The 144179-nt window shown below is 35.8% G+C and overlaps 1 pseudogene; it reads left to right on the forward strand.

Annotated features, from left to right (window-relative positions):
* Window positions 1-13933: 13933 nt before the first annotated feature.
* Window positions 13934-93841, forward strand: LOC149552225 (BAG family molecular chaperone regulator 1-like; annotated as a pseudogene).
* Window positions 93842-144179: the final 50338 nt, after the last annotated feature.

A 144179-nucleotide genomic window follows, 5' to 3' on the forward strand; every position in this document is an offset into this window, starting at 1 on the left:
AATCCTCATATCTAATTAAGAAGCCTTCTCAAGGAAGGATAACCAAAAAAGTGGATATGACTCAAGGATACATGAAAGAAGACATTGGATACTCCATTATTCTCCTAAGTAGAGTCATGGACTTACTTGCAATGAGTCATCTCACTAAATTCATGGTCAACTTCATTGAGACCATTAGACATGCAAGGATACCACTGGATTGGGCCACCACACTAAGTGAAAAATTTTGTGAGCACCTGAGGATGGTAAAGGAAAAGAAGAAGTTTTATATGACTTCTTATATGGTGTACCTATTTGCAGTGAAGGCAACAAACTATCTTGGTTTCTACAAGAAAGGTAGTATGTAGGACCCCAATGCCTAGCCATACATAGTCTACCCTCAGTTGGTGAAGAAGAAGCTCTGAATGCAAAGCAAGGAGTATAGAATCATGAATGATGCATTTATCTTTGTGATCATTCAATTCATTGAGGGAGACTATGGGAAGAGGTTATCTGATGAAGCCAAAGCATAGATCATGGCTTTTGGAGCCTACTTCATTAAGTTCAAAACATTCACATATCTTCAAGTAGGTGGTACATCCATCAATCCTAAGAAGCTTCTGAGATACCCAAGTGACAAGTTGGTACTGTTGGAGATCTCTAGGAAAATTGAGTTGGCCTATGAGAAGATAAAGAGGCAATGGAGACCCTATCAGGAATGGTCGTTGGTCATTGGGCCATATCAGGTGAAGTGGAAAGAAGATATTTTGACCTTTGAGTGGGAATGGGAGAACTATCCTCTTGAAGGATACAACTCTCCTTAGCCATACTTTGACAATGTTGGTAAAGTGGAAAGCCTAGAAAGAAAGGACTTCCATCATGAGGATGCCATTGAAGATCATTGGATGAATGCAACAAATGACTATGATGTTCGCATGAGGGACTATTGTAGGATGACTTTGTATCTAGTAGAAAAGGCTCTCAATTTGAATATCCCTAATGAGATAAGGCTACAAGACTCTAAAGAATTATTGGATCGCCTGTTCAATGCAAAAAAAGTTGGTGACAAACCCATTCTGAATGCAGAGGTTGATGGAGAGGAAGGAGATGACATCAATCATTGAGTGAGACATGTCATTATAATGACAAAGGATTGGATCAAGAAACCTTTTCCACTTGATCCAATTCTTGATACTGTAATCTTCCATGCACATGCTTGTCCAAAAAGGGGTAAAAGAAGGAAATTCACAGTTCCTATCTTTACACTCTAGTCTCCTGTTAGGCCAGAGATAGTCTACCAGCTTGATTGCCTAGTTGGATATTATCAGCCTCCAAAAAGGAAGGGAAAGAGGAAGAGAACCTCTCCTTAGAGGATTCAAATAAAATAAGTTGCAAAACATGCGTCTCCTTAGCAGCAAGAATAGAGCTCACAAAAGTCCCAAGGTATTGGAGCTACTCAAATCTAGGATGAACCTCAGTTGCCTCCTATTGTGCTAAGCCAACATAAAGAGGGAGAGATTCCAGAAGCCTCCATTCCTCCTATAGAACCTTAGTTATCTCTTGTTGTGCCAAGCCAACTAGAAGAGGGAGAGATTCCAAAAGCCTCCATTCCTCCTGTACAGCCCCCTTCTTCTATCTCCAAGAAACATAAGAGGGTCAAGATTAAGATGAAGAAAAGGAAAAGGATCAGCAGAAGATTAGTACCTAATGCATCTATTCCTGAAACTATTCTAGAGGAAGAATAAGATGAGGAAGAAATAGAATTATAATAGGAGGAGGAATAGGTACTCCTACCAAGAAGAACTCGATTAGAAAAAGCTGTAGAGTTGGAAAGAAGAAAGAGGGCCATAGGTACCCCACCATCCACCCAAGCAAAACCATTATAACTCTCTTCTTTAGAAGATGAGTGTAGCACTAGGTGAATGAGTAAAGGGAAGGAGATGAGGATTTTTTCTCCATGAAAAATTTTTATTTCATGCCTGTAAGTACAAAGTTGGTTGGAGATAAGATTAGAGACACCCCTATTGGTGAACTCCAATAGAAAGACTAGATGCAGATGTCACTAGATACATAGGGTCCTGATCTTACTCCTCCATCCCCACCATAGATTATGGTGGTAGATAAGGGTTTAGTAACTCCCCCACCTTTTTGTTTAGTAGAGGAACAAGTTCAAGAGGAACCATCACCACAAGAGCAACCAGAGCTGAGAGCTACTGATGAAGCATTAAAGGAGGGACAAATGGTAGAATATGCACAACAACCTTCCCAAGATGCTAAGGAGCAAGCTATAGGATCTATAGAGATTGAAGTTACAAAAGGAGAGTCCTCACAATAAGAGATGACTCAAAGAAAGAGTGATAAAGGAATTAATTGAACACACCCCTTCATCATCAAGAGCCAGATATATAGGAAAACATATCCTGAGGTAGTTCTGAAAGAAGATAATGAGAAGTGCTAAGCCTTAGTTCCATGCTTTAGAGGATGATATTTGTGATACTGTAGAGATCTTGAACAAACCCAAGTCTCCATTACATGATGCAATGCCATTTTTTTTTGTCACTACCATACAGAACCAAGATTTATTTGCAAAAGTGGCTCTCCCTCATTAAGGTACAGATGTAGAAACTATTAGTCTAGAGGATTATGAAGTGAAGGATGTTATGTTAGGAAAGCCTACATGGGATTCAGCTTGATAGATGATGACTACGGGAGTCAAAGAGGTTCTTAAGTATATGGAACAAGATGAGATTGAACTCCAAACATTTTGAAGGAAAGTTGAGATCCTAAAGGGATATCTAGCCAAAGTTGTTGATTCTCTTGATCTTGAGCACCCCGAGCAGACTCTACATACCATTCTTAGAGAAGGGGAAGGTGTATGGCTCAATCCATTTTTGAGAGCTTGTAAGGAATGGTGAGAAAGCCTTGAGGATAGAGGTGTTACCACAATCATAGGGAATTTGAAGTTAGTGCATGTTGTCACATAGGTTTGCACCCTTGTCCAAGGCCCATGCGCGAGGACAACCTAGTGAAACATGGAAACAACCTCCAAGCTATGGGACTTGAACTACGAGGTTGAGTCTCCAGAGAAGGCTGGCTTCCTCTTACTGTCAGGGCGCACCTAACTATTCTCAAAAGAAAAAGGGAGAAAGAGAGCATGAAAGCAAATCTACCTAGTCTAATCTAAGGCGGTGATGCACCAAAATAGAGTGTTCAGACTCATTTCTATCCATATATGCACTACAAAACTAGGGTAAGATTCAAGGTCATACATCCATTCAGACTTATATCGACCAACAACCACATACAGATCAAGAGACCAATTGAATAACACCAGGAATAGAAGATTTCACTTGTATATTATTCCATAGGCCAAAGATAGATATAGTATGCAGACCACTGATCTCAACAATACATCAATGAGAGGCAAAATGCTACACATACACGTTGATGGCTAAAAGAGATGATACATGATTTTTTATCTAGCTCAGAGACAAAGGGATTTTACACTGCAAGTCTGTAAGCAGCAGCAGAGAAAATTAGGAAGAGTCGACCCTAAGAACAGATCACCAAATTGCCTTTATAGATTAGGCATAACTGAAGATTTTTGCATTACATTCACTTCTCACCTACTGGCATTAACTTTCCATCCCGAGAATCCAATCAAAGATCTGATTGAACATGGCCTGCATACCAAGAAATTTGATATCCCTCAGAGAAAGAGCCTGGAGAAGATAGGAACAACACCACAACATTCTCTAACATGGTAGATGGATCGACCGAATGGATGGAGTGCCTTTCTGCGCTTGGCATTCATTCCGAGTTGGTAGCAATTAATCCCACTATTAGATTGCGGCAAAACCTAGATTTCTCATCATTCGTGATTTGTGCACCCATCAGGATCGATCAGTCACACAGGCTCGATGAGCCAACTAGGCCATGCAAGACAATCACACCTTTGATCTCACCACCCTGGCAGTCTCTTACGTTTGACTGGGCGCTTACCACCCTTTTCGTGTGACTGGGTGCTATGTCGCTATCGAAAAAGTCTTCAAAGATCTCGATAGCGCCATAGCGCCTAAGGGTTTCAACCTGACTAAGCCACCTTTCATTATCTTGTCGTAACCTTATGTTAACCACCACGTTGACTGTGACGATTGCAATGATCACCAACCGCCAACATTTTACTTACTGTGCTTCCAAATCTGGGCCCATGAGGACACGCGGGGCACGGGCACTAACTCGCTATCATAAAACTCGCGCGACTTCTCCATGGCGAGATAGTGCTCGCCGCTGATCTCTGTGGATCTAACAGTCACAAAACTTGACCTCTCGCGACCCTCCTTCTCTATTGATTCACCGGGCCCGCTGATACGTGGCGTCTCCTTGTTGGTCTATTGGTTACTTAAATCTGATTGCACCGATGGCATAAAATGTGGCCCTGCCAGGACATGTGGTACACAGGCGCTATGTCGTCGACGTTAACTCCCAGGAAGTTCTCGATAGTGAGACAGTGCCAGTCATAGATCCCTAAGGATCTAATGATTGTGAAGACTTGCCATTCATTCTGAGACTACTGGGCCTGCTGGTATACTGTGCACTGACTCATACACATGGCACCTCCCTATTTGGTTCGACGAAACACTAGCTAGCAACCCAAGACCTGATCCACATAGCGACCACATGTCAGCTAGGTGCCATGTCACTATAAAAATATCGAGACCAAATTCCCATAGCGCCATAGCGCCCACTGATAGCATGCCCTAAGATTTACATGTGTCCCCATCTGATTCACCACATCGACTACGCTTGCACGACACCCACTGGGACCTATCCATCTGATCATTCCTTGCCACGGTGATCTTTCTGTTTGGGCGCTATGTCGCCATCAAAAAATGCATGGGTTTTTCGTTCACGCCATGGTGCCTCACCATTTTTTGAAACCTCCAGGCCGTGAAACTTGTTTTCCCGCTGCCATGAAACTTCTAACCTGCCATACTCTACGATCTGCAACCGAACCCATCCCCCTCGGTGCCATGTCTGCAACTGTACCGCACTCTGGATGACACCTGGCAATCCTTGGTGAGACTTGGTCCTGTCAATCCATGTGGTGGATGGTCGCTATGTCACCATGATAAAATCTGCGCATCTCCGCCATAGCGAGATGGCACCATCCATTGATGTGACCCAATTTGACAATCGTGAGGACTCATCGTACCTCATGCTTCCGCCCTCCATGTCGATACACCTGGCATCGCCTTGAGACATGGCCCCACCTGACATGCATCACTAGGGCATGATGTCACTATCATAACCCTCACGCAACTCCTCCATAGCGTGATGGCGCTTACTGTTGATCCAAGCTGATCTGACGGTGGTGATCATAAACCCCGACTGTGTTAGTCGTGCTGACAGGAACTCTGACCTGGCACATGTGGTTCTTTCTGATTTGTTGCCACAACACCTAATTCTGTCGGTCATTGAAATCCCCATCCGATTCACCACATCGACTATTTTCGTCGGGCGCTATGTCGCTATGGAGATTTTTTGGCCGATATGTGATAGCAACATAGTGCCAAGGACGTCAAGAACCTTTTTCGACCCACGGAATGCCAGACCCACCCCTACAATTGGTCGTCAGGGCGTCATCACGCTATAATAAATATCGTGCATTTCCATTATAGCATGATGGCACCAACCGTCGGTACCGCTTAGATCTGACGGCCAGAAACTTGCAGGTCATAACATTTAAATACTAATTCAAGACTAACCATTGCACAAGCCACGCTTTCAAATTTAAATTCTTGGCGGTAAAACCAGAGGTAACACTTCTGGCGACTCGCAGGGGGCATGAGCCTACTCAATGCATGACCAGTGCCTGAGAATGATCCATTGGGCCATGGAGTTGGAAAAGAGGGCCTGGAAGGTACGAAACCAAGAGCTACAAGAAACCCTAACCCTTAATGAGGAAATCAAAACATTAAAAACCCTTGAACTTTGGCTCTGTCTCTACAACTTGGAAACAAAAATAGAACCTCCTCAGCAACCTGAGACTTGTCAAAACTTTGGGAATTGGTGACTCAAGAAGTGAGCCATATGCACACGCACTTATTGCAAAACAGGAACAAACAGGAAGCAACTAAACTAACTATGTACATGGATTCACAACTTTTTCAAAAGCAGGGTTTCAGATGGATCCCATTGACTGGAATGGGCAGAATTTCACCATTTGGCTTGCTTAGCTAGAACGCATTGGTTTGTTTGCAACTAGAGATCAGATAAGGGCCACTCCATAGTGGATCAAATTTGGAGTGCCTTCCTAGTTTTTCTCTTTCTGAGTCCCACTTGAGAACTAAATCTCCCTCTCTGAAGATTTTGGCCCTTGCCTTTCTATCAAAACTCTTCTTCATCTGCTGTTGGTGTATCTCTAGGGTTTGCATAGCTTTGTTTCTCTTTTCTTCCAATTCAATCAACTCTGCCATTCTTACTGACATGGAACTATTTTCAACCAATTCCAATTGATGAGCCAACTCCAAGGATGGGAATTCCAACGAGATTGGAAGTCTAGCCTCCCTACCATATACCAGCACAGAAGGTGAATTCCCAATATATCTCTTGGGTGTTATCTTATCAGCCCACAGAGTAGTCCTTAATTTTTTATGCCAGACCCTCTGATTGTCTTCTATCATTCTCCTTATGATTCTGATCAGATTTTTGTTGGAAGATTCAGCTAAACCATTACCCTGGGGGTAGTAATTTGATGATGTGCTCAGATAGATATTGTGACTCATTGCCCATGCACAAATCTGGGTTCCAACAAAAGATTTGGCATTATCTGAGATGATAGTAGAAGGAGCTCCAAACCTAGATACAATTCCATCAAGGAATTCAACAACTGATGGCTCTGTAGCATCCTTCAAGGCAACTGCCTCTGTCCACCTAGTGAAATAATTAGTAGCAGCCAAGATCCATTTATGACCTACACTAGATGGAGGATTAATGGGGCCTATAAAATCCAACCTCCACTGAGTGAAGGGCTGATCCACCTGAATAGGATGAAGAGGAAGAGCTGCAAGTCTCTGTTTGCCTGAGAAAAAAGCACATTTCTCACATTTTCTCACATACCTATAAAAATCATGGAACAGAGATGGCCAATAATATCCAGCCCTCATGGTCTTCATGGCAGTTGTTCTTGCAAAGAAGTGGCCACCATCAGGGCCATCATGAAGTTCTTTAATCATCCTATCAACCAGATCCTCTTCAATACATCTCAACAGGGTCCCATTAAAATCCCTCCTGAATAGGATATCATCAATCACAACATAGGGAATGGACTACAGTCTATATTGTCTTCTTTTAGCTCTATCCAATCCTTGAGGGTATCCATTCCCTGATAAAAAGTTCCTTATGTCATCCATCCAACTCCTTGGGGCATTAACATTTCTTTCCTCCTGCTGCTCTGCAATTACCATAGCAGTCCCTTCATCTGAATCCTGGCCTGATAACATTTCTTTGCATAATCCTCTCCTTCTTACCAATTTGGTAATCTAAATATCAACATCATATTCCATTACCCTGGTGATCCATCTAGCTCTCTTTTCACTGATGTCCTTGCTTAACAGGAAGTCTTTTACACTCGCATGCGGCACCAACAAATGGATCCTATTGTGGGATAAGAGGTGTCTAAATTTCTTCAAGGCTCTAATGACTACAAGGGCTTGCTTCTCAATAAAGCTATACTTATCTTCATATTCCTTTAGTCCTTCACTAAAGAAGGCTATGGGCTGCTCCTCATTCTTGTCATTTTTTTGAGTCAAGATAGCAGAAACACTTGACTCACCACCTAAAGTGTAGAGGATGAAATCTTTCTCAAAATTTGGGTTCATGAGAGTGGGGGCTGAGGCTATGGCTACCTTGATTTCTTCAAAACTCTCCTTCCCCTCCTTGGTCCATGAGAAGACCATATCTTTCCTAAGCATGGCTATAACGAGTTTCACCATGATGGAAAGATTAGGAATAAACCTTCTTACAAAATTTATCCTACCAAGGAAACTTTGCAGCCCCTTCTTGTGTTTAGGGAGAGGAAGGGCAAGTATCACTTTTGTTCTTTTTGGATCAATGGTCAATCCAACCTTAAATAGAATGTGTCCCAATAATTTTCCTTGGCTTGTAGCAAAGACACACTTGGCTGGGTTGAGGGAAACCCCAAACTCTTTACATCTTAGAAATACGTGTCTCAAATGAACAAGATGATCTTCTACATTCTTGGAATATATAGTTATATCATCCAGGTATACTAAGACAAACTTGTCAATTAATCTTTTGAAAGGCACCTCCATTGCCTTTTGGAATGTGGCACCTGCATTTGTTAGTCCAAATGGCATCTTGAAATAAGCATAGGTGCCCCATTTAGTAGTAAATGTTGTCTTATATCTGTCAGATTCTTTAACCAACACTTGGTTATAACCGGAAAATCCATCAAGAAAAGAGAACCTCCTTGACCCACTGACCTTGGACAGAATTTGCTCCATAGAAGGGAGAGGATGGTGATCCTTAAGGGAATCTTGATTAAGATCCCTAAAGTCCACACACAATCTGATTTCTCCATTCTTCTTCCTTACAGGGACAAGGTTAGCCACCCATGATGAGTGTTTGATAGGAAAAATTATGTTAGCTTCAATCAACTTTGATAGTTCCTTCCTCATTAAGGGTTCAATCTTGGGATTCATTGGCCTCTGTTTTTGCCTTACTGGTTTGACCCCATCGACTAAATCTATGGTATGCTGAAACAAACTGGGGTCAAACCCCCTTAAGTCATCATATTTCCAAGATAACACATCATTAAATTCTTGACATAGATGAATGAAATTTTCTTGCTCCACTTTAGAACATACCTTCCCCATGTTAAGAGATTTTCCATCTGCAATAGTAACTAGGGCATGATCATCATTTTTTGCAGCTAGATTTATTCATTTGCCTCTTGACTGATCATCAGGATTAAAGACACTCTCCAAGGTAATGAGACCCTTGGGCAACTTGTTGGAACTAAGGTGAATGATCTGATCACAATACTGATCTTGTAGTCTTGACTAATTTAATTCTAAAAATTCTGCTTCATTCTGCAAGAAACTCACAATCTGCTCATCAGACTCAAACACCTACCAATGAGTATTATTATCAGGAACAGCAGGCCTTACTACCACCCTTATTTGTTGCTTCTTCTCTTCCTCAAGATTCCCTAGCACATCATAAGATGCACCCACTGCTGGAAGTCTATCAGCATATTTGTTTTCTTTCCTAGGAATGCTCTGGATATTAAATGCTTGGAAACCCTCAAGCAAATCCTAGACTCTGTGTTTGTAAGACTTGAGCAGGCCATTTTTTGTGATATTCTGATTTCTCACTTGGTTCACTACCAACTCACTATCTCCATATACTTTCAAGGCTTGAATTCCCCTCTTTTGGGCAAGTAGGAGACCTTGGATCAAAGATTCATACTCGGCCACATTATTAGTACAACTAAATTGGAGCCTAAAAGAGAAGTAGTATCTTATTTGTGCAGGAGAGATCAACATAACACCAGCCCCTGATCCATTTCTATTGCTTGAGCCATCAAAGTACATAATCCATATTCCACTTATGTCATCATTAGCTCCAACAAGATCAAGAACTTGAGCCTCCTTCTCTATTATGCAATATGTACTAAGGCCTTTCTCAAGAGTCTCCGATATAGGTTCAAACTGACATGTATTTGCCCACTCATCTAAGAAGAAATCAAGAATCTCTACTATGGAGGTGGCAGGCTCATTTACTATGTCATTTTTATCCATCTCCAAAATAGGGCAATTCATATTAATGAAGTTGGGGGTGTAGGGTTCAGTGTGGTGAAGGGCTTGAGGTTCTGCTCTAATTGAAGCATTGGCCCCATATCTGGTCTTAAATGACATATAAGACCAATCAACAGATATGAACCCACCTATTTGGGCAATGAAGTCTCTTGAAAGATAGATGGCAAAATAGGGCTTGACTTCAGCAACAGATATGTCTTGAATCATAGTACAACCAGGGCATGCATGTAGGGCCATTTCCACATTCCTAAGGATGCCTACAGTTTTGACAGTACTCCCATCTAGTTGTAACACATCCCTAATAATGGGCTCATATTTCATTCCTAAATCATCAGCAACACGCCTAGGCATTACTGAGCTACTAGCCCCCGAATCTATCATGCAATTATGGACTAACTTGCCCCCTATAATCAGAGAAACATAGAATGGAGGAGGTCTAACCTTTTTATTTGTCTCCACATCACCTGATGGTTGTACTAAACTAGTGTCACTCTCCATGGTGGGTGATTGATCTTTGGGTTCGATCTTTTCCAATTCTTGCTGCAGCATCCTTTTCTGCATTGGTATGGTGGCAACTGCATCCCACATGGAGATGCTTACATTGATTTTCTTCATTTTCTCTACCACACTCAAGGGGGCATTAGGAATTTTGGCGGAAAATTTGGGAGCTGTACCCATGAGAGGCTGAGATGGAGCAACATAGGGATCACTTGCATCCTCCTTTCTTGGACCTTTCCTTTGGTGTTGTGAAGTGTTTGTCTGCTCATTTTCTTTTTGTCTATGAGGTATAACACTCGAAGTTGAGGCCTGCTCAGGAGAAAGGGGGGCAGTATGTTCCATAGCTCTCTTCTTGCTTCTTGTGTTATGAGCAACGAAATCCTGGTTTACATTACAATGCTCCTCCATCTAGTGATTCATAAAAGAGCAATCACCCTGCCTCTGAACATATGAGGCCTCCTTGGGATGATCTTCCTTGTATGATTGCTTTACTGCGGACTCCTGGATAGTTAGGGCCAAATAAGATTCTACCTTCTGACATAGGGAGTAGGCATAAGAATAGTTACATGAAGGACAAAAGTCTTTATCTTGGGCTAAGTTATTTTGAGAAACTAAAGCTCTATTCTGATTTGACCTTGAAGCAGCAACATGACTATTTTGCCTATTCTAATCAAAAGAGCTATTCCAATGATTAGGAGGCCTACCACCACTTGGGGCCTGATGTTGTAATTGGGGGGGCTTGCCACTTTGGGCTTGCTACCTTTCTAAGGCCACCACCTTGTTACTCATTTTTTGTATTAGAGAAAAACTATCCTCTAACCTCTTCCCTTGGTCCTTCAACTCCTTCCCCTACTCTTGCAATTTTTTATCCAGAGTCCTCTCTCTTTTATCTGTATTCAACACTAGACCTTGGAGCATTTCCTTGAGTTCATCTATTCTGTTTGAGGATGTGGAAGCTTGGGGAACTGGAGTAAGGGCTTGTGACATAGAAATCATAGGAAGGGGGGCTATTGCTGGTTGGTGGTTGGGAACATCAGGAAAGAAAGGCATAGGAGGCCTTGGAGCCAACTTTCCTCTTTGTATTAGGATGTTCTCAACTTTTATAGCTGTCTCATAAGCATTCGGTAATGTATCCCCTCCCATAGTTTGGATTGTAGTGGCAATGTCACTGTTGAAAGCTCTAAGGTAATGCAAGAAGGCATTACCAGGGGTAGGTTTCACTATAGTAGGTATTCTATCCCATGTCTTTTGGAATCTGTAATTAAAATCAGTCATACATTCATTGGGGGCTCTTTTTATTGTAGTCAGCTGCTCTAGTAGTGACAAATGGTCACTCTTATCCTCAAAATGTTTGCATAATCCTGCTTCTAGTCCATCCCAATCAGTTATGGAACCATGAGCTAAGCCTCTATACCACTGCAATGCTTTTCCTTTTAAGGATGAGGCTAGAAGTCTGACAGCAACATCATCTTCTGTAATACCATGAATATTGCAGACATTCGCTATCTCTTGGATATGCTCTAAAGGGGAAATAGAAGTTTCACCAGTAAAATCAGGTATACTTTTTAGTGCAGATACTGGTATATCATGTCTTTAGGCTAACAACAGAGGACTTCCACCATTAAAGGTGGCAAAAGCATGAACTCTTGGTTGTGCCATATAAACAAGTGTTCTATTGATGAGTTTTGATGGCAATCTAGGCTGAGTTCGAATAGTAGGGGGAGTAGAGACAGATCTTACAGGTATATCAACTGTTATTCTACCCCTAACTGGTGATAATGAAGTTCTAGTCCTTCTTCTCCTAGGATTTGAAAGAGAAAGCTCTTGATATTGAAATTTACCTCTAGAAGATGCCCTTTTTTCAATCCTGGGCATGAATCACTGCAAACTTGGTCTGGAACCAGACTTTTTTGATGTTCAGAGTCACCAAGTACTTGAAGAATCAGCCTCTTGAAGGCTTGAAAACTGAAGCCAACACTACTTCTTCAGCATTTATCTCTAGAATTCTTTCTTCTTGACACTAGTAGAGCTGAAATCTTCTGATATGAGTCCCACCAGGCATGCCAAAAACTGTTGTCACATAGGTTTGCACCCTTGTCCAAGGCCCATGTGCGAGGAAAACCTAGTGAAACATGGAAACAACCTCCAAGCTGTGGGACTTGAACTATGAGGTTGAGTCTCCAGAGAAGGATGGCTTCCTCTTACTGTCAGGGCGCACCTAACTATTCTCAGAAGAAAAAGGGAGAAAGAGAGCACGAAAGAAAATCTACCTAGTCTAATCTAAGGTGGTGATGCACCAAAATAGAGTGTTCAGACTCATTTTTGTCCATATATGCACTACAGAACTAGGGTAACATTCAAGGTTATACATCCATTCAGACTTATATTGACCAAAAGCCACATACAGATCAGGAGACCAATTGAATAACACCAGGAACAGAAGATTTCACTTGTATATTATTCCATAGGCCAAAGATAGATATTGTATGCAGACCACTGATCTCAACAATACATCAATGAGAGGCAAAATGCTACACATACACGTTGATGGCTGAAAGAGATGATACATGATTTTTTATCTAGCTTAGAGACAAAGGGATTTTACACTGCAAGTCTGTAAGCAGTAGCAGAGAAAATTAGGAAGAGTCAACCCTAAGAATAGATCACCAAATTGCCTTTATAGATTAGGCATAACTGAAGATTTCTGCATTATATTCACTTCTCACCTACTGGCATTAACTTTCCATCCCAAGAATCCAATCAAAGATCTGATTAAACATGGCCTGCATACCAAGAAATTTGATATCCCTCTGAGAAAGAGCCTGGAGAAGACAGGAACGACACCACAACATTCCTTGACATGGTAGATGGATCGACCAAATGGATGGAGTGTCTTTCTGCGCTTGGCATTCATTTCGAGTTGGTAGCAATTAATCCCACTATCAAATTGTGGAAAAACCCAAATTTCTCATCATTCATGATTTGTGCACCCATCAAGATCGATTAGTCAAACAGGCTCGACGAGCCAACTGGGCCATGCAGGCCAATCACACCTTCGATCTCGCCACCCTGGCAGTCTCTTACATTTGACTGGGTGCTTACCACCCTTTTCGTGTGACTAGGCGCTATGTCGCTATCGAAAAAGTCTTCGAAGATCTTGATAGCACCATAGCACCTAAGGGTTTCAACCTGGCTACGCCACCTTTCATTATCTTGTTGTAACCTTACGTTAACTGCCATGTTGAATGTGACGATTGCAATGACTACCAACTGCCAACCATTTTACTTACTGCGCTTCCAAATTTGGGCCCACAAGGACACATGATGCATGGGCGCTAACTCGCTATCATAAAACTCGTGCGGCTTCTCCATGGCAAGATAGCGCTCGCTGTTGATCTTCGTGGATCTGACGGTCACAAAACTTGACCTCCCACGACCCTCCTTTTCTATTGATTCATCGAGCCTGCTGATACGTGGCATCTCCTTGTTGGTCTGTTGGTTACTTAAATCTGACTACATCGATGGCATGAAATGTGGGCCCACCAGGACATGTGGCACACGGGCACTATGTCGCCAATGTTAACTCCTGAGCAGTTCTCAATAGCGAGACAATGCCAGTTGTAGATCCCTACGGATCCAATGATCGTGAAGACTCGCCATTTGTTCTGAGACTACTGGGCCTGCTGGTACACTGTACACTGACTCATACACATGGCACCTTCCTATTTGGTTTGACGAAACACTAGTTGGCAACCCAAGACCTGATCTATAGAGTGACTATGTGTCAGCTAGGCGCTATGTCGCTATGTGAAAATTGAGACCAAATTCCCATAGCACCATAGTGCCCACTGACAGCATACCCTGAGATTTACATGTGTCCCCATCCAATTTTCCACGTCGACTGCACTTGCATGGCACCTGCTAGGACCTATCTGTCTAATCATTCCTTGCCACGGTGATCTTTCTATTTGGGCGCTATGTCGCCATCAAAAAATGCATTGGTTTTCCATTGGTGCAATGGTGCCTCACCATTTTTTGAAACCTCCAGGCCATGAAACTTTTGACCTACCGCACTCTGCGATCTGCAACTGTACCACACTCTGGATGACACCTGGCAATCCTTGGTGAGACTTGGTCCTGTCAATCCACATGGCGGATGGTTGCTAAGTCACCATGATAAAATTTGTGCATCTTCGCCATAGAGAGATGGCGCCATCCATTGATGCGACCCAATTTGATGATCATGAGGACTTGTCGTACCTCGTGCTTCCACCCTCCATGTCGATACACCTGGCATCGCCTTGAGACACGGCCCCACTGACACGCATCACCAGGGTGCGATGTCGCTATCATAACCCTCACACAACTCCTCCATAACATGATGGCGCTTACCATTGATCCGAGCTGATCTGACGGTGGTGATCATAAGCCCCGACTATGTTAGCCATGTCGACAGGAACTTTGACCTAGCACACGTGGTTCCTTTTGATTTGTCGCTGCAACACTTGATTCTGCCAGTCGTTGAAATCCCCATCCGATTTGCCACGTTGACTATTTTTGCCAGGCGCTATGTCGCTATGGAGATTTTTCGGCCGATATGCAATAGTGACATAGCGCCAAGGATGTCAAGAACCTTTTTTGACCCTCGAAATGCTGGACCCACCCCTGTAACGTTTCGTCAGGGCGTCATCATGCTATAATAAATATTGTGCATTTCTCTTATAGCGTGATGGTGCCAATCGTCAGTACCGCTTAGATCTGACGGCCAGAAACTTGTAGGTCGTAACATTAAAATACTAATTCGAGACTAACTGTTGCATGAGCCATGCTTTCAAATTTAAATTCTTGGTGGTAAAACCAGAGGTAACAGTGCATACTACATAGGAGAACATCAATAAGATCATAGCAATTTTGAGGCAAGACTTCTATATCATGGATGAGGTACAAGCATGGAGCAAGGATTTGCAAACTTTAAAAATCATAAAAGGTCAAAGCTACCACACTTTGATCGATGTATATACTGGAGAAGAGCTAAACATGATTGATGATTTGATAGAGAAGATAGTGGATGGCAATAAAGTCATGAAAACATTACATGAGGAGATCCATCAGCTCAAGGATCAAGCCCAAGAGAGAATTTTAGAAGCAAAAAAGTTGTACAGTGATGTATGCTTGGACATTTTTAAAGATGAAGAATGAGAGAAGCTATTACCAGTTGAGGTAGTAGTAGAGAATTTCAAGAAGACATTAGAGGATGCATCTAGTGATGAAGATATCAGGCAATCTTTTAGGACCAAAGAAGCATTGTTAGAGTTGGACACCAAACTCAAAGATTTTGTAGAAACTCAAATTGAGGTGGACAACTATAGATAGAAGGTAAAGGATAAATATGAGCCTTTAGATCTTCTAGATGTGGCCAAAATTACTAAGATCATAGAGAAATTCAAGGGTAAACATCCTAATATAGTTTTGGAATGAAGGAGAACAAAAGCTAGATGCCAGAATTTCAATTTTGACACTCAGTAAAATTTTGATTTTTTCACATACTCGAGGTCAGCAACTCTGTAGGTCCATAGCTCCATATTTTCATATAGGTCTGTAGGTGTGTAGGTACACAAGTCTGTAGCTCCACAATTTAGAGGTGCACTAACAGTTAACTACCAGTTTCAAAAATAGTGCCTTCCATGCATTAGAAATGCATTCTGATGGCAATTTAACTTTGACACACGCCTAGTGAAGGACCAGCTTCTATTTTTGGCACCTCCATGCACTTCCACTTTGATTGATGGCTTGCTCCTACTTTCTCTCTCATGCTTTCTCTATTTTTGACATATAAAGGGCTCATGCATCCAGTTAATGAATAAAATATGGATGGAGTCCCTCTAAGCACCAGATTAATTGTTAGTCTATATATATTTCATTTGTTTTAATGTTTTAAAATCATTTTATTGCATGAAGATATCTCTCACTCTCAACACAAATTGAGGAGACAATTTCTTATAAATACTCCATTGTAAAATGTAACAAGGGCTTCCATTATTATGCAATAAAATTATGCTTTTGGTCCTCACATTTGGAGTGTAGTGATTCTTGCCTGAATGTGTCATATTTTTGTGGATTTTATTCATGAGATTGTGATTGAGCCAAAGGTTTATTGTGTTATTTTTGGTTGTGCGGTCTTTTAGTTCTGGTGTTTGCTATAGATTTACAAATTTTTTTGACATAATGAGCTTGAGAAGAGATTACCTAATTGTGTTACCATAGATTTTTGTCTCACATGAGTGCACTTTCTATGGTCTTTTGATTTGATGAAAGGTGAAACATCATACAATTATTGATGTTTCTCACCAATGATTGCATCAGTGGATTCTAGGAAGTGCTGCTCCTATTTTCATTGGTTTTCTACCAATTTCTTCGAAAGTTTAACTCACAACATGTTGTTTTCTATAGCTTATGTCCATTTAGGATTTCAATTTCATGTTATTTGCTTTCAGTTTCATTATTTTCTTTGCTAACCCCTTGTTAGAATAGGAACTCGTTTTAATTGCACTGTTAGATTGTATTCATTAAAAAACCTAGAAAATACAAAAATATTGTTCTTTTGTGTGTTATTTTGAGATAGAAAATAGATTTACTTCATTCCAAGATAATAATAGAACCAGCAAAGGCCTCCTCATGAACAATCACATTTATCTTCAACTGAGTAGATTTTGGCATGTCGCAAGACAAATACTAAACCTTGGAGTTGATCCCAAAAGGATTAGCTTTTCAAGAGTGATATTGTGCAATGGATTCTTGTTGTTGAACTCGTGTAAAATGACTGCCTTACAAAAGTGGTTCTAGAAGGAGGGCCCCTTTTGACTCCTAGAAGGGAAGATAATTTATTAAAGTTTCAAAATTTTGCACTTTTATAATAATCTGCACTTCACAAATTTAGGTCTGCAACTCCACAACTTCATAGGTACATAGGTTGGTAGGTCCATAGTTATGCAAGTTCAAAATTTTGTGGCTTCATAGGTGCATAGGTGTGCAAAACTTCATGGTGTGCAAAATTTAGAATAGTGAGAAAGTGTACTTCTAGAGAGGTGTGCTTTTTCCAAAATTGATGCAAGTTTGGGGATATTGATCCAGAATCCCCACTTCAGCAAGCATTAAGATCAACACCAAATGCCCTAGAATTTCTAGAGCTTGCTCACTTTTGTAAGCCACATAGTGACAGAGGAATACCTTGAATCCAACCACTACCATTCAATATTTCATCATCTTCTTCTACTCCACCACCCATTCAACCACCAATTGACCTCCACATACTCCAATAGTCCCACCACCATCCCAACCACCTTTAGGTCCACAAAATCCTCCAATGGCCTTTTTTGCAAACATTGTAGACTCACCAATAAACTTGAGAGGTACACTCCATGACCTCCCAAAGAATTCTAAGAACTTTTTCCCAAGATTCATCTATGGTGAAACACAAACTGCTAAAGATCATGTCAAAGTTTTCAAAGAAATGTGCAATCACAAACAAGTTGATAATAAGGACATGGTTCTTTTTTTATTTCACTACTCTTTGGAAGAAATTTCTTTCAATTGGTACATCAATTTTCCACCTAGACGCATTCAAAAGATTATTTTTGGAACAATTCAAAACATTCATCAATCTAGCTATGATACATCAACAATTCATATCAATCAAAAGGGACATAGCTGAGATAGTTTCATGCTTCAACCATCACTTTCATATGGACTACCAAAATTTGGAAATGCCATACACCATACTGATTAAAGCCGCTATTTAGATTTATTTGAATGCTATGGACCCTCTTATCGTGATCTTTCTAAGAAAACTTCTTGCAATGAATATTGACACATTGGATAAAGTCTTTGTAGAAGTGATCATGTTCATTAAGCAATCCAATCCTAATGGAGGAGGAATGATGCTTCTAGCACAAGTCATCCCTACAATACCAACATACCTCATGGGATCACCCACCATGCCTTGCAAATTCATACCTATGAATCCAATTCTATTAGAATAGGCACCAACTCCACAAGCTCAAGTGATAACATATCTAGGGTATGAGCCTCCAAAAAAAAATTTCTTTGAATAGAAAGCAACAATTCCTATGGAAATGGATAACAATCTTATTTTAGAAGTTGGTCAAATGAAGAAGACTATGTCACAAATGAACAATGAGTTGACACATCTTAGGTTGTCACAAGGACAAAATAACAACTTCCAAAGAAATAATGTTGGCCCCTATAACAAAAATTTTGGTTAGAATTACAATAGGAACTTCAATGGGAATAACAACAACAATGCAGGACATAATGGTGGAGAAAACAACTTCAATCCTCCTAATCACAATAATGGCTTCCAAAGGAGAAACTAAAAATGGAACACTCAATTGAATAATGGAAGCATTCCTGCTAACAACAACAACAATGTACAATATGCTGATATCAATCAGTATGATGATAGCCAAAATATGCCTAACAACAATGGTTCATACTGCAATGGTAATTAGGAGGTGAATCAAAACTCATAAGTAAATTACAATCCTCCTCATGTTTAATTCAATGCTATGCTATTGGAATCCTATGATTTTGCATAGAATGCACAAGTGGAACAACTATTAGGCAAGGAATTCTCATTCTTGTTTAGCTAGGAACCTGACCTTCAACATGATGAGACATTTGCCTTTTGAAATCATAATTGGAATACATAAAATTTTAGAAATAGAAAGGATCCATTGACAGATGGGATTCCTCTAGGTTTTCAACCAACTCCACCTGATCCAAGAGCAAGTAACAATTTGCCACTGGTAAGACTAGTGTAGGGAGGACAACAATATTAGAATCAAGTTAATGTACCAAAAATATTGGAGAACCTCACTTGGTCCACTGAAAAGTACAATGTAGTAGAAGATTTGAAGAAAACTAAAACCAATATGTCCATGTTTGACATGTTACAGAATTGTCCACAACAAAGAGAAGCACACATAAAGACATTGGATAATACAAAGGTTTCCCACAATACAAATGATGTCGCTCAAAAGATAGTGCCGCAACAAGTAAATGCTATAGAAGGGATGCCCACTATGTTCAAAGACAAAGTTGAGGTACCCCCATTTTTGCTTAGCATCAAGATATATGGGAAGAACCTTTATAATTGCCTCATTGATTCAAGAGCTTCATGTAATGTGATGCCATTATCAATAGCTCAAAGGCTAGGAGTTAGTCCTCAACCCTCTAATCGAGTGGTGATACAATTGGATAAAACAAAGGTAAAAGTCATTGGTATATTGAAAGATGTGTAGATAGAGTTAACAATTGACCCACAGATCTAGAATTTTATTGACATACATGTGGTAGATATCCCAAAAATTTGTGGATTTATTCTAAGTAGAGAATGGATGAAATTTTTGAGAGGATGATTTTCTACAGACTTCACTCAATTATGGTTGCCATGGAAAGGATTGAGCAATCAAATCAAGATAGATATTGAGCCCAAATTGAAAATAATGATCATAGATTACAATGCCTTGAATAAGATAGCATTCTTACAATTAGATTTGGCTTCATACAAAGTGATGGTATTGGATATGGTTCCAAACAATACACTTCAAGATCAAAAAGAAGAATCTAAGGTACCAATACCCAAAAGTGAAACCATGACATAGTTCATAGAAAATATGGTGACTAATTTACAATGTTTAGGAGAGGAAGTTGATCCTAGCATCCTCCTCCTTCTAAGATTTTGTCAATTACACAAAGTTAGTCACTTTGAATTTGAATGTTCATCATGTCAAGAAGCAATTGCTAAGGTATTGACCCACATGATGGAAAACAAGGATACAAAAACATCAACAGATGAGCTCACAGAAAGTCAAAATTCTATGAACTCATCCCACCTTGTTGAAAAGACTAAAGAAAAAAGTGAAGACCTAAATGTGTCATACAGTGATACCTCTTTAGATGGTGGAGGTTTTTCTTCTCCTCATCCAAGGATGATCAAAGTCCAAAGAAGAAGATGATATGTGAAAGGTAAAGGATGGACTTCAGTAGTCATTCATTTTTAAACCTAAAGTTGAGGAAATCAAAGATCTGATAGGGTAAATTCAAGAAAAACACACAATTCCTCTATCTATAGATTATGAAGGGGACTCATCAAGTCCTGCAAAAGGAAAGTTACAATGGGTCCCTAAGGAAAAATCATTCAAGGCTCAAGTGAAAGAGAAGTTAAGGATGAATAAGCATAATGTTAGAAAACCCAAGGAAAATGCAATTTGGACACTTCGCTTCAATAGTTCTAGGTGGAAGATGGGAGCCAGTGCAGGTATCAAATTGGTCAACCCAAAAAGTAGGTCTTTCTATGTCACGTATCAATTAAAATTTATATGCATTAACAATGCTATAGAATATGAGTCATTAATATGAGGACTCCTCTTTGCACTGGAGAAAGGAGTCACAGCTCTTAAAATTGAAGGGCATTCCCAATTGGTCATACGACAAGTAAAATCCATATACTCTTGCAATGACAAAATATTACTTGCTTACAAGAAAAGGGTATGGGATATATTGGATGACTTTGAAGCCTTAAACATCAAGTCCATTCCAAGAAGAAAGAACATGGTAGTGAATTCTCTCACCATCTCAGCTAGTGCATTGCAACCAGTTGAAAGAACCAAGTTGAAAAGACTTTCAGTAGAATTGTTGCTATTCCATCCATCCTTGATAATATCACAAACTTTCAAGTCTTTCAAGATGATCAACATATACTTGAGTTTATCATGTGTAGTTGATATTTTGAGGGACAAGAAATTGATGATACACCAAATGACAGACCTGAAGATAATGGACTTGAAGATGAAGATGGGATTTTGTATTTAAAAACTAACACTATTCCAAAGGGAATGGTTGAACTTGAAGGTATCTTTGACTGTGATGAATCAACACTCAATAAAAGGGAAACCTATAGGACTAGAAAATGGGCTAATGCATAACATACTATGAGAAAATCACAAACTCAATCAATATACATTAATACCCACTAGTCTACCATGAAAGCCAAGTTAATCAAAAGAAGAAAACAATGTTAAAACTCCCTCTTTTCATTTGTAGCTCTCATGTCCTTCTTTCTTCTCCAAATTATTGTAGCTCCAAATTTCCTATAATGCACACAATTATGAAGCAAAAGCCTATAGTGATAATAATGCTATGAGAATACTTGAAGTTGTGATTTTAGCTTGAGAGAAATGGTATGAAAATGCAAAGAAACTAGGGATGAGAAATGAGAGGAAGAATACTCATTTTATAATCAACATGGAGGATGAGAGCATTGGATTTGTCACCCTTAGATATGCGATGTGGCAAGAGATTCCTTTGAGAATCCATGACACATATGACAAAAGATGCCAAATGTAGGATTCTATGATGCATGGAAGTCAAACTTGGCTAAATGTGGAAGAGAATCTATGATGCATCATAAGACACCTCAACCCACTTAAAGCCAAGAATCTATGAAAAAGAAGCCAAATATGGACATGTGTAAGAGAATAAGAATATTGGATTATGACATATCTTAGCCAAGTGGCAAAGAAGAATCTACGAGGTGTCATACCAAAGTATCATGATGATGTCAATATTTTGTAGAATATTTGAATTAAAAATCCTTTATTCCACAAAATAGGAATTACTAAAAAATGGAATTAATGGATGAAAATGTGACTTAGGAAATTAAGAATTTCCATGGTTTGCAAATGATGAACCAATTAATTAATAAAATTAATTCATTGAGGATGATAATTAGGAAGAATAATTAGTAAGAAAGATAGGGTTAAATTATGGATTATTTAAACCTATAGAGAAAATTAGTAAATAATTGGCCAAAATTGATTAAATAAGTGTGACAGTATCCTTTGATAAAAAATGAGATGATGGTACAGATTGAATAGGATGATGATAGGTAGACCAAAGCCATGGTCAAATTGATTGATTGATTGAAATTGATAACATGCCAAGGACACATGACATGAACTAAAGATACATAACATTTAACAGATATTATAAATGCTACAAGATTGAGATTGATTGATAAGGTTGATTATAATTGTTGGAATAATGATACATTTGTCATTAGTTACAACACTTTTTTGATTATGAATGCTTACCGAGTTCATCACTCAGTTTACAGTTCATACCGAGCATTCGTTGGTTACCAAGTATGTTCAGCAGTATTTATCGAGTCAGGAAGGTAAACAAAGGTTTTAGTGTTTACCGAGTCAAAAAGGTAAACAAAGGTTTTAGAGTTTACCGAGTTAGAAAGGTAAACAAAGGTTTTAGTGTTTACCAAGTCAGGAAGGTAAACGAAGGTTTTAATGTTTACCGAGTTAGAAAGGTAAACGAAGGATTTAGTGTTTACCGAGTCAGGAAGGTAAACAAAGGATTTAGTATTTACCGAGTCAAGAAGGTAAATGAAGGTTTCAATGATTACCAAGACAGAAAGGTAAAAGAAGTATTCAGTGCTTACCAAGTGAATCGAAGGAGTTAGTTTCTATCGAGTGACACAATGTTTACCGAGTCACCAGTGGTTACCAAGTTCCAAGCTACTCAGAGTGATTAGTATGGACCGAGCCCCTACCTCTACCGAGTGCATGAAGATGCCGTGTAATGTAGTGGATGCCGAGTGTCAGAAGGTCACCGAGTGAGTTTGAGGAACCTGAGTTTTCCACTATCTGGCCGACTCAGTAATGTTTTATCCACTTGTGTTTGGCCGACCTTGTTGCTGTAAATATTGGAATGGTATATATGTAATGTATTGTGCCATTTGCAATATAGAAGAAAATGATGAAGATAAGTAACAATGAAGTAAGAGTGAATTGAAAGAGAATCAACAACGGAGTATTCAACAAGGTTATCAAGGAGCAGCAAAGATATATCCATAACATCAAGTGATCAGTACATAAGATCTAATCAGCAAACCAGTTGCAAGCAGATCCACTGCTTCATCCTAACAGGTGAATCAATTTTGTAAATCCTTTAACAGGGTAGACTTAACAGTCTTTTGTAAATCTCCTAATAGAGTGCATACTTCATTGTATGTTTGTAAATCCTCTAACAAGGTGGATCTAGCAGTCCTACTTGCTCCTAACAGGGAAGATCACTAGAAGTGATCATTGTAAGCCTTAACCGGCCAACTTTATACTGCAGTATTGAAGTTTCATGGGCATCATCCCCACCCCAATTTTACTTTCAATTTGAAAGGTTTATGGGTCACCAAATCAGTGTGTTAATCTTTTCATGCATTCAGTAAAGTAGATGAATGAATGGTGAATTTGTTATTATGCTAAATTGGTTTAAATTTTAAAGCTTACTGATTCACCCCTCCCCTCTCAGTAACTTTGTTAGTCCTGAATATTTCCAACAATTGGTATCAGAGCTTTGTGGTTCTCAAGACAGAGCTTGACAGCTTGAGAAAAGATCAAAGACAATGGAGATATTCAGACTTGACAAAACTATTGAGAATGAGAAGCTAGATTTGGAGATGGCCATGGTTCAACTCAAAGAAGCAAAGGAACATCTTTCTCAATCCCTAAAAAGAAGAAAGGAACTTGCAAGACAAATAAATGACCATTTTTATGTTGAAGAAAGGATTGAAGATTTGTTCACATCAAGTAATTCAGAAGAAGCTGACAAAGCAATCAAAGAACTTTTAGAAAAGAATGGATCTCTGCAAGAAGAGGTAAGAAAGCTTAAAAGAGAGCAAGAAATACAGTCAATTAGGCTATGTGAAGTTTTGGAACAAAGAAACAAAGCACGAGAAGAATTGGAAGATAGAAGTCATGAAACTCAAAATCGATCCCTTGAACATGAAGATCTAGCAGATCAACTATCCAATGCAAATGAAGAAATCAGGATTCTCAGAGCACAAAATGAAAGTCTACAGAATGACTTAAGAACTGAGAGACAAACCAATGAAAGCTTGGAAAATGATCTAAAAATTGAAAAACAAGTCAATGAAAGGATGATGAAATCTCAAGCAGACATGAATCAATTGAATCAACAAAATGAGCATAATTTCTATAAGCAAAAAGGTAAAACTGGTCTTGGATACAAGGAAGAAGGTGAATCTTCTAAACAAGGTACTCAAAGGAATCAAAGACCCACTTGTAATCATTGTGGCAAGATAGGTCATACATCTAACAAATGTTGGAGTAATGGTAAAGGTAAATTCAATGGCAAATGTTTCAATTGCAATCAGCATGGTCACAAAGCCAATGAATGCAAGGAGAAACTAAAGTTTGAAGGCAAGTGTCACAAATGCAATAAACAAGGACATAAGGCATCTGAATGTAGATCAAAATCACTCAATTCAGCAGAACAAATTGTCAAAGAAATATTCGGTTGGGATTACAATACTTGGTGTAGATGTCACTATTGTGGAGAATATGGACACATAGGAACAAACTGTAGAAGGCATCACCTAAGGAAGAAAGATACAACCATAAGATGCTATACTTGTACTGAACTTGGTCATATAGCCAAGAATTGCATGAATATAGGAAAGGTTGAAGATGAAAAGAAAACTAGAGCTGATAATATTCGAAAGAAAATGAAACAACAGTGGATTCTTAAGTCTACCGAGCAAGAAAATTCAAATGATGGAAATGTCACTCTAGAAATGGGTGACTCCACCATATCTAATTAAGACTTATCAAGAAGGATAAGGGACTACATCTTCAAGCCATATCCTAGGCAATTCTAGAAAAAAGGAGTGGAAATGATAAATTAGTATTGCAGATACAAGTCATAATTCACAGTGTCGCATCTACCAAGTAAGGTTGATTTTCAGACTTTACCAAGCTTGGTCGGGAAGATAAGAAAGGTTTTGTGTGTTCACCGAGCTACAAGGTTTACCGAGTAAGTTGGTGACTATTTATAAAACCCTAATTCTCAGCTACCTACATACTCGAGCATTAATGACAGGATTTCGATCAAAAAGGCAAAATTTGATCTCATTTTTTATCGCGAATTCAGAGTTCACAGAGCAAATATATTTTCAAGTGCATCCAAGTGAGTTCAAGTGATTTGAAGTGATTTTCTAGCAAAGAAATTGTGTTACAAAATTGTTCTCTTACCGAGTAGCAATGGCATCCACAAGCACCAGTGGCAGCAAGGCAAAGAGAGGTTCTGAAATTCTTGTGAAGGGAGTCGAATGGAAGGCGCCCAATTTCAAAATTGTTCCTACCATCGCTGAAACACTCAACCCGCATGGAGCTCAATCACAGATCCCTCCAAAGGTACTTCTAATCAATGATATTCATACTCATTTCAAGTGTACTGTGCAAGAAATAGGGACACTAGATATGGATAGTACCCTAGCCAAGTTATGTGTGGATGGAACCCTAAAACCTGAGTTCAAACATTTGGAAACCAAAGGCTTAACCCATATCCCGCATCTGCCAAGGAGTTTCCAAGTGAAATGGGTGAGGTATATCTTAAGCCATGTGCATAATGGACAATTTTGGTTAGAACAACCCATCCTCATAACAAAGAAGATGATCCACAAGATCATAGGCTTACCAATGTTGACCAAAGCCAAAACCACCAAAAACCCTAGGTCGAGATGAACTTCAGAAATTAACCCAAGCCGAATGGGATGGCAGAGGTTTAAAGCTCAACAATGTTTCAGATATAGAACTGAAATTTGGTATTTGTGTTATTGGATACAAACTGTATAGTTCTAGCAAGCTGAATAGTGTACCTTGTGAGGCTATAGATTTGGCATATAAAATTGTAAAGAAAAATATGGAGTTTGACCTAGCTGATGTGCTATTAAAACAATTCAATAAAAACATGGATAACATAAGGACTGCAAAGACAAACCCTTGTAAATTTGGTTCTTTGCTAGTTTGTTTATTTTTCTATGTATAGAAATTCTTTCCATCTAAGGGTGCAGTTGTATGGAGGAAAGATACTCCAATTTTGTATCAAATAAACGAATTCATAGCAGAAATGGGTATGAATTTTGACAAAGTAATGGATAATTATTTTGAAGATTTCAAGGAAAGGATGAACAACAGATTCAGAATACCTCCAAAACTTGTTGAAGAGTATAAGGATGATGTCTATTTCATGGTTGACTGTGACAAAGTTTACATCCAGGTAGTCAAACCCAAAGTGGCATGGGTAAAACCATTGCCCTATGAGCTAAATATTGACGATGCTAGAGATATCATTGAGGCACTGGTAAATGAACCAGTGGATCCCAAGTTGCCTACATTTGGAATGTATGAAGAGGAAAAGGTTAGAATAGAGCTTGAAATCAAGCTTCCTCAAGCAATCTCTAAAGGCGGGAGAAAGATAGAAAAGCTAAAAGCTGATACTGGACCTCTCATGATAACAGAAGGGAGAGGAGAAGATGAAGAAAAGGAAGAAGAAGAAGAGCCTCAACGAAAGAAAGTTAAGGTGATAATAACCAAACCTACAAAGCAAACCACTGCAGTATTCTCCAGGAGAACAAGACAGGGAAAGAAGGAACCTGTATTTGTTAAGCCTCCACTCACCTTTGAAGCAAGACTAAAGCAATTAGATGAAGGAGGTAGCTTCACAAACTTCAAAGCATTAAAGTTTGAAACCAGAACAGAATAGGAGAAAATGTAGATTGAGGATCTGGTACTGAAAAAAATGGGTAAATGGAAATACTCCCCAGACCAGATAGCCTCTCAGATCTCCAAAGAGCTATTGGAAAGATTGCAACCAAGATGGGAAGCTACAACCAAGACTGTCAAAGACATTTATGAGCAGACCTTGAGGAATCTCCTGCCAAGTCTCTCTAATGCTGAAGTGAAGAAATCACTGAAAGATCACGAAGGTAACATGATGATTAGATTCCACACCTATTTGATACTTGTCAATGATATTGAGCATGTGGTAAATGATGCAACAAACATGTGGAAAAATATCTATCATCTACACAAACCCAGTGAAGATACTGTTGAAATCATGGACAATGACAACAGTGATGATAATGATGATGATGATGAGGGTGATGATATTGAAGATATTCTAGGGGATCTCCATTCAATAATGTTAGAAGTTGAAGAAGAAGCTAGAAAAGAAATTGAGGAAGAAGTAGCCGAAAAAGAAATGGAGGAAGAAGAAGAAGATGAACAAGACAAAGAGGAAGAAGATCCAATAAAAATTGCAGCTGATGTCATTGCCTCCCTTCCTCACTCTCCACCAAAGACTGTAAAATCTACTATGGAGATAGGATCTTCAAGCAAGATTGTGAGCACAACAGAGACATCCATTGCTCAATTTTCAGCTGTCTCCTCTCAGCTCCAGGTTTCTGCAATGCAAGTGCCAAGCACTTCATCTATCGAGCTAGTAGTCACTTCTTCAGTTATCGAGCTTCCAAGCACATCATCAACCATCGAGTCATCCATTACAACAGCCACTTCACCGAGTGTATCTCTTCCACCTGTAGCTTGTACAGTGAGTCTTCCAAGTTTCATATCAATTTTGTCTTCCTCAGCCACATTGGCCCCAATTTTTGCTCCAATCAATTCTCCAACTGTAAATATACCAATATGTACATCATTTTTGGGAAGTATATCAAGTTTTGATATAGCCAAAACTTTTCTTAGTTTACCTTTAGTTGGTCCCATTCTAGTTTTGACAGCCAGTCCAGCATCATCAACTATTGTTTCAATTTCAAAAGGAAAAGGTGCAGTCACTGCAGAAAAACCGAAGAGATACATGTTTTCCAGTAAGGCAGTAGATGAAGAAATAGATCTGGATAAGGAAATTGACATTCCTAAGATAGATCTAGATACTGCATCAATTGATGAAATGAGAATGATCAGTTAGCTATTAGAGCAGAAGGCTAAGCAAAAATAGCTCAGGCATGAAAGAGACTAGGAATATAGCATTATTGAAAGTGCTAAAAACATAATAACTGAGGCTATAGGTGTTGATGTGGATTCATCTCAACACATTTTGTTACAACTAGAAGAAGCAGTGAATAAATTCAATGAGGATATCTCAGGACAAGAAAAATTAATAGAGAAAGCAGAAAAGAAATTTGAATATAAAGTGCTTGAGCACATTGCTCAGCACTTAGCAATAAAACAGGTTGAATTAACCTCAATTTTGTCTGACATTGAAAATTCTTTTAATAATGTAACCTTACTTTTTGCAAAACTTTGTGATGTTACTGAGTATACAAAGGAATTAAAAGAAAAGTTGAATAAAATTGATGCGGATATGAAGGTCAGTGCCCAAATGCTGCAATTTGACCACAGTGCAAGTTCATCCCATCATCTGAGAATCAAATTTTTGTCAGAGAAATAGGCAAAATTGCTGAGAGAGGAAGCAAGGATCAGGTCTACTCTGATTGACATCCAGAATATGATCCTTCCTATCATGAACACAATGCAGAAGCACATTGCATATTCAAAAACATTGATCCATGAAAATAATTTCTCTGTTGCAGACCATGTGATTGAACTTTCTATAGAAGTTCAAGTAGCTCTCTCCACATGTAAATTCCTGCAAGACAATTGGGATAAAACTCTGCAACTAATTCTTCAGGTCCATTCTGAGTTTATCACACATTTTGGTGCCTCCATGTAAATACATTCTTTATTCTTTGGCATTATTGTCAAAAAGGGGGAGAAAGAAATATATAGAGGAAAATTAGAAAATCAGACACAAAAGGGGAGAAGGTAATAGAGGAAAATCAGAAAATCAGACACAAAAGGGGAGAAGGTAATAAAGTAATAAAGAATAAAGTCATAAAACTCATGTAAAAACCTTGTGTATATTGTATGGGGGAGTTATATGTAAGGTAGCCCATGTATATTCAGCACACAGCATAGCAAAATCAAATCAGTTTTGTCAGATCTTGTATATAAATTTTGGCTCATAAGTGTTTTTGTCACTAATACCAAAGGGGAAGATTGTTGGAATAATGATACATTTGTCATTAGTTACAACACTTATTTGATTCTGAATGCTTACTGAGTTCATCACTTAGTTTATAGTTCATACCGAGCATTCGTTGGTTACTAAGTATGTTTAGCAGTGTTTACCGAGTCAGGAAGGTAAACAAAGGTTTTAGTGTTTACCGAGTCAGAAAGGTAAACAAAGGTTTTAGTTTTTACCGAGTCAGAAAGGTAAACAAAGGTTTTAGTGTTTATCGAGTCAGGAAGGTAAACAAAGGTTTTAATGTTTACCGAGTCAGAAAGGTAAACGAAGGATTTAGTGTTTCCCGAGTCAGGAAGGTAAATGAAGGATTTAGTATTTACCGAGTCAGGAAGGTAAATAAAGGTTTCAGTGATTACCAAGATAGAAAGGTAAAAGAAGTATTCAGTGCTTACCAAGTGAACCAAAGGAGTTAGTTTCTACCGAGTGACACAATGTTTACTGAGTCACCAGTGGTTACCAAGTTCCAAGCTACTCAGAGTGATTAGTATGGACCGAGCCCCTACCTCTACCAAGTGCATGACGATGTCGTGTAATGTAGTGGATGCCAAGTGTCAGAAGGTCACCGAGTGAGTTTGAGGAACCTGAGTTTTCTACTATCTGGCCGACTCAGTAATGTTTTGTCCACTTGTGTTTGGCTGACCTTATTGCTGTAAATATTGGAATGGTATATATGTAATGTATTGTTCCATTTGCAATATAGAAGAAAATGATGAAGAGAAGTAACAGTGAAGTAAGAGTGAATTGAAAGAGAATCAGCAGCGGAGTATTCAATAAGGTTATCAAGGAGCAGCAAAGATATATCCATCACATCAAGTGATCAGTACATAAGATCTAATTAGCAAACTAGTTGCAAGCAGATCAACTGCTTCATCCTAACAGGTGAATCAATTTTGTAAATCCTTTAACAAGGTAGACTTAACAGTCTTTTGTAAACATCCTAATAGAGTGCATACTTCATTGTATGTTTGTAAATCCTCTAACAAGGTGGATCTAGCAGTCCTACTTGCTCCTAACAGGGAAGATCACCAAAAGTGATCATTGTAAGCCTTAACCGGCCAACTTTATACTGCAGTATTGAAGTTTCATGGGCATCATCCCCACCCCAATTTTACTTTCAATTTGAAAGGTTTATGGGTCACCAAATCAGTGTGTTGATATTTTCATGCATTCAGTAAAGTAGATGAATGAATTGTGAATTTGTTATTATGCTAAATTAGTTTAAATTTTAAAGCTTACTGATTCACCCCTCCCCTCTCAGTAACCTTGTTAGTCCTGAATATTTCCAACAATAATAATATCGACGAACATAGCCAATATTACTAAATTGGTTTGATAATGTCATGATCTAACACTAAGAGCCTCAACAATGTCAAAGATTGGATGACATGAATGATAGTTTGACCTAGCACTGAGAGCCATGACAATACTAAGGTTAGATTGATAAGATTTGATAGATTGATAGGTTTCCAAGGCACTAAAAGCCATAACAATACTTAGGAATGGACAAATGATGATAGATTTTGGATATTTGGTATGTTTTGTGATGATTAGGACTGATTTGGGCTGATTTTGAGTTGATATGATATGGTTCTGAGTTGGTTTGATATGATTTTGAAATGACATGAAATTGATGTGAAAGAGGATACAAATGATAAAGTATGATCAATTTGGAAAAAAGATCGAAGTTAGAAGAATGAGAAAATGGGATGAATTAGTATGAAGGAGTGATGAAACTATATATGTGAACCATTTTTGAGCATCTACATTTTGCCCCTCTTTGATACAATGTGATTCAGAGTGTTGTGTCAAAGAATGCTAATGAAAAAGCCATAAAATCATGGCCCAGCAATGTGGTATATATTTATGACCTCTCAAGAAATTGACCAACATAGGAATAGATAGGTCAATTTAATTGACAATAATAAAACAAAGCCATATCAACCGATGGATCAAAAATTGGAGTTAAAATGTGAAAGTTCTAGGCTCTAGAGTGAAAAAGGGCATCGTGACTAACACAGAAAGGACTTTATGTAGATCCATCTAGGAAGTATCAAGCTATAAAAGGGCTTTGAGAGGGTTTTGAAGGTCATTTTCACTCTCTCATTTGGAAGAAAAGAGCTTTGGAGCAAGGAGAATGGATTGACTACTCAAGGAGCAACATCGTGGTGAATGGGTGTGGACCTTCTAATAGTGGGCAGACGTCAAACCTTTGGTGAATACATCAAGGCCATATTTGTAATTTTTATGCCTTTTCATGCTTTTTAGTACTTTTCCATGTTTTTCCATGCTTTTTAGACACCTAGGATTCTATCGGGGTCAAATGGGGACAAACAGGGCCAAACGGGGGTCCTAGGGCTAGGGTAGGGTCTCCAAAACACCCCAACTATGCCCAAAACTTGAATGTATTGATGAAGATGGGATTATGAATTTAAAAATTTACATTATTCCAAAGGGAATGGTTGAACTAGAATGTATTTTTAATCATGATGAATCAACACTCAATATAAGGGAAACTCAAGAAAAGGGAATCAAAGAATGTGAATCATACAATTTGGGTACTGATGAAGAATCAAGAATGGTACAAATAGGAAAAGTGTGCAACTCACAAGATAGGGACAACATGCTCAAATTACTCACTGAGTATAAGGATGTTATTTCCTGGAGCTATGAAGAGCTAAAGACTTATGATCCTAAGATTATCACACATGATATCCCATTGAAGCCCGATGCCAAACCATTCTGACAAAAACAAAGCCTGGTAAATCATCTCATTGAACCACTAATCATGAAGGAAGTAAAGAAGTTACTAGATTCTAAGATCATATTTCCTATCTACCATTCCACATGGGTGGCCAATTTAGTTCTCATGTGGAAGAATATAGGAGAGATTCATCTTTGTGTTGACTTTCGTAACCTAAATCTAGCATCTCAGAATGATAACTATCCTCCACCCTCACTAGATGAAGTTTTTCAAATTGTTAATGGTTCAAAAATGATTTCATTCTTGGATGGATACTTAGGATATTACTAGGTGATGGTTGATGAAGAAGATTATTTGAAGATAACTTTTACGATGAAGTGGGGAACTTTTGCCTATAGAAGGATGCCCTTTGGACTAATTAACACAGGGGCTACATTTCAATGTGGAATGGATGAAGCTTTCAAAGGATTGATTAATAGATGTATAGTTATCTACATGGATTACTTGACTATCTTTTGAAAAGATTGAAGTACCCACATTGCTGATCTAAGGCAGGTATTCAATAGATGTCGTAAATATGACATATCTCTCACTCCTAAGAAATGTTCATTTGGTGTTACTAAAGGAAAGCTCCTAGGACAAGTTATTTTTGAGACTGGAATCTCCATTTATCTATATAGAGCTGAATCTATTTTGAAGTTAGTACCTCTACATAGTCGAAAGGAGTTGAAGTCTTTCTTCAGAAAGATAAAATTTGTGCAAAAATTCATCAGTGAATTTGCAGAGATAGTTTGCCCCCTTAATGAATTACTCAAAAAGGGGGCTAAGACAAAATGGGTTCCTAAGATAAAGAATTCATTTGGAGATATAAAGGTTTCCATTTCAATGGCCCCAATTTTGGTGAGACCAGATTACGAGTTACCTTTCAAGATTTATTCTTTTGCTTCCAAACATTCTTGTGTGGGGATCCTAACATAGAAGAGGGAAAAGGAAGATGAAAGACCCATTGCTTTTATGAGTTGTCCTTTGAAGATTGTAGAGTTGAATTATTCAAACCTTGATAAACAATCCTTTGCATTAGTTAAGGCAATAAATAAGTTCTACCATTACATACTGAGAAGTAAGGTGTATGTAATTGTACTTGATCCAATAGTAAAAATGCTTTTGATGTAGAATGAACTTGGTGAAAGGAGAGGAAAGTGGATGGCCATACTTCAAGAATTTGATCTCAAAATTCAATCCATGAAATTAGTTAGAGGTCAAGGGTTGTCAAAAATGATAGCTGATAACTAGGATGGAAATGAAAAGGAATTCAAGTTTGACGATGAAATAGATAAGGATGATCAAAAGAAGATGGTTGTATCACAAGTTGACATTAATCAGGGAGTGGTGATAAATTTTTGGTATCAAGACATTGTTTATTATCTCCTACAAGACCAATTCCCAAAGTGGATGAACAATTCACAACATAGGGGACTTAAGATGAAGTGTGATTCTTATATGCTACATGACAAAAAGTTGTATAAAAGAAATTATGAAGGGATTTATGTGAAGTGTTTAGGCCATGAGGAAGCAAAGAAATTCTTGGAACACTTTCATGAAAAGTATGGTATAGGACATGGTTTGATAGAAGCAACGACCCACAAGATTCTAATATCGAGTTATTTTTGGCCCTTGATATTCAAAGACAGTTTAGAGCATATATGCTCTTGTCATATCTGTCAAACTAGTGCCAACAGAGAAAGGAATTTGGAAATACCCTTACAACCTTTGTATGAGATACGCCCCTTCACAAAGTGGGGGCTAGATTTCATTGGTCTAGTCAACTCACCATCATCAACTAGACATGCATTTATTCTCATAGCTATACATTACTGCACATGATGGATAGAAATAGAAACATTCAAAAATTGCACTGCTAAGGTGGTGATAGATTTCTCAGAAGAATACATTGTTACTAGATTTGGAATGCCATTTGCTCTTGTATGCATTAACATATCTACTTTTGCATCTGCATTCTTGACCCAATGGGCATTTGAAAACAAAGTCATTATCAAGTTCTCTTCAAACTATTACCTGCAAGAAAATGGGGTAGTAGAATCCACAAATAAGAACTTGATCACAATAATAAAATGATTGTTGAAGGAGAATCCTAGGGATTGGCATACACAACTGAAATACACCCTATGGACAAGTCGAGTGAGAGTTAAAAATACTTGGGGGAATTCTCTATATTTTCTTGTTTATTGGCAAGAACCAATGTTCTCACTTAATTTCAGAATTCTAGTGTTGAAATTCATGAGTGGGTATGTTGAAGATGCTGACAAAGAACAAATTAGATTGATGAATCTTTTAGAGATGGATGAAAAACAAAGAGCTACATTGGAGCACATGGCTAAACATATGGCTATTGTGAAAATATGGTTTGACAAGAGAGCCTAGATCAAATCATTCAAGATTTTTGACCTTGTTCTACTTTGGGATAAGGTGAAAGAAAAGCCAAGTAGTCATACCAAGTTTCAACACTTATGGATAGGCCCTTATCAAATTGTAGAAAGTCTTGAGGAAAACAATTTTAGGCTCAGTTCCTTACAGGGAGAATTTCTTTTGTTACCCATAAATGGGTAGTTTTTGAAGCATTATTTCAAAGCATAAAAAAATAAAATTGATTAGTAAGATTTTATTTCTGCATTTAGCTTAGATTTTCATTTTTGCAAGTGTGTTTTCTTTCATGTTGAGTGTTTTCTTTCAGTTGTGTGTTTCCTTTCAAAGTTGCATTAGTCCTAGGTGGTAAGGTGTACTTGAGATTATCTCTTAAGATTTCACCAACCACTCTTTGGTTCCAATTTTAGGAAGAGGTATTTCTTTGTCAAAAATATTTGAACAATTGTGTGTCTTATACCAACCAAGCAATAGATATTTCTTGTGGAAATAGGAGATTTTTAGTTTGGAAATTAGAGACCTAGACCACCAAGTTCTCAACACTTTAAAAATTTAAAGATTTGATTTGTTTAGGTGTTGTTGATTTGAAGTCAAAGATGGCAAGAGATGATCCAAATTTCAACTAGTTCAAATAGGAGGGGTCTCCTTGAGAGGTTACTAAGATCAATGATTTAGCATGAGAGTTTTCCTGAAAGTTATAAAAGAGGAATGCAAGGGATGTTCACAAGAGATCAAATCTAAGAAATGACACCAATGTTCTGACTACATAGTCTAAGCATAGTTAGGATATAGAAAATGAAAAAAGAAGAAGAAATATATGGTGTTAAGTCTAAAGGATTCTAAAAATCTAAAATGGAAAAAGATACATTCTCAAAACAAAGTATCTTGTATTCAAAGTATTTTTCCATCAAAAGTAACATTTTGAATAACATGGAGCAATTATTCAAAAGATAGAAATTAAAAGAACATGGCATCTCACCAAGAGCCCTCAAACTGATTCTCTCATCTAGTTAAGTAATTGATTGATAAAAAGCCTTCATAGAGATTTTGAATGGATGAGCTGGGAGGAGTGGAAGATTATCTCAAGTTGTTAGAAAAAATTGATTGACTACATCTTGGCATGTCAAAGGGAATGAATAAATGATGCACACACTAAGTTTGAAGGTTTTAAATTCTAAGATTTTGATTGAAGAGTCATCTGAAAGATGCTCAAGATGTTTGAAGTCTAGTTGGTGTTTGACAAACATTGGAAGAATGTTTGTTGATGAAGAAATGCCATGGTCATTTCTTCCTTTTTTCAAAGCTATTTGTTTTGATGTCCACAACACACATCCCATTCTTCACTAGGAATGGGGACCCCCTACCCTTTTTCAACTCCCAAACTCACAGTTTGAGAGTTGGGAGAAGAAAATTTGGTTTAAAGTTAGAATTTTAGAGTCAAAAAGTTGAAAAATCACAAAAAATTTAGAAATTAAAAAAAAAACATAAAAACATAAGAAAAAAATCCCTGCTCACTCTCGCGTATGCACCAAGGCACAACAGGCATCTTGTTCAATGTGCGAGGTGGGAGAAGGGCTATAAAAAAACCCTCTCTTTTCCTTTCCACCCATCATTTTCCAAGTTTCGATAAGAGGAGTAAGGTGAGCTCCCCCCTCTCTTCCTTCTATGGTCCCATGCTAGTTGCACATTGGCCACACAACATGTTGGCCACACATGCTTCAACACGCTATGTGCTACCCGCGGACTCTGACAGCACTACATGCCCACATGTTGTGTGTTGGATTGTGTGCCCCTGCATCCCACATGTGCTCTCAGCACGCACATGGGAGGTTTCATTTTTTTGTTGATTTTTTTTGTTGTAAAATGTTTTTTTTAAATAAATATATAATTATTTTGAAAAATATATAAAATGTTTTAAATTTTTTAAAAATATTATTAAATATATTTTTTAAAAACATTATTAAATATATTTTTTAAAAATGGGAGATTAAAAAAAAAAAATACCTGTCCAAACGAGACTTTTTTATTCATGTTTATTTATTTTTTCTTTACGCTATTTATGACTTATAAACACTTTTCTTGCAATGTGTAAGTAATGTAACCAAATGGCATTTACATCCAGAGTGGCACCCAAACCCATAGTTTTCAAGTTCCAAAGCATACCATCAAAATCAAGGCTACACTATGATTATGTTGAGATTAGAAATACTGACCTTTGACACACGAATTTAGGAGATTTCCTAAGAATTTGCAACAAGCCAACAGAGAGGTCAGCCTTGGTATCTACATTGATCTGTTCTAGATTAGTGAGTGTAGCATCACATCCCATGTCAGTATAGTTGGCTAAATTAATCATGGCCCTATCACAACATTTCATTCCTAATGAGAGGGTGTTCAAAAGCATCACAGGGGAAGTGGTATTGGATTTGTGACCTAATAACATTGAGAAAGTTTTCCACCTACTAAGAACAGACCAGTTCATCCAACTTTCTTATGAAGCAACTGAGAGAGGCTATAGGAAGCATTAGTAAGAGGCTATTAAAATTGTACAATCCTCATACCTGATTAAGAAGCCTCCTTGGGGAAGGATAACCAGAAAAGTGGATATGACTTGAGGATAAATGAAGGAAGACATTGGATACTCCATTATTCTCTTGAGTTGAGTCATGGGCTCACCTACAATAGATCATCTCACTACATTCATGTTCAACTTCATTGAGACCATCAGACATGTAAGGATACCACTGGATTGGGCCACCACACTAAGTGAAAACTTGTGTGAGCACTTGAGGATAGTGAAGGACAAGAATAAGTTTTATATGACTTCTTATATAGTATACCTACTTGTAACAAAGGCAATAAACTATCCTAATTTGTACAAGAAAGGTGGTATGCAGGACCCCAATGCCTAGCCATACATAGTCTACCTTTAGTTAGTGAAGAAGAAGCTCTCAGTGCAAAGCAAGGAGTATAGAATTGTGAATGATGCATTTATCTTTGCGATCATTTGATTCATTAAGGGAGACTATGGGAAGAGGTTATTTGATGAAGCCAAAGCATAGATCATGGCTCTCAGAGCCTACTTCATTTAGTTCAAGACATTCATGTGTCTTCGGGTAGGTGGTGCATCCATCAATCCTAAGAAGCTTTTGAGATACCCAAGTGACAAGTTGGTACTATTGGAGATGTCTAGGCAAATTGAGTCATCTTGTGAGAAGATAAAGAGGCAACAGAGAAAATGTTGGGAATGACCATTGTTCATTGGGCTGTATTAGGTGAAGTTAAATAGGATATTCTGACCTTTGAGTGGGAATGGGAGAATTATCCTCTTGAAGAATACAAATCTCCTTGGCCATACTTTGATAATGTTGGTAAAGTGGGAAGCCTATTAGGAAAGGACTTCCATCATGAGGATGCAATTGAAGATCATTGGATGAACAACACAAATGACTACAATGTCTACATCAGGGACTATTGTAGGATGACTTTGTATCTAGCAAAAAAGGCTCTCCATTTGAATATCCCTGATGAGATAAGGCTAAAAAACTCTAAAGAATTACTGGATCCCCTATTCAATATAGATAAATTTGGTGAAAGACCCATTCTGAATACAAAGGTTGATAGAGAGGAAGGAGATGACATTAATCATCGAGCGAGACATGTCATTATAATGACAAAGGATTGGATCAAGAAACCTTTTCTGCTTGATCCAATTCTTGATACTATAATCTTCCATGCACATGCTCATCTAGAAAGGGGTAAAGGAAGGAAAGTCATAGTTCCTATCTTTGCGTTCTAGTCTCCTATTAGGCTAGAGACAGTCTACTAGCTTGATCACCCAATTGGATATTATCTCCCTCCAGAAATGAAGGGAAAGAGGAAAAGAACCTCTCCTCAGAGGATTCAAATATAATAGGTTGCAGAACATGTGTCTCCTTAGCAATAGGAATAGAGCTCACAAGAATCCCAAGGTATTGGAGCTACTCAAATCCAGGATGAACCTCAGTTGCCTCCGATTATGCCAAGCCAACTAGAAGAGAGAGAGATTCCAGAAGCCTCCATTCCTCCTATACAAGAAGAGCCCCCTTCTCCTTCCATCTCCAAGAAACATAAGAGGATCAAGATTAAGATAAAGAAAAGGAAAAGGATTAGTAGATGATTAGTACCTAATCCATCTATTCCTAAAACTATTTTGGAGGAAGAAGAAGATGAGGAAGAAATAGAATTAGAAGAGGAGGAGAAACATGTACCCCTACAAGGAAGAACTCAGTTAGTAAAAGCTACAAAGTTGGAAAGAAGAAAGAGTGCCATAGGTACTTTTCCATCCACCCAAGAAAAACCATTAGAACTCTCTTCTTCAGAAGATGAAGTGTAGCACTGGGTGAATGAGCAAAGGGAAGGAGATAAGGATGTTTTCTCCATGACAGATTTTGATTTCATGCCCATGGGTACAAAGTTGGTTGGAGATAAGATTAGAGACACCCCTATAGGTGAACTCCAATAGAAAGACTAGACACAGATGTTGCTAGATACATAGGGTCCTGATCTTACTCCTCTATCTCCACCATAGATTACAATAGTAGATAAAGGTTTATTAACTCTCCCACCTCTAAGTTTAGAAGAAGAACAAGTTCAAAAGGAACCATCACCACAAGAGAAACCAAAGTTGAGGGCTATTGATGAAGTCTCAAAGGAAGGACAAATGGTAGAATATGTACAACCTTCCCAAGATGCTAAGGAGCAAGCTATAGGATCTATGGACACTAAAGTTATAGAAGGAGAGTCCTCACAATAGGAAATTACTCCAAGCAAGAGTGATAAAGGGAAGGAGGTAGTTGAACACACCCCTTTTTCATCAAGAGCTAGATCTGTAGGAAAACATATCACGAGGTGGTTCCAAAAGGAGATAATGAGAAGTGCTAAACCTCAATTCTATGCTTTAGAGGATGATATTTGTGATATTGTATAGATCTTGAACAAACCTAAGTGTCCATTACATGATACAATTCTATTTGCATTTGTCCCTACCATATAGAACTAGGATTTATTTGCACAAGTGGCTCTCCCTCCTAAAGGTATAGATGCAAAAGTTGTTAGTCTAGAGGATTATGAAGTGAAGGATGTTATGTTAGGAAGGAATACATGGGATTCAGCTTGATAGATGATGACTATGGGAGTAAAAAAGGTTCTTAGGTATATGGAACAAGATGAGATTAAACTTCAAACACTTCAAAGGCAAGTTGAATTCCTAAAGGGATATCTAGCCAAATTTGTTGGTCCTCTTGATCTCAAGTGACCCAAGCAAACTCTAAATACCATTCTTAGAGAAGGGGAAGGTGTATGAATCAATCCTTTTTTGAGAGCTTGTTAGGAATGGCAAGAAATCCTTGAGAATAGAGGTGTTACCACAATTATAGGGAATTTTAAGTTGCTGCATGCTATGCAGGAGAACGTAAATAAGATCTTAGCAATTTTGAGGCAAGACTTTAATATCATGGATGAGGTACAGAGAGGGAGCAAGGATTTGCAAACTCTACAAGCCATAAAAGGGAAAAGGTACCACATTTTGATCAATGTATATATTTTAGAAGAGCTAGACATGATTGATGATTGGATAGAGAAGATAGTGGATGGCAATAAAGTGATGCATAGAGATCCATTGGCTAAAGGACCAAGCTCGAGAGCCAATTTTGGAAGCAAAAAGGTTGTACAGTGATGCATGCATAGACATTTTTGAAGATGAAGAATGAGTGAAGCTATTGCTAGTTGAGATAGTAGTGGAGAATTTCAAGAAGACATTAGAGGAAACATCCAGTGATGAAGATATCAAGCAAGCCTTTAGGACTAAAGAAGCACTGTTAGAGTTGGGTACCAAACTTAGAGATTTTGTAGAAACTCGAATTGAGGTGGACAACTAGAGATAGAAGGTAAAGGATAAATATGAGGCCTGAGATCTTCCAGATGTAGCCAAAATTACTAAGATGATAGAGAAATTCAAGGGCAAACATCCAAACATAGTTTTGGGATTAAGAAGAACAAAGCCCAGATGCCAGAATTTCAATTTTGAGACTTAATAAAATTTTGAATTTTTCACCCAATCAAGGTCCGCAACTCTACATTTTCATGTAGCTCTGTAGGTCTACAACTCTACATTTTCATACATGCCCACAAGTGCATAGGTACATAGGTCTATAACTCCACAATTCAAAGGTGCACTAATAGTTAACTACCAATTCAAAAAATAGCACCTTCCATGCATCGGGAGCACATTTTGACATCAGTTTAACTTTGACACACACCTAGTGAAGGACCAACTTCTATTTTTGGTGCCTCCATACACTTCCACTTCAACTAATGGCTTCCTCCTACTTTCTCTCTCATGCTTTCCTTGTTTTTTAAATGTAAAGGGCTCATGCATCCAATTGATGAATAAAATATGGATGGAGTCCCTCTAAGCACTAGATTAATTGTTAGTCTATATATATTTCATTTTTTTTAATGTTTTAAAAGCATTTTATTGTATGAAGATATCTCTTACTATCAACACAAATTGAGGAGATGATTTCTTATAAATACCCCATTGTAAAATGTAACAAGGGCTATCAATATTATGCAATAAAATTATTCTTTTGGTGCTCACGTTTGGAGTGTAATGATTCTTGCTTGAATGTGTCATATTTTTGTGGATTTTATTCATGAGATTATGATTGAGCTAAAGATTTATTGTGTTGTTTCTAGTTGTGTGATCTTTTGGTTCTAGTGTTTGCTACCGATTTATAAATTAAGCTGACGTAACGAGCTTGAGAAGAGATTACCAAATTGTGTCTACATAGCTTTTTGTCTCGTATGAGCACACTTTCTATGGCCTTGCGATTTGATGAAAGGTGAAACATCATATGGTTATTGAAGTTTCTCACCAACAATTGCATCAGTGGATTCTAGAAAGCACTACTCCTATTTTCATTGGTTTCCTACTGATTTCTTCGAAAGTTTAACTCGTAGTGTGTTGTTTTATGTAGCTTATGTGTATTTAGGATTTCAATTTCATGTTATTTACTTTCAGTTTCATTATTTTCTTTGCTACCCCCTTGTTAGAATAGGAACTCATTTTAGTTGCACTATTATATTGCATTCATTAAAAAACCTAGAAAATACAAAAATATTGTTATTTTGTGTGTTATTTTGAGACAAAAAATAGATTTACTTCATTCTAATATCAAAATAGAACTAGGAAAGGCCTCCTTGTGAACAATCATATTTATCTTCAACTGAGCAGATTTTGGTACATTGCAAGACAAATATTGAACCTTGGAGTTGATCCCAAAAGGATTAGCTTTTCAAGAGAGGAATTGTGCAATGGATTCTTATTGTTGACCTTGTGTAAAATGACAGCCCAATAGTATGTAGATTGCACAATACTTTATATGGATTAAAGCAAGCACCTAGAGCATGGTATGAAAGACTTCATACTTATCTTGTGAAGATTAGATTTGAGAGAACTGATGATAACATCAATTTATACTTGGAGACTAAAGATGGTAAAGGTTTTTGTTGTCACAAAAGCTTTCACACTTGCCTAAATTTTTTACCTAAAGGCAACCTTTTGAAACATAGAAACAATCTACAAGCTGTGGGACTTGAACTATGAGATTGAGTCTCCAAAGAAGCTCAGATTCCTTACTATCAAGGTGCACCTAACCACTCTTTGAGAGGAAAATGGAGACAAAATGTATGGAATAAAACTACCCAATCTAATCTAAAGGGGGTGATACACCAAAATAGTTTGTTTAGCCATATCTCTACCTAACAATTCACAATTAATCAATTTAACCTCAAAATACACTAATTCAACCTTTTTTTTAATCCAATAGTTACATACAGATTAGAGACCAAATGAAATTCTAGAAGGAAGGAAACTTCACTCTATAACATTCAAAGGAAAGAGTAGATACTGTTATGCAGTTTGAAGAATGAAGACAAAAGTCTAATAGAGGCAAGAAGATTTTGCACTAATATTGATGGGAGAATGAGGTAAAGTAGAGAATTATATTCACTCATAGAAAAAAGGAAATTATAGTAGCAGAGTAGAGGATACTACTAATATAGAATTAGAGAAGAAAATGATCGACCTTAAGAAGGGTTTTAAAATCTACTTTTATAGTGCAAGCATAACTCAGATAGCTTCCACCCTAAGGAAAAATTCAACAACTACATTTAAGATTGCAGAGAAAAATCACTACAAATATAGAAGAGATCTAATCATGGTACACATCCAAGTGTAGGAAAATCATATCATTCACCAAACAAAACCTTGAGAAGACAAAAATGATGACCATTATTGTTTTGACTAGGTAGATGGATAACCAAGCATCGATAGAGTGTCCCTTTGCATTTATCAGGCATGTGGAACATCAAAGAGTGGTTTTGAATGATCAAGAAGATTAGATTCACCATTAAAAGACTATCTTTCTTTGTTATCAATATGCCAAGTTAGCCATGTCATCAGTGAACTGGAGTCAATCCTTAGGTTTTTTCGTATTGACCAGTTGTATTTTATCATTTTGCCACCCTTCCAACATTCAAACTTATGTTGACTCATATCCTTACCCTAGTCCTAGCTTTGCCACATTTTATCTTAACTAAACTTTTTACCTTGCGAGACTGTGAACTCATACTAACTGTTATCACTACTTCGTAGCTTGAAATTGATGTTACATAAAATGCCCACAGCCTCACAAGAATGAAGCTAACCACCACATTTACTTGCCACCTAGGCCCCCTAAGACATGTGTCAATGCATCATTATGTCACTACAGATAATGTCCTCACATCCTAAGTTAGCAACATAATAATGATGCTCGATCTACTTTCAATCAAGAAGGTCCTCAAGATGCATCGATCCTTATTAGTACCTTGACCAATCAAAAAACCATGCATTACACCAACTCATTTTGACACACCTTCTCTTGCATCCCATAGTTGAAATAGGTCCCACATGTCTACATGTCACACCATCACTACCTTGCTATGCATATTCATTGTGCAAATTTTGATAGAAACAAAGCAACAACCCTTGATCATCTCCAAATTAATGGTAAACAAATGTACGTCAAGAAACTGGCCCACTACAAAAGATAATGAATAAAACTTTGCTAGTTGTTACCTTGTCTGACACCACCAGCCATAAAGAAGAAAGGACCACTTGGGATATGCACATTGTCGCTATGTTGTTATGACATTTTGTCGTGCAACTTTTGATAACAACAAAGTGATGATCATTGATTTCCTTACATTGGATGACTGAGAAGATGTAGGCCTGTAGAGATATTATAATGTAAAGTAACCCATAGAATTTAGGAAATAAAATATAACCCAAGGTTTTAATTTATCTCTAATAACATTAGAATATTAAAATATTTGAAAATATTATTGTTGGCCATGCTTAATAGGAAAAACTCAAATTTTTGTGGGAGGGAAAATATGGCTAACAATTTTGGCGACTTAGGGGATACTAGCCTACTAAGTATATGACCAGTGACATTAAGTATCCATTGGGCTACAGAGTTATAAAATAAAACTTGTGCTTCTTCAAACCCTAACTCTATCTCTTTCTTCATTACAACTACAAAAACTCTAAAACTCTTCCTCCTCTGCAACCTCAAACTTTCAAAACTTGTCTATCTTATAGAGAAATAACCTATGCCCAACACTTCATGGAAAACTCGAATTAACCTAATAGAAGGTTAATTATTTTGAGCTTGTTGCCTTTATAAGGTCACCACTTTATTGCTTATCTTCTATATCACTAAGAATCTATCCTCTAACTTCTTTTTTTGACCCTACAACTTCTTGTCTATATTTTGCACCATGGACTACATCATATCTTTAATTTCATCTATTCCATTTGAAGATGTGGAGGCTAAAGGGATAATATCAAGGGGTTGACTAGTAGATGTGGTAGGGATAGGGGCTACAATAGGTTGATGATTGGGCATGTTAGGAAAGAAAGGCATTGGAGACCTTAGAGCTAACTTTCCTCCTTGTATCAATATATTTTATGTCTTTATGACAATTTCATAGGCATCAGGTAAAGTATCCCCTCCGATAGTTTGCATTGTGGTAGCTATGTCACTATTAAAGGCTTTGAGGTAATGTATGAAAGCACTACCAAAGGAAGGCTTTACTATAGTAGGTATTCTATCCCATGTCTTTTGAAATCTATAATTGAAATCTATCATATATTCATGGGGTGCTCTCTTAATAGTTGTCAGGTACTCCAAAAGTGACAAATGATCACTTTTATCTTCAAAGTGCTTGCAAATTCTTGCTCCTAACCCATCCCAATCAGTAATAGAGTTATGAGGCAAAATTATATACCATTTTAATGCTTTTCCTTTTAATGATGAATCTATAATCCTAACAATAACATCATCTTATGTAATGCCATGTATATTACAAACAATTGAAATCTCTTGAATATGTTCTATAGGAGAGATGGAAGTTTCACAATGAAATTAGGTATACATTTGAGAGTTGATACTAGAATATCATGTCTTTGATCCAATAGGAGAGGAATCCAACCATTTAAGATGGAAAATGCATGTGCTCTAGACTATTCCATATGGAAAAGTGACCTATTTAAATGAAAAGATGGCAACCTAGGTTGTGATCTATCAATGAGAGGAGTAGAGAGATCTTGTAGGTGTATGTGTTACTACTACACTACTAACTAGTGATAAAGATAAATTATTTATTTTTCTTCTAGGGTTTGAAAATGAGATCTCAATGTATTGAAAATTACCAATAGAAGATTCCCTTGTATGAGCTTTGGAAATGAATCACAACAACTTTGGTCTAAAAACTAGAATATAGAGATAGAGTTGCCAAGTACTTGAAACTAAGCCTCTAAAGCCCTACAATACTAAGAGCACCACTATCTTCTTAGCATCAATTTGAAGTTGTTCTTTGACACCAATGAACTTATAATTCTTCAAATTTTAGTCCCACAAGGTGTGCCAAAAATTGTTGTCATAAAATCTTGCAGCCTTGCCTAAAGTTTTTACCTAAAAGCAACCTTGTGAAACATGGAAGCAATCTTCAAATTGTAGGACTTGAACTATGAGATTGAGTCTCAAAAAAAGGCCAACATCCTTACTATCAAGGTTCACCTAACTACTCTTTAAGAGGAAAAGGGAGAAGGAATGCATGAAAGAAAACTACCTAATCTAATCTAAAGGTGGTGATACACCAAAATAGTTTGTTTAGTCATATCTTTGCCTAACAATGCACTATTAATCAATATAGCCTCAAATACATTGATTCAACCTTTGTTTTAATCCAATAGTTATATACAGATTAGAGACCAAATGAAATGCTACAAGGAAGGAAACTTAACTCTATAACATTCAAAGGCAAGAGTTTTAGAAATAGGAATTACTAAGAGGGGGGGTGAATCAATAATCTACAAACTTTAGTAGCCAACAGGATATTATTAATTACTTTGAACCATACATAAAAAAGTAAATAATTAATGATGAATAGTAATATTAACCATGCACAAAAATAACTCATAACACCATATTTTGTTAACTAGGGAAACCCCAGCCAAGGGAAAATCTCGATTGGGATGATACCCACTAGATAAGTTACTAATATATAAGTTCCTTGTTAGAGGATGGACCCTATTAGGAGTCAATGAGAAAATTTAGTATAGAGATTCCTCGTTAGGAGACTTTGAATCCCTATTAGGAGATTCCAACCTTGTTAGGAGTTGTAGTACAATAGATGCAAGATGAGTCCACTACCCAAACATGCACTTCCAATTACAAGAAGAGCTCACTTCCCAAAAATGTAGTTAGCCTTGTAGAATATAAATAATGTAACTTCTTCCTTGACTGATCTCTAATCTTCAGCTCAATCTTGGATCACAAAAATAGCTTCTCAAAACTTCACATATATGGCTTTCAAAAAAAGTTTGCATATCACAATACTTGCACAACTTACACATTACACAATTATAATCTGCAAGATGTCCTTTGCATACATACCATGCCTTTTCACAAATTATTGCTAGGTCATCTAAGACCATAATATACTTTTCCAACTTAGAGTAAACATCTAGGATGTCAGCCCTAATTGGTCAAGTAATTATTTTGTAAACAAAATAATTCATTCATTTAATTCTGTTGTCTTATTTCATTGGTAAAACACAAATATCTCTTTTCCATACAGCTTGTACTAACTTCAAAAGTTATACATGTCATCATCAACATGTATTGAATCTCCATCTAACTTTTCTAGTCACAATATGATGTCAATAACCAGTTACATGCAAAGTAATACACTACTGCAAATCAAATTCATACTTAGATAATTTTTTGAGTACCAAAAGCTAAGTATCTTTATTTCTAAGATTTCCTATAAGCATGTACATCATGTGTTGCAATAAATGAAAATAATTACATATCTTCATTAGCTAGTAGTAAATAATCTCCCCCTTTGGTATTTATGGCAATAAAATAGGGAAAATAAGCTAAGTATCAAAAACTTGTCAAAAATAATAAAGTAACATTACAATAATCATCTATTACAACTTTTCCATCTCAAATATGGTCCTCCTTACAATATGATTTTATACCTTATAATTTTATTTTCTCCTCTTTACCTAATTCACAATTTTATGATGCATCTTCTCCCCCTTTGACATCAATGATAGAGGTCAAAATGTCAAAAACAACTGTCAAATTTTTTTCTCTTTTGTCTTAAACTGATAGTATCTTCATGCAATCATCAAAAAAAGTCCTAAGATTGTTGATACCTTTTGTCCATGTATCCTTGTCTAATTTAGCAGAGGTGAGAATTTCACATAGGGCATATGATGCAATCTCAACTACATTAATGTTAGAATTTAAAAAGTTAGAATAAGTGTCCTTTTCTTTGACACACTCCTCTAACTATCTCTCAATAATAGATATTTTCAGAGCAACAGACTCTCTAAAATCCAATACTCTCTTCAAAATTTGATCTTTCCAAAGTTCTAGTTTGGTAATTTCACAAAGAATACTGGCCACTTGTCCTTCAAACTCATCAATTTTACTAGAATTTTTCTATATCTAGCTAGATAAAGCCTTTAGCTCACTCATCTTACCTTCAATCTGACTATAAAGATCCTTGGTCAACTTGTGAGATAGGGTGCACTTGATCTACAATACCTTTATGTCCTATTGACATTTATGAAGTTCCTTTATACAAGTATCAAGACTTATCAAATCATTCTTGATGTTCTTGTTATCATTTTTTACACCCCACCAAGATTAAAATTTTAAATTTTTTACTCACCAACAGCTAGTGTGCAGAGTTAATATTATTTTAAATACCCAATCAAACATTATAATATGTTTTGGGGCCCACAAGTCTTCCATTGTTAGATCTAAACAATATCTCTGATTGGCACTATCTCACCATGGGAAGTTGCATGGTGGATACGTTAGTGACATAGCGCCCTTCTGCTATGTGTCCCGTGGGTCCCAGGTATGCCCTATCAGATATCGATGAGGATTAGTCAAACACGTTGGTGGTGGATTCATCTTTTCATTGGCTAAGTATAAATACATGGAGTATAGGTCCTACTTTCCTTGGCAGGCCACAGACAGGGGTTCGTCAAACAGTTGGCACGTGGCCAGTTCCTATTGGCTATGCACTGAGAAGTCAGATCTATCTTGCTCGCCAATAGATTAGTTCAGATCAATTATGGGTGCTATCTTGCTATGGAGAACCATGAGAATTTTAACCATAGTGACATAGTGCCTCAGTGATGTGTGGCATATGGGTCCATTTTCATCTTGTGGGATGTAGGATGAATAGGTGTCTTATCTTCCATGGTAGCTGTCAGACAGGTCAGAGTACATAGGCATATCTTATTGGCCCATCCAATTAACTAGGTATGCAGTCCTGCAAAGAGTTTGAGCATTGTAGATGTGAATTTGATCCATGGTTGGCATCATTTCGCTATTGAGAGTTGCACGATAGATACCCATAGTGACATAATGCCTCGGCAACGCGTGGCCTAGATGATGTAATGGGCTTGCCTTTCTTCGAGTGATAGTACATCTCATCCTCAGTGGCAGTTGTTAGATGGGTTAGAATATGGTGATTTTTTTTTCATTGGTCCATTCAGCTAGCTCAAGATGCTGTTGTACAATTTTTTGGACCATCGTAGATCTAAGGCAGATCTATGATAGATACTATCTCCATATGGAGAACTGGGAGAACTTTAACCATAGCGACATAGCACCCTTTCACCATGTGGATCAAGGAGCCAAGTCTCACCAAAGTATGTGTGGAAAGGATTGTAGGTGTCATTCAACTGTGGTGCAGTTGCTGAGATGGAGCCAGGTGTGATGGGCTGGGGTGAGAGCAAGCATAGTATTACGATGAGTCTTCATGATCATCAGATTTTAGGAAGATCGATGGTTGGCGTTATCGCACTATTGAAAGGTGCATACTATATACCATAGCGACATATGTAGCACCTTAGTGACACATGTCAGGTGGGCTCGTGTTATCTTGTGAACCTCAAGGATGATGCTAGGTTGTGCTAGGTAGATACCATGTGTGTTGACAATGTTTCGTGGGCCCAAAAGTTGAAAAGAAAAGTGCAAAACACGATGAGTCTCCACGATCGTCAAATTAAGAAAGATCAATGATGGGTGCTATCTTGCTATGGAGAACTATGAAAATGTTAACCATAGCAACATAGCACCTTGGTTACATGTGTCTTGCAAGCCCAGCCAAGGTTGATAGTTAACAGCTGGCAATTAGTGTAACCGTCACAGTTGGAGTTGGAGGAGTTGGCATGGTTAGTGATGAAGAGATGGTCAACTATGTATGACTTCCATGAGGTGGCAAAATAAAAAGAGTCTGTTGGTCCACGTGGTCCATCCTACTTACAGAAATAGGTTGACTCGTTGACTCTGCTGATTCACAACCCAAAAAATGAAGGTAATCAATTTTGTTGCATGATCTAATCTTCATGATTGATTCCAACTACCATGAAATGAATGCAGAACGAGAAGAACACTCCACCACCCATCTTTTTATCCATCTACCAGGTTAGAGCACAATTATGGCACTATTTGTGTCTTCTTAGGGCCTTATTCCAAATCATTGTGTCTAGATCTACATCCAGATCAAATTTCCCCTTGATTATTCTCTACAAAACTTAATGGCAGGTAGCTGCGAAGTCACTTCAGCTGGAAAAGATCTTAGTTATGCCTAAACTATAAAAGAAACTTTTGTAGATTTTGTTAAGGTTGGACCTTTCTCTAGCTTTTCTCTATTGTTTCTCTACAATTCCATTGTAAATTCCCCTGTGCCTCTAAACTGTATGATTCTCTATTTTATCTCCTTCAACCATTGGTATGAAAGTGAAAGAACTCTTTGCCTTCACCATTGTTTTGTGAAAGTCTATAACCTACATGATTGTATCTTTGTTGGCTTTTGAATGGTATATAAGTGAATCTCTCCTTCCTTATGACATTCATCTTGATCATCTTGATCTGCATGTGGCTATTTAATTAAAGCAAGTCTGAATGTGTATATCCTTAGTTTCATTCTGGTTCAATAGTGCATATATGGGCAGAGATTGATCTGAACACTCTATTTTGGTGCATCACCTCTTTAGATTAGGCTAGGTAGATTTTTTTCATTCTCTCCTTCTCCCTTTTCCCCTCCAAGAGTAGTTAGGTGCACCTTGATAGTAAGAGGAAGCCGGCCTTCTTCGAAGACTCAACCTCATAGTTCAAGTCCCACAGCTTGGAGGTTGTTTCCATGTTTCACTGGGTTTTCCTCATGCATAGGCTCTAGACAAGGGTGCAAACCTAAGTGACAATAGTTTTTGGCATGCTCGATGGGACCCACTATAGAAAATTTCAAGTCTACTGGTGTCAAAAAGGAATATTTCAAGATTAATATGGAAGAGATAGTATTGGCTTCGCTGTTTAAGACTTCAAGAGGCTCATTCTTCAAAGTACTTGGCGACTCTAAGCTTCAAACACATATCTAGTTCCAGACCAAAGTTGCAGTGACTCATGCCTAGAGCTAAGACAAGGACATCTTCTGGAGGTAATTTTCAATACCAAGACCTTTCACTTTCAAACCCTAGAAGAAGGAAGACTAGAATATCCTTATCACCAATTAGGAGCACTGCAGTAACAAATACTCCTGCAAGATCTATATCTACTTCTCCTACTGTTAGATCTTAGCCTAGACCAACGTCAATACGTATCAATAGATCACTTGTCTATATGGCATTTCCTAGAGCTCATACTTTTTCCACCTTTAATGGTGGGAGCCCTCTCTTGTTAGTCCAAAGACATGACATACCAGTAGCTGCACTCAAAAGTATACTAGAATTTACTAGTGAAACTTCTATCTCCCTCTCAGATCATATTCAAGAGGTTGCAAATGTCTGCAATATCCATGGCATTACAGAGGATGATGTTGCAGTTAGGCTCCTAGCCTCATCCTTGAAAGGAAAATCACTACAATGGTATAGAGGTTTAGGTCATGGTTCTATAACAAATTGGGGTGGATTAGAAGCAGGATTGTGCAAACATTTTGAGGATAAGAGTGACTATTTGTCACTTTTAGAGTAGTTGACTACTATAAAAAGAGCCCCCCATGAATGTATGACTAATTTTAACTATAGAATCCAAAAGACATGGGATAGAATACCTACTTCAGTGAAGCCTACCCCTAGTAATGCCTTCTTGCATTACCTTAGAGATTTTAACAATGATATTGCCACTACAATCCAAACTATGGGAGGAGATACCTTGCCTAACACTTATGACATAGCAATAAGGGCAGAAAACATCTTGATACAAGGAGGTAAGTTAGCTCCAAGGCCTCCTACGCCCTTCTTCCCTGATGTTCCAAATCATCAACAAGCAATGGCTCCCCCCCCCCACACAACTTCTATATCACAATCCCTTACTCCAGTCCCTCAAGCTTCCACATCCTCACATGGGATAGATGAAATCAAGTAGATGATGCAATCTATGATGCAGAACATGGACAAAAGAGACTAGAACCTTGATAAAAGATTGCAGGATCAAGGGAAGAAGTTAGAAGACTAAGGATGGAGGTTGGAGGATAATTTCTCTATGATGCAGAAAGTGAGCAACAAAGTGGTGACTTTAGAAAGATAGCAAGCTCAAGGTAGTAAGCCTCATCAATTGCAATATCAAACTTTGAATAGTGGTAGGCCTCCAAATCCTAGTCATTGGAACCATTCTTTTGATCAGAGTAGGCAGGGTGGCTAGGCTTCAACCTCAAATGTAAACCAAAGTAGGGCCATAGTCCATCAAAACAATATGGCTCAAGATCAAGATTTATATCCCTCCTATAACTACTTCTATGCCTATTGTATGTGTCAAAAGGCTTAATCTTATTTGGCCTTGATAGTCCAAGAACCTACAACAAAATAAGCATACAAGGAGGACCAAGTTAAAGATGCCTCAGATATGAAAAGATAGAGTGATTGCTCTTTTATGAATCATCAGATGGAGGAGCATTGTAATGTAAACCAGGATTCCATTACTCATAATACTAGAAGCAAAAGAAGAGCTATGGAAGATGTTGTCCCTCCTCCTCCCAATCAGGCCTCAACTTCGAATGCAGTACCTCATGAGCAAGCAACAAATAATCAATCAAGTTCCTTTCAGCAGCAAAGGCAAAACCATGGCAGAAATGATACAAGTGATCCTCAAGCCATCCCATCACAACCTCATATAGTTACAGCCCCCAAGATTTCTACCAAAACACTTGCTATGCCATTTAGTGTGGTAGAGAAAATGAAGAAGACAAATGTGAATATCTCCATGCAGGATGTTGTTGCTACTATACCAATGCAAAGAAGATTGCTGCAGGAAGAGTTAGAAAGAATTGAACCAAAGGATCAGACACCTAGCATGGAAAGTGCCACAAGCCTAGTACAACCATCAAGGAAGGAAGAAACAAGTAAAAGGGTTAGACCTCCTCCATTCTATGTTTCCCTAATTATAGGAGGAAAACTAGTCCACAATTACATGATTGATTTAGGGGCCAATAGTTTAGTGATGCCTAGGTGTGTTGTTGATGCTTTGGGAATAAAATATGAGCCCATTGTTAGGGATGTATTACAGTTGGATGGTAGTACTGTCAAAATTGTAGGGATCCTTAGGAATGTGGAGATGGCCCTACATGCATGCCCTAGTTGTATTGTAACCCAAGATATCTCTATTGCTGAAGTCAAGCCATATTTTGCCATCTATCTATCAAGAGACTTTACTGCCCAAATAGGTGGTTTCATATCTTCTGATTGGTCATATATGTCTTTTAAAACTAGATATGGAGCTAATGCTTCAATTAGAGCAAAGTCTCAAGCCCTCCATCATACTGAATCTTACACCCCCAACCCCATCAACATGAATTTCCCTATTTTAGAGATGGATGAGAATGACATAGTGAAGGAGCCCACCACTTCCCTAGCAGAGATACCTGATTTCTTCTTGGATGAGTGGGCTGACGCATATCAATTTGACCCTATGTCAGAGATCCTCAAGACAGGTCTTAGTACATATTGTATATTGGAAAAGGATGCCTTGGTTCCCAATCTTGTGGATGCTAAAGAAGATGAAAGTGGGATATGGAGTATGTACTTCAATGGATCAAGGAATAAAAATGGATCAAGAGCTGGTGTAATGTTAATTTCCCCTACATAAATAAGGTATTACTTCTCCTTTAGGCTCCAATTCAGTTGCACCAATAATGTGGCCGAGTATGAATCCATGATCCAAGGTCTCTTGCTTTCTTGAAAAAGAGGAATTCAAGCCTTAAGGGTCTATGGAGATAGTGAGTTGGTGGTTAATCAAGTGAGAAATTAGAATATTGCCAAAAATGGTTTTCTCAAGTCTTATAAACATAGAGTTTGGGATTTTCTTGAGGGTTTCAACGCATTTAACATCCAAAGCATCCCTAGAAAAGAAAATAGACATGCTGATAGACTTGTAACAATAGGTGCATCTTATGATGTGCTAGGGAATCTTGAGGAGGAGAAGAAGCAACAAATCAAAGTGGTAGTAAGGCCTACCATCCCTGACAATAACACCCACTAGCAAGTGTTTGAGTCTGATGAGAAAATTGTCAGCTTCTTGCAAAATGAGGCAGAATTTTCAGAGAGAAATTAGTCAGGACTGCAAGATTAGTATGGTGATCAGATCATTCATCTTAGTTCTAACAAGCTGCCTAAAGGTCTCATTACTTTAGAGAGTGTTTTTAATCTTAATGATCAAGCAAAGGGCAGGGCCATGAACCTAGCTATTGATGAGGGTGACCATACTCCAGTCATGGTTATTGATGGAAAATCCTTAAACATGGGGAAGGTATGTTCTGAAATTGAACAAGAAAATTTATTCATCTATGTTAGGAATTTAATGATATATTTGCTTGGATATATGATGACTTAAAGGGTTTTGACCCAAGGTTATTTCAGCATACCATAGATTTAGTTGATGATGCAAAAACAATAAGACAAAAACAAAGACCAGTGAATCCCAAGATTGAACCATTAATGATAAAAGAGCTATCCAAGTTGATTGAGGCCAATATAATTTTCCCTATCAAGCACTCATCATGGGTAGCAAACCTTGTCCCTATTAGGAAGAAGAATGGGGAAATTAGATTGTGTGTAGACTTTAGGGACCTTAACCAAGCTTCGCTTAAAGATCACCATCCTCTCCCTTCTATGGAGCAAATTTTTTCCAAGGTTAGTGGTTCAAAGATATTCTCATTTCTTGATGGATTCTTTGGTTACAATCAAGTGCTGGTTAAAGAGTCTGACAGGTACAAGACTGCATTTACTACTAAATGGGGTACCTATGCTTTTTGTAAGATGCCATTTGGGCTAACCAATGCATGTGCTACATTTTAGAAGGCAATGGAGATGGCCTTCAAGAAATTGATTGACAAGTTTGTCTTAGTTTACCTTGATGATATCACTATGTATTCAAAGAATGTAGATGATCATTTTGATCATCTCAGATAGGTATTCTTGAGATGCAGAGAGTTTGGGATTTCCCTTAACCCAAGCAAGTGTTTCTTTGCTACTAACCAAGGAAAAATTATTAGGGCACATTGTATCTAAGGATGGCTTAACCATTGATCCAGAGAGAACAAAAGCAATACTTGCTCTCCCTCTTCCTAAACACAAGAAAGGGTTACAAAGTTTCCTAGGCAGGATAAATTTTGTGAGAAGATTTATCCCAAATCTTGCTACCATGGTGAAACCTCTTATAGCTATGCTTAGGAAAGGTATGGTCTTTGCATGGACCAAGGAAGGGAAGGAAAGTTTTGAAGAGATCAAGACAGCCATAGCCTCAGCCCCTACTCTCATAAACCCAAAATTTGAGAAGGATTTCATTCTTTATACCTTAAGTGGTGAGTCAAGAATTTCTTCTATCTTGACTCAAACAAATGACAAGAATGAAGAACAACCCATAGCTTTCTTTAGTGAAGGGCTTAAGGAGTATGAAGATAGGTACAATTATGTAGAGAAGTAAGCCCTTGTAGTCATCAGAGCTTTAAGGAAATTCAGGCACCTCCTATCCCATAACAAGATTCATTTGTTAGTACCCCATGCCAGTGTGAAGGGTTTCCTTTTGAGCAAAGATATTAGTGAGAAAAGAACTAGTTGGATTACAAGAGTGATGGAGTATGATGTTGATATCTAGGTCACTAAGCTGGTAAGAGGTAAAGGATTGTGTAAGCAAATGTTATCATCTCAAGTGCCTGATGAAGGAGTTGTCATGGTATTAACAGAAGAACAAGAAGCAAGAAGTGATGGCCCAAGGAATTGGATGGATGACATGAAGAATTTATTATTAGGGAATGGATACCCTCAAGGATTAGACAAAGCTAAAAGGAGATAGTATAGGCTAAAGTCAATTCCTTATGTCATAGTTGATGATATCCTTTTTAGAAGAGATTTGAATGGAGCCCTATTAAGGTGCCTTGATATAAACTAGGTTGAAAGAATGATCAAGGAACTTCATGATGGTCCTGATGGTGGCCACTTCTTGGCTAGAACAACTGCAATGAAGATGATGAGGGCTGGTTATTACTGGCCATCTCTATTCCATGACTGTCACAAGTATGTAAGGAAGTGTGAAAAATGTGCCTTCTTCTCTGGCAAACAAAGACTTGCAGCTCTTCCCCTCCATCCTATCCAGGTGGATCAACCTTTTGCTCAGTGGGGGTTGGATTTCATAGGCCCTATCAATCCTCCTTCCAATTTTGGTCACAAATGGATTTTAGCTACTACAGATTACTTTACCAGGTGGACAGAGGTAGTGGCATTGAAGGATGCCACTGAATCTTTAGTTGTTGAGTTCCTTGATGGAATTGTGACTAGGTTTGGTGCCCCTTTAACCATTATTTTAGATAATGACAAGTCTTTTGTTGGAGCTCAGATTTGTGCATGGGCAGTGGATCATAATATCTATATGAGCACATCCTCAAATTACTATCCTTAGGGTAATGGTTTGGTCGAGTCATCCAGCAAGAACCTAATTAGGATCATGAAAAGAACAATAGAGGATAATCAAAGGCATTGGCATAAAAGGATGAAGACTACACTATGGGCTGACAAGATAACACCTAAAAGATCAATAGGGAATTCACCATTTATGTTGGTATATGGTAGAGAAGCAAGGCTTCCAATTTCATTGGAGTTCCCAGCCCTAGAACTAGCTCATCAACTAGAGTTGATTGAGGATGATGCCATGATAGTGAGAATGGTAGAACTGATGGAGCTAGAAAAAAAGAGAAATTAGGCCATGTAGACCCTAGAGGCACACTAGCAGCAGGTGAAGAGGAGTTTTGACAAGAGGGCTAGGGTTAGGATCTTTAGGGAGGGAGATTTGGTTCTAAAGTGGGATGCAGATAGGGCAAAACTAGGAAGATACTCAAAGTTTTATGCATTGTGGAGTGGTCCTTATCTAATTATCAGTTGCAAGCAGGCCAATGTTTTTTAGTTAAGCAAGCCTGATGGTGAGATTCTACCCATCCTAGTCAATGGGATTTACCTTAAGCCATGTTTCTGATAGGGTTTGGGGTTCCATGTATATAGTTAGTTTAGTTCTATTCTTTTTTTTTCTATATTTTCAAAGAAGTGCACAATCATAGGGTTGTATCTCTATGAGATAGCAGGTTTTCAAAATTTTGAAGAATGCAGGGAGTTTTGATCTCTGGTTCCAGTTGCAGAGACAGAGATTTTTGGTTTTTTCTCTTATAAGTAGGGTTAGGGTTTCATAATGTATAGGATCTACATCTTTTTGACTCTATAGCCCAATGGACGCTTTAGGCAACTAGTCATATGCATAGCGGGCTTGCATCCCCTGTGAGTTGCCAGAAATGTTATCATTTTTTATGCCCCGCCAAGATTCAAATTTTAAATGTTTTAGCTGCCAACGGCTAGTGTGCAGAGTTAATATTATTTTAAATACCTGATCAAACATTATAATATGTTTTGTGGCCCGCAAGTCTTCTGTCATCAAATCTAAACAATATCTATAGTTGGCACCATCTCACCATGGGAAGTTGCACGGTGGATACGTTAGCAACATAGCGCCCTTCTACCGCATGTCTGGTGGGTCCTAGGTATGCCCTATTAGATAGCGGAGAAGATTTGTTAGACACATTGGTGGTGGATTCATCTTTTCATTGGCTAAGTATAACTGCATGGAGTATAGGTCCTAGTTTCCTTGGCAAGCTACAGATAGGGGTTTGTCAGACAGTTAGCACGTGGCCAGTTCCTATTGGCTATGCACTGAGAAGTTAGATATATCTTGCTTGTCGATAGATTAGTTCAGATCAACGATGGGCACTATCTCGCTATGGACAACCATGAGAATTTTAACCATAGCCACATAGCACCTTGGTGATGCATGGCATGTGGGTCCATTTTTGTCTTGTGGGATGCAGGATGAATAGGTGTCTTGTCTTCTGTGGCAACTGTTAGACAGGTCAGTGTACATAGGCAGATCTTATTGGCCCATCCAATTAACCAGGTATGCAGTCCTGCAAAGAGTTTGAGTGTTGTAGATGTGAATTTGATCTATGGTTGGCATCATGTTACTATTGAGAGTTGCACAATAGATACCCATAGTGACATAACACCTCGGTGATGCATGGCATAGATGACATAATGGGCCCACCTTTCTTCAAGTGATAGTACATCTCATCCTTAGTGGCAATTGTCATATGGGTCAAAATATGGTGGTTTTTTTTTCATTGGTCCATTCGGACAACTCAAGATACTATTGTACAATTTTATGGACCACCGTAGATCTAAGGTAGATCTAAGGCAGACACTATCTCGCTATGGAGAACTGTGAGAATTTTAACCATAGTGACATAGCACCCTTTTGCCACGTAGATCAGGGGGCCAGGTCTTGCCAAAGTATGTGTGCCAAGGATTTCTAGGTGTCATTTGAGTGTGGTGCAGTTTTTGAGATGGTGCCAGGTATGATGGGCCTGGGTGAGAGCAAGCATAGTATTACAACGAGTCTTCATGATCATCAGATTTCAGGAAGATTGATAGTTGGTGTTATTGCGTTATTGAAATTCAGACACTATATATCATAGCGACATAGCGCCTTAGTGTCATGTGTCAGGTGGGCCCGTTTTATCTCATGAACCTCAAGGATGATGCTAGGTTGTGCCAGGTAGATACCAGGTGTGTTGACAGCATTTTGCGAGCCCAAAAGTTGAAAAGCAAAGCGTAGAACACGATGAGTCTCCACGATCGTCAAATTAAGAAAGATCAACAATGGGTGCTATCTCGCTATGGAGAACTATGAGAATTTTAACCATAGCAACATAGTACCTTGGTGACATGTGTCTCATGGGCCTAGCCAAGGTTGACAGTTAATAGCTAGCAGTTAGTGTAACTATCGTAGTTGGAGTTGGAGGAGTTGGCACGATTAGTGATGAAGAGATGGTCAACTATGTATGAATTCCGTGAGGTGGCAAAATAAAAAGAGGCTGTTGGTCCACATGGTCCATCCTGCTTACAAAAATAGGTTGACTCACTAACTTTTCTAATTCACAACCCAAAAAATGAAGGTAATTGATTTTTTTGCACAATCTAATCTTCATGATCGATTCCAACTACCATGAAATGAATGCAAAATGAGAAGAACACTCCACCACCCACCTTTTGATCCATCTACTGGGTTAGAGCATAGTTATGGTGTTGTTTCTTTCTTCTCAGGACCCTATTCTGAATCATTGTGTTTGGATCCGCATCCAGATCAGATTTCCCCTTGATTGTTCTCTGCAGAACTTAATGGCAGGTAGTTGCGATGTCACTTCAGCTAGAAAAGATCTCAGTTATGCCTGAACTATAAAGGCAAATTTTGTAGATTTTTTTGAGGTCAAACCTTTCTCTGGCTTTTCTCCACTATTGCTCTGTAATTCCAATGTAAATTCCCCTATGCCTCTAAATGGTATGATTCTCTTTATTATCTCCTTTAACCATTGGTATGAAAGTGCAAGAACTCTTTGCCTTCACCATTGTTTTGTGAAAGCCTATAACTTGCATGACTGTATCTCTGTTGGCTTATGAATGGTATATAAGTGAATCTCTCCTTCCTTGTGACATTCATCTTGATCATCTTGATCTGCATGTGGTTATTTGATTAAAGCAAGTTTGAATTTGTATATCATTAATTTTATTCTGGTTCAATAGTGCATATATGGGCAGAGATTGATTTAAACACTCTATTTTGGTGCATCACCTCTCTAGATTAGGCTAGGTAGATTTGTTTCATGCTCTCCTTCTCCCTTTTCCCCTCCAAGAGTAGTTTGGTGCACCCTGATAGTAAGAGGAAGCCGGCCTTCTCTGAAGACTCAACCTCACAGTTCAAGTCCCACAGCTTGGAGGTTATTTCCATGTTTCACTAGGTTGTCCTCATGCATAGGCTCTAGAAAAGGGTGCAAACCTAAGTGATAACAATTCTAACAATAGTGCTAAAAAAGTTGGCATCATGTGAAATTTGTACCTTTGATTCTGCAACATTCAAAAAAATTCTAAATTCCTCATCAAAAGATTTTAGCATTTGGTGTGCCCTTTGTTTAGGATTTGCATCTGTATGTTGGATTTCCAGAGTACTATGTAATCTATTAGTAACCTCCATCAAGGTTCTTTTTAGGCTCTTCATTGTTCTATTCTTTTCAATAAGTTTTGACAAAGATGAGATCAAGTAAGTTTGATCAACATCATCAGTTGTTAGGCTAGCAAGCAAAAGAAGAGTAGATGAACTAGAAGGTTTAGATTCATCTTCCCTTTGCTTCTTTTTAGCTACCTCTTTTTCTCTTCTTTCTTCTTTCTCTTTCTCTTCTCTTTCTTTTGTTTCTTTTTCTCTCTTTTCTTCCTCCTCTATTCTCTTCTTCTTATCCTCCTCTATTTTCCTTTTTCATTTCTTCTTCAACTATTCTTTTCTTTTCTTCCTCGACTTTTATTTTCATTTCATCATCAAGTAATTTCTACTTGGCCTTTTCTATTTTCCTCTTTTCTTCCTCTAATAACCTCTTCTCTTCTTCAATTTTTTTCAATTGATCTTCCATATCCCTGGCATGAGATTCAATCTTTTTTGAACTCTCGAAAGGGTTAGTATCATCAATGTTAATGGTAACATTGTTCTGATCAATTTGCATTGTGTCACCACTTACTAACACTTCCAAGGTTTTTGGTGAAGGTGAAGATACTACCTTGCATTCTATCAACATTTGACTTAAAGCTATCATACATTCACTTCTTATCTTATCCTTCTCACTACCCATAAAAAGAAATGTTATCACCTTTTTTCTCAAATAAGGTTCTAGATTTCTCAACAATCTCTTGAATTCTTATTCATCATCAGTCTTTCATATTGTCCTTATCATAGATTTTTGAATTTCTACGTCCTCTTCTTGAGATAGTACCTTCTTCTCAATAAATCTATCATAGACCTTTTGGTTTACCATGCCTTCAATAACCTTAAGTTTCAGATTGTTAGCTATTATGTATCTCATAGTAGAGATATCAATGTGATCTTTCTCAAAATTATTATACAAGTCATAAAATTTGTTCATCTAAACAAAGTTCCCTTCATTAGCAATAGCTAAATTTATCTTCTCTATCTGCGACTTCCAAGGTTGTTGAGCTTTTTCTACTTATTTTTTAGAAGTAGTTGACTTCTTTTCCTATTTAGGTACTTGTTATTATTCTTCTTCTTCACTAGATTCAACAACTGTCAACAATGTATTTTATCTCTTTCTTGGTCTAGTGGCTTGTTACTTGACCCTTTTTATCTTGGTGGTCACAGTTTCCACTAATATTTTTTATTTCCTCTTCGGCTTAGTTGGTTGTTCATCTAACACTGCTACATAAGGAATTCTCTATTCAAAAGATGTCTCAACAATAGACACTAATAAAGGTTTCTCATTCATAATACCTTGTTTCATAGTCTATTTGACTGCTTGTGACTCACTTTTAGTCATACTCACCTCTATTAAAGCTTTCCTCATTATTGTCTCTATCTTCTTGTAAGATGCATTCACTAAGGATGCCTAATGAGCTAATTGGGCAATTTCTTCATAAGTCAAAAATCTATATTTAGCTTGGTCCTTCTCAAATTTTAACAATAAATCAATGTATCCAACTGCTACTTCATCACTCAATTCATAACCTAAGGGATCAAGGAATGTTTCCCAAGGTTCTACTGCTTGAATATAAGTAAAATTTTTATCAACCATAACACGTATATCTTCTTTAAATCTTTCTACAATTATAGGTGTAATTCTAAATCTTTGTCTCATCTCATTCTGAAATCTTTTCATTATCAAATTCCCACTATCTAAAATTTTATCTATTGGATTTCTTCTACATACATCTATGATTTTCTCCATTGTACATCTCTCATAGCTCATAATCTCTATGATTGACAAATATGGAAATCTCTTAAGTACATGAAAGAATATGTGATTGGTTTAGTGATTGAAATATAAACACACCATTCTTGGTCCTCTTGATTTTCTCCAAGTTTTCAAGAAGTTGCATTCTTAGAATTTCACTAAGGTTAAATTTTTCCTTCTCAACACATATCTTATCTACTACATAGATGAATTTGGCTGACAATTTGTCAACCTTAGAACTTGCACATATAAAGTAAGCAATGATTCTACTCAGAAATCTTACAAAAACTTGTTTAATGGTACTGATCACCTTGGCCTTCCCATTATAAACTGCTTTTGTGTAGTTCTCAACCTTTTTGTTAACAAATTTCTTGCTTATAGGTACATTGCCTTGTTTTCTAAGACCAATTACCTCATGAATAAGGTCGGTTGAAATATTAACTGCATTATCTTCCATCCATGGTTTTCCATCATGTATTATACTTAGTATGATATGTGTCCACTCATTGGTATCTAATTCTTAGTAGAAATGATATTTGAAAAGATCTAGTTCCTTCAAGTGTTCAAATCTAAGTTTCACAATCATATCATGATTAAAGACTAGTTCCATATCCTTGTTCATATACTTGCTCCTCCTACCTTTAGCTCTAATACCAATTGTTAGAAATAATATTCCACAAAGATAATTGGGAGGGGTTTGGGGGTGTTGGGGGGTGAATTATTTATCCAAGAATTAAAACATTTATCTTCCTTAAATAAACTTAACCATTTCAGAAAAGTAAATAGAAACCATAATAAGATGCACATAGAAAATTACACTAGATATGTTAACTAGGGAAACCCTTGATAAGAGGGAAAACCCCAGAGAGAATGATTCCCACAAGATTATGTACTAATATAAATATTCCTTATTAGAGGATGGACCTATTAGGAGCGTATTACAACATTTAGTACATATGAGTCCCTTTTAGGAGACTTTGAATCCCTGTTAGGAGATTCCAACCCTATTAAGAGTTTTGCCAACACTGTTAGGAGTTGTAGTACAATGTATGCAAGAAGAGCACACTTCCCAAACATGCAATTTCAACTACAAGAAGAGCTGACTACCCAAACAATTAATTTACTATTATGTTCCTCTTTCCTTGTTCTATCAACTAAATGAATTGGTGTTAGACCCTATAGACTAGGTCACAAACCTCAAATCCAAATATCAAACCTTAGATCACAATAAAATCTTAACAATGGAGTTTCCTTCACTTCCTCTCTACTACTTACAATGACTTTTGATTAATACAATTCCATATTATATGATAAAGGAAAATTTCCTTCCTTTATACTAAGGCTATAAAATAATTCCTTGAGTTGGTTGTTAGACATTCTCAATTAATTATTATGGGACTACGTTAAGAACACATTACACTTAGCAATAACATTAATCTTTAGCATTGCAACTTGAATATCTTTTTGTACATGTAATATTATGAAGAGTGAACTCAAATATGTCATCACCAACATTTCTTCTTCACATCCTCAATCTTGATTCTTAGAATAACAATTTTGATAAGATATATAACAATTTTACTAGAACATGACTCTGTAAACCCAATCTTAGAATAGACATTACCAAAACTTACATAACTTCTTCTAGACTTAACATTTGTTCATTTGACATTAACTACATATACTAGATACTCTAAAGTATCTCCCATAAGTTTAGATAGTGAGAATACTCTACAAGCCATCCATACAAACTTGATCTTTTTGTTGTTCTTCTGTCAGATACCATAGAGGACTACTATGTTGACATCAATGAAAAACTTAGTCACGGATGTAACATATCATCATAGTAACATATCTACAATACTCTCCCATAGGAATATCATTAGCATTCATGCTTCCAAAAATATCCCCCTTTGGCATTGATGGAAACATAGATGAAAAACATCTAGTTCCAAGAATACCAACAAAAGACTGCTAATCTTTCCTTTCAAATCATCTTCATCAATCATTCTCCCCTATTGATATACCTTAATGTCCTTTCTATTTTTCCATGCCTCCAAACTATATTCATGCTAATATTCTCTCAAACATGTTGTACTTGTTCTTTTTGGTCTTTTCTTCTCCCCATGATGTTTTTGTCATTATGTTTTTCATTCAGTACCTCTCCCCAATTAACATCAATTTCAAAGGTTTCAACAACCATTAAACTCTACATTAACTGATTCTCACTAGCTCAAGTGTCCAAAGATAGTATTCAACACATCCAACAAGAGTCCTAGATGACTCTATCCCTCACAAATACTCCCCCATATAGGAAGCATCAACATTTAGTCTAGACAAACAATGGTGCTTTGTTACACTGGATTGATGCACTGTTGCATCTTCAACTCTAAAGTAGGAAGGGGCATAACCCCTAGCATACCTCACAAATACTCAAAAGTCTCTTTGGGAAGAGACTTAGTGAATATACATGAAATTTACTCTTTAGTGTTCACATACTCTAATCTGATTTCCTTTTCTACAACTTTCTCTCTCAACATGTGATACTTGATAGAAAAATGCTTGGACTTTGAATGCAACACTAGATTCTTAGACATATTTACTATGTTTTTGTTGTCAGAATGTATGAAAAAAAGTTCAATGATTTCTATCCTTATATCCTTTAGCATTTCCTTCATCCAAACACCTTGATTTCAATTGTTTACTACTACAACATATTATGCTTCCACTGTACTTTTTGAGGTACAATCCTACTTCTTACTTAGCTAAGATACTAATCTTCCTCTAAGAAAGAAGGCTCCATCACTACTGCTCTTTCTGTCATCCATACTTCTTGCCTAATCAACATCAATATAAGCACTTAAAGTAAAATTGTTAGATTTGTCATATCACAATCCAAACTTTAGTGTTCCTTTTAGATATCTAAATATCCTTTTGACTACTACATAATGTGCTTCTTTGTGATCAACTTGGAACCTTACAAAAATTCCAACTACATTTTCTATATCCAGCCTTGTGTGAGTTAGATATTGAAAACCTCCAATCATAGATCTATACTTCTTCTACTCAATAGTAGATGTTTCATCCTTTGTAGATAACTTGTGTCTAGTTACCATAGGTTTTCGAATGGGTTTACATGTTTACAAACCAAACCTTTTTAGTAAATCCTTCAACTACTTAGTCTGAGAAATAAAGAATCCTTTTTTATTTTGTACAATTTGTAATCCTAGAAAATATTTCATTTCTCCTATCATACTCATTTCAAATTCCTTCTCCATTCTACAAACTTGTGAGTTTCATCATCATTTCCTCCAAATATGATATATCAACAAATATTACCAAGATCATTAATCCATCATCAATTTCTTTCCAATACAAATTACGTTCTGCTATACCTTTGCTATATCCAAGATTTGTCAAATGCTTGTCCAACCTTGCATACTAGGTTCTGGGTGCTTGCTTCAAGCCATACAATGCTTCCTTTAGTCTACATACTATGTCCTTGTCATGTGTCAAAGGAAAAGTTTCAAGCTACTTCTTGCCCTGGCTCTCCTTCATTCTGCAAATCACTATTAGTCTCTCCTTGGCTTAGTAAAAACATCATCATTCTAAATTTTTTTATCAATTCTCACATTTGCACTTTCTGTAATAGTCTTAGTTCTCAGGTTATAACATCTAAAATCCTTACTTTTCAATGAATAACCATGAAACATACCTTCATCACTTCTAGTATCAAACTTACCAATATCATCATCACTTTTAATGTAACACTTACTACCAAAATTTTTGAAATACTGAGCTATAGGTGAGTGACCAAACCACCATTCATAAGAGGTCTTGTTTGAGTCTTTTTGAATTGCACTCTATTCATAGTGTAGACTACTGTATTTAAAAATTCTCTTCAAAAAATCTTGGATACATCATTTTCAGCTAATATAGCTCTTTCTACTTCAGTAACTGACCTAGTTTTTCTCTCTACTATACCATTCTGTCTAGGGGTTCTCAGAGCTGATAACTGTCTTTTGATTCCATTTTCTTCACAAAACATATTAAACTCATTTGAAGTAAGTTATCCTCCTATATGATCTTAAACATTTAATCTTCACACCAGATTCATTCTCAACTCTATTCTTGAATATCTTGAACTTATCAAATGCCTGAGATTTCTCTTTAAGAAATGCAACCCACATCATTCTAGAAAAGTCATCAACTAGAATAGTAGAAGTAGTATTATACCTCACAAAGTACATCAAAAGTAGAATATGTTGTAGCAGCAAAATTTTTTAATCAAGTTGTTTGGATGAAGTAGATGTTAAAGGACATAAGGATAGAAATTAGTGAGCCTATTGTTATACATTGTGATAACAAAAGTACATTAAATATGTCTAAGAATCTAGTGTTGCATTCTAAGACCAAACACATTTCTATCAAGTACCACATGTTGAGAGAGAAAGTTATAGAAAACAAAATTATATTGGAGTATGAGAGCACCAAACTGAAGATTGCAGATATATTCACTAAGCCTCTTTCCAAAGAGACTTTTTAGTATTTGCAAGGTATGTTAGGGGTTATGCCCCTTCCTACATCAAAGTAGAAGATGCAAGAGTGCATCAGTCTAGTGTAACATAGCACCATTATTTGTTTGGATTGAATGTTGATGCTTCCTATATGGGGGAGTATCTATGATGGACAGAGCCATCTAGGACTCTTGTTGGATATTGTTTTGAATAGTGTCTTTGGACACTTGATTTAGTAAGAATCAGTTGGTGCAAAGTTTGATGATTTCTGAAACCTTTGAGATTGATATCAATGGGGGAGAAGTACTACATGAAAAACATCATGAGGAAAAAAATCATGGGGGAGAAGATCATGAGAAAAAGATCATAGGGAGAACCAAAGACAAGAAAGAACAAGTACAACATGTTCATTAGATGATTAGAATGAAAACAATTTGGAGGCATGAAAAAATAGAAAGCACATTGAGGTATATCAATAAGGGAAAATGATTGAGAGGGGGGGAGTGAATCACTAATCTACAAAATTTAGTCACCAACTGGATATTATTAATTACTTTGAACCATACATATCAAATTCAACAAGTAATTCTAAATAGTAATAGTAACCATGCACAAAGATAACTAATAACACCATATTTTGTTAACTAGGGAAACCTTGGCCAAGGGAAAACCTCAGTGGGGATGGTACCCACTAGATAATATACTGATATATAAGTTCCTTGCTAGATGATGGACCCTATTAGGAGTCAATGAGAAAATTTAGTATAGGGAGTCCCTATTTGGAGACTTTGAATCCCTGTTAGAGATTCCAACCTTGTTAGGAGTTGTAGTATAGTAGATGCAAGATGAGCCCATTGCCCAAACATGCACTTCCAATTACAAGAAGAGCTCATTGCCTAAACAAGTAATTAGCCTTCTAGAATATAGATACTATAACTTCTTCCTTGACTGATCTCTAATCTTCAGCTTGATCTTGGATTAGAAAAATTGCTTCTCAAAACTTTGCATATATTGCTTTCACATAAAGTTTTCATATCACAATACTTGCACAGCTTACAAATTACACAATTATAATTCACAAGATGTCCTTTGCATAAATACCATGCCTTTCACAAATTGCTGCTAGGTTGGTTAAGACCATAATATAATTATCCAACTTAGAGTAAACATCTAGGATGTCAGCCCTAATTGGTCAAGTAATTATTTTAGAAACAAAATAATTTCTTCCTTTAATTTTTTTGTCATGTTTCACTAGTAAAACACAAATATCTCTTTTTCTTACAGTCTATACTAACTTCCAAGGTCATACATATCATCATAAACATGTATACAATCTCTGTCTAACTTCACTAGTCATAATATGATGTCAGTAACAAGTTACATACAAAACAATACATTGTTGTAAACCAAAATCATACTTAGACAATTTTCTAAGTACCAAAAGCTAAGTATCTTTACTTCTAAGGTTTCCTGTAAGCATGTACATCAAGTCTTTCCATAAATGAAAACAATTACACATCTTCATTAGCCAATATTCAACAAAGAGTAGATACTATTATGCAGTTTAAAGAATGAAGACAAAAGACCAATAAAAGAAAGAAGATTTTACACTGATATTGATGGGAGAATGAGGTAAATCAAAGAATTATATTCACTCATAGACAAAAGGAAATTTAGTGGAGTAGAGGATACTACTACTATATAATTAGAGAAGAAAATGACTGACCCTAAGAAGGGTTACAAAATCTACTTTTATAGTGCAAGCATAACTCATATAGCTTCTACCATAAGGAAAAACTCAACAACTACATTTAAGATTGCAAAGAACAATTAATGTAAATCTAGAAGATATTTTATCATGGTACACATTTAGATGCAGGAAAATCATATCTTTCATGAAACAAAACCTTGAGAAGACAAAAATGATGGGCATTATCATTTTGACTAGGTAGATGGATAACTAGGCAGTGATGGAGTGTCCCTTTCCATTTATTAGGCATGGGGAATGTTGAATAGTGGTTGTGAATGATCAAGAAGGTTAGATTCTCCATTAAAATCATGTATTTATTTGTTATCAATACACCAAGTCAACCATGACATCAGTGAACTAGAGTTAATCTTCAAGTTTTTCCACGTGGACTAGTAATATTTTATCATTCTGCTACCTTGCCAGCATTCAAACTTATGTTGACTCACATCCTTACCCTAGTTGTAACTTTGCCACCTTTTTTCTTAAATAAAATTTTTACCTTGCAAAATCGTGAACTCATATTAACTATTATCGCTACTTCGCAACTTGAAATCAATGTAACATAAAATGCCTGTAACTTCATGAGAATGAAATTAACTTCCATGATTACTCACCACCCAGGCTCACTAAGACAAATTTAAACCCTTCTTTATGTCTCTATGGATAATGGCTCACATCCTTGGTTAGCAACATAACAATGATGCTTGATCTGCTTTCAATCTGATGGTCCTAAAGATGCATCAATCATTGTCAGTACGTTGACCAATCAAAAAACCTTGCCTTAGGACAACTCATTCTAACACCCCTCTTCTTCTGACTTATAGTTGAAATAGGTCCCACATGTCCATGTATTGCACCATCACTATCTTGTTGTGCATATTCATCATGCAAATTTTGATAGTGACAAAGCAATGACCCTCAATCATCTCCAAATCAATGTTGAACAAAGGTATGTTAAGAGACTAGACCACTAAAAAAGATAATGTATAAAATTTTTCCCATTGTTACCTCGTCTAAAAACTCCACCAACCAAAAAGAAGAAAGGCCCACCTAGGATACATGACATGTTGTCACTATGTCACTATGACATTTTGTCATGCAACTTTTGATAACCACAAAGTGACGATCATCAATTTTCTTACATTGGATGGCTAAGAAGATGCAGGCCCACTGAGATATTATAATGTAAAGAAACCCGTAGGCTTTAGGACATAAAATATAACCCAAGGTTTTAATTTATGTCTAATAATTATAATATTTTAAAATATGACTATTGGCCATGCTTGACAGGTAAAACTCAAATTTTGGTAGGAGGGAAAATATGGCTAACAGTATTTTAATAAATTTGATTAGATTTCCACAATCCATTAGACTTTTTTAACTTTTTCTTCTGAATTTGATTGTGTTTGTTTTTTTAGCATCAATGTTTCGGATCACATATTTTTTCATTCTTGCATTCTCTCATCCTGATGATGGATCACAAAGTGTGATCCAAAATGTTGATGCTAAAAAAAAAACACAATCAAATCCAAAAGCAAAAGTTTAAAAATTATTTTAATAGCTGAAATTTTTGTTGATGATATCATATTTGGAGGAAAAAATGTACTTTGCAAGACATTTGGTAATGAAATGACACAGGAATTTGAGATGTCCATGTTTGGGGAAATTAAATTCTTTGTTAGATTGCAAGTGTATCAAATGCAATATGGTATTTGCATCACATAGTCTAAGTATGTGAAGGAAATATTAAAATATTTTTCATTAGAAGATTCAAAGCCTATTAGCACACCTATGGTGATAAGACATAAACTATCCAAGAATGATTATTTTGTTGAGGTGAACCAAACTTTGTACACATTTATGATTGGCAAATTGTAATATGTAGTTCATAGCAAACTTGAAATTGCATTGGTTATTGGGATTGTTGCATGATTTTCTATAAATCCTAAGGAGAATTATCTAATGACAATGAAGATAATAATGAGATATCTAAAAGGAATAGAAGACTTTGGTCTATACTACAAAAAAAATGAGAAATTTGAATTTAGAGCCTATATAGATGCTGATTGGGCTGAAAATGTTGATGTCAAGAAAAGCACAAGTGGTAGAGCATTTTTCTTAGGAAAGAGAATAGTTACTTGGACTAGTAAGAAATAAAATTGCATACCTCAATCTACTACTGAAGCTAAATATGTTTCTTTTGTAGTAAATTGTACAAACATTTTATGGGTCAAATAGCTACTCAAAGGAATGAAGGAAGATATCATAGGACTTTTTATACTTTACTATGATAACACAAGTGCAATAAATATATCCAAGAACCCTATGATGCACACAAAGAAAAAACATATAGCCATCAAGTATTATTACTTGAGAGGGATGGTTCAAGAAAAATAAGTAAAGATGGAATATGTGAATACGAAAGAATATATTACTAATATATTCACAAAAGAATTACCTAAGGGTGCTCATGAGTATCTAAGAGGTAAACTTGGGGTGATAACCCCATCAAAAGATGTTCAAGAAGCTTGAAGATGTGCCCTGCATCAAATAAGATGGATGACACATGGTATACATTGATGCAATAGACTTTACTTTAGGAGCTACCTAAAGTAATCAAGAGCTGGAATAAATAATCAATTACAAATTAGGTGATAGAGGGAGAACCTTAAATTATTATACATCTACATGTATGAGATGACAAGTCTTTTCAATTGTTGTGAAAGAGGGAGAATGAAGTACTACCATCAAAGGGAGATCCACAAGAAAATGAAAAGCTACCAAGAAAGGGAGAATGAGCAAAGGGAGAATGAAGTGCTACCAACTAAGAGAATGCAATGCTTAGAGGAAGAAATATAAGAACTACTCCAATAGGGAGAAATAAAATGAAAAAAAAAAATAGATACCTGAACATCAAATAGAGGGAGTGATCAAAGAAAGTCAGAGGGAGAAGCCATTCAAGATGACAGTCAAGAGGAAGAATTGATTTTTGTTGATTTGTATCCTAGATAGAAGATTGAAGTTGTTGATAAAGGTGGAGAATTTCAATATAAGGAATTATTTTCTTTTTGGTATCATTCTTGGAAATTGTTTTCCATCAATGGAAAAGAGGAAGATTGTCGATCAAAGATTGATACAAGTATGCAAATGTGTTTCAATCATTGTTTTGTCATTGATATCAAACTTGCTACTTGCTAGAGAGATAATTTCTTAGTTGATTAGAGTACCATCATTTTTTTGATTGGTGAAGAGGATTTGATCAAATGGGGTAACAAGAGAACCTATAGGAAAGGTTGAGTTATGATATATAAAAAAGAATAAAGATCAATTAAGACAATGATGATATAGTGGATTGATTGTCTACTTAAGGTTGCAAAGAATGGATACACTGATTAAGTTTAGAATAACAAGTAAAATGAATTGATTTTTCTAAGCTTGATAATCTACACAATAGCTATTGAGGAATGTTAGTGCAAGTTGAGCAGAAAGTCTGCTAGAGCAAAGAAAATTTGAATTTTAGTGTATGTCAAGTAAATTATAAACAATGTCAAGCTAAGTTAAATTTAGTGGAAGTTGAATGAAGTTTAGTTGATGCCCAACACTAGTAAACTTCAATATGTGATGAGTGATTTGCTAGTATATGCCGAGGAAGACAATATGTGCTAAGCACCAAGGTTAGTTAATGCCAAGTGATAACACTATGAGTTTGATTGTGGATTTGATGATTCTTAGATGACAAGGTTGATTTCTTGAATTGTGTGAACTGTGTGGAAGATAAGCTTGATGAGTTGGTGGCACAGAATTCAAGGTGGACCATTTTGGGATGATTTCAAAGAGGATTCTTAAGGAATCTTCTAGAGGGAGAAAAATAAAAAGATGGTTAGATTTAATGAATCTTATCTAACCATGAAATATATGATTAGGATAAAATGACAAAAGATCTAACTTTTCTTTATAAGGGAATGCAAGACTGGATGAAATAGTTGGCATGTGCAAGAACCCAAGGAAAACAATAGGTCTAGGGTGTTGTTTCATATGGTGGCCTAAGGAAGGAGTCTTCATTTTGGCATGCAAAGAAAGAAGGATTAAGGGGATGAATTCTTGAAGGGTGAACAGGCTATTAGAGCTAAAGTGAGTGAAGCTAAGAAGAATAAAGGACTAAATAGAGATCTATAATCACCAAAATGATTTGTATTCTGTTATCAAATCAAGACTTATTATTACTCTCTAATAATTGTATCAATTCAGGTAAAATTCTTTGGATTAAGGTTGACCTAACAACCATTTGTAAATCCTTTAACTAGGTGACATTCTAGTGGAATGGCCTAAAGTCCTCTAACAAGGCTCACTCCTAACAAGGTGATTGAAATCTTTTAACTAGGTCACATGTAATAGTGTGTATTGTAAACTTTAATAGGGTTGGCATTTTATAGGGTATCACTTCAGAAGAGTGAGAATTAGTAACATGTTACTGGTGCTTTTTCCCAAATTGGGTTTCCAAATAAAATATATTGGAATAGTTTAGAATAATTGAGAGTTGGGGTGGGGGGGGGGGGGGGGGGGGTCTGCATGAATCAGTTATCCAAGGTCTAGATGTATAACTAGAAATTTTCACATGTTAGTGAACCTATAAAATATTATTCATTATGCATTCATCCATAAGAGTATGCAGTCACTTAAAACTTGTAGGTTACTATCTAATCAACTTGTAGAAATGTAAAACATGAAAATAATAGATGAGCACACTTGACACAATAATTTACATGGAAACCCAATTTGGGAAAAACCACTAGTAACATGCTACTCTTTTCACTCTTCTAAAGTGATGTCCTATGAAAGGCCAACCCTATTAAAGGTTACAATACACATTGTTAGATGTGACCTAGTTAAAAGATTTCAATCACCCTATTAGGAGTGAGCCTTGTTAGAGGACTTTAGACCATTCACTTGGAATGTCACTCGATTAAAGGATTTACAAATGAATGTTAGGTCAACCTTAATTTAAAAGATTTACCCTTGATTGATATAATTGTTAGAGAGTAATAGTAAGGCTTGATCTGATACAACTTATAACTTTATTTGTAGATTATGTATCATTGTTTAGTCCTCAATTATATTTGGCCTTTATACATTTTAGCTCTAATAGCTTGTTCACCCTTCAAGCATTCATCTCCTTAAGCCTTTCTCACTTAACATGCCAATGTAGACTTTTATCTTAGGTCACTTGATGGAGTAGAACCCTTGACTCCTTGCCATCATTAAGGTCTTGCACCTAACTCTCTACTTCTAACCAACCACTTCTATAAATAGGAAATTAAGATTATTTTTTTCTCATTTTGCATCGTCCAATTTAGGGTTAGGATGGATTAGGTAGGATACAATGAATCTATCCCATATTCTATCTCTCTTCTATAAACTTCTATTTGAATCCTCTTTGAATTCACCTAAACATAGTTTACCTTGAAGTCTGTGCCACCAACTCATCATTCTTATCTTCCACTTGGTTCACATAATCCAAGAAAACAAATTTTTCAACTTAGATTCATCAAATTCATCATCTATTAAATAATGTAGTAGCTTGAGATTATCTTGCTTCTGATGCTCAGTAGACACTGCATTGCTCAACATCCATTGTGAAATTACTTAGCATGAACTAAAGTTTACTGGTGCTTGACATCAACTATTACTTGACATCTAGTATTCTACTTAGCATACACTAGAATGAATTTTTACTCAACTCCAACTAATTTTCTACTTGGCTTGCACTGACTTTTCTTGGCACCTACTATCCACTCGATCAATCTTGGTAGACAAACTTTGTGTAACTTGTTCTTCTAAAATTTCTTAGTGTAACCAATCTTTGTAACCTTAAGTAGATTATCAATACATCATGTCATCACTATCTTAACTGATTCTAGTACTTCTTTACACAATCATAACTCAACCTTTCCTATAGGTTCTATTGTTACATCTTTTGATTAAATCCTCTTCATCAATCATCTAAGTGATAGTACTTAAATCATATAAGCTTTTACTAGTAAATAGTAGGTTTGACATCAGTGACAAAAAAATGATTAGAGCATATTGGTCATACTTGTATGTTCTCAATAATCTCCCTCTTTGATTGGATTCTTCAATACATTGTTAACAATCTCCCTCTTTGGAATTGATGAGAAACAAAATTGATCAACCAAATCAACCAAATTGTAAACACCTTGTTCAACCAAACTGACTAGTTTAAAATAGTAAGATAATACCAATACCAAAAGGAAAATAATTCCTTGTATTGAATTCTCTCCCTCTATCAACAACTTTTATCTTCTGAATAGGTTAGAAAACTTTTTTATAACTCCCTCTGAGTTTCATCTTATATCTCCCTCTTACTAGGTACATATTTAGGATCCTATCACCATAGGTGTACTGACTAGTTTTGGATCCTCCATTCGAAAAAAATTGAATATTTCTTTGACATATTTTGATTGAGTGATGTATATACCATATTTCATCTGATATACTTGAAAACCTACAAAGAATTTGATTTCTACAAACATAGACATTTCAAATTCTTGCTTTATCTAATTTGCAAAATCCTTACATAAAGCATCTTGACCTCCAAATATGATATCATTAACAAAAAATTTAGATAAAAAAATACCTTTGCCTTTTTTTATCTTTATGTATAGATTGATGTTATCATCAATCCTTTCAAATCCAATCTTCACAAGCTACTTATGAAGTCTCTCATACCATGCTCTTGGTGCTTGTTTCAAACCATATAGAGCTTTGTGTAATTTTCATACCATGTTCTTATTGTTAACATCAACAAAACCTTCTAGCTATTCTATGTAAACTTCTTTCTCTAATATTCCATTCAAAAATGTAGATTTAACATCCATTTGATAAACTTTGAAACCTTTGTATTTAGAAGAAGAAAGTGGAGTTCTTACTCCTTCCAATCTAGCAATAGGGGTAAATGTCTCTCCATAGTCAATTCATTCTTCTTGTGCATATCCCTTGCAAACTAGTCTTGCTTTGTTCCTTGTGACTTCACCATTTTCATCTAGCTTGTTTTTGAATACCCACTTGGTGCCAAACACATTTTTGTCTTCTAGTCTAGGAACTAGTCTCCATGTTTTGTTTTTCTTAATTTGTTCAATCTTTTCTTTCATTACCTTACTCTAGTCTATATCTTCTAACTCATCTCTCACTAATTTGGGTTCTTTCATGCTCAACAAACATGCATCATTTATCAATCTATTTCTTGTCATTAGTCTAGAATCTTTATCTCCAATGATCTGTGCAATAGGATGATGTCTCTTCACATATTTGGACAATCTTGGTTCAACTCTTATTTCTTCACTTTGTCTTTTAGCTTTAGAACCATTGTGTGCATCTCCATTAGATAATTTTTCACCTCTACTAATCTTAGAATCAGAATATGCTTCAACTTCATTTTGTAACTTGGCATCTGAATGTGGATCAGTTCCTAAATGCAACTTGACATTCATAGTATGTGACTCGAAAATCACTAAAACTTGTTGTTGGTTTGTAACTTGATTTGCAACATCTTTTTCAGTAGGAATACCTTCATAAGAGTATACAAATGATATGTATTCTTGTAGTTCTTTCATAGGTTCAACCTCATATACTTCTTTATATTCATCAAAGTTTACATTCACACTTTCCACAACTTTGTTAGTCTTAGTATTCAAACACTTATAAGCTTTAATTCTTGTGTAATAGCCTAGGAATATACCTTCTTCACTTTTTGTATCAATTTTACCATTCTCAAAATCCTTAAGAATGTAATATTTGCATCTAAGTACCTTAAAATATTTTACATTGGGTAAGTATCCATACCATAATTCAAAATGAGTTAAATGAGTAACTTTCTTGATTTGAACATGGTTAAGGGTATAGAAAATTGTACTTACAACTATTCTCTAGTATTTCAAAGCAACATTCTTTTCCATCATGAGTGTTCTATCATAGTCCATTATAGATATATTCCTTCTTTTAAAAATTCCATTTTGTGGAGGGGTTCTAGGAGCATATGTCTATCTTTTGATTCCTCTGTCATTATAAAACATCTCAAATTCATTTTATGTGAGCTCTCCTCCTTTGTTAGATCTTAAACACTTCAAATTTTTACCTATTTCCTTTTCAACTCTTGCTAGGTACCACTTAAAAATTTGTAAGGCATCAGATTTCTTTTTTAGAAACATAACTGTCATCATTCTAGAGTAGTCATCAGCAAACACCATAATGTACTTATCTCCTTTATAACTTTACACATCAATTAGTCCACACAAATTAGTATGAAAAATCTCTAGTATTTCTTTAGAGGTATAAGTTTTTCTCTTAAAGCTTGACTTTGTCATTTTGCCTAACTAACATTGTTTGCACATTACATTATCAGGCTTCTTCAACTTAGAAAAACCTCTAACTTTCTTCATATTACTGATACTAACCAAGTTATCAAAATTAACATGAGGTAACCTCTTGTGCCATAGTCATACACCATCAAACTTTACAACAAGACAAGTAACATCCTCTATGTCAAGATAGAATAGATTACTTCTAGTTTGATCAACCTTTCCAATCAGTTTCCCTTTTGTGTCATATATCTTAGCAATATTGTTTTCAAACTCAACTTTACATCTCAAATTATTTAGGTGTGACACACTCAACAAATTATAGCTAAGTCCTTCAACATAGTAAGCATTGTCACATAAAATCTTATCTGTGAGTTTGATAGAACCTTTTCCTTTTATCAAACATGGTGCATCATTACCAAATCTTACACTATCTCCATCATAATAATTCAAGTTAATGACTTAATTTTGTCTCTAGTGATGTGATGTAAACACCCACTATCAATGATTAACTTATCATTCTTGTTCACACAAGTCACAAGTGTAGTTGTCTCATCTTCATCAGATTTGTCCTTTATTGCAACATATACTACTTCATCATCATGTTCAACAGATGTTTCCTCTTCAGCAATATAGCATGAGTTTTTGCATGTGTCTTTGTAGTCCTTTCTATCTTCATCTCTTCTACCTTTGTATTTGTCACTACCTTTATAATTTTTCTTCTTTGGACATCTAGCAGCAAGATGACCAACCTCATTGCAATTGAAACAAATGATAGGTAACTTATTTTGAACTTGCCTTTACCTTTGAGGAATCTTCTTGCTAGTAGTGCTTCAAGTTGTTCAACATCCTCCTCATTTTTATCACTGTCACTGGATACATATTTTATCTTTTTCTTCTTCTTCTTCTTCTTCTCATTAGGTTCCCTTAATGACACTTTAGCTTTGAAAGAAGATTCAATACTCTTAGGTTTGTAATTATGAAAGTTAGATAGCTCAAAAGTAGTGAGTCTACCTACCAGTCCTTCAAGTGATATATCATTCCCTTGTATACATCTTAGTTCTTGTATTGTAGAGACTCTAATAGCATATACAACTAGTAGTATCCTTAGAACTTTACTTAACACAATATCATCATCTAGTTTTCCATTAGCTCCTCTTATTGTATTAACTACTTCTTTTATTCTTGCAACATATTGAGTAATTTCATCAGACTTACCTCTGAGGCTTCTAGCTTTGGCTCTAAGAACATTATTGTCTCCTCCATAGATGGCAGCTAGGTCATCCCATATTTTCTTTACACTATTAAGACCTTTAATATCATCAAATTTAGAATAAATTAGGGTGGAAGCAATCTCCAATATTTACTAATTATGTTCTTTCTTCTTTCTCATATCCTTAGTAGTTGGGACACTAACAGGGTCAACATGCTCAATGATATGGTAAATTGTGCATAATCTCCAAGTCCTCCAAGGTGTAGCTTCATCAAACTTTTCCATACAGGAAATTTATCTCTATTGAGCTTTGGTACTTCTCTTTTTAACATCTTGATCTTTGTGCTTTTAGTAGCTTCAAACTAGTCCTTTTAAGCAGATGGCTCTAATACCAATTGTTGGAATACTTTAGAATAACTGGGGGCATGAATCAATTATCCAAGGTCTGGATGTATAACTAAAACTTTTAATAGCTTAGTGAACCCATAAAACATTATTCATCATGCATGCATCCATAAGATTATGCAATCACTTGAAACTTGTAGGTTACTATCTAGTCAACTTGCAGAAGTGTAAGACATGAAATATGATAGATTCATCAGCACACTTGATGCAATGATTTATGTGGAAACACAATTTAGAAAAAACCACTAGTAACATGCTACTCATTTCACTCTTCTAAAGTGATGCCTTGTGAAAGGCCAACCCTATTAAAGGTTACAATACACATTGTTAAATGTGACCTGGTTAAAGGATTTCAATCACCCTATTAGGAGTGAGCTTTGTTAGAGGACTTTATACCATTCACTTGGAATGTCACCTAGTTAAAATATTTACAAATGACTATTAGGCCAACCTTAATCCAAAGGATTTACCCTATAATGATACAATTGTTAGAGAGTAACCGTAAGGCTTGATTTGATATAACTTACAACTTTATTTGCAAAATACAAATCATTGTTTAGTCCTCAATTCTACTTGGCCTTCATACTTTGTAGCTCTGATATCTTATTCACCCTTCAAGCATTCATCTCCTTAAGCATTTCTCGCTTAACATGCCAATGTAGAATTTTATCTTAGGTCACTTGATGAAGCAAAGCCCTTGACTCCTTGTCTTCCTTAGGTTCTCACACCTAACTCTCTTTGATTTTGACCAACCATTTCTATAAATAGGAAATTAAGATATTTTGTTGCTCATTCTCCATCATCCAATTTAGGGTTAGGATAGATTAGTTAGGATACAATGAATCTATCCCATATTCCATCTCTCTTCTAGAAATTTCTATTTGAATCCTCTTTGAATTCACCTAAAAATGGTTCACCTTGAAGTCTATGCCACTAGCTCATCATCCTTATCTTCCACCTGTTTCACATAATCTAATAAAACAAACTTGTTAGCTCAGATTCATTGAATTCACTATCTATAAATAATGCAACAACTTTACATTATCTTGTTTCTAATGCTCGACACACAATACATTTCTTAGCATCAACTAAACTTTACTTGGCATCTACTATTCTACTCAACATGCACTAGAATGAACTTTTATTCAGCTCCAACTAATTTTTTGCTTAGCTTGCACTAACTTTGCTCGACACCTACTATCCACTTGGTCAATCTTGGAAGACAAACTTTGTGTAACTTATTCTTCTAAATTTTCTTAGTGTAACTAGCATTTGTAACCTTAAGTAGATAATCAATACATCATGTCATCACTGTCTTAATTGATTCTTGCACTTCTTTACATAATCATAACTCAACCTTTACTCTAGGTGCTATTGTTACATCTTTTGATTAAATCCTCTTCATCAATCATATAAGCTCTTACTAGTGAATAGTAGGTTTGACATTAGTGAAAAAACAATGATTGAAGCATATTGGTCATACTTGTATGTTCTCAAAAATCTCCCTTTGTAATCTCCCTCTTTGATTGGCTTCTTTAATCCATTTTCAACAAAATTCTTGTGTCATATGTGTGAATAATTTTGTTATGTTTCATGTTTAAATTTCTACGAAGTGATTTTGACCTAGGATAGAAACTTGCAAGCTTATGTTTTGAATGATCTAATGGATGCATGCAAGGTTTAAGGGAAGAAGATATATACAGTACTAATGAGTTTCATTGAGAGTTTTTGGACCTTGAATAACTGATTCGCCCCACCTCTTAGTTATTATATACTATTCCAATAGAGGGACTTCTAGGACATGATCATCTCTTTGAGTATCATTTAGTACTACATAATCACTTTATTTCTTCTTATTTTGTTGTGATAAATCTTTGTACAACACTTTCACATTGAATATGACATTCTTGCTTCTTACAATTTTATGATTTTCAAAATTGCAAATCTTACAACTAGATTCATCAATGCCATATCCAAAAAATACACAATTCTCTAATTCATCTTCCAACTTGGTTCTATTTTCAAAATCTATATGTGCAAAAGCTTCACAGCCAAAGGTTATAAGAAAAGAATATCTCACCTTCTTACTAGTCCATGCTTCCTCTAGAATACCACAATCCAAAGGAGTAAACGGACCTATATTGATCAAATATTGAGCAGTATGGACATCCTTAACCCACATGCTTAAGGGAAATCCAACATGAAACCTCATACTCCTTGCATGCTCCGTTATTATCCTATTCATGAGTTTGACCACTCCATTCTCTTATGGAGTCCTTGAAACAATTTCTTGTCTATGAATACCATTAGTGGAACAATAATCTTCAAATTCTTTATTGCAATTCTCACCACCCTTATGAAATCTAAGAAATTTTAGACTTTTACCAGTCTTATTCCCAACCAAGCATTTCTACTTCTTAAAAGTTATAAATATATCATATTTTTGTCTAAAGAAATAAATCCATACTTTTCTAGTTGCATCTTCAATAAATGTAACATAATAATGAGATCCACCAAGGGAAGATACTTGACTTAATCCTCATACATTTGTATGCAAAAGCTCTAATTTCTTATTTTTCTTTTCCTTCCCACTCTTCAAAAAACTCACTCTCAGAAACACAACTTTCATAGAAATACATATTAACACATTTCAAACCTAGTAAAACTTTCTTTAAATGAATTCATTTCATACCTTTCTCAATCATGTGCCCAAGTTTTTTGTTCCATGTGTTATTTTAAAATCTACAACAATTATTTGTTCTCCCTACTCAACTATATAAATTGTTCCTGAACATTCATTATTCTCTAAAACAATGTAAGTAGAAGGAAAAATAGGACATATACAAAGATATAAGCTGCCTACTTTCACACCTTTTGCTACTACTAAGGAACCTTTTGAAACCTTCAAGATTTTATCATTAAAATTTACTGTGCAACCCTCATCACCGAGTTACTCTATTGAAATTAAATTCCTTCTCAACATTGAACATGTCTTACCTCTTGTAGTAGCCAACGATTCTCATTCTATAACTTAATCTTAATTTTACCCTTTCAAAAAATCTAATAGTGTTCATTATCCCCCAAATAAACAAGCCCAAAACCCTCTTGGACATAATCAAGAAAATAACCTCTATAGGGAGTAGCATAAAATGAAACCCCTAAATCTAAAACCCATGAATTATCAACATTTTATAAGGAAAGGAGAAAAACATCCTCTTTGAATTTTTTACTTATCACATTTTCCTCCTTATTTGTCTCCTACATTATTCTTCTAAGACCAACAATATATCTTCTTATGCCTTGATTTTCTACAATACCAACAATCTCATGATTCTCTAGATTTAGAACTCTTTCCCTTTGATTTTCCTCTTCCTCTCTCATTCATTTTTCCTCTACTTTATTCATTCAAAGCACTACCTGATGTAGATCCACTTGAGATTTTCCTATGAGTTTCCTCACTTAAAATAAAACCAATTATATCATCAAATTTTAAGATATTATATCCAAAAAAAAATACTCACAATCATTACCAAGTCATTCTAGCTTTCAAGAAAAAAACACAAAATCAAGAGAGCCCTAATTTCTTTTGAAAATTCATGATCAACTACTTAAATTTCAACATCACAATAGTCCAAAATAACCACAAATTTAATGTTTTGAACTCACAAAAACTTCATCTAAACCCTTGTCTCTTCTTTGCAACTATTCATCATACAATAATTTTAACTTGTGTAAGGATATGATTACTAACTATTATTTTATTTCATAGCTTCACAACCTTACATTTTAACTTATGACTAAGCTATGCGATGGTGTGATACCTTATTTCTTTAACTATCAAATACTCTTCGTAGTTTCATAACTCAAAATCATTGCTCATGGCTTAACCATGCAATGGTGTGATATGTTAACTTTTTATGTTTCACTACCTTAACCATAGGTTAGCCTTAACTTTATGTGAAGATATGAAAACTTTTATTCTAATTGTAGTGGTTATTCCCCACATCATCACAACTTGGAATGTCTAAGGCTGAATTCAAGTCATTACCTTTGATCTAATCCTTATCTAATGATTAGGAATCCATATCCAAGGGAAATTGACCTTTCAACCATTAATGTGGAGATTCTGATGCATTTTGTGCCATTGATTTTATTTCCATCTTTACTCGTGCCACCTTTGACTAGGGTGTTCACCATTGTTGGATATTTGAGCTCTTCTTCTACATTGGATTCAAATTCTCTTCCTTCTAACTTGTTTCCATGATTTGTATCATATCCTCTAGCCTTGATATCAATGTTCTTTACCATCTTTTGCTATAAATATAAGTGTGAACTTCTTTTCAAATGCATCTTGTCTTCACAATGAATACTTGATCAAAGTATTAGGGTTTTAGAACAAATTCCCTCTCATCTAGGAAATGCATAGACTCACCATCCCTTTCCAAATCACTTAATATGAAAAAATGCATTAGATTTATTTTGAATTCCCATCTAGGTCCACACAAAGGGATATATGAGAGGAGAAGTTCCTTAAGGGAAATTTAGACATAGACATGACATTACATTGACTCAACCCTAATCCTAGAATTTTGAAAAATATAGGGGAACTAGAATCATGGAAACTTTGAGAGATGTAACTACTATTGTATTTCTTATGTATGTATGTGAGTAATTTCTCCCCCCATGTTATCACTTGTTTGTTTTAATCTTAATTTTTTTTAATAGTAAACTTAGTGACATTATAGGATAATTTCTTTTGGGTTTCTTGGTTGGATGCTACATCTAGTATCAAAGCTCAAGTTTCTACATTGGGAACTCTGTGTATATTGGAATGGCACTTGATGAAAACTAGTCAACTTAAATGAAACTTAAACAACTATACTCATCTATTACAGAAGGACAACTTGAACTTCAGAATTGAATACTTAAACATAGAAAAAGACAAACTTGGATAACTCTAGATTTTGGTTTTCAAAACATGTTTTCTTTTTATTACACTTTAAAGTAGTATTTCTTATTGATTTTGTTGGAATTTTGTTGTTCTTTCTTAGATATTATAGTAGGATGGTGTCCAAGACTAGATTGACTATTAGAGACCATAGCTTAGGCAGAGGCAAACGTTGTAGCTTAGGCCAAGGTAGAGATTGTGGACAAGGAAAATATATCAGCTTGCATATGATTGATCATGAGAGTCTTGTTCAAGAAGAAAATAGGGAGGAGAAAAATGGAGAGAATCATGCTGACTTAGAGGAGGTCAATATGAGGCAAATGATGAGGATTATATTAGAGCACCTACATCCTACAAAGGGCACTAATAAGGAATAACCCTGGAAATGAGGAGAGACAAAGATCCAAAGTCATCAAGGAGATCCTCATGGTGATAGAAAAAGTTCAGCCAAGGTTACATAGATGAGGGACCTACAATAGGCCAAATCAAACCCTTCACTAGGGAAGGTACTAGTTATGATGGAGAGAAGTAGTTGATTGCCTTGGATAGATGTTTCATGATGCAAGACTTTGACTCCAATGTCAAAGAAAGATATCTCATTACATGGATATATTTGCAGCCACATGGTGGAATATTGAGGAGAAGAAGATAGATGTGGACATGAGTATTCTTACCTAGGATTCATTCCTTGAAAATTTCCATGATTGCTTCCTACTATAACAATGGCACTAGTAGATGGTGGATGAGTCTCATAATCTAAGGCAATATACCATGACCATGGTGGAGTATGAGACAAAGTTTTATGATCTCATGGAATATATAGGAATCAATGACAATCAACCACTGATGGTACAACACTTCATTCAGGGACTAAACAACTATATTATTGGGGGTGTGAAGGTATTATTGATGAAAAATTTTGCACCCTTTCTTGAGGTATGACCCTCAAGCAACCTTGTGTAACATGGAAACAATCTCCAAGATATGGGACTTGAACTATGAGATTGAGTCTCCAAAAAAGGTCACCTTCCTTACAATCACAATGCACCTAATGACTACTTAAGAGAAAAAGAGAGAAAGAGATGCATTAAAGAAAATTACTAAAATGAAAAGGGGGGTGATGCACCTAATTAAAATGGTTATAATTCTTCTTAGGGATGCATAACACATTGATGAAACTGTTGGAGTAGTTTAGAATAATGGGGGGGAGGGGGTGAATTAGTTATCCAAGGTCCAAAAACTCCAAATGAAACTTATTAGTACTTAACAAAACTCATGCATATATCTTCTTCTCATAAACCTTGCATGCATCCTTTAGATCATTCAAAGCATAAACTTGCAAGTTACTATCCTAGTTCAAAATCACCATGTAGAAATGCAAACATCAAACTTAATAGAATCATTCACACATATGACACAAGGATTTTATGTGGAAACCCAATTTGGGAAAAACCATGACTGATTCTCACTAATATGAAGTTATGCATTGTTAAAGGCCAACCTTGTTAAAGTTTACAATACACACTATTGAATGTGACCTAGTTAAAGGATTTCAATTACCTTGTTAGGAGTGAGCCTTTTTAGAGGACTTTAGGCTATTCCATTAGAATGCCACTTGGTTAAAGGTTTTACAAATCACTATTTGGTCAACCTTAATCCAAATTATTTTACCTCAACTAATACAATTTTTAGAGAGTAATAGCAAGGCTTGATCTGATAACAAAATAAAACTCATTTTGCATATTATAGATCTTTATTCAGCCCTCCATTCTTCTTGGCTTCATTCACTTTAGCTCTAATAGTGTGTTTACCCTTCAAGAATTCATCCCCTTAAGCCTTGTTTCTTTGCATTACAAATGCAAACTCTTTCCTTAAGCCACCTTATGAAATAACATCCTATACCTCTTGTCTTCCTTGGGTTCTTGTACATGCCAATAGTTTCATCTGGCCTTGCATTCCCTTATAAAGAGAATTTAGATCTTGTGTTACTTTACCTTGATCACCCATTCCATGGTTAGGTAGGATTCATTGAATCTAACCATCTTTCTATTTTTCTCCCTCTAGAAGCTTCCTCAAGAATCCTCTTTGAATTTGTCTCAAAATGGTTTACCTTGAATTATGTGCCACTAGCTCATCAAGCTTATCTTCCACATGGTTTACACAATTCAAGAAATCAATCTTGTCAACTTAGATTCATTAAATTCATTATTAAACTCATAATTTTGTCACTCGGCATCAACTAACATCATAATGCTCAACACATACCATCTTGCTCAACATCTTCTCACAAATCACTTGGCACAAACTAAAGTTTACTAATACTTGGCATCAACTAAACTTCACTTAGCTTCCCCTAAGTTCCACTTAGTATAGCACTATTTATAATTCACTCGACATACACTAAAATTCAATTTTTTTTTACTCCAACTAATTTTTTGGTCAGCTTATATTAACATTGCTCGACACCTACTATGCAAATTGTTAAGCTTAGCAAACTCAATTCTTTTTACTTGTTCTTCTAAATTTAATCAATGTATCCATCCTTTGCAACCTTAAGTAGATAATCAATTCACTATATCATCACTATCTTAATTGATCTTTTTAATTCTTTTTACATATCATAACTCAACCTTTCCTCTTAGTTCTCTTGATATGTCTTTTGATCAAATCCTCTTTATCAATCAAACAAATGATAGTACTCTAATCAACTAAGCAATTGTCTCTCCAATAAATAGCAGGTTTGACATCAGTGATTAAACAATGATTTAAACACATTCTCATACTTGTCTCAATCTTTGATTAATAGAAACACCCAAATACACAAGTCTTGACTCTATTCTACCTTCTAAGGAAACACATGCAAGTTTGGAATTGACCAACTGCTAAAGGGAAAGCTAGCTTCACAAGACAACAATCATCAATAGATTTAACACAACATACAAGTTTTAGAAAATTAGAAAGAAAAATTCAAAACAAGACAAGATACATGGACAAATAATGAATGGTAAGAAGAGGTAAAGAAGAGATCCATTTCATTAATGGAAGGAAAGGAATATAGTTGCAGAGCACAAGGTTACTATAAGTACACATAATAGAATACAAAAGAACCCCTAAAACATATTTATAACTTCCTTTTATAAAGTTCAAGAATAACTCTGATGTTTACATTAAAACTCTAAACTCAACCATTGAGTTCAAGATACAAAAGAGAAATAACTAAGAATCAGAAGGCGGGTTTGATTAGATGCATGTCTCCATGTAGAAAATTAGATCTTCCATGTAAGTCAAGCCCTAAAGAGATAGAAATGGTGGTCATAACCACTTTGGCTCATAGATGGATAACCATGGTGGTAGTAGGAGAAAATTTTCACTTACAAGGCATAGAGAACACCAAAATGTGGTTGTAAATGATCAAAAGGACATGTTTTCCATCAAATAGCCACTTGGTTCTATGCTCATGATCATGCTAATTTAGCCATGTCATCAAGTAAACTAAATTCAATAGTCAACTTCACCACATGGCCCTATATCATTTAAACATTTTTCCTAATCATCCAACTTTCTATTTGTCATGTTGATCTATGTCTGCTCCTATTTGCAACTTTATAGCTTAAATCTTCATTAACTATGTGACCTTATGCAACCATGACTACTTCATATTGTGCCATATTTTTTCTTCATACCTTGAAATCAATTTGGCATCCTCATAATCACCTATACTTAACATTTCTTTAACCATTTGATGCTACAAAGCTCATATCTTTAACCATGTCACCCCATTAGAACTACTAGACACAAGGTCCCTTATAATCATGCAATGTTGTACACACTATTCTGATTGACCACTATCAATTCTTCATAGCTTTGCAACTAAAAACTATAACTATAGATGAACCCTTGTGACATTGCACCTAGCCCTTAATTGCCTATTTTGATTTTATTTTGCACTATCACAACTTAAACTCTTAACTCATATCTGAACCTTGTGAATGTGTGACAAAGGAAATCACCACTTTGCTGCCCAAACCTTAGGTTGACTTGAACTACATGCAACAATGTGAAATCTATTCTACCTTTAACTTTTTCCTTCTTTTTTTATCATCTTGCAACCTTAACTCTTCACCTCAACTTTAACCCTACAAACATGTGATAATGGGCTTTCGCAGCTTCACTGCCTAGATCAAGGTTTAGCATTAACTCTGTTAATGTTTGGTAGCTTCTGTCAGATAACTCTATAGATATAAATGTAATTATATATGAGATATAATTCTATGTGAAATATAAACTTATTATATGTGAGAAATATATATATATATATATATATATATATATATATATATATATATATAATTTGATTATTGAATAGACATGTCTATTCAATAACCTATGCTCAATATAAATGAGAGTATGTTGCATATGGAAAATATATACCAATACAAGCAATGCCATTACATTTGCAGCAGATCTAGAGAAACATCAACAAACTCCTTGCGATATTGTGACTTCCTTTAATTCACTATCATGATCACCACTCATACCTTCACAACTTAAAATTTCACTATAGCTCAGACACTTGTGATAATGTGAGGACCTTTTCCTTGACTGTCAGATTTGTATTGCTAGTGGAAATTGAGTGTATGTGTGTTTTTCAAGTTACAATAAAATACAACTTAATTAGAGGTTTGATTTGTATTGACATCTAAGGGATCTAGTATTTATTTTAGTGGTAACTGATTCACCCCTTCCCTCTAAGTTACTCCTCTTATATTTCTAATAGATATATGAAATGATACTTTAAAGATAATAATACCAATTCATATCAAGTGGATTCAGAGATGGATACGTTTGGATTCTAGATTCCCTATGGATTTTGGCCAAAAGCAATGCATCTGGAAGCCACTATCTAGAAGCTTTTAGTTGGCTTCCGGCTAGAATCCTTTGAGAATCCAAATGAATGCATGGGTCCAACACCTAGAAACTAATAAAAAATGCCAAAACTTAAGTTATTTTTGTTTGCATGTGGTCTAATGATCTTTTAGCAGTTAGAGATGATGATGAGAATGTGGATTTTCTTGCAAATCCTTATGATTCAAACTATGATGTATATTAGTTGATTGAATCTTCAATTATGAACTATTTTTTTATTTTGTTGGCATCTTAAACAACCTATTGGAACTTATTCTCTGTGACTAAACTCTAATATTGAACAAATAGATATTGATATATCATATAAATCTTGACATATCTTCAATTTTGATAAAGGGTCAAGTGTCATAGACATACTATCAAATAACTTGATTTTGCATATTTCTTGTATTTCTTTGCATGTATAGTTAGAAACAATAGTCAACTAATATAACTTAGAGGGTTGGGGGTGTGAATTAGTTATCCAATAATTATCAACCTTAAATAATCTTAACCATTCAATCAAAGTAAACAACAACCATACAAATATGCCCATACACAATTACACTAGATATGTTAACTAGGGAAACCCTTGATTAGAGAGAAAACCCCAGTGAGAATGATGCCCACAAGATGATGTACTAATATAATTATTCCTTGTTAGAGGATGAAATTTTTTAGGAGTCTATTAAAATATTTAGTACATATAAGTCCCTATTAGGAGACTTTGAATCCCTATTAGGAGATTCCAACCCTATTAGGAACTGTGCCAACCTTGTTAGGAGTTGTGAAAGACAAAATGACCCACTATCCAAAAAAATTCTAGGGCAAGACCACTAAACTCACTATCCAACTGATCTTTCAACTATTCCTTACAAAATAATTATTTCTACTAAACTTTAACTTCTTTCGTCTATCCTATCAATAAGACTAATCAATGTCATACCTTGTAGACTAGGTCATGAACCTCAAATCTAAGTATCAAACTTCTCATAATAAAACCTTGGGAATGAAATTTTCTTCACCTTCACTCTACTTTGTTCATCTTCACATTTCACTCTTTGTGCTTCTTGCAATCATTTGTACATGTCATACATGATAAAGGAAAATGTCCTTCCTTTATACCAAAACCATAAAAAAATTCCCTGAGTTAGTTATTAGACCTTCTCAATTAATTATTATAGGACCTCATTAAGAACATGTTACACTTAGTGATAATATTAATCTTTCAAATTGTAACTTGAATAAATTTCCATATGTGTAACATAATGATGAGCGAGCTTAAATACATCATGTCCAAAATGTCTTCTTCACATCTTTAACTTTGGCTTCTTAGAATAAAAACTCTACTAAGAGACATAACAAGTTTACCAGAACATGCCTCTTTAGACTCTATCTTAGAAAAATGTTCAATAAAACTTGCATAACTTTTTCCAGACTTAATGTCTTATGCTTCTAAGGTTATCTACATATACTAGACACTTAGTATAATCTCCATTTAACCTTTCTTAATGAAAAGTATAATCTCCATTTAACCTTGCTTAATGAAAATTCTGAACTAGCTATCCATACCAACTTGATCTTTATCATTGTTCTTCTGTCAGATACCACAAAAAATTGTTATGTTGACATTAATGACAAACAGAGTCATGAATGTAACATATCATCATGATAATGATCTAATCATGTTTCTACAATACTCTCCCATAGAAGTATCATCAAAATTCATGCTTCCAAAAATCTCCCCCTTTGGCATTGATGGCAACATAGGTGAAAAACATCTAGTTCCAAAAATACCATAGTAAAAGATGGTTAAACTTTCTTTTGAAATCCTCTTCATCAACTATTCTCCCCCATTGATATACCTCAATGTTCTCTGTATAGTTATTTTTCCATGCTCAAACTAATTTTTTTCTATAATTTCTCCCCAATTGACATCAATGTCAAAGGTTTCAGCAACCATCAATCTCTGCTACAACTATCTCTAACTTGCTCAAGTGTCCAAAAACACTATTCAAAATAATACCCAACAAGAGTCCTAAATGACTCTGTCCATCATAGATACTCCCCCATATAAGAAGCATTAGCATTTAGTCTAGATAGACAATAGTGCTCTATTACACTGGACTAATGCACTCTTGCATCATCTACTCTGATGTACGAAGGGGCATAACCCTTAGCATACCTCGCAAAAACTCAAAAGTCTCTTTGGGAAGAGTCTTGGTGAAAATATTTGCAATTTTCTCTTTTGTGCTTACATACTCCAATCTAATTTCCTTTTTTGCAACTTCCTCTCTCAACATGTGATATTGATAGAAATGTGCTTAGTGTTAAAATGCAATACTAAATTCTTAGACATATTCACTATGCTTGTCTTATCACAATGAATGGTAGTAGGCTCATTGAATTCTATCCTCATATCCTTTAGCATCTATTTCATCCAAACAACTTGATTACAAATTTTTGCTAGTGTAACATATTTTTCTTTCGCTATACTTTGTGAGGTGCAATCTTGCTTCTTGCTTAACCAAGAAACCAATATTCCTCCAAGAAAGAAGGCTCCACCACTAGTGCTATTTCTGTCATCCATACCACCTGCCTAATCAACATCAGTATAAGCATATAAAGTAAAATTATTAGATCTGTCATACTAAAACCTGAACTCTACTGTTCCTTTTAGGTATCTAAATATCCTTTTGACTGTTGCATAATGTGCTTCTCTAGGATCAGCTTGAAATCATGCAACAATTCCAAATACATTTGATATATTTGACCTTGTGTGAGTCAAATATTATTACCCTCTAATCATAGATCTATACTTCTTCTGCTCAACAATAGGTGTCTTATCCTTTGTAGATAACTTGTGTCTAGTTTACATGTTTCCAAAAAAAACCTTTTTAGCAGATCTTTCAAATATTGGATTTGAGAAATAAAGATTCCTCCTTTTTCCTGCATAATCTGTAATCCTATGAAATATTTCATTTCTCCTATCATGCTTATTTCAAATTCCTTCTTCATTTCTTCTGCAAACTTGTCACTTTCATCATCATTTCCTCCAAATATGATATCATCAAAAAATATTACAAAAATCATCAATCCATCATCAATTTCTTTCTAGTATAGATTACTATCTACCATACCTTTTCTAAATCCAAGCTTTGTTAAATTCTTGTCCAACCTTGCACTACTACATTTGATGTCATTTTTCTACCAAAATTTTTGACCATCAACTAAAAAAGTTTAGCTTGGTCAGAATGTAGAAGGCAAAAATTTCTTTTTTTTTAACATCTAAGCCTCGTGTTGGTCAAAATTTTGACCAATACGGGGCTTAGATGTAAAAAATAAAAATATTTCTTGTTTGTTTTTTTTCATGTGTGCGAGATCATTTGCATATTTTTTGGAGTTGAAAACTTGGTGCACTATCACTAGACAAAAAACTCGATGCCCTAGTTCTTCCCTAGCTTGCTCATGGCTTATATTCAAAGGAAAAGAAAGGGACATTAGCAATTTCTTAGATATATCAAGGGTGAAAGAAAAGTAAAAAATTGTGCTCATTGAGGATCCTTCAAGTAGGGAAATAAAGTACATAGAGATGAAAAGAAATGCAAAGATTGAGATGGCTTGCAAAGCAATTTTTGAAATTTGTGGAAAAGTGGATAAACTTTCAAAGCAGGTATAAGGATTTTAAGATCATTTGACATAACTCTACCCTCTCAAAAGTAATAGCATCAATACACTTCTACTTGCTTATAGAATTAATGTTCAATTTTAATGGAACATTTGAGGAATGTTTTCCAAATTCGTTGCTAATTATTATAATATCAGGAGATTAGATTTGAAGTAAATAGATCCATTTTTATGCAAGATGGGATTTAAAAAACTGATTTTGCATGAGTATCAAATAGTGTAAATATAGTTATCCTAATTATTGTTGGTCAAAGGCTTGATGCATCGGTTGATTGTCATTTTCTATGTTATATATACCTAGATTGCTGAGATTAAAATTTTAAATTCATTTTCCTTAATCCCTCACAATTTCTTATTTCATTTTCTTACTTATTTATGTGAATATACATGTACATGGTATTTGTAGAGTAGTAAGTTCAAACAACATATATTTAGTAACTTATGATACTTTTCATTGAGGAGATTTACAGGTGCCTATCCTTGAAGGATTAGTGAACAATGGGAAGAAAGTAGTAGAAAATGTTACAAAAGGACTTACTAAGCTCCTCATGAGACAACTGGTAAAGGTGGATGGAATTACAACTGATGGGGATGTCAAAGTGCAAAGAAAGCTACAGGTAATTTCTAGTGCAAATCTCATTTTTTACTTGGTATTCCATATAATGAGAAATAAAGTTCTTTACATAGTCATGGGTTGTGCAGTCTGCTATCTCTAAGCCAAAGGGTACTCATGAATATTAAGAAAATGAAAAATCATTAATGTTGTTTGACAAACTACCTGATGGGTATTTGGAGTTTGTACTCCTGAAGGTGAGCAAGTATTGTTGTTCTTTTAGGTCAATTCTTAGGTTAATAGAATTAAGTTTGGCATGATTTGTTACTTGAGATACTTATGGACTATTCAGATTCATATTTTGAAATGAGGTAACTATAAAAAGATGACACTATCTAGGCAGTTTTTCAAGAAGCATGCAAACCATCTACAAAGGAGTAGTCACTACCTTAAAGTTTAAGTATATATATTTGAAACATATAGAAAGAAAAGGAGAATCAACAATATTTGGAAAAAATAGAGAAATCTATGAGACCAATATTTTATGGATAAAAGGGCATGGTAATTGATCATGAACCTCATCCCCCCATGAGTATTGTCAGTAGTAGCCTAAGATTGTGCATTATTTTCTAATGTACAAAAACATCAAGAAAACTAATAGAAAACATGGTAAATTTTCCAAGCAAAGCAAAAGAGTGTAGATGGATCATCATGATCCATTATCTTTTGCATCCTTGTACACTCTTTCATCCTAATGATGGATCATGCAGTATGATTTGAAACATTGATGGTTAAAAATTGGCACACAATCATTCCTAGAAGTGTCTCAACATTGTCATGGATTTTTTCTATCTCTAAGCCAAATAATACTCATGAATGTTGTTGGAATAAGTACTAATGGTATATGGAGTTTGTACTCCTGAACATGAGCAAGTATTGTTGTTATTTTATGTCAATGCTTAGGTTAATGAGATTTTTTTGGCATGATTCATTACTTGAGATACTTATAGACTATTTAGATTCATATTCTGCAATGAGTTAACTATTAATAAATGACACTATTAGGAAGTTTATGTAAATTGGTTTTATAAAACATCCACGAGCTTGTAGTTTTCTTTTCTTGAAAATTTTACCATGTTCTCTATTAGTTTTGTTGAAGTTTGCATACATTAGAAAATAATGCATAAGTTTAGGTTGCTAATGACAATATTCATAGGGGTTGTGAGATGATCAATTACCATGCCCTATTGTCCATGAAAGAATGGCCTCATAGATTTCTATTTTGATATGTATGAGATATTTTCCATAGAAAGTCAAATTGTGATATTGCTATCAAGATTTAACTGTGTAGTTTTTGAGTCAAACTCATTGACTCATGATAGCAATATCACAATTTGACTTGTGTTTCGAAATATATTATATTGTTCATTGACCATTTCTTTCTACAAGTTTGCACCATGATTATTTAAACTATAAAGGCAGTAACCACTCCTTTGTAGGTGGTTTGCATGCTTCTTCAAGCACTCAACCAGTTTTAATTTTTTATTTTCCTACCAAACTAGTAGCTCTTTGTCATAAGGAGTATATTTTTCTTCTTTGTGTTCCCTTTGAAACGTATAATTTCTTTTACATTTTCTTCCTCAAAAAATCTTTAGAATACCTTATTTACTATTAAATTTTATTTTATTGCTTTAAAAGTCATTCGAGCTTATGACAATTTTTATCAATTGAGTTATTGATGCAAGTAGTTTAAATGAGAGAAATATCCACGAGAGTATCCCTTTTGATTCCTGTTGTGGGAAGTTTATTTTAAATTAATCATCTCTCAAAGTATTGTTTAAAATATGGGAGAATTTATGCAAGTTAGGAGAGTATAAAAGTGCATCGAGACTTTGGATGCTATGAAAGTTCACAATTCAATGCCAAAATAACTATTGGATCACCCTGTAGTGACAAAAAAGTGGGAAACATTTGAGTCCACACCTTCTAATTCAACATCATCTGCCACTCCAAAGTGGGAGCTCTTTGATTAAGCATGAGGAGAATATGCATTATACCTTTGCAATTGTATTCCATGTATTGGTATTTAGGGTTTCTCCTATATTCTTATTGTGAACTATTTCTCATGTCCATTCTGATTTGTATTCTCATGAAATGAACAAGAATATCCTGCTTGCCTCCTAATAGTATGGAGATGGAGGTAACAAAATTGTTTCTAGAACCATATATCTTTGGTATTAGATTTGAAGCATCTCTCATAGGATCTGCAATATTTTCTATGATATGGGCCATCATTTAGACTTTGAGAAGACATAAGATTTGGGTGGAAACTGAGCATGTGAAGAGTACACTTCCACATTGATTCTTACATCACTATTTTGAATAAGGTGTCTTAGTGAGAGGGCTCAAAGGTGTCATTGATATTCTCAATCCTACCATTAGGAATGTTTCTTATTTTTACTTCATTAAAAATCCAAAATGTGATCTGCCATGTAATTAGAAATATGATATATGTCCAAGCTGAAATCTAATAGATTAGGGGACAATATTCAAACTTGATGGATTACAGGACATTAATAACTTTGATTGAATGTGGAGTGATGTATAAAACATGTGATTTTTTGGGATGTTGAAGAATTTCCTAGTACTGATTTCATGTGTCTACAATCTTGGCATTTGAGGTGAAATGCTTGTCATATTTTTTATCACATTTTAGGTGCTAATAATTTATTTTTCACTATTGAGGAGTATAATACTTTTAACTGCATCCACTTAAGCTATAGGTAAACATCACTTGCAATATGATATTGTTTATGTGTAGCTCATATAGCTTGTATTCAATAAGTCAAATATGGAAATTGCAATCACAAAATGATAAAAAAATTGGCCAAGGTTTCTATATAAGAAATTTTACAATTGCTTTCCAAACATAAACAAAATTAGTAGTTTTTTGATGAGTTGGAGGAAGGGGAAATTTTTTTTCTGATGGGTTTAGTCCATGTTTGTATAATTGAAACTAGAATTTCCTTTATTTGTCTAGAGATTACAGGTTAATAACATATTTGAGTTCAAGTTTAGAGGATATCATAGATAATTTTTTTGTGCAACTACTTTCTAGCATGAGTAATGGAGATTGAGCTCATGCAGCATAGATAGCATATGTGCCTCCACAAGCCAAATATATTATGGATGTTAATGACAGTTGCATTTGTTCCTTGATCTAGAGTCTATTTTATTACTTACTTTCCAAGATCAATTTTTTGATGAATGTTGAGCATGAATGCATTTAGGAGAACTGGATATATGCTACAAAGAACATTACTCATTTATGACTCAACATCTATTATTTTGTCAACCCTCACATTCACATCCATTTTGGCTTGATTGTTGTGTTAGATTCTCTTCAACAATTTATCATATATATATATATATAGAATTTTATAGTCTTTGACTAACCAACCAATCCTTATTCTGGTTCGGATTGGGATTCAGTCTTGAGGATATAGCAATTTTTTTGGTCTGATCTTGATTCTATGGGTATATATATATATAGTTGTGGAAAAAGTATATATTTATGTATATTCATAGTTTCCAAGCACATAACATGTCAATGTGCTCATTAATCATTAGTTTAAAACTTCAAACTTTCAAACATATAATGATAATAATAAAAAGTTAGAAGCCTGATTCTCATAAAATGATAAGTCCAGAATTGTCAATATATGATTATATCATATGCCTACTTAACAAAAATCTCAAAATGGATTCTCCCTAATTTCTTTTGTCCAAAATTCCAAATTTTTGTGGATCCTACTAAATTTTGCATGGATCCGAGTGAAGAGTCCATAGAGAATCTATTCCATTTGGGAATCCTACCCAGATTCAAGAGGTATTCAGTATCCCAAGTCTTTGAATTAAAACTTTAAGCACTGCAAATTCAAAGCTACAATTCTTGGGTGATCTTAAATTCTTATGTCCTTGATGTCTAAATCTGCTCCTATACAAATTGTCCAAATTAACTTAATGAAGTAGTCTAATGGAAATATTTTGGCTTACGGGATAATGCAACAATCTTGAGCTATCTTTTGGTATGTAAGTATATATGGGTTAACTATTATACCTTTTGGTATCTATGTATATGTTGTAGTTGAGATTTCATCTCCAATCCATTTCTGCTAGCTTTGTACTCAAAATAAAGGATGCAATACATGAACACTAACAGATAGATCTTCTTTCAAGTGTTGAAAAGTTGTTAAGACTCCATGTGATTGTGGAAGATAGAATTTTGTTCTATAGATAGAAGAAGATTCTGTTGCCCAATAGGATAAAGAGTTATGCTTTCCAATACACAAAGTAATATATTTTTTGCAACTACTTTGGAATACATAGAATCTGCATAAGAATTGATAATAAGGTGTATGGTCTTTTTATTCCACTGCAAGGTCATTAGGCAAGGTGTACAATCAAATTTGAATCATTAAAGCTAAATTTCATTTTCATGAAACAATTTTTATGCAATAAAATCTTTTCCAATCATTAAGAGGGTTAAACTCAATTTACAGAGGTTGCATAAAAGTGACTCAAACCATTATAAACTTCAATGAATTTGATTTTAGGATGAAATCCCTTGGGAACCTCCAAAGTCCTAAAATTAAATCATAGAAACTAATTCAATATAAAAAGGGCTAAGCTATTACTGCTAACAATTTAATGGAGATATTTGTAGTGTTTTTTTCATTGGCTTACTTATGTTGGGTGTATTTAGAATAAAAATTAGAAGAATTCTGAAGAAAAATAACACCAAGATACTATTTGAAATAGTCAAAATGTGTTTCCTATCTTGTTATATAACTTTTTAAAGCTTTGATTCAATATAAAAAAAGATAAATTATTTTTACCCCTAGAAAACCAGAAAACTGATTCAAATATTCCAAAGTTCCTAAGCATAGTAGATCACATATTTCAAAGTTAATATGGATCCATTTCTAACACATGGGTATTAGATTGAGTTTTCATATGTTGTACTATACATTGGCAAAGTTGGTTGTTTCAAAATTTTGCAAACATTAGTCAAAAAGGGATTTATAGTTGGCTTTGGTAGAGCACACACTCAAAAAGACCCCATATTTGCATGATAAAACCAACAATGTACAAATAATATTTTCCAAAAAATAATTGCTTTTGAGATCGATGACTATCATAAGCAAAAAATCTTTGGCTTCTATTAATTTAGTTATTATTTCTCATGTTTGTTTCTTACAAATTTTCAAGAGTTTAAGGGATATGTCTTCAAGATTATGGTAGAGTGTGACAAGTAGGGGTTTCCAATGAAATGAAGGGTTCTTACTCTAGGCCATGTTTGGCTCATCATGCTTTGATGTGAAGTTCTAGATTTAGCTTTTATATTCATGTAGAGTTCACATTGCTATATTCATGACTTTTTTATTCCATGTGTACAAGTGGATTTTGAAGTGGGCACTAGTATTCTTTCCTACATACAAACATCAAGGTAATCAATTGGTAATTTCTACAAAGGAAACAAGATAGCTATCACCCTACATTTGCAACTACAAGATTTTTTTAAAAACACTTTGACTAAAAATGCCTTGATATTGATACTTTATAGATCTCCTCTTCTGAGACTAGCCAGTACAAAGACAACTATCAAGAAGACACTTGCTCCACAAATTGCATTTTTCTCCTCTAGAGGACCTAGCTCTTTGTTTCCAACAATATTAAAGGTAAGCAATTTCAATCTTCCTACCCTTTTGCAATATGATTTATGTACTATGGATCCAATTTGACTGGTGTACATTATATCAAATGATAATGTCTCCTTTCAATAGTGAAACAATGCTACAAAACAAGAAATTTTTTAATGCCTCTAAAACTTAACCTCAGAGATTCTTTAGTACACATAGTGTTCTTCTTGTTAAATATAATTATAAAAGCACCATACAATTTGAGTGCAAGAATTATTTTGCAATTTTGGGGTCATTATAAGACAACATTGTAACCAAAAAGCAATGGAAATCTTCATATTGATGAAAGTTACAATGAATGTATTCCCCTGCTTTGTTATTGAATTGAATAATCATGTAAAAAAAAATTCTTATGTTTGTTGCTCATCTATGTTTTATGGTAATCAACATCTGAAGTATTCACAATTTGCACCCCAAAACCCCATGGAGTTCTAGTTTTACCTTTCTAAAGTTCCCAAAAGTCTCTAGGATGTTCATCATTTACCTTGACATCCCAGAAGGTGCTTCCAAGTCTACCAAGACACAAACAAATATGTTGCCATGCATCCTCTTTTGAATAGGACAACCAAAACCATAAGTCTATAAAGGGCTTTCACAAGCCCACATCTTTGATATATGGGATATTTAGGACTTCCATTTGGCCTGTAAGTCAAGCATGCTTAATACATAAAGAAGAATGCCTAATCACTTGAAGAAGAACATATACATATATACTTGAAGATGCTTTCCCATGATTAGCTTCTCTGAGAATGCTCCCACATGCATGGCTAGCAAATCTCCCCAATGTGTTGGAAGCATTTAGTTGAATAGAAGCATGTTGTGTATTACCTGATTCAAAGGTCTTTCTTTTCTTCTAGTTTTCTCGATAACTTGATATTCCTTGCAAGGATGGAATTGACTGCATAATATCTTAAAGGAAATGCTTTCGACTACTTATTTTTGGAGTTATGTCAGATATGTTACCATGAGAGGTTAAAGAATCTAATGTTTGACCTGTAAGATGTATACCTCATGCATTACCTAGATGCTATTTAGTTAAAAATAGAAGGCATACAATAGACACAATTGACATGCCCAACCCAACATGCTACCATTTTCCATCGAAAAAGTATAGTGAATTAGAAATAGCAACTTGCATGCTGGGGGGATCATGTGCAAGCTAGTTACAAATCTTTTGAATACAGTTGATATTTGACCACCAGTTGAAGTCTTAACAAGAGAATACGTTGACTGTTGAATGGAATTCCTACGCACTGATGATATTCTCACTATATATGACGAACTAGTTTGCCAATGAATAGAATGTGATGGGAGCCCCTCCTTTGGAGAATCCATTACTTTTCTTAGATGATTATCCTCCATTGATGGATAACCCAAAGTGTCTCTGAGATGAAATGGAGACTTTGAAGAGGTGAGATCATGGTCAAATAATACTTTGTAGCTAATGATAGTTTATTAAAATATTGGATCCTTGTAGGGTTGAGTGTGGATGTATTGACTCCATAATTGTGTCCACTAGCTGGGGGGTTTGAGCTAGTCTATCATACATTCTTATGATTTGGTTCAGACATCAACCTAGTGCTAAAAGGTTGTCATGCCCAAAACTAAGAGGCAAACAAAACACGCAATTTTTTTTTTTTAAATTTATAATTTAAACAAGCCCTAGGTTTGAAATGATTGATAACAGTTTTAGTACAGGTTCTTTACTTTACATCTTAAGGTTATAAACATGAGGGCGATCTCATTGATAAGATTTTGAAAACTTTGCTACTGGATTGATATCAATCTTAAGTTATTCCATTTAAGGATTAACATATCAAAAGCTATTAACAGTGTAAGTTACACTTAACTTTTGACTAAAAGATAAAGGAAACAATTTAAACATTTTCTACTGGTTTTAACATATGCTAACGTAATGAAACAGATGATAGTTTTAAAATGAGTTTGCTAAAACCTTAAATGTTTAAAATTTATACTAACTATATTAAAATAGATAACCTAAAACCAACTCACAATTAAACAACATAGTTATCAACTAGCTTAATAATTAAATGATTATAAAAATTTCAACGTAATACTAACTTAAAACTTTACTAAATTAAACTAAGTACAATTTAACAAAATTAAAATATCATTTTAAAACTAACCATTTAGAATTTTAAAACAATATCTATAAAAGAAACTAACTACACTAACATGCTAAAATAACTTAAAGATTCAAACTAATTAACTAATTACATTCAGAATTTTATCAACACAAAAAAAAAAAAAACAATTTTAAAAGACTTAAATAAATCTAAAAATCTAATTAACATTTATAAAATAACTAAATTAACTAAATACTAACATCTTTAATATACTAATATTAATACTTAAACTAATAACAACTTACACAACAATTAAATAACTAACTAAAAACAATTTAATAATTTACACTAAATTATAACTACATGCTAACTTGGACTAAATCAAATAACATAAATAAGTAATTAAATTAACAATGATTACTAACCCCCTAACCTATTTACTAACCACACCCCTTAACACCTAACTCTACCCTAACCCTACACCCTACCCCCCTATCCCATCAAAATCCCCTCAAGCCCATGCGCTTCCCTAAGCGCTTGTAAAGCGCGCTGCCAAGTACTGACCTTGTGTCAGTAATACTTCAGCGCAGAGGGCTGCCCAACATGCATTACATTAAATGTTCTTTTTTGTTTTAACTTTCAAAACACTTTACCCCAAGCCATGTCCAGCGAATGAGGAAGGAGAGAAAGGGGGTGATGTCATCTTAAATGATGGCAAGTTGACTTGTGAACCAATGCAAGCATAAGTCCTATCAACTCCAATCAAAAGCTGCGTCCCAACTTGAGGATTTGAAAAAAAACATAAATGCAAAAAGTTTATTAGGTAGATGATAGAAAATTAGGATATCTAAGATATTAAGGTTTAATAATTTATGCATTTTATTAGCTATCACTTGTATGTATGCTTTTTTTTTTCTTTTAAAATTTTAAGCACTAAAAGATTCTAGAATATTCTCTGTTGCAAAACAAGGATTATCACATTCTCTCATACAAACTCCAGCATCCTGTAGGTGGATGTTTTTTTTGAAAATTTTTCTACTCTCCCTCTCTCTATCTCTCTTGAAACTCAATGAATATTTCTTTGCAACTATATTACAACAATAGGTGTATACATTCTCTTATGAATTTCTAATTCATTATTTCCAAGACCCTCAAATGGCCATGCATTTCAATGGGACCACATTTCATGAAATAACCATCTACATTCATTTAACTATCTAATAAAACTGATGGATCAACATAATGACTACACTAGTCTTAAGGCAATTGAGAAAATAAGAGATCAAAATGATAATGCTCCATTCCTTTTTTAAAGGAGTATCAAAATACACAAGGTTATTTCTCTATCATGTTTCAATTTTAGCTTGGATCTCTTGACATAATCCTTCCTACATGTTCTTGCAAATTTAATTTCCAACACAATCAACCATGAACTAAATCATCTCAAACTTGATATAGACACCATACATCACAAATTGAATCATGTATAATTAAACGTAATTGTTGCATCTTATCTTTTGATACACATTCATATGACAACATAGAATACAAAAATTTTAAGAGAAGTGAATTTACTCAATCACTTATTTTATTATCAACCTGATTCAAGGCTCAGCTAGGAAAGAATCAGGAAGAAAAGCCAGCTTCGTTGCCATATATAATAAGGTTTAAAAAATACAATTTACAATAGGATCTCAATCCCAATTTTCAATAATTTTATCAAATTTTCTTCATGATCCAAATCAAGGAGTTTGTAATGTCTTCTAAATCTCATTTCAAGAACCATGGAGGAAACCAATAACTGATCGGGTGACAACCAAGCAGAACCAAAAGAACATCAAGCATGCATAGTCATACATGGTTTACACAATAAGATTCATAGTGAATCAAGACTAGGGAGAGGTGGATTCTTCCAACTGGAGAAGTCAAGCACAACACCAATTCAAATGCCCAATCGGGGCCAATCACCAAGAATTTCCGTTCTTCCATTTAAACTTGCCATACTCATGCCAGGTTTGTGCTGACGGGTAGGGGCCCATAACACCCTACCCTTTATCCCTCTTCTCATCCTGAGAAGAGACTCTACACAGGTTGGAGTCCAACTAAACAGACCTCTCCCAAAATTGGTCACTTCTGCCCTCTCCTAGGGTGAGTAATACCAAAACACCCATGCAAGGAACTCAAAATTGCAAACATAAACAAGAAAGGAAAACAACCAAAAGAAACAAGGTTTACAAATCTTCCCAACATACCCACAACCATACAACAGTAAAACAACAAGGTAACAAGAACATGAAACAAAACACAAAAACTGAATAAGGGAGATGGGAGTTTCCTACCTTCTCAAGGAGGTAATGGCAATGAACAAATTTGAGTAGAGTATCCCTCCTTCCTTCAAGCTTCAAGAAATCTTCTCTAAATATAGAGAGTGGGTAACCAAACCACTAGACCAAGGAAGGCCTCTAAATAAGCCTCCAACTCAACCACCCAAAAGGAGCAATAACTATTTCCACCTACTAGCCACACTAGAAACTCCTAACTCAACCTACACCTTGGTTAAACCCAAAAAGGAGGTGGGGTAAGACAACTCATGACAACCACTTGCAATTTTCGCACAAAGGCAAAAAGGGACTTTTTGAGTGCCCTCAAAAGTCAAAGCTAGGGTCTTAGGGGTTGGAAAAGACCCCTAATCCATACCCACACCCATAGGTTAGAAAAAAAACATGTTTTAAAGCCTTAGGGAAGAGGTTAGAGTCAAATAAAATCTAGAGATTAAAAAAAAGGTCTATCTAACAACTTTAACTTGCAAATCAAGCACAAATCTGAAATAGGGAAAACTAACCCTAATTAAGAACCTAATAGAAAATTGACACTAACTTGAAACCAAAGGTTAAACAATTAACCCTAACTAGCATACCGAAGCACATAACATTTTACAAGTGTCCAGGGACACTGAAAGAACATAATTACAAACAATAGGGTTTCCAAATTTTAGCACATGGAGATCAGTTTTTTTCCTCCGTAGGGTTTCTCCGCTAAATATCTGCACACTCAATGCACACATCAGTAGTCCCGAAAATCACATGTATATAAACGTATATGTATGAAAAATTTTCATAAATTAAAACATGCATCAAATAAGAGTTTCTTCATCCTACATAATTCTTAACCATTGAAATATCTTAAATCAAATCTCAATTTTACTGATTTCGTCAACATATATATACATGATCATTAAATGGCAATCATCAAATATATCTGGAAATAACATCACACAACATGAGATAATAAAATATGTTCTAAGCATCAGATAATGTCTCGACATCTCGAGTCGCGGATAACAAAAATAAGAGTAATGTATCACTATGCTACGATGGGTCGAGGTGAGGCCTCACATCCTCCCCCACTAGGCATGAACTTCCTCCTGGAGTTCATCAAAAAGGTATGGGTACTGAGATTGCATCTGCACTGCATCCTCCCATGAAGCTGTGACCTCATCATAACAATCCCATTGGACCCTAACCTGGTCCAGCTCTCGGCCTCAAAGTGCTAGGGTCCGTCGAGCAATAATGCAGATAGGCTCCAGTGCCAGCTGCCCATCTGACTCCACCTGTAAAGCATCCCAATCAATAATATGAGACTCGTCATAAATGTATCCTCTAAGTACTAAAATATGAAACACATCGTGGATGCATGACAGGCTAGGTGGCAAAGCTAAACGGTATGCAACAGGTCCTATCCTCTCAAGGATCTTTAATGACCCAACAAACTGGGGTGCCAACTTAGAGCCCTTTCTGAAATGAATCGAACTCTTGTGTGGTCGTACCCTCAAGAACACTCGATCACCAACTTGATACTCTCGATCTGTCCTCTTTGCATCTGCATACTTTCTCTGCCTATCCTATGCCTCTTTTAGGTGCTGTCTAATCAGGGTCACCTGTTGCTCCATCTCCTTTACTAACTGGGGACCAATGGATACTCGATCCTTGATCCTATCCCAACTCAAGGGTGTCTTGCACGATCTTCCATACAAAGCCTCATATGGCAGCATACCTATGGAAGAATGATGCCCATTGTTATAGGAAAACTCGACAAGATGAAGGTATTCCTCCCATTTGACCTGATGGTCCATCACGTACATACGTAGCATATCCTCCAAAATCTGATTCACTCGCTCGGTCTGGCCATCGGTCTGAGGATGGTACGTTGTACTAAAATTGAGCCTAGTGCCCAAAGCCAACTACAACTCTCTCTAAAATGAAGAAGTGAACAAGGAGTCTCTATCAGATATGATCTTACGAGGAACACCATGAAGTCTAACAATGACCTACAAGAACACCTGAGCTATGTCTCGTGCTGTAAATGTAGTATGCATGGGTGAGAAATGGGCAACTTTGGTCAATGTATCGACTATCACCAAAATGGCATCATGGCGATGAGATGACATAGGAAGACCAACAATAAAATCCATAGATATAGTGTCCCATTTCCATACTGCAATCACATGCAGCTGGAGAAGCCCGCTAGGATGACGGTGCTCCACCTTCACCCTCTGGCACTCGAGGCATCTCACAAATATGCTAGCAATCTGCACTCTCATGCCTAGCCAATGATACAACTGCCTCAAATCTGCATGTAACTTCTTAACACTGAGGTGCGCTGCATAAGGTGCTCTGTGAGCCTCAAGTACAATGAGCTCGCGCAAACCTCCAATGGAAGGTACATACATTCATCCCCTATGATGCAAAAGTCCATCGGACTCCAAAGAATATTCTACAAACTTCCCTTCCAAGGGTTTCTGAGAATGTACTAACTGACTTACTTCTGCATAAAGTTCATCAGCTGGTAAGTGTTGCAAGATCCGCTCTCTCAAGTCAGTGCAAGTAGTCACAGATGAAAGTTCATGGCACCTTCTGCTTAGGGCATCTGCAACCACATTCTCCTTTCCCTTGATGTAATGAACATCAAAATCATACTCACAGAGGAACTCCATCCACCTTCTTTGCCTAGCATTAAGGTTTGGCTGAGAAAATATGTACTGCAAGCTCTGGTGATCGGAATGAAGCTCGAACCTATGACCCAGAAGGAAATGTCGCCATCTCACCAAGGCATGAACCACTGCTGCTAGTTCTAGGTCATGAGTAGGATAATTGATCTCATGAGTCTTCAACTTCCTAGACTCAAAGGAAATAGGCCGTCCTTCCTGCATAAGGATTGCTCCTAAACCATCTAAAGATGCATCGGTGCACACCACAAAATCTGCAACAGGATCTGGTACTGCAAGAATCGGTGCACTCATGAGGGCTCTCTTGAGCTCTTCAAAAGCTCTACCACACTTCTCCGTCCACTCATACTTCTTTCCCTTCCTTTGAAGAGAAGTGATGGGGTGTGCCAACCTAGAGAATCCTAAAATGAAGCATTGGTAGTAACTTGCTAGCCCCATAAATCTCCTCACTTCGGTAACACTGGTGGGTGCTGGCCAATCCATGATAGCCCTGATCTTTGATGGGTCTACTGAGACACCATCACCTGATATGACATGACCCAAATAATGTATCTCAGGTCTGAAGAATGCACACTTTGACAAGCTGCCAAACAACTGATTCTCTCTCAGCCTCTGCAATACCTGTCTCAGGTGCTCTTCATGCTCTCTCTCATCATGAGATTAAATCAGAATGTCATCAAGAAACAAAACCACAAACTTATCCAAAAAGGTATGAAATACTCCATTCATGAGGCTCATGAATACAGCTGGAAAATTCGTAAGGCTAAAAGGTACCATGGTGAACTCATAGTGACCATACCTAGTACGAAAAGTTGTTTTGGGGATGTCACTATCCATAATTCTCAACTGATGGTAACCCGACTTTAGGTCAATCTTTGAAAATACTCAGGCACCCTGTAACTAGTCAAAGAGATCATCGATTCTAGGAAGAGGATATCGGTTCTTGATGGTCACCTTGTTCAATTACCGATAATCAATACACAACCTTAGTGATCCATCCTTCTTCTTGATGAAAATCATCGGTGCACCCCAAGGTGACACGCTAGGTCGTATATGCCCCTTCTCCAAGAGTTCTTCTAACTGAGCCTTTAGCTCACTAAGCTCATGAGTAGTCATCCTATAAGGTGCTCTCGAAACTAGCTCAGCTCCTGGCACTAGGTCTATGTGGAAATCTACTGCCCGCGGTGGAGGCATACCAGGAAGCTCTGAGGGAAACACATCTGCAAACTCCTGAAGGATTGGAAAATCATCAAGGGATGGCTCCCTTTTTGATTCTTCCTCTCGGTCACTAATAGTGATAGCAAATAACTGACAACCCTTTCGCATGCACCGTCTAAGCTGCATAGCGGAAATCATACGAAGGGACACTGGCCTCTTCACTCCGAAGATCTCCCTAGAGATACCATCATCATCCACACATTCCACCCTCTTCTGTTGATAATCCACCTTGGCGCTATGGGCACAAAGTCAATCCATGCCAAGGACAACATCATAAGAACCTAGAGGGGTAATGTGTAGGTCTATCCTAGTGGACATGTCTCCAATCTGTATCTGAAAACTCTGCACCATGGAACTAACTGACACTCTAGCTCCTGAGGCTAACTCTACCTCCCAACTAACATCCTGTCTAGCTGCCACTAGCCCGCAACGCTCCACCACAAATGGAGATATAAAAGAGTCAGTATCTCCGGAATCAAATAAAACTGCAACCATATGGCCCTGTATAATACCTGTAGCCTCGATAACTGTGGCCTGATGCTCAGCCTGGCGGTTTTCAACCACTGCAAAAACTCTATGGGATCTACCCATGTCACCAACTGTCGGCTCTGAAAAACCCCTGCTCTGACCACTGGATGCCTGTCCCTGCGGACACTCCCTACCTATATGACCCATGCCACCACAAGTGTAGCATGGTCCACGAGAATATGATCGTGCACCTTGTGACCCAGACTGTTGTGGGCCTTTTGATCTACTAGATCTGCTGAAACCTCCCCTAGAAGACTGCTGAGTCTTCACTGACTGAGACTGTGGGGCCTATACTTTCTGCTCCTGCCTAGGACCCTGTGACTGCCACTGCTTGGGCCTAGAGCCCTGATAACCATGAGAAGGTTTTTTCTATTGCTGCTGCTAGGGTTTTGGCTGCTGAGACTGTTGGCCCCTAGAGAAACCTATTGTATAATTCTGATTCCCTTTCCAAGGGGGTTTCTGCTGGAAGGAGTTTCAGTTCTGAGGCCGATCCCATGACTCCTACCTCCCTCGAGTATCCTCGGCAACTAGTGCTATCTCCACTGCCTATCTGAAAGTGGTAGGGAAGACCATCCTAACTGGGCCCTGAAGAGAGAAATTCAGACCCATGATAAATCGATGCACCCGTAGTTTCTCGTCCTTGATGTATTCCACATAGGGAAGGAGCTTGAGAAACCTACTCTCGTACTGAGCCACTATAAGGCCTCTCTGATAAAGAGAATGGAACTCCTCTATCTGCTTCTGCTGGAAATGCTCTGAGGATAAGATTTTGAAAACTTTGCTACTGGATTGATATTAATCTTAAGTTATACCATTTAAGGATTAACATATCAAAAGATATTAATAGTGTAAGTTACACTTAACTTTTGACTAAAAGATAAAGGAAACAATCCAACATTTTCTATTGGTTTTAACATATGCTAATGTAATGAAATAGATGATAGTTTCAAAATGAGTTTGCTAAAACCTTAAATGTTTAAAATTTATAATAACTATATTAAAATAGATAACCTAAAACCAACTCACAATTAAACAACATAGTTATCAACTAGCTTAATAATTAAATGATTATAAAAATTTCAACGTAATACTAACTTAAAACTTTACTAAATTAAACTAAGTATACTTTAACAAAATTAAAATATCATTTTAAAACTAACCATTTAGAATTTAAAAACAATATCTATAAAAGAAATTAACTACACTAACATGCTAAAATAACTTAACGATTCAAACTAATTAACTAATTACATTCAGAATTTTATCAACACAAAAAAAAAAAAAACAATTTTAAAAGACTTAAATAAATCTAAAAATCTAATTAACATTTATAAAATAACTAAATTAACTAAATACTAACATCTTTAATATACTAATATTAATACTTAAACTAATAACAACTTACACAACAATTAAATAACTAACTAACAACAATTTAATAATTTACACTAAATTATAACTACATGCTAACCTGGACTAAATCAAATAACATAAATAAGTAATTAAATTAACAATGATTACTAACCCCCTAACCTATTTACTAACCACACCCCTTAACACCTAACTCTACCCTAACCCTACACCCTACCCCCCTGTCCCATCAAAATCCCCTCAAGCCCATGCGCTTCCCTAAGCGCATGTAAAGCGCGCTGCCAAGTACTGACCTTGTGTCAGTAATACTTCAGCGCAGAGGGCCGCCCAACATGCATTACATTAAATTTTTTTTTTTTGTTTTAACTTTCAAAACACTTTACCCCAAGCCATGGCCAGCAAATGAGGAAGGGGAGAAAGGGGGTGATGTCATCTTAAATGATGGCAAGTTGACTTGTGAACCAATGCAAGCATAAGTCCTATCAACTCCAATCAAAAGCTGCGTCCCAACTTGAGGATTTGAAAAAAAACATAAATGCAAAAAGTTTATTAGGTAGATGATAGAAAATTAGGATATCTAAGATATTAAGGTTTAATAATTTATGCATTTTATTAGCTATCACTTGTATGTATGCTTTTTTTTTTTCTTTTAAAATTTTAAGCACTAAAAGATTCTAGAATATTCTCTGTTGCAAAACAAGGATTATCACATTCTCTCATACAAACTCCAGCATCCTGTAGGTGGATGTTTTTTTTGAAAATTTGTCTACTCTCCCTCTCTCTATCTCTCTGGAAACTCAATGAATATTTCTTTGCAACTATATTACAATAATAGTTGTATACATTCTCTTATGAATTTCTAATTCATTATTTCCAAGACCCTCAAATGGCCATGCATTTCAATGGGACCACATTTCATGAAATAACCATCTACATTCATTTAACTATCTAATAAAACTGATGGATCAACATAATGACTACACTAGTCTTAAGGCAATTGAGAAAATAAGAGATCAAAATGATAATGCTCCATTCCTTTTTTAAAGGAGTATCAAAATACACAAGGTTATTTCTCTATCATGTTTCAATTTTAGCTTGGATCTCTTGACATAATCCTTCCTACATGTTCTTGCAAATTTAATTTCCAACACAATCAACCATGAACTAAATCATCTCAAACTTGATATAGACACCATACATCACAAATTGAATCATGTATAATTAAACGTAATTGTTGCATCTTATCTTTTGATACACATTCATATGACAACATAGAATACAAAAATTTTAAGAGAAGTAAATTTACTCAATCACTTATTTTATTATCAACCTGATTCAAGGCTCAGCCAGGAAAGAATCAGGAAGAAAAGCTAGCTTCATTTCCATATATAATAAGGTTTAAACAATACAATTTACAATAGGATCTCAATCCCAATTTTCAATAATTTTATCAAATTTTCTTCATGATCCAAATCAAGGAGTTTGTAATGTCTTCTAAATCTCATTTCAAGAACCATGGAGGAAACCAATAACTGATCAGGTGACAACCAAGCAGAACCAAAAGAACATCAAGCATGCATAGTCATACATGGTTTACACAATAAGATTCACAGTGAATCAAGACTAGGGAGAGGTGGATTCTTCCAACTAGAGAAGTCAAGCACAACACCAATTCAAATGCCCAATCGGGGCCAATCACCAAGAACTTTCGTTCTTCCATTTAAACTTGCCATACTCATACCAGGTTTGTGCTGACGGGTAGGGGCCCATAACACCCTACCCTATATCCCTCTTCTCATCCTGAGAAGAGACTCTACACAGGTTGGAGTCCAACTAAACAGACCTCTCCCAAAATTGGTCACTTCTGCCCTCTCCTAGGGTGAGTAATACCAAAACACCCATGCAAGGAACTCAAAATTGCAAACATAAACAAGAAAGGAAAACAACCAAAAGAAACAAGTTTTACAAATCTTCCCAACATACCCACAACCATACAACAGTAAAACAACAACAAGGTAACAAGAACATGAAACAAAACACAAAAACTGAATAAGGGAGATGGGAGTTTCCTACCTTCTCAAGGAGGTAATGGCAATGGAAAAATTTGAGTAGAGTATCCCTCCTTCCTTCAAGCTTCAAGAAATCTTCTCTAAATGTAGAGATTGGGTAACCAAACCACTAGACCAAGGAAGGCCTCTAAATAAGCCTCCAACTCAACCACCCAAAAGGAGCAATAACTATTTCCACCCACTAGCCACACTAGAGACTCCTAACTCAACCTACACCTTGGTTAAACCCAAAAAGGAGGTGGGGTAAGACAACTCATGACAACCACTTGCAATTTTCGCACAAAGGCAAAAAGGGACTTTTTGAGTGCCCTCAAAAGTCAAAGCTAGGGTCTTAGGGGTTGGAAAAGACCCCTAATCCATACCCACACCCATAGGTTAGAAAAAAAACATGTTTTAAAGCCTTAGGGAAGAGGTTAGAGTCAAATAAAATCTAGAGATAAAAAAAAAGGTCTATCTAACAACTCTAACTTGCAAATCAAGCACAAATCTGAAATAGGGAAAACTAACCCTAATTAAGAACCTAATAGAAAATTGACACTAACTTGAAACCAAAGGTTAAACAATTAACCCTAACTAGCATACCGAAGCACATAACATTTTACGAGTGTCCAGGGACACTGAAAGAACATAATTACGAACAATAGGGTTTCCAAATTTTAGCACATGGAGATCAGTTTTGTTCCTCCGTAGGGTTTCTCGGCTAAATATTTGCACACTCATTGCACACATCAGTAGTCCCAAAAATCACATGTATATAAACGTATATGTATCAAATTTTTTCATAAATTAAAACATGCATCAAATAAGAGTTTCTTCATCCTACATAATTCTTAACCATTGAAATATCTTAAATCAAATCTCAATTTTACTGATTTCGTCAACATACATATACATGATCATTAAATGACAATCATCAAATATATCTGGAAATAACATCACACAACATGAGATAATAAAATCTGTTCTAAGCATGAGATAATGTCTCAACATCTCGAGTTGCGGATAGCAAAAATAAGAGTAATGTATCACTATGCTATGATGGGTCGGGGCGAGGCCTCACAAAGGTGAGCTTCCAATAGAAGTTTTTCTAGTATTATTAATTAAGGACAATTGAGAGTTCCTATCCCATGTAGTTGATGGACCATACTTTCCTCCTTGCTAAATACCCTACACAACACTTAGATGATTTGATGTTGAAGATTCAACAAGAAAATTTTGTTTTGGTAAATATCAAGATAATGGCATTCCCTTGTCAAACTCAAATACATCATCTACTAGAGATGAAAATCTTGACTGCAAGCACCCTTGGCCCTGAAGATCAAAATCTATAAATGCATCAAGATTAGACATAGATTTTGACATTAAATCTGAAATTTTTGTTATCTCTTTCTCTAGAGATGATTGCCCATTGTCTAAAAGGCTCAAGTTCACCTCATGATCCACCATTTGCATTCTTATAATATCTATCTTGTTGAAATGAAACATGTGGATGGAACTAGAAAGAAGACCAAATCTACTTGTTGAGTCTTGCTTGGACTCCAAAAGGGTAAAAAGAGGCTTTAAATCCATATCCAATTGTATTAGGAGGTAATAAGAATTTCCATAGTTTAAAAAACCCATGATCGGTAAGTTTGAGCCTTTAATTATTGATTTAGGAAGCTTAACTATAGCCACACCTTTTTCATACACTTGTAATAGGAAATATCAATAAACCAAAGTCATTAAAAATAATTTCAAAATATTTTAGTATGATTCTATTCCAAAAAAACATCTATACACTTTTCATATAGAAACAATGGCAAAAACTGGATAAGAAATAAGTTCATAAATGCTCTGTCTCGCTAAAAAATATTGGCAGGCATACAAAAAATAAAAAATATGATTTCTTAGATAAACTATTAGAAGTACATTTAATGGACTAAATGGAACATTATGTTTCAATAAAAGAATTTTTCATAGGTATTCAACAAGTCTTAGAAACCTAATGCACATCTCTATACCCAATTTGGATCTTGCAGCCCTATAGAGCCCATATCCACTCCTTAAGATGAACATAAATGTATACCATGTTCCTTTAAATCAACCTTGAAGAACATTCTATCTTTAAATGGAAGTGTATTAAAAGGTTTATTGGTCAACGTATGATCTTTCCAATGAATGAGAACCATGTACTTATCTATTATCTAGATACTAGAAACAAAAGTACATGACCTTGCTCCCCACAGAGATGGCTTGCTCCAAAGTTACTTTAGACTTCTAGAATTGCATTGTGAGATTTAAGAATCCCTAGGTTAATAATATTTTGCATTGCCCTTACATCTCTACCTAGTGCAAGTTCCTTTGAACTAAAGATACACTAATGAATGAATCACACAATACACTCACTCTTCACAATATTAGTTAATGACAATGCTGAGTAGTGGTCATTCTATTCAAGTCAAACACTAAATAGCTTTTATAATAGCATGCTAAGATTGAAAGGAAAAAAGAATTTCAATTCAAATTTGTTGAGGAAAATTTGGATTGTTCTTTGTTAAATTGCACCTCGTTGGCTCAGCTAACTCCTGAGAACATGTTTATTTCAGCTTCCAACTCCCACCCCACAAGACAATAGAAGTAGCATACGATATATGAAGTTGAACCCTAGTCTTTTGAAGGGGATAAAAGGATAGTAGTTTGAGAATCTATGATTTGAATAGAATTTTTGAGATTTATTGTAGCTGTAGAGTCTCTATAGGTATCTCTTAGTGTTGGGTAACATAACACTAGGTTTTAGAAATTGGCGGCCCTTTTGTATTCTTTTTCTTTTTCTTGGGAATTTTTTTTTGGCTTTATTTTTTTGTTCATTTTCTTCCTTTAATGTTTAGTGTATGCTCTGTTCACATTCATTGGATAGTTGATTAGTAGACACATTATTGCAGCAACCTACTATTATAAATTAGTGTTTTAAGTTGTAAAGGGGATCTCAAGAAAGTTCCACTTACAAATATTGTGTGAAGTCTTCTTGCATTGCAACCAACCAAAGGAGATGACTCACAAAGTCAGATGAAGAGATGCCAAGAACTAGACATTGCCTCACATTGCAAACCTCTTTGATGCATTATAAGTCTTTCATGCTTAGATCAATGCTATCAATACTACAAGAAGAAGAGGTCCCATGGAAATGGAGGGTATCAATAATGATAAGGCTGTGACACAAGCAGATGCCACAAATATAAATAATGTTAATGATAGCATCATAGGGGAGGGAATTCACTATTTCCTAGCTAAATTTGGCAACAAATTGAGGATTGATCCCCTATTCTACATAGGAAGCTTAAACCCAAAAAGAGTCAATGGACTAGATTGCTTAGATAAAATGAGACTTAAGAGTTCAAAGATATCGAGGAATGTAAGAGTCAAGTATGCAGCAAAAAAATTGGATACAAGCTAGTCATGTGGAAGATGACACTAAGAAACTATCAAGGTATGCAAATGGATTGTGCATCTCCTTTCAACAAGACATGTACTTTTTAATCATTAGGTCCATCAAAAAGGCCTACTAGTTCACACTAAAGATGTAGTTATCTCATAAACAACAAAGACTATGTTTTTGTGGTAAGGACAAGAAGAGAAAATAGTGCATAGGAAGACATACCTTGTCACACAAAGAAAGTGTTGGAACTAGTGGCATGTGTTAAGTGTGAAATGTGAGAAGACCTTTGACAAAGCTATAAAGAAGACAAAGCCATGTAGGCTTCAATGGAACTTTCTTTAGATGTAAGAAAGTGAGTCACCACAAGTTTTAGGTCCAGACATTACCCAAAAGCAAGGTTGTGTAAAGAAGAGTGTGCATTTGGTAAGTAGTGGAGCAAAAAGCTCTAGCTCGAAGGCTAGAGAGAATCTAATGATTTATCATTCTGTTGAGAACTGCATGTGAAGATGATAAGTTGTTATTGAATACTAGTTCATTCCAAACATGTACAAGTTGAGAAAGGAAGTAATGTATGTTGATCATTAGCAGATGTAACATCAACAACTTAGCACCCATGAAGGTAGTGCAAAGATCAATGTCAAAGACTGACATGTTTTGTTGCAAAGAAAGTACTCACGATGGAAAAGTAATATCAAGTAGCACTTTGCATCAAAGGATATGTGGATAAGACCTATGGTGGAATGTGATCCTAATCCTAATAGGTTCCTATCACATGTAGCTAAAAAGGTAATAGCAATATAACTAATGCACTATTTGAATGGTTGCAAAAGCATCTTCACCATCAAGAAGGATGAGAGTAAAGTCAAACTACTTCTCATGAAATTATAGTCCATGCAAAAGAAATTTGTCAAAGAGGTGGAAGACTTGAAGGACTAACATGGCACCAATAATTAAACACAAGTGATACAAAGTTGCACAACCCTAATAGACCAAAGTCATTGACTACTCAAGGAATTCACTCATGTGATTGGCAAAGGAATGCCAAACAAATATCTACGATATACCAAATCTTGCATTATAAGGATCTTACTCTAGATTCTAGTTTTTCAAACAAGGCACCACATAAGGTAAATACTAGCATGAATTTCAAGGGGAACAATGAAGTTAATGATCTATTAGAATAGGGTTTTATAAGGGAAAGTTTTATTTGTAGGCATCACTCACATAGTTGATGGTGCCCTATGCATAAATGTCCATTTGTTCCATGTTGTATCAAGCAATTATTTCTTATCCAAGCCATCTAATTTGCAACCTTTTAAATCTCTACAAAGGTAAAGTTGGAGTAGGAGAATTTTTCTTCTCAAAGATGTCCTCTGATTGTAAAGCATCCATTCCATTATCTGTTGGACCAGATATTTCTTGTTTGTTGAATAGATAATGGAATGGACACTTTACAATCAAAGGACACCTTTGAAAAGAATTTTTTTTTTTTTGCTCCAACTTTATCTTTGCAGAGATTTAAAAGGTTGTAAATTAAATGGCTTGGATAAGAAGCAATTTCTTGATACAACATTAAAAAAAAATTGACCAAACATTGGTGGAAATTTTGACCAATGCTTGTTAGTTTTCTACCAAGCATTGGTCAAAATTTCCACCAACTAAAAAAACTTCGACCAACCATTGGTAGAACTTTCCACCAATCTAAAAAAATTTAACCAAACATTGGTGGAAATTTTGACCAATGCATGTTAGTTTTCCACCAAGCATTGGTCAAAAATTCCACCAATGAAAATAATTTTGATGAATGGATTGGTCAAAATTTTGACCAATTAAAAAAAAATTGATGAATGGATTGGTCAAAATTTTGACCAACATTGACAAATCAAGACCACCAAAAATTAGAAATTTTTGATGAATGTATTGGTTGAGATTTCGATGAGAAAAAATTCAACAAACATCTTGGTCAAAAATCGAGCTCAAATTTACTTGTGTTGCATACCATGTTTTGGGTGTTTTCTTTAAGCCATACAATGATTTCTTTAATCTACATACTATGTCCTTGTCATTTGCTAAAGGAAAACCTTAAGGTTGTTCTATGTATACCTCCTCTTCAAGTTCTCCATTCAAAAATGTTGCCTTGACATCAATCTAATACATTTTGAATTTCTTATGTATTGCATAGGCTAAGAATAAAATTATTGCTTCTATTCTTTCCATAGGAGCATAGGTTTCATCATAGTTTATTCCTTCTTGCTATGAGTAACCTTTTCATACCAATCTTGCTTTGTTCCTTACAACTTCACCTTGTTCATTCATCTTGTTCCTAAATACCTATTTTGTTCCTATCACATTCTTGTCTGTTGGTCTAGGGACCAATTTCCATGTCTCATTCTTCACTATTTGATCCAATTCTTCTTTCATAGCTTACTTCCAATAGTCATCTTTACATGCTTCACCTATATTCTTTGGTTCAACTTGAGATATTAGACTTAGTTCTTCATTGATTCTTCTTCTTGTCATCATGCCTTTATCTCTACTTCTAATGATCTACTTTGATGGATGATTCTTTGTCATATTCTTACTAGAAGTAGGAGTTGTTATCTCAACTCTTAGCTCTGTTGAAGGCTCTAAGCTTTTTCCATGCCTTTTCTCTCCTTCATTCTACAAATCATTGTTAGTCTCAAAGAATACTTCATTATTCCTTGGTTTAGTAAACACATTCTCATCATCAGAATTGTAATCAACTATTCTCTCTTGTATCCTAAATCTCTCATAACCTCTTACATTTGTACTTTCCAGAATAGTCTTAGTTCTCAGATTATAACATCTATAGGATATTATTTTCAATGAATAACCATGAAACATACCTTCATCACTTCTAGCATTAAACTTACCAATATCATCATCTCTTTTGGTGTAACATTTACTATTGAAATTTTTGAAATACTTAACTATAGGTGAGTGAACAAACCATAGATCATAAGGGGTCTTGTTTGTGTCTGTCCTGACTTGTGCTCTATTCATAGTGTAGACTATTGTATTCATAGCTTCTTTCCAAAACATCTTGGATACATCATTCTCAGCTAACATAGGTGTTGCTACTTCTTTTATGGACTTGTTTCATCTCTCTACAATGTCATTTTGTTTAGGGGTTCTCAGAGATGATAATTGTCTTTTGATTCCATTAGCTTCACAAAAGATGTTAAACTCATTTGAAGTAAATTCTCCTCCTCTATATGATCTTAAACATTTAATCTTCATACCTGATTCATTCTGAACTCTATTCTTGAATATCTTGAACTTATCAAATGCCTCAAATTTTTTGTTAAGAATTGTAACCCACATCATTCTAGAAAAGTCATCAACTAAAATCATGAAATACCTTTCACCCTAGAATCCTTTAGTCTTTTTAGGACCACTAAGATCTATATGTACAATCTCCAATTTTTTTTAGTAGTATTCTTATTTTAAAAAGAAGTTCTGGTATGCTTTTCAAATACAAACTCCTTGCAAATTATGTTAGTAGGCTTAACAATCTTAGGAAAATCTCTAACTTCAACCATACTACTAGTTCTCACAATGTTGTCAAAGTTTATATGACAAAATCCCTTATGCCATAACCAACTATCATCTACCTTAGCAACCAAACATGTCATTTTAGTTGGATTCATCTAAAATACATTACCTCTGGATCTAGTTCATGTTCCAATTACCTTTCCATCTTTATCTCTAATCATCATGTCTTCTTTATAAATTGTAACTGATAACCTTTATCCACTAGTTGTCCAATACTCAGAAGATTGTGATTCAAACCATCAACAAAATATAAATCCTCAGTGTTAGTCTTACCATCAAGATTTATAGATCAAATACCTTTAACATGGCACACTACATTGTTTCCAACTCTAACAATTCCCCCATCATGACTTTTGAAGTTAAAAAACTTGTTCATATCACTAGTCATATGATGTGAACAACCAATGTTAATTATCCAGTCAGTTTTCTTTTTAATTTGTGATACCAAAGCCATCTTCTCTATACTTTCTTGTTTAATAGCTACAAATCCTATTTCATCATCACTAGCACTTACTACTTGTTCATCAAAATCATCTTCTTCATTTGCATACAAACACTCTCTCTTCTAGGTTTGAACTTTCCTTTTTACTTTTTCTCTCTTTTAGGAAACTTAGATGCATAATGACCAAACTCATTACAAGTCTGATATTTAAATTTTTCCTTACCATCCTTTTCTCTTCTTACCAGAAAGGCTACTCCTTTTATCTTTCTATGCTCATCAAATTTGATACTACTAGAAAAGTCTCCTCTAGCACTTGTGCTCCTCAATAAGCTAGGTCAAATATTTAGGGCACTGAAAGTTGTTTCTATTTTGGTCAATTCTTTGGACTATTTAAGCTCATTCTCAACTATTTCAAGTCTCCCAAGTAATGTTTCTTTTGTGAAATCTTTGGTACAAGAGATCAATAACTGTATCATTTGAACTACTTGCTTAAATGGTAGTGTTAAGCTCTTCAATATCTTCCAAATCACCTCATCATCTTGCTTGGTTCCTCCTTGAGATTTGATACCTATAGTAATTTTTGATATCGTACCTACATATATTCATCTTGAAATGCAAAAATACAGCTTTGTAGCCTCAATTTCTTAGAATGTTCACCACCTTCAAAACTATTTTCCAAAGCTTTCCAAATCTCATGAGAAATTTTAAGTGATTTTACCTCACTGTACTTAATTTTAGGAAGTGTAGAAAATAGTGCTTCTCTAGCTCCCATGTCACACATGAAAAGTTCCCTTTCTTCCTTGATACAAGAATCATTTTCAGCAATGATTGTCTTTTCTAATTTTGTCAAGATCCAATATCCTTGACCCATACACAACACATGTGTCTTCATCTTTTCCTTCTAACTATCATAATTTGTTCCATCGAACTTCGGACTATCCTTTTTTAATATGTTTTCCATGGATCTCCCAAAGTTGTTAAACTTTATCTTCAAGGACCTGATGCTCTGATACCAATTGTTAGAAACAATAGTCCACCAATATAACTAAGAGGGTGGGAGGCACTGAATAAGTTATCTATTAATTATCAACCTTGAATAATCTTAACAATTCAATCAAAGTAAAAAATAACCATTCAAAGATGCACATATACAATTACAATAGATATGTTAACTAAGGAAACCCTTGATCAAAGGAAAAACCTTAGTGGGAATGATGCCCACAAGATTATGTACTAATATAAATATTCCTTGTTAGAGGATAAACCCTATTAGAATTTTATTACAACATTTAGTACATACGAGTCCCTATTAGGAGACTTTGAATCCCTGTTAGTTCCAACCCTGTTAGGAGTTGTTGAAGATAGAAAGACTATTGGAAATATGACCAATTAGTTAAATAAGGTGAGATATGTGGTTGTCATTTATGGAAACATATGTTTTATAGTATAGCTATGATTTCTTGTGATGGAAAATTATTTAAGTATTGGACATTGTTACAACAACACGATGAGATTTACTAATAATATAATATTCCTTTGGAATATCCTATTATGCAATTAACTATAGATGCATGACATCATTCTGATGATGCACACAAGTGTGAATGTTCATGCAGTCAACCAAGTTCAACTTATGGAGGAAATATTTTTGTAGATACTTCACTGTGCAAAACAAAGCATGTCAGTAAATTGAGTTGTACGACTTACATAATTATTTTATCTTGATGAGCCGACTCTAAGGATAATATGGGAGCCAACTAAGGAAGGATTTATTAATATGATTGATATAAGTAAAAGTACATCATTAGAAAGGTTTGATGTGAGGAATAAATATGTGAATATAAATGTGAGTGATATGATGTGAATAGATTTATGCACAATAACTCCTTGCTTATAACATTGAGAAAATAGGAAGGAAGATTGTCTATAGTCTACCAAAGGCTTATATGAAGAACTGACAATCAAAAGAATTGTGAAGTACAATAGGTGATCCAGTTTTGTATGTATATAGATTCTCTTGAAGAGCTCAATTATATAGTTGCATGTTAGGGTAGTGGGCTCTTCTTACACACATTTGTATATGATCCACCAAATCTTAATAGGGTTGAAGCAACTCCTAATAGGGTTGAGGCTTTTAACAACACCTATTCTAATAACAGGGTCAATATCCTTAACTAAATTCTTTATATAATGAATCATCTTGTGGGTTTCATCCCCATTGAAGTTTTCCTAGTTAACAAAATATGGTGTTATGAGCTCTCTTTATGTATGGTTGTTTATACTATTTAGTATTATTGTTTTACTTTCTTATGCATGTGGAAAAGTAATTAATAATATCCAGTTGTGGAAAACAAGATTGAAAATATTAATTCACACCCCCCCCCACCTCTCAATATTATCTATTTCTAACAATTGGTATCAAAGCCTAGTTATTCATAAGAGGCTTACTAGCTTGAATAAGATCCCTATGGATATGGAATGATTGAAGAAGAATCTTGAAGAAGCTCTTGAAAAAATTGATCTCCTTACTGATGAAAGAGATTGCCTAAAAGATAGATATAAAGATTCAAAAGCTTATATTGGTGAACTAAAGGACAAGATAGATAACCTGAAGCAAAAGGACCTAGTGAGAAAACCTGTAATGATGATATTGAAGATCTAAAGAAAGAGAATGAGATCTTAAAACATGAGTTAAAAATAGTTGAACTCAAGCTAAGCCTTAAGAAAAATGGAGGAAAGAATGACTATAAAATAAAAGTTGCAAATGCAGATCTAAGATACTAATTAAGAAAAGTAACATTTGAATTAGAATCTATCAAGTTGGAGTATGCAGAATTTGAGAAATACAACAATATTGTGAAAGGTGAATTGGTGAAAACCAAATAGAAACTTGAGAAATTATATACCAACAATGAGAAGATTGAAGAACAAATATCTGTACAAAGACCTAGTTATGATAAGACTGGACTTGGATTCTTCCTTGGACAATCTGCTAAGAAATCTATTGAGAGAAAAGAACCTGATACTCCTAAATTCAAAAATGATCTAAATATAAGAAAAACATATGATACATCTAAAGACAAAGAGAATGTTACTCACTCTAAGAAATCTAAAGAATCTGATCAAGATGAGGATAATAGAAGTAAGGAATCTCATGTCAGGCATAATGAACTTGAGCATACTAGAGATGATTGCAAAGGTAAGTCTTTTAAACCTATTTCAAAATTTTATCATCATAATTGTCATGGATATGAACATCATGTAGTAGATTGTAAGAAACCTAAATTTGGTAATGATAATGCAAATAGTATAATGTTTAGGAACATTAACTATGCAAGCAATAGAAGAAGATCTCATAGAAATGAAAATGGAGAAAGAAGACAAATTGTTTATTACAAATGAAACAATCTTAGACAAATTGCAAGGAATTGCAGAGCACCTGACAACTAGAATAATGAACAATGTATGCCAGTTATGTAATAACTTTGGACACATAGAAAAGTTTTGTAGAGTGGATAGAAGAAACCTTAATAGGAATCATAACTATAGAAGGAATAATAGAAGAAATGATGATAGTTTGAAGGAAGAAATGAAGGAGATGACTGAAGAATTTAAGAAAACATTTGTAAAGGCAAAAGAAATTGGAATTTTTCATACAGTTTAGGAAGAAGCACATCCTAATGTACCTCATAAAACAATAAAGTCACTTATTGTCTATGATCCATCCTACTTGCATTAAGTATTCTCAATAAAATAGTGTGTTAGTTAATAATAATTGATGTTAGAGATAATAACACAAATTGTGTAGTTAGCAGTATACACTAGACACTGAGAAAAGTCTACAATGAAGTGTACATTTCTTGATATGATCATTATGAGGATATACAAAAAATGATCTCTCTATTACATAGAGATAGTATTTTAATCTATGGAAGATACACATCAGATATGCATTTAATGCAAAGTACATATTGTAAAATATTTAAAGGATGCAAATTGATTTATGACAGTTGCTTGTGTGAAATCTTAAGTGCAAGATTGAAGAGAGATTTGAAGTACTAAAGAAGTTTGTAGATATTTGTGATTGTTGAAAACCCTAAAATGTAAAATTGAGGTATTTTTTGAATTTTTTGAGCATACTTTTAGTAATGGCAAGACAAGAAGTGTTTGATATCAGTGATAGACCTAGATATTACTTCAAGAAACACCCTTTTGTTTCCCTAATCGATGAACCCATTGGATCATTTTCATAGGTACCAAAAAATATTCTTCATGTCAAGGACATAAGAAGTTATATTCACTGTAAGATAGAAAGCATAAGAGATACTTGCTAGAAATAGAGATGGAGTAACTGAGAGGGGAGGGGTGAATTAGTTACCACAAAAATAAATCCACAGGTCCTTAGATGTCTTAAAATATAGTTGCTACTGATACTTGGTAACCACACAAATAAATGCTAAAACTTGATAGATGTTCTGTTAACTTATTAAGCATTTAAAGTGATTAACATGCATGCATAAAGAAATAACATGAACACAAGAGACACCAGATTTAACATGAAAACCCAATTTGGAAAAAACCACCAAGTAACTAGTTACCAATTTTCACTCTTCTGAAGTGTGCCCTATTAGGAGCCAAACCTGTTAAAGGTTACAAAACACACTATTAGGTGTGACCTTGTTAGAGGATTTAATCACCCTGTTAGAAGTGGCCTTGTTAGATGTCTTTAGAACAATTCAACTGAATTATCACCTTGTTAGAGGATTTAAAAAATGGCTATTAAACCAACTCTGTTAAGAGATTTTGAATCACTATTACAATGATTAGAAAGTAACAATGAAGTGATCTAAAATATATGCAACTTATCTTTGCTAAATATAGATCTTTGTTCTTCTTTACTAGATCCTCACTGATCGAATATAACTTTGCAACTGCATAAGCATATCTAATCCTTCTTCAACATTCACTCATATATTCAATATTCGCTCGTTCCATATCCATACATTCGCACTCTTATGCATCCAAACTCTTACATCTTATGAATTCACAACTTGACCTTTCATATATACCTTACAGATTGTCAAGTTGGCTCAATTACAAGTTACAACAACTAAAAAACATAAATCGGTTGACTGCAAACATTGCACAAAAAAATTAAACTTAATTCTTTAGAATAATAAAATTCTTCGCTGCCTAACCCAGCTCGGTGACCACTGCTCCAGAATAGTTTCCCCAGTGTTAACCAAGTGAAGCTTGATAATCACTGCAAACCTTTCAACTTCCTTCAGAGATCGAGTTAACTCGATAAACACTGACCTTCCTTCATTTACCGAGTTAGCTCGGTAAAAGCTAACTTTCTTTTTGATGACTGAGTCAACTCGGTAGACATTATCTTTCCTTTTGTTAACCTTGGGAGCTCAGTTAACATTAACTTTCTAGTACAAAATCTTTTGATGCCTGAGTGAGCTCAGTAAGAGCTAACTTTCCTTTGTGCTATTCAGGAACGTTTGGTAGATACTGTAAATTGCTTTGTCGACCATCTGAGCTCGATAGACTCTGTCTGATGGCTGATATGACATTTGTGTAATATCAAGGACAATACACAATTAACAATTGTATCCAACAATCTCCCTCTTTGGCATTGATGGCAACACAACATGTCATAGCAGAATCAAACTTGAAAACAAGTCTTTCTCTTATATGGCAACACAATATGTCAACATAACAATTCTTCCTCTAAGATAAAAAACTCTCCCTCTTATAGTAATCTCCCTCTGTGAAGGAATTACATAGAAAACTCTTTTATCTTAAACAAATTTTAGAGAGATATGATAGTAAAACTCTCCCTCTTTGACAACACATGCCAAAGACAACTCAACTCAAATGAATTTTAGTGTACCTTTAGTACTGATTCATATGCAATATTTCTTGGCTATGCTACATCAACTGATAGATCTTCAACCTGGTATGAGTTGATGCATCACTAAAACTTTATTTTAGTGAACTTCAGATAGGGGAGTGACCCCCAACTTACCTCTTAGATACAGAAATGCATCCTTAGGTAATGGTTTTGTGAATATGTCAGCAATTTATTCCTTTGTATGAACATATTCCAATCTGATCTCCTTATCTTGCACCAATTCTCTGACAAAATGATATTTTATTGCAATGTGCTTGGTTTTGGAATGCATCACTAGATTCTTAGATATGTTGATTGCACTTGTATTATCATAGAACATAACAACTAGTTCTTTGATTTCCATCTTCATGCCTTCCAACAATTGTTTAAACCAAACAATATTAGAACAGTTTACTGCTGCAGCAACATACTCTGCCTCTGCTGTAGATTGAGATGTACAATTCTATTTTTTGCTTGTCCAAGAAATCAACCTCTTTTCAAGAAAGAATGCACCTCCACTTGTACTTTTTCTATCATCAAGGTTTCTTGCCCAATCAACATTAGTAAACACTTTCAAATCCAAATTACCTCCAAACTTATACCATAAACCATACTCTTCAGTTCCTTTCAAATATCTCATTATTCTTTTGATTGCCATAATGTGATTTTCTCTTGGTTTTGCTGAAAATATTGCTACAATACCAACTACAAGGGCAATATCTAGCCTAGTATGAACTACATACTGCAACTTTCCAATCATAGATCTATACAATGTTTGATCTACTTCTTTTGATTCATCTTCCTTGGTAAATTTTAATCCAGTACACATAGGAGTCCCAACTGGTTTACAATCTTCCATTCCAAATTTTTTCAATATCTCCTTGATGTATTTTGATTGAGTGGTGTAGATACCATTTTTATTCTATTGAATTTGAAGACCAACAAAGAATTTGATCTCACCAAACATAGACATTTCAAATTCCTTGTTCATTTGTTCTGAGAATTCTTTGCATAGATCATCATTCCTTGTGAAAACAATATCATCTACAAATATTTCTACCAAGACAATCTTATTATCTGGTCTTTCCTTAATATATAATCTATTGTTATCATTAGTTCTTTGAAAACCAATCTGAATAAGATAGTTATGCAATCTTTCATACCATGCTCTAGGAGCTTGTTTCAGACTATACAATGCCTTGTGTAATTTGCAGACCATGTTCTTCTTATCTGGATCAACAAAACCTTTAGGTTGTTCAATGTAAACCTCTTCATCTAGGATACCATTGAGGAATTCTGACTTGACATCCATCTGATAAACTTTGAATCCTTTGTGAGTAGCATATGCTAGTAAGGTTTTGACTTCTTCCAATCTTGCAATATGAGAAAAAGTTTCTCCATAGTCTATTCCTTCTTCTTGAGCATATCCTTTGCATACTAGTCTAGCTTTGTTTCTTGATACCTTACCATCTTCATCCAACTTGTTTCTAAATACCCACTTGGTTCCAATCACATTTTTATCTTTAGGCCTGGGCATAAGAGTCCATGTCTTGTTTTTCTCTACTTGCTCTATTTCTTCATTCATAGCCTCAATCCAACTATCATTTTCTAAAGCATCTTTGATATTTCTAGGTTCAAAATCAGCAAGTAAACAAGTACCTTTCAACTTGCTTCTTATCATGGTTCCTTCAAATTTGTCTCCAGTGATTTGATCTGTTGAATGATGTCTCCTGACATATTTAGCTAATATAGGTTCCTTGCCTTTTGAATGGATTTCATTATTATCCTCTTACATTTCAAATTTAGGTTCTATCTGTTCTAGCTCGATAGATATTTGCTCGATAGATGTTGGCTTGGGTCCTTTAAACTCGATAGACACTTGCTCAGTAGATACTGAATTTAACTCAGTTTGTTGTGACTCAGTTTGAACTTCCTGTAACTTGGTTATAGATGACTTGAAAGTAGAAAATTCTTGATTCTCTGATGTAACTGGTACTGTATCAGGTTCAATGAAGAAAAACCTTCTATAATCTTCTGGTTTCCTTTTGCTTTCTTCTTCAGTCCTTTCTACAAACTCAGCAACTTTCACATGTGCACTTTCTATGACTTTGTGAGTAGACAAGTTCAAACATCTATATGCCTTACTTTTGCATGAGTATCCAAAGAATATACCTTCATCACCTTTCACATCAAATTTTCCTTTTCTAGATTATTTCAAAATATAACATTTACTTCCAAATACTTTAAGGTAACTTACATTAGGTTTATAGCCATACCATAACTCATAGGGGGTTTTGAATGAGTCTTTCTTTAGTTGTACTTGGTTCAGGGTGTAAACTACAGTGCTGATAGCTTCCTTCTAGTATTTGATAGCAATGCTCTTTTCAATCATTAAAGTTCTTGCACAATCCATGATGGATCTGTTCCTTCTTTCAGCTATTCCATTTTGCTGGGGTGTTCCAGGGGTCAATACCTGTCTTTTGATTCTTCTTTCAATGAAAAATTTATTAAACTCATGTGAAATGAATTCTCCACCTTTGTCTGACCTCAAGCATTTTAATCTTTTCCCTATTTCCTTTTCTACTATGGCCAAATACCATTTGAAGTTTTCAAATGCTTCTTATTTGTTTCTTAGATACATGATTGTCATCATTCTTGAGTAATCATCAACAAAAAGAATGAAGAACTTTTCTCCAGTATAGCTTTCAATTTTAATGGGTCCACATAAATTAGTATGCACAATTTCTAATATATCTTCAGACTGATAGTGTTTACTTTTAAAACTAGTCTTTCCCATCTTTCCAATCTGACAATTTTTGCATAGATTGACCTCAGGTTTCTTTATGTTAGGAATGCCTCTTACTTTCTTGAATTTGCTTATCTTTACCAGATTATCAAAGTTCACATGACACAACCTTTTATTCCATAACCAACTTTCTTCTACTTGAGCAATGAAACATGAACACTCACCTAGTTCAAGATAGAACAAGTTACCTTTAGTTTGAGTACCTGATCCAATCAACTTTCCTTTGCCATCCAGTAGTCTTTCTTTACCATGCATGAATTCTACTTTGAATCCATTATTTAGTAATTGTGCCACACTTAGAAAATTATGCTTTAGTCCTTCTACCCAATAGGCATTATCACATATAAGTTCCTTGGTTAGAGGGATTCTTCCTCTTCCTTTTATAAAACAAGGTTCATTGTTACCAAATTTTACACTACCACCATTGTAGTCTTCAAAGTATTCAAACTTAGTTTTTTTGCCAGTCATGTGATGAGAACAACCGCTATCTATGATCCATGCATCATTTTTTCTCATATGAGAAATGAGTGCCATTTCCCCATCATTATCAGATTCATCTTTCATAGCAATGTAGACAATTTCATCTTCTTTTTCATCATTAGAATCATTAGAATTTTTAGCCATAAAACATGTTTTCTTACCTTTATCCTTGAATGATTTGAAATCTTTCTTGCCATCTTTATTCTACTTGTTTGGACACCTAGCAGCAATATGACCAACTTCTTCACATGAAAAATAGATTAGGGGTACTTTACCTTTGTATTTTCCTCTGCCTCGAGAATATTTTCTTGCTAGAAGGGATTCAATTACTTCAAGATCACTGTCTGAACTTTGGTTTGATTCATCTTCACTTTCTGACTGAGATTTCTTTTTGCCTTTCTCCTTGAGTGAAAGTTTGGCTTCAAATTCTGATTCAATGTTCTTGGAAGCTGGAACATAGCTATCAAAGTTGTCTAGTTCAAATGCAATTAATTTTCCAACTATAGCCTCTAGATTTATCTTATGATTTGCTTCACATCTTCTTTCTTGAATTGTAGAAACTCTGATTGCATAAATGGGAAGCAAAGTTCTAAGAACTTTACTTATAACTATCTCTTCCTTGATATCTCCTCTAGATGCTTTGATTGCACTGACACATGCTTTGACTCTTTCAACATATTTTGCAATGTTTTCATCCTCTCTCATCCTCATTTGATCAAATTGTCCTCTCAAAATTTTTGCTTTGGCTCTTCTAACATTATCATCTCCTCCATAGATTTCTTTCAGTTTTTTCCACATTTCAAAACCAGATTTTAGTCCTTGATATCATCAAATTCTTCATAACTCAGAGCAGATGCTATATCTATCATCATAATGTTGTGGGTCTTCTTTTCAGCAATATCATTCATAGATAGTGTACTAGCTAGTTCTGCATATTTTTCATCAAGGTATTTTAGTCCTGTATCTCCAATAGAAGCTAGATGAAGTCTCATCAACCCTTTCCATGCTGAGAAGTTGTCCCTATTAAGTCTTGGAATTTCCCTTTTATAAGACATCCTAATCTTTAGCTTAGATCCTTGAAATCTTATCCTGCAAGCACTAAGAGCTCTAATACCAATTGTTGGAAATAGAGATGGAGTAACTGAGAGGGGAGGGGTGAATCAGTTACCACAAAAATAAATCCACATGTCCTTAGATGTCTTAAAATATAGTTGTTGCTGATACTTGGTAACTACACAAATAAATGCTAAAACTTGATAGATGTTCTATTAACTTATTAAGCATTTAAAGTGATTAACATGCATGCATAAAGAAATAACATGAACACAAGAGACACCAGATTTAACATGGAAACCCAATTTGGGAAAAACCACCAAGTAACTAGTTACCAATTTTCACTCTTCTGAAGTGAGCCCTGTTAGAAACCAACCCTGTTAAAGGTTACAAAACACACTGTTAGGTGTGACCCTGTTAGAGGATTTAATCACCCTATTAGAAGTGGCCTTGTCAGAGGTCTTTAGAACAATTCAACTGAATTGTCACCTTGTTAGAGGATTTACAAAATGGTTGTTTTTGATAAGGTAAACAGGTTTTAAGGGGTCCTGAAACCCATAAGTTTAACAACAAGAAAGGCTGAAAATAAGTGAAAAAATGCCCAGCCAAAACATAAGCCTTACGGCTGAAAATAAGCCCAAAGGCCCAGCCCGAAACAACTGCCCACTAAAAAGGCCAGAGAACCAACCAGAAAAATAGAGACCAGACAAAAAGCCAAAGCCAGGAGAAACAAAAACCAAAGGACAGAGACCCAACCTAGCAGACTACTTCTCCATCTCGAGCATGGTTTGGGCAGCTTCGACGCACTCTTGTTGCTCTTTTGCCTTATGATCCTGGGCGTTCGTCAAATCCTGCTCCATAGTGTTGTCCTTGGCTTTATCCACATCCAGCCTATCTTTGTCTCTGTTCTGTTTATCATCTTCCTCCATCTGGTTCCTATCTTTGAGATTTTCCAAGAGAGAGAGGATGTTGTCATTGATCGAAGCGAGGAGGGAGATCATTTGACTTGCCAGGTTGTGATTGTAGTTCTCAATATTTTTTACTCTCCTCTCCATCAGAGTCTCCCAGCTGTTCCGGTCGCCTTGGCTTTCTGCACCTATCTTGCTCTTGATTTTTTCCTTTTGGGAAACCCTATCTCTAACATCCTCAAGCTCATGGAAAAGCCATTTAATTGATCTGAAGTTGTCGATCATGCTATTGCGGGCATTTTTCAATAGATTCATGTCCATTTCTCTTGCATTATCAGAAATAGCCACCATAGCCAGGTCAATTAGCTCATTGAGTCTAGGCTTCTCGAGGTCGTCCACCAGGAGTTGGGGGTTCATCGCCTCTCTGTAGATTCCCATAGTGGCCGTTCTCACATTGAAGTTCTTCCAAGCCTTCCTTCTGTTATTAACTTGCACTTCCTCCTCAATCTGTCCAGAGTTGTCATTTTCCTCCAAAGGAGGCTGAGGATGTATAGGGGAGAGGGGAATGGGCAAAGAATCCTTTCCCTAACTACTGGAGTGCTCCATGCTCTCTCCCTCCCTCTTCTGTCTTTTTCTCAGTTTCTCCTCATCCAGCTCCTCCTTCAAAACCTTGTCAGAATCATCAGTATCCATTTCCTCCTCCACCTCAGCAGAGCCAGTTTTAGCTGGGGTATGACCTCTAGGGCTCTTTCTGCTAGGTAATTTGATAGAGGGGTAATCCTTCTTATGGCTTTTAGTCTTCTTACCTGAATGCTCAAAAACCTCATCAGAGCTGATGCTCTCGACATTGTCAGAATCTGAGGAAAAACTGGAGCTGCTCTTGTCAACATCTGCCCCCTGGATAGGGTTTTTGCTAATGGTTTGAGCGTGGAAATGCTCATGAATCAGAAGCAGAAGACCCTCATGCAGTGCCGAGTTGACGGTAGCTTTCTTTTTAAAACTAGAAATGGCCTTGTTCATCGAGTTAAAAAGATAATACGGGAAGGAGATCTTACTACCATGGCGAAAATGATTCAGAATCAAAAAATGGTGAGTCCTAACCCTATCAAACCTGGGGTCTAGGGTTATATATTCAATGACAGCGTAGAGAACATACCTCCAGAGCTTCTTTATAGTATCCGTTACAAAAAATGTCTCTTTCTTGCCCAGCTTGTTCAGCTCTTCAGTTTTTTTCACAAAATCCTTGATTGCATTAGAAGACATCTTTTTGTCTCTGAAGAATTTATGCCCCTCCATCGAAATCCCCATGAATTCAACAACCACATCCTCAGTAATTTGAAAGTAGACCCCGTTCACCTTAACCTTACCATTATTCCACGAATTCACCATGTTGTTAGTGATCTCAGGATCCGAGCCATGAAGTTTCTCAAAGAAATTAGTAACCCCACCCTTTTCCAGCTCTCTCCAAACTTTGGCCTTGTTCTTCCACTTTTGAACTTCCCTCACCCGTCATGTTTACCTAATCAACTTCCACAATTCTCATGAACTCTGAACTGTGCAAGTTATTTGCATTCAAAAAAATGGTGATGTTTCTTTTATGATACCCGTGAATATACCCCTTTCTGAAAATAATGGTATCGTCCTTTCAAACATGTCGAAATGTCAGAGGAAACCCCTTTTGTTGGTGAAAATCATGATGCCAATAATGGCACTTACCATTTATTAAGCAATCTTTATTATCCATAATTGCATTGGATTTGAGCCGTCCTTCCCAAGATTTTATCTTGGTCGATAAGAAACTTTGCCTCCGCCAAAAAATCTTTTCCGGCATGCCAGGTCAGATTATTGGTGGCGTTAACCCCTTTATTAGCAAACCAATCAGGGACTGGGTTTGCCTCTCTGTAAAAATGAGTGACGTGGACCTTATTGAACTTTGTGAGAGTGGCGCAAGTCTCAGCAATTATGTTCGCAATCATCCATGAGGGAGGGGAAATACCATTAATGGTATTAATAATGTTTTTGGAGTCCCCCTCAAGCCAGAGTTTAGTAATCCCGGCTTCAAAAGCCAACTTGACCACCTTACTCGCAGCTCTTGCTTCAGCCAGATGAATAGTCTGGATTCCCAGCGGGGAAGCAAAGGCAGCTATTCCCTCCCCATAGCTATTTCTTATGATTCCACCACAACCTGAAGGGCCTGGGTTACCCTTAGAAGCCCCATCAAAGTTGGCTTTTGACCAACCATCTAGGGGGAGAAGCCAGCTAGCATCCTGCCTTTTGAGGTTCCTGTCTTTTTCTTTAGCTATCTTTCTGTCCCCTTCTTCTTCTTCTTCCTCCTTCAGCACTTGGAGATTTTCCTTTATATTCTTCGAGACCTTCCTGCCAAGGATTATAGCTGGCTCCTCTCTATCTCTAAATATTCTATTATTCCTTTCCTTCCAAATTCCCCAGCAAAAATGGGGTAAAATCCAGTCCGAGTGATCCTGCCGACCAGCAATCTTACAAAGACCTTTCCACTGATGGAAAAAATCCATGAGATTATCCGGTTTGCACCAGAGGGTTTCATTATCATGTGTGATGACATTCCACACCTCCTTGGCATAGTCACATAAGATGAAAATGTGATTTCCGATCTCAACCTGATTCTTACACAAGGGACATCTACTGGGCATAACATGTCCTCGCTTCATGAGATTGTCATGAGTAAGGATTTTGTTCTGAAGAGCCAGCCAGTAAAAAATGTTGATCTTTGGAGTGAGACCCAGAATCCAAGCCTCTGCCCAAGGGGCCTTCTCTTTTAAGCTCCAAAGGGAATTATAGCCAGAGGCAACAAAGTATCTTCCATTGGGATTATCCCTCCAGACCAACTCATCCCCCAAATTGATAGGAATCATGGAATTGAGCATAAGCATTATAGGAGTCAAGTCCTCAGAGATGAGGGATAGGTCACTCCATTCCTGGCCATTCCAATAATCACAAACTTTGGACCCAATTTGATCAGTACAAGCTTGCATCCATCTCTCAAAAATAGGGTTATTGATAAGTGGATCTTGGGAAAGCCATCTATCCGACCAGAACTGGATGTCCTTCCCATTTTCCAATTTCCATGATATCCTGGCCTTAGCCAGGTCCCTGGCTTTCATGATCCCATTCCAAATGTTTGATCCTTTTGGGATATCTTCATTAAAAAGGGTGAAAAGAAGAGTGGGTCTTCTAAGGTATTTGTTTACCAGGGTGTCCCTCCATTCACCGGTGCTACTGAAGATCTGCCATATTTGTTTAGCTAGGAGAGCCTTATTGAGGTGGGTGATCTTTCTAATGCCCAGACCTCCGTACCTCTTAGGGAGGCAAACCTTCTCCCAAGAAACAAGAGGGTATCTTTTCTTCCCTTCATTACCATTCCAAAGGAAGTCTCTCTGGATTTTCTCCATTCTTTCAGCTATTTTCCCCGAAATTCCAAAGAGGCTCAAGGCGTAGATTGGCAAATTTTGAAGAGAAGATTTGACTAAGAGGCATTTCCCCGCTTGACTAAGAGAGACCCCTTTCCAACCAGCCATCTTCCTGTTGAATCTGTCCAAAATACCATTCCAAAAAGACTCCGGGGGTGAGGATCCCAAAGGGAGACCAAGATAGGTAGAGGGGAAAGAGCCTACCCCACAACCCAGAATCCTGGCAATTTTTCTTTGTCTAAACTCAGATGTGTTGATGAAAAAGAGCGAGCTTTTGTTCCAATTAATCAGCTGACCCGTCCCACTGGAGTAAGTATCAAGAATCTTCTTCAAGGCTCTGGCCTCTTTGACAGAAGCTCCCCCCCCCAAGATAGTATCGTCAACAAATTGCTGATGAGTGAAGGGAACACAATTAGAGGAGGGAAGGATCCCTTTGATACAAGCCTCACACTTTCTATAGTCTATAATCCTTCCTAAGCATTCAGCTAAAATGATGAACAAAATGGGCGAAAGGGGGTCTCCTTGTCTGAGGCCTCTGGAAGGTTTGAAAAAATTAGAAGGGACTCCATTAACCAGAACAGCCAAGGAGGAGGTGGACACCAATTGAGAGATAATTTTGCAAACTTTACTGTCAAAGCCAAAAGTCGAGAGGACCTTCCCAAGGAGAGACTAGTCCACCCTGTCATAAGCTTTAGAAAGATCCAGTTTGAGAAACATACCTTCTCGTTTGGATGCCTCAAGAGAGTGGATGACTTCGTGCACCATCTGGACAGAATCCAAAATTTGTCTCCCTGGAACAAAACCTGATTGATGCTGCGAGATTATCATGGGCAAGATCTTGAGCATTCTTAAAGTGAGAACTTTAGAGATGATCTTGTAGAGTGAGTTGCATAGACTAATAGGTCTAAAGTTGTCCAATGAGTCCGCCCCAGGGGATTTAGGAATGAGAACCACAAAAGTTGAGTTTAGCTCCTTGAGAATAGATTTGGCTCCAAAGAATTCCTGGATAGCCTGAACAACCTCTCCCATGATCACCGGCCAGAACCTTTGGAAGAAAAAAGTGGGAAAACCGTCCGGGCCTTGAGCCTTATCAGCAGTCAGAGAAAAGAGAGCCTCTCTAACTTCCGAAGCATTAGGAATAGCACAGAGCTGTTTATTATGGATAGGTTGAATGAGCTAAGGGATATAGTGTAACAAATCCTCCTGGTCCAAATTGGAAAGCATTAGGTCCTCAGAGAGAAGGCTAGAGAAAAAGGAAACAGCTTCTTTCGAGATGGCAGATTCTTCAGTTAACAACTCCTGCCCCTTTCTGATACCATAGATCCTGTTACTAGCACGGTGCTTGAGGGTGGTTAGGTGAAAAAACTTAGTGTTCCGATCTCCTTCCTTTAGCCAGGTGATCCTCGATCTTTGCCTCCAAAATTTTTCTTCCTTATTAATAATGTTATGAATTTCAGACAGGGTCTTGAGCTCCAAAACCCTGTTGGTCTCAGTGTAACCTTCCTTCTGAATGCAATCTTGGATAATAGTTAGATTATCAAATAACTCTTTCTTTTCATGGAAGATATGACCAAAATCAAACTTGTTCCAAATTTTAATCATCCTCTTCACATTGCTAAGTTTTCTGGTGACTCTGAACATGGCTGAGCCCTCCACCTCTATCCCCCACCATTTCTTGATATTATCCAGGAGGTCAGGGTGAGAGGTCCACATTTTCTCAAACCTGAAAGGATGGTATCTCCTGTGTACCAGAGGGGAAACTAAAAGAGAAATGGAAGAGTGGTCCGAACCAATTCTGGGAAGCAGAGATAGTCTGCAGCTGAAGGATTGAAGCCAGTCCGAAGATATAAGAGCTCTATCCAGCCTAACCTGAATGCAATCATGGCCTTTTCTCTTGTTTGACCAGATAAAGGATCCGCCCTTAAGCTCTACGTCCATAAGGGCCAGATTATTTATGAAGTTAGAAAGATCCTATTTACTTTCCCAATCCAGGGGCATACCTCCCTTTTTCTCTTTATCTTCTAGCGGTGTGTTAAAGTCTCCCATGATTATACCTTTCTTAATGTCACAATCTTGCACCATATTACCAACTTTGGTCCAGAAGTTTTTTCTATCTCTCTTATTATTGGGGGCGTAAATATTCACTAAAAACCAGGAATCATTGGTGTGCAAATGTTGAACTCTGTAGAAAAGAATGTTATCTTCATCATACTCAGCTACTATATTGAAATATTTATCATTGAAAAGTAACAGCAGTCCTCCAGACGCTCCTTCAGAGTTAGAGGCTATGCCCTTCATGCTATTGTTGAATTTAATATTTTCCATCCTTTCCTTCTTCATTTTAGTTTCCTGGATTAGAAACACATTAGGCCTTTGGTCCCTTATCATATTTCTAATAATTTCTTGCTTGTGGATTCCATTGAGTCCACAAATATTCCAAGATAAGATCTTCATGATTTAACTACTGAACATGCTTCCTGGATGGTGCGCTGCGTACCATCCTTAATGTTTCTTCTGGCTTCCTCTTTCCTAATTTCATTCTTGTTTTTCCTTCCCACTAGGTTAGATTTGTGGCCAAGATCAGCCTTGGCCATGCTTCTAGTAGAAGGGGGAGATACCGGAGAAGGGTCCCTGCTATTCTTCTTCTTTCTACTCCTGACTTCTATCCAGGGATTCTCTTCTCCCTCTAGTCCTTTGTCCAGCCAAGCATCAATTCTCGCCAAATCTTCCATTGTCGATGCAGACAGCCTCTCTATGATTTTGTTTACTGTTGAAGGGGGGGACAACACACCGGGTTAGGGTCCTGGGACATGGGTTCCCCCTCCTTTAGTTCTTCCATGGAGTTCGGGACAAAGGATAGTTTCAAGTCATCCTCCTGAGAATCCAGAGGGGGAAGAGTCATATTTTCACCTGTCTCCTCAGGTTTCTTCTCAGATTCCTTCGCATTGGGGAGAGGTGTTGAATCATCTTTCACTCCTTTCTCTTCTCCCCCTCCTACGTTTCCAGTCACCCGAGGAGGCCCTGATTCCTCTTGGGGTGCATTAGGAGCAGTATTTGTTTTTCCTTCTGCCTCTCCATTTGCCTTGACTTGTGATGCTTTTTTCCTCCATTCTTTTTTGGGATCTAGAGAATCTTTTATCCCCCCTTGTGGACGAGCCTTTCCCATCGTACTCTTCCCTTTGAAAAGTGGGCATGATCCAGCCTTGTGGCCAGCCTTCTTACAATGGAAACAAGCAAATGGCACACTTTCATAGTCAATCTTTTGAGATCTATTTCCCAGATGAGATTGTAGTTCTAAAACTTGAGGCATGTCCTGACCTTCGATGACTCCTACATAGATTCTTGCGTAGTTCAATCTTTTCTTAGCTGCTGTGACAGGGTCAATGGAGAGGAGCTCTCCAAAGGTCTTGGCTATGCCATCAAAGACATCCTCATGCCAATATTCCAAAGGAAGTTCCGGAAGTCTTAACCAAACTAGAACCTGAGATTGGAAATCATTGTTCAAATCCAAGTTGGATGTCCATTTTTGCAATATTAGGTTGGATCTTCCCAAAGACCAGTTCCCAGCACATAGTATATGAGAAAAATCTTCTGAGCAAGATAAATCGAAAGACATGAAGCCTTTGGCCATAGCAGTCACTTCTACATGCCCTTTAAGGTCCCATTTTCTCTTGGTAAATGTCCTCACTACATCAATATTAGGTCTTGGCCCTACAAATTTTCCTACCAGAGTGTTCGCCATGCTTAGGATATTGTGGTCAATAATTTCCCTAGGGATTTCTAGAGCAAAAATACCTTTTTCCTTATCAGATTTGTCAATGACTTTTGGGAAAGACGATTTACCTGATGGTTTTATCCCGAATAGATTCGACCAACGTCCCCATGCCCCAGACGGCCCACTGCCCACATGGGGGGGAGGGGGAATCTTCTCACCTGGATGGGGCATCATAACCCGTGGGTCCCCATCCTTTGAGGCATCCTCATCTTTCCCCTCCGTTTCCTGCCCTGCGCTTGCTGCATGCCTTGCTGCATGCCCTCCTGCAGACGTGCTCTCCTGTCTCCCGCCTTTCTCCAAATTCGAAACAACGTGATTCAAATTGTAGTTCCCGCCCGCTCCATCCCTCTCTCTCACCGTGCCCATCCCTCGCTCTACCTCTTCTAAATGGTTGTTAAACCAACTCTGTTAAGAGATTTTGAATCACTGTTACAATGATTAGAAAGCAACAATAAAGTGATCTGAAATATATGCACCTTATCTTTGCTAAATATAGATCTTTTTTCTACTTTACTAGATCCTCATTGATCGAATATAACTTTGCAACTCCATAAGCATATCTAATCCTTCTTCAACATTCACTCATATATTCAATATTTGCTCATTCCATATCCATACATTCGCACTCTTATGCATCCAAACTCTTACATCTTATGAATTCACAACTTGACCTTTCATATATACCTTACAGATTGTCAAGTCGGCTCAATTACAAGTTACAACAACTAAAAAACATAAATCAGTCAGCTACAAACATTGCACAAAACAATTAAACTTGATTCTTTAGAATAATAAAATTCTTCGCTGCCCGACCCAGCTCGGTGACCACTGCTCCAGAATAGTTTTCCCAGTGTTAACCAAGTCAAGCTCGGTAATCACTGCAAACCTTGAAACTTCCTTCGGAGATCAAGTTAACTTGGTAAACACTGACCTTCCTTCATTTACCGAGTTAGCTCGGTAAAAGCTAACTTTCTTTTTGGTGATCGAGTCAACTTGGTAGACATTATCTTTTCTTTTGTTAACCTTGGGAGCTCGGTTAACATTAACTTTCTACTAAAAAATTCTTTGATGCCCGAGTGAGCTCGGTAAGAGCTAACTTTCCTTTGTGTTGTTCAAGAATGTTTGGTAGACACTATAAATTGCTTTTCTGACCATCTGAGCTCAGTAGACTCTGTCTGATGGCTGATATGACATTTTTGTAACATCAAAGATAATACACAATTAACAATTGTATCCAACAATACTAAGATTCATAAGGAATTGGAGAGAATGTGCAACAATGATTTGTCATTGAAACAAGAATATGCTTACTTAGAACAACTTAACCTAGTTAAGCACATGTCCTACATAGACTTTGATAAACACGAATGGAAAAGAATCATTCTAAGTAGATTTCATGATAACCTTCTATGGTTGGGAGATAATTATATTCATCGATAGTGACCTAATTCATAAGGTCACAAGTTTGAGCAATAATGGATGCAATCTCATGAACATAAAGAATGTGAGCAAATTAGTTGAAACAAATCTCAACACAAGTTTTGATGGTAGAAACATGAAGATTAACACCATTCTAGATGATGAAGTAAGACTCTTAAGAAAAATTTTGGGTTATAAATTCAACCATGGATCTAGGATAGATTCAATCCCTACCATATTTCTTCACGTAGCTTATGTGATGGAGGTAAAGGGTGAAAAGGTTAATTTATATGATATTATCCAAACTTAGTTGTTAGAAAACATATAAAAAGTCAAGAAGTCTAGGAGCATAGTCTTTGGGTTTGAATCCCTATTGACTCACATATTTTTCTACAGAGCAAAGAAGTTTCATAGTATTTCAAATTAGGTTGAAAGTGACTATGTAATGAAAAATATCACTCAAGTTTACAGATCCACTCTAGAAACAATCAGGGACAATGACATTGATAGAATGATAAAATCATTCCAAGATGAAATGAAGCAAAGGTATAGGATACATACTGTACTGATAAAAAAAATAAGGATGAACTATGTTTCATGGTAGAAATGGATTTCACATGCATGGAGGCAGTAGTTCCTTGAGTGAATTTCATTGAACTTATGGGTCATGAAATGAGTGTTCTAATGGACAAGGATATCAAGAATAAAGTAAAAAAAGTAATTGATTCCATCTTAAAAGAATCAGGGATTTCTAGAAAGGAATTTGAAGAGGAGAAAGGGATAGCCTAAAAAATGAAGGCTAGTGGTCAAACTAAACTATTAACCCCCACACCTATTGCAATAGCCGGACCTACTATAGATGTGACAATTACATAGACAAGTGCACAAACATTTACAATTCCATATGCAACAATTGTGTAGTAGTGACCCTTGAGGAATCAAAAGAAAATAGAGGAAGCATTAGTGACAAAAAAATCTACAAGGTTTGAGAAAAAAAATCCCATAAAAATCCTCGCTCCTGAGAAGAGAGTTAAGAAAACAAAAAGTGGACCAAGTAAGAGAAGGAAAACCTTGTAGATCAATTCTTCAGAATCTAAAGAAGAAACTAGTGACAGACTAGTAGAGCCTGCAAAGTAGGAAGTAAAGACTTTAGTAGGAAGGAAAGTATAGAAGCCTAAGGTAGAAAGTCTTAATATGCAAATTATTAATGACAATAATTTTGTGCAATTGAATAAGTATTATGACTTTTATAGTAATATGGATAGAAGATAGCTAGAGAATATTGTAGTTAGAAACATGATTCAAAAAGATAAAAGGTTTGATAGCATAAAAGGTCAAATCCTTGAAGATTTGTCTAAAACAATGAGAAACAAAAAGAGTAGATTAATTGATAATGATAAACAAATAAGGATGAATATGGTCAAAAATTTATGTATAGTAAATAATGAGGAAGATATAAAGGAAATTCTAAAAGGAATAGCAACATTGTTAAGGAATAAGAAGAGACCCATTCTTCTTATGGGAGGAAATTAAGATGAAGTGAATATGGAAAATCAAAAGGCAATAGTAACGTATATGTTTACTATGCCTAAGGAGATTGAGAAGAGTGCACATATAGAGGAGACAAGCCCTACTATGGTAGCAAGGAGTCCTTCTAACAGTTTTGAGAAACCAGCTGAAACTTTAATTCTAAGTGATTCACCACATATTACCATTGGTAGTGAATCTATGCAAGTAGATAACACCAATGTAATAGTGGATAGATCTAAAGACCCATTTAAAGATTTTGGCTCTAGCATTGTTGGCAATATTGTTGACTATAGTAGCTCTTCTGAAGAAGAAGAAGAATAAGAGCAAAGGAAAGAAGGTGTTTTTTGAAAAGAAATTTGAAACTATGCCAACTAGCACTAAGGCAACTATTACAAGTGTTCCTATAGCTACATTAACAATAAAACTTTCTACACCACCTACACAAGCAATAGTGGTCACTACAATAGTAGTATAATTAGATGAAGGAGATGAAGCACAAAATCTTATATCTTCTTTAAGTAAATTCCTTGTAAAGAAGAAATCAGTTAAGTCAATTTAGAAGACTTTAACTTTAGTTTTGGATAAATTAGAGAAGATAGTAAGTTCTATTGATACATCTACAGACATTCAGTAGAGAGCAACAATTGTGTGCAAAACCTTTGATAATGAGTTTACAATGCTTACCAATGTTGCTACAATTCAAGCACAGATTGAGCATCATGGTAAAATTCTTAATACTATGTGTAAAAATATAAGAAATGATATAGAAATGTTAAATTTATGCATTAAGGTATTAAGGAAAAGTATGGAGGAAGGAAAGTAGATGTATGCTAAGTGCAACATGGCATACCTTCATCTTCATAATTTTGATGAATAGATCAAAGAAAAGGTATTTGAGCTACATACCCTTACTGATAACTTTTTTAAACAAGATCAAAAGTTAGAAAACTTTAAGCATTCAATGGAAGAAATCCATGATAGCATCTAGGATATTCAAGAAAAAAGAGAGAAAGCCCTAAAAATATTTACTCTTTTAAAATATCACTTATCCCCATAGATTACATTGTTACAAAATTAGTTGGAGGAATGCTTGGTAGCTAAAACTTCATATGACAAGTTTGTGGCTACAAACTTGAATGCATCAGAGTTAGCTAGATACTCCCTATGTGCACTAATAAGTGTGTCAAATGCACTGAACAAAAGTTAGAAGAAACATCTTGCACAGTTGAAGACTAACTTCATTGATTACTTTTCTAGATTTTGATACAACTTTCTGATTTTGATAGGATTTTCTTTTTTGTTTATACCTTTTTCATTGATATCAAAGGGGGAGAAATAAGAAAAAATTTAATTATAAGTTATATAGTTGTATTTTGAAGTATAGTAGTAAGCTTTGCTTCAAGCAAGCTTTGTAATCAGAGTTATAAGGGATGTAATCCGTTGTATATAATATAACATACTGTGTTATGTTGTGTATGTTTATTTACTTTTATTGGTATAACAACACTTTTTTGGGGGAACTTAGCCTATTTTCCCAAAATCTTGCCATCAATGCCAAAGAGGAAGATTTTTGGCAATATGACCAATCAATCAAATAAGGTGAGATATGTGGCTATCATTTATGGCAACATATGTTTTATAGTATAGCTATGATTTCTTATGATGGAAAATTGTCTAAGTATTGGACATTGTTACAACAAAACGATGATATTTACTAATAATAGAAATATTCCTTTGGAATATGCTCTTGCATAGTTTACTACAGATGCATGACATAATTTTGATGATGCACACAAGTGCACATGTTTGTATAGTCAACCAAGTTCAAGTTATGGAGGAAATACTATTGCAGATACTTTATTGTGCAGAATAAAGCATGTGGATAAATTGAGTTGTATGACTTACAAAATTATTTTATCTTGATGAGCCAACTCTAAGGATAATATGGTAGCCAAATAAGGAAGCATTTATTAATATGATTATATAAGTAAAAGGAAATTATTATTGAGGTTTGATGTGAGGAATAACTATGCGAATATAAATGTGAGTGATATGATGTGAATTGATTTATGCATAGTAACTCCTTGCTTATAACATTGAGCAAACAGGAAGGAAGATTGTCTACAATCTACCAAAGGCTTGTAAGAAGAACTAACATTCAAAACAATAACAAAGTACAACAAGTGATCTAGTTTTTTATGTATATCTATTCTCTTGAAGAACTCAATTGTATAGTTGCATGTTAGGGTAGTGGGCTCTTCTTGGATGCATTTGAATATGATCCACCAAATCCTAATAGGGTTGAGGCTTCTAACAAGGCCTAGTCTCCTAACAGGGACTCGATACACTATACATTCTTCATAGACTCCTAATAGGGTCAATATCCTTAACCAGATTCTTTATATAGTGAATCATCTTGTGGGTTTCATCCCCACTAAGGTTTTCCCTTGGCCAAGGTTTCCCTAAGTAATAAAATATGATGTAATGAGCTCTCTTTATGTATGGTTTTTTATACTATTCAGCATTATTGGTTTACTTTCTTGTGCATGTGGCAAAGTAATTGGTAATATCCAGTTGTGGGAAAAAAGATTGAAAATACTAATTCACACCTACCCCCCCCCCCCCCCAACTCTCAATATTATCTATTTCTAACAAGGACCCACTATATAAACAAATTCTAGGGAAAGACCATTGAACTCACTATCCATTAAATCTTTCAACTATTCCTTATAGAATAATTGTTTGTACTATACTTTAATTTCTTTCCTCTATCCTATGAGCTAGACCAATCACTATTAGACCTTGTAGACCAAGTCATGAACCTCAGATCCAAGTATCAAACTTGGATCTCATATTAAAACCTTGACAATAAATTTTTCTTCAAATTCACTCTGCTCTACTTATCTTTTCATTTAGCTCTTCATGCTTCTTGCAATCATTCATACATCCCATATGTTGGGACTAAAAATTGCATGATCAATTTTGAGTACCATTGAGAAAATTGAGCCCTATAAATGCTTTTTAATGAGTTTGTACCCGGCTATACCTTTGAGGCCCATGAGATGTTTAATATTTCTAACACCCTCCATTTAGTGTGTTTAAGTGTTCCATGATGATAAATTGGCATTTTGAGTCATTCTGTGAAGTCTCATTTTGAGCAAATATCAAATCTGCATTTTCACTTAAGTGTCAAACAGCGATAGGAGGTTGTGTTTACAACTGAATATCTTGTACCTAGTAATGTTTCATGACACGCTTCTTTGGGAGTGTTTAGTGCCCATACCTGAGAACTTATGTTTCAAATTTGGAGTCATTTTGAATCCATTTGACTAGGTTTTGAACTCCTCAAAGTTGATAGTTTACTATTTTCATGCTTTTGCAATATGTTCATAATTCTGGGAAACCCTTCTTGACAAGTTGTAACTTTGACCCAATTGACCAAAATGTGAAAATTCCTTTTGTGTTGCATTATAGACTTTAGAGACTTGTTATGTTTCAAGTTTCAACTCATGAGAAATCCGTTTGATCAGTTTTCAAATGCAATTCCAAATGCAATTCCTATCTTTTTATCGATGTCAGCAAATGCAGACTGTTTGGTACCCATATTCATGATGTCATAACTTGAGATCTATGATTGGTAAGATTGAATGGATTGTACCACTATGTTGTGCTCTAAAAATATTTTAAGTGTGTTAGTTTTCACATCTTGATGAATCTATTTGCACACTTTTCCAGGTCCATTCCATTTATAAAAATCACTTTTTTGTTAGTGCTTCTAGTTTGCAAAATCTGAGCAGCCCACTTTGACCGATTTCCATTTGTGCCATGTTATTCTTCATGATCCCAAATTGCAGATTTATAGTGTCCTCATGACAGAGAACCAATGCACCAGTTTTCATCTTCCCAAGTTTCAGTTTACCTAGTTTGTGAAGCCAATTCTAAACCCAATTTAGTGTTTTTTAACATGTTTTCTTGCAAGAAGTTCTGAAAGGTCAACTTTGACAGCGAATATCTTTTGACCCCAAATTCTTCATGAGACAAGATTCGAAAAGGTGCAAGAATGTAGAACAAAGAGTCAGTGTGCTAGTTTTTAGAGCATGATCAGGTGTTTTGGTCAGTTTTTAAGGCCACTGACATGTGTCAGTGGGCCCCGCTTGGATGATGACTTGGCAGTGATGAAGAAAATGTTATCCAGGTGGGTATGTGGCATAGGCGGGCTAATCAGGCATGGGTGGTTCCTAGTGGGCTTGGAGAGGAAGAAGGAAAAATTTGAGGAGTATGAAAAATAATTTTAAATTATTTTTCAAAATCACGTTCAGATTTTAAATTCAAAGAGGCATTAAATTTAAAGTCAAACTTTAGAAAATTTTTAATTTTTTAAAAATTAAGTGCAGACCAGACACTTATAACAGGGGAATGATTTTCAAATAGACTTTTAGGGGGTTCCTGAGATGCAAATAAAGTGATGTTATATATTGCCGGAATCGGGAGAAGATGAACTTTTTGATTCTGAGGTTAGTTTTTGACAAGAAGCATTTTGTTCAAGCTACAAGAGGTTTTGTCCCAGATGCCTAATCTACAACCACATTTAGGTATCGATGATCAATTTTGATTTTTAGCAGGGTAATGACATGAATGTGGGAAAAAGACAGTGGAAATGTGGTATGGGGTCGAATTGGGTTACATTCAAATCAGTTAAATTTTAATTCCTCTAGCATTATCATGAAGTTATCAGATATTTTGATAACTCAAAAGTTTTCATCATTTCATCAAAGATATTTGCAAATCAGTAACAAGGTGATGATGAAATCAAATCAGATCAAAATGGTAGAGAGAAGAGAGAGGTGATTGAGTTGCAAGAGATTGAATTTCATGTGGATAGATGACAGTTGCATAACATATCTAGGAATTCATCTTCTTCCTATATTTTTCTTTCTTTCATCCATTGTAGAGGTTCCAGTTTCTGGGAAGAAAAAAGTTAATTGTTGTGATACCATTAGGGGTTTCAGTTTTTTCATTGTGAGACCATTGGTTCCAATGTTTTGACATGCTTCCTTAACTATGACACCATTCTTCAGAAAATTTCTCTCATGTGAATAGCAGTAGTGCAGATAATACAACAAGTTTTGATATGTTAGGTATTTTCATGTTTTAATTTTATGCATCTGAATGTATAGTTTCAAGGAAATGAATACATATGAGCAATAATTTTACTAGTTTCATTCTGGTTCTTGTCTCCTATCTCATCAATTTGTAAGTCTTCTGAGATCTTGGAACAAAGATCTAAGATCCATTTGCATCCCTTTTAGGCTGTATGTTTGATGTATTTTGCACTTGGACCAAAGGGCCAAGTAAATGCTTGATATTTTTAACAAGGTAACTGGTTACTTGAGAAGGATATTTTGTGAGAATTAGATCTGAATGAACACTAATGTTTGAATCATAAGGTGATTAGATAGATCTGATGTCTGGGTATATGAAGTATATCATGATGTCATAGATGTATGTATTGAATTCATGGAATTGCCCAATGGATTAGGCATTGATTAGTTATAGGATCACTTGTTATACTTTTTCATATT

This window comes from Cupressus sempervirens, chromosome 6, assembly GCF_028749045.1.
Source record: "Cupressus sempervirens isolate cs-2001-9-10 chromosome 6, ASM2874904v1, whole genome shotgun sequence".
NCBI lineage: Eukaryota > Viridiplantae > Streptophyta > Pinopsida > Cupressales > Cupressaceae > Cupressus > Cupressus sempervirens.